The 101,986-nt window shown below is 37.8% G+C and overlaps 1 protein-coding gene across 38 annotated transcripts; it reads right to left on the bottom strand.

The window, feature by feature from the left end:
* Positions 1-3,821: 3,821 nt before the first annotated feature.
* Positions 3,822-97,403, bottom strand: LRRFIP1 (LRR binding FLII interacting protein 1). Of its 38 annotated transcripts, XM_026707816.2 has the most exons (19): positions 97,263-97,403; positions 79,702-79,788; positions 72,279-72,296; positions 64,746-64,793; positions 59,404-59,445; positions 58,319-58,369; positions 55,550-55,582; positions 51,079-51,204; positions 48,181-48,252; positions 42,430-42,600; positions 41,814-41,906; positions 40,111-40,203; positions 28,213-28,305; positions 27,553-27,691; positions 20,853-20,902; positions 18,947-19,061; positions 17,881-17,960; positions 9,459-9,563; positions 3,822-4,535 (listed from the first exon to the last, which is right to left on the bottom strand). In XM_026707816.2, exons 1-19 carry the CDS (start codon positions 97,368-97,370, stop codon positions 4,425-4,427), a joined length of 1,635 nt encoding a protein of 544 aa, XP_026563601.2. In that variant the 5' UTR covers positions 97,371-97,403; the 3' UTR covers positions 3,822-4,424. The 38 variants fall into 38 exon arrangements, with proteins under 38 accessions (XP_026563601.2, XP_087775730.1, XP_087775732.1 ...); XM_087919604.1 differs by lacking the exon at positions 28,213-28,305; XM_087919606.1 differs by lacking the exon at positions 40,111-40,203.
* Between the last annotated feature and the right edge of the window lie 4,583 nt (positions 97,404-101,986).

Here is a 101,986-nt window from a genome sequence, read left to right as displayed (position 1 = left end):
AGAAATTTGTGAACACTAGGAAGCTTTGTAGCTGTCTTTGGGTGTGTGGGGCTTGGTTGTGAGATACCTCCCATACTCTTGCACATGTGCCAGGAAGAACCCCAGTTGTTGGGGGGGGTCTCCATTGAATTTTATGGTGGGGACGATGCCTTCCATTCAACTGAGGTGCATTGCTTGCTTTATGAGTTGGTCAGATTGGTCCGATGCTTCCTCCATCTCGTAGCTGTTATGCAGGACTTCCAGCTTGTGTTTCCATCCCCGCTGTCAGTTGCCCTGGATAAAAGTGACTCCTTGGGACCTCCTATCCCAGTCTTCCTTCCCTATTCGAATGGACCACCTTGGTTTTGTGGAATTGCCCAGGACGATTCCGTCCTTCATCCACACGCTGAGGCTTTTATCAGATTGAGCCTCAATGGGGCTTCCATCCTGTATTTGGCTTCCTCGTGATCCCTGCCCTGGTTGGACATTCTTTGCATGGTCCCCACGGTAGGGCTGGAGCCCCTTCAGGTTGACCACTTTGCAGATTCTGCCTAATGTAAGGTCTGAGCTGAACTTTGGGCTGAGGAGGTGATAACAGGCAGTTCCCAGGTACCACAATCTTGCTCCTCCAGTGGTGAAACAAAACAGATGGCCCAAGGCATATTCTTTCCCAAGGTGCATCAAAGCAGAGAAAAGGAACAAAGATAAATCCCATGCTAGCATAATCCAAATCATCCCTCCTCCCACCAGAATGGCAAGATCCCGATATAGACCTATTGGACCTCACAGAGCCCCCAATTTATATTGCTAAGTGAGATATTTGTTAAGTGAATTTTGTCTCATTTTATGAACTTTCACACCACAGTTGTTAAGGGAATCACTGCAGTTGTTAATTTAGTAACATGGTTATTAAGTGAATCTGGCATTCCCATTGACTTTGCTAATTAGAAGATCTCAAATGAGGAACATATGATCTCAGAACACTGCAACAGTCATAAATAGAAGTCAGTTGCCAAGCATCTGAATCTTGACCATGAGGATTCTGCAATGGTCTTAAGTGTGGAAAATAGTCACAAGTCACTTGTTTCAGTGATGTTGTAACTTTGGACGGTCATTAAGTGAACTGTTGTAAGTTGAAGGCTACCTGCACTCAGTTTCTACTCAGCTCAGTTTCAAGAATCTTTTCACAAGTCTTCATCTATACTTGTGCATTTCATATTTTTCCACGTAAAAACATGTTGCATATATTTCTGTTGAGTTGCATTCCCTTATAATCACCTCATTTTTCCAAACTAGCACAATTGCTTTTTAAGTTTGCTGTTATCTAGTGGTATGTAGCTATTTGTGCACATTTCATACACATGCTCTTCATCTCATCTCCCAAAATAATACCACCATATGTCTATTAAGAACAGTGTGGCACATTTCCAGTTTTCCTACATTGTTCTTTTAAAGTTACACAAACGATTAGATATGACTTGGCAAAACTAATTCTAGACAATTCTGTACTGACTTATAACCACCACATTGTTTTTAAGTTGCGTATGGGAGGACTGCTTTATAATTTTCTGTGGGTTTCCCCACTCCTTTAAAAATTGCTCCCTTAGTCAATGGCATCTCAGGCTTCCTTGGATTTCTCAAAGTCCACAAATGACATGAGCATCATGATATAAGCTTTGCTACTATTGTATATGCACCATATTGCACAAATGTACATAAGGATGGAGCTTGTATCACAACATTTCAATATTTCATATTTTTTTATGAAATTCAGACCCAAGTAGTGTTTCTGGATCATTCTTCAATCAGTTCATGATGTTTCTGTAGATCTCTTGATACAATCTTCCTCTTTAATCCTTCTCTTCAGAACTGCTTGGTGGTACATGTACCTACAGAGCTGCAGGATTGAGAGAAATCAGCAAACTACCCAGTTTACATTCCTGAAAGATGCTTTGGCACTAAAAATTGGCTTTATTCATTTGTCATTAACAGCTAATTAGCTTTTCCAAAATGATATCAACAAATGCTACTAAAAATGTAGGGACATGTTCTATAGTTAATAGGGTGTCAAATTTTTCAACTTTAATTTCCAAACATTAGGGGTGCTCAAAAATTGTGACATGCTTTAGGGATTGTAAAGATATTTTGGTTACTTTAATATAATTTAGATGTTTCATGTTTCATAACATTTCAGACCAGCAATTCCCCAGTACCATCAAAGAACATTTTTCTGTGTGCAGTGAGATGGGTGGAAGATATCTTTATCGTTTCACTCCAGAGAAAGGCTCAGAAACAGGAAAACCTGTTCAAGTGATTGCAGATAATTTGGTGTATTTCATGAAGCAGCAGCACTGACAAAAGCTTGAAGGCCATTGGAGGAGATTCTACAAATGTTAATACTGACTGTGAAGAAGATGCCATGTACAAGGTAGAAGTCAAGCCAGAGCCTCGGTGGCACAGTGGTTAGAGTGCAGTACTGCAGGCTACTTCTGCTAACTGCTGGCTGCTGGCTGCCTGCAATTTGGCAGGTCCAATCTCCCCAGGCTCAAGGTTGACTCAGCCTTTCTTCCTTCTGAGGTGGGTAAAATGAGGACCTAAATTGTTGGGGGCAATAAACTGACTCTGTAAACCATTTAGAGAGGGCTGTAAAGCACTATAAAGCGGTATATAAGTCTTAAGTGCTATTGCTATCCACCCTGGTGGAGCTGATTGACTCTTTGACATGCAAACTGACTACAGAGGAAATAAAGAAGTTCACTGACAAACCAATGTAAGTACCACAGTGGCCCTGTCATGCCCAATCAATAGGGAGATGTGTAAAACAGGTCACAGAGGCAGCAAGCAGAGGATATACACATGAGAAATGTGAGGATTATATCAGAGGCCAAGAAGGAAGTCAGCAGCTGATGTCGAACAACAAATCAAAATAAGACTTGATGAAACTCACTTAAACATTTTTGTAACTCAGATAATTGCTTTCTGATGTTAGTTTATGATTGCATGGATTATTTTTTGCTTAGCTAAATAATATTCATGCAGAAAAAAATGTTAATTTTGTAGCACAAGGTATAATTTTGAGAAGATAAAGTTAATAGTATTTGTGGGGTATAGGATCAGACGCGGATTTACCGTACCAAGCTAAATATTATACAATTGCAAAAATAACAGGAGATTTGAATTCTTGGTGCAAAAACACATTTTTAGAATCCCTCACTGAAAAAAAATTCAAAAATTAATTGTCACCCCATTAAATGACACACCCTAATAGTTAAAATATTAAGAGATATACTGGAAAATACTGTATAGCCAATTCTTCATTATGGACCTTATTCTGTTAGTAGAATCACTACCGTAGGCATTTTTTTTTAAAGGTATTTCATCTTTCCCCAACGATAAAGGAACTGTCTAAATCAGGGGTCCCCAACCCCCAGGCCACAGACCTACTGGGCTGTGCAAGCAGCAGGAAAACATGTGAAGCATCACTGCACATGTGCGGGAGTTAGCTTGCACACACAAAACCCTTTCCTCCCCACCACTGCCACTGCTGCTGCTTTCAGTCCATGGAGCCAGAAAGGTTGGAGACTGCTGGTCTAAAGAATTCTGCGTGATAATCAGACTGCATTTAGTAATGAGAAACGTGTATAATCATTAAAATATGGAATAGTATACAACTTTTAAAACATTGGCTTGCTTTTATTTACAACATCACATTCTTTATAAGAAGTCATTTAACTGAATTCCAAATACAGAGATTAAATAATAAAAAAAATTTCCTTTTTCAAAAGTGAAGCTATTGCCTATTGACCCTGAAATGAAGTAGTCATAAATGAATAGGAGAAAAATTGCTTATAAAGTTTTATTTGATGAAGTCCATTTATAAGGTCACTTTTGCTTCCAAGACCATTTTCATCCATGATTTCAAAACTGAACATTTGCTCTGCAATGGCTTGTGGTTCCAGAGGTTGTTTTTTTTTTAACATAAGAACTTGATAAGGATACAGTATGGTTGCTGGCTCTTTCAAATACAGCCATTACAGGAAATCTGAAAATTAGTCTTAAAAAAACTAATTTCCAGAAAGAAAGAAAATTCCAATTTCCAGTTTAATATTTTATAAAACATTTTTTTTTGCTTTCAGTATTGTTTTCAAAATGCCACCTAAAATTGAGGACTTAAAGGGACATATAATGTGCTTATTGAATTGCTTACGGCTACAGTATTGAATCTGAGAGAGACAGACAGACATTTGGAGCAGCTGTTCATAATCACAGTTATCAGTTCAGAATCTGCATAAGCAAAACTTCAAGATATTGGCATATGGTCAAATGAATTCATGCGTGCGAACTGTGTTGTCTTCAGAAGTATGAAAGCATCTCAAACAGGTACAGCTGTAAGCCTGGGTGGCATGGTTGTCAATCAGTCCAATAGCCCCAGCAACAGCTGCCATCTATTGCTGTGAGAGTAAAGCATTTCTATTGGCTTTCATCTTCTCTAGCCGTTTAACTAGATGGCCATTACTTACTTCAAGTTCTTCTGTTTTGTCTAATGCTGAACGAAGCTGAAAAAAACATTTAAAAGAGACATTGTATTCAAATTAAGGTATAGAAAACAGCATGCCTTCAGCAATGACTGTAATATGCCAGATGGAAAAGAAAGCTTGCTTGAAATCTTTTTCAGCTTAACAGGTACTTCAGGTTACCTTCTGGGGTATCATTCAAATAGGATCTATGCCCACACAGAACAACACCTGGAAAACTTTCACACGTTCTTTTTCAGTTCTAAATGTTTAAGATGTCTTTTTACTTATATATTGTACAGGTCTACAGACTTAGTCCTTCAGTTTAGGTTAAAAGGACACCAAGATGCCAGCTCATTTCTTCTGTAGGAATAGGGACACAAATATTATTATTATTATTATTATTATTATTATTTTAAATTTCCAACCAAAGATCTGTTCTGACAAGCTCTGAACAAAGAGTTCAGTTGGGATTGATGTCAGAATAGTCAAGATTTTCTTTGATTATCACAGGGAAAGTCTGCATCAGCAATCAAGCTTTGATGATTTGAAGGTTACAGCATATTTTTTTCAGTATTATAACTAATATGCAGCCACATAGTACATTTGACAAATTCTAAAAAATTAGGGGTAAATAAAAATTAGGTTTATTTTACAATACTTTTTTTTGGTGTATCAAAGGGTATCAGTGTGAGAGACCTGTTTCTGAAAATATATAATCAGCATGAATTTTAATGTACAGGTAATCTTCGATTTACAACCAGAATGGAGCAACTCATGATGGTCCTTAAGCGAGGTGATCATGTGACCACTTAACAATTCCTATCTGTTTTCCCTCATGTGATCATTTATAGAGCAGAGGGGGGCCTCAGGGGAGGTCCTGCGGGGCCTAGTGTAGACATTGGTTTGCCTGCCCTTCCTCCCAAGGCCTCCTCCAACCTGAGACGCCCCATGCTGTGTTCCCAGGATCAGAGTCCCCACAGGCCTTGGGCCTGCTTCCTACTCCACCAGATCCCACACTGGCAACTCCTATCACCCATTGCTCATTTACCGTCTATAGATCTCCAAATGGTAAATGGCCTACACCCACACCCTCCTCCCCACCCGTGACTGCTCACTTATGTGAAAGCGGGCACAAGTATGGCTGGGCTGAAAATGGCACCCCATTCCCAGATAAAGCCATGCAATCTAAGGGGTCAAGGAATGGAGTGGCCTGCTCCCCTTCCCCAATATGGGTGCCAGACATCTACAGAAGACACATGGCCTATTACCACACCCTCCTACTCATCTTCCAATTGCTCACATTTTGTAGATTTCTGGACTTTGTGTTTGGAAAGGAGGGCAAGCCACTGTCCCTGCAGGCCACATGGCCCCTTCTCAGAAGTGGGCACAGTTTTTTGGAACAGCCACAATTCATTGTGGGATCCTGAGGAGTAGAGAGGCCTGCTGTTTTTTCACAATGCAAGTATCCGGCAGCTGTTGCAGCCCACCATTCCTTTGGTTGGCTCACTCTGGGGCTACGGAGCCCATACAGCGCAGGTGAGTTGATGTCCTGTCCAAGCAGCAGACGGGGCAGAGGCGTGATGGGGAGGAAGGTGATCTGGATGTGCTGCGCAGGCTGCAGGACAGCTGAGTGTCAATGGGCTGGAGTGGGCAGGCGGCTGCAGGAGACTCATATTTGCGTGGCGAGACCGGCAGCAGATGGAGGCAGAGGCGTGGGGCAGAAGGCAACGCAGGCTGCAGACAAGCTGAGAGATACAAAGATGACTTCCCACAGCCACCCACTCACTTCAGCCTACTGACTCTGCTTTCCTGTGGCTCGCACAGTCTGTCCAGAATACCTACCTCCCTTCCTGGCGCCTTGGCCTCCATCTGTTGCTTGTACAGGGAATCAACTCACCTGCACTGCACGGGTTACAGCTGCTGCCAGACACTGTTGCTCCGTGCACGCTCACTGCCTCCTGTGCTGGCGATGCCCACCCCACTTCCCTAGCCCTTATTTTGGGTAGGGCTTATATTAGGCACATGCTTAAAAATCAGGGTCGGCCTTATTTTTTGGGAAACAAGGTACCTGCCTTCAAACAAGAACTGGTGGGACCACAAAATAGGCAATAAATGAAAATGAAGAAGCTAAATTGCTCTGGGACTTTAGTATTAAAGCAGACAAACACCTGTAACATGACACCCTACAACCTCTGATAAGAAAGTCAAACAACTTTGGATAGTGCACATGATAGTACATGGAGACACCAGAATAGAAAAAAAATTGAGAAAATCACAAAAAGAACTGCAAATAAAAGTAAAATGGCTGTAGCATAAGAAGCAAGGTAGTACTAATAGTGATAGGTGCCTTCAGTGCAATTTCAAAACATTTAAAACATTTGGAACGCTACTTGAACCAACAATGGCAGAATTACCACCAGTCAATTGCAAAAGGCAACTTTACTTGGAGTAGCCTAAATCTGTGACAATATTTTTAACACCCTCCAACGTCTTCTATTCCATGTCTAGGGATGGGCTCAACAATGGACAAAAATGCCAAATCCAATATAAATATCTGACTGACTGCATGTCCAATAATTTTATTTATGTCTTTGAGTCAGTGTTGATTCCTACAACTACCTGGAGAAGCCCTGCAGTTTTTTGGCAAGGGTTTCCTGAAGTATTTTGTCCTTGCTTACTTCCTAGGGCTGAAAGTGAGTGACTGGCTCAAGGTCACCCATCTGGCTTCGTGCCTAAGGCAGGTCTAGTAGTTAATCCTTGACTTATGTCCACAATTGAATCTAAAAATTTGTTTTTAAGTGAGACATTTGTTAAGTGACTTTTTTCCCATTTTATGACCTTTCTCGCCACAGTTGTTAAATGAATCACTGCAGTTGTTAAATTAGTTACAAAGCTGTTAAGTGAATCTGCCTTCCCCATTGATTTTGTCAGAAGGTAGCAAAAGGTGAGCATACGGCCCATAGACACTACAACCACCGTAAATGTGAACCAGTTGCCAAGCATCCGAATTTTGATCATTAACCATGGGGATGCTGCAATGGTCATAAGTGTGAAAAATGGTCATAAGTCACTGTTTCAGTGCTGTTATAACTTTGAATAGTCACTAAATGAATTGTTGTAAGTCGAGGATTACCTGTACCCACAGTCTCCCAGTTTCTATCTTGATGTCTTAAATACTACACCAAACTGACTCTCTTTTCAAATTATAGACAGCAAGAAACTCTAATTTTCACTTTATTTTTGAAAATTTATAAACATAAATAATTTCATATGCATGATATTTTATACCCGATTACTTTATGAATGTCTGAACTTTCAGTACAAATGTGTATCTGCTGGACCACTAGATGTAAAATATGCAAAATATACTTAAGGAACCAATTATTTCCTTTAATAAATAAATAAAAAAAATAGTCTTAAAAGAAGAAATGTTAAAAGAAGAAACTGGAAACATGTATTTTCATAATTTCTTAATAAATTACTTCCCACTAAGAAGTACTTACTAGCATATAACAGCAGTTTCAGATATCTGGAGAACCAGGCAAAGTTTGAACATATTGATTAAACAAAACAATTTTTTAGTTCAGCATGAACACAACACACTAAGTGATAAATTTAAAGTTTCAGTAATATTACAAAAAACTTTATTACAATATGTGTGTGTGAGAGAGAGATGTATGTGTGTATGATAAATTTAAAGTTTCGGTAATATTACAAAAAAATATTTTTCTTTTTTAAAATTTTCCTTTGTTAAAACCTATGTGCTGGTATAATCACAAAAATTACTTTCTGAACAAATTAAGATGGAGAAATTAGAAATATTACTTATAGAAAATGGAAAGGCAAAATGCTAAGCTTAGAAAAATTGTTTAAGGTGCACACAGATACATTGATGCCTAAACTTTATGATTTTTTTCAGTTTGTGTTTGAATCTAGAACTGGTTTTCTTTTTGAATCGTATTTCTTCAGTTCTTAAATGAGCTGAAATTATACATATTAGACAAATTACAAAACTGTTTCATTAATGAATAAAACAAAGTAGATGAGTCCCTGTGGATTTTACTCTGCTAGTCATTGCCAACTATAAGGGGCAGTGCTCATCTCAATTTCAAGGTCATTAAGCCAGCACTGTCCATAGACATTTCCCTCATGTGACCATTAAGGAGCGCTGTTACCTTCCCATCAAAGTGGTACCTATTTATCTACTCACATTTGCATACTTTCAAATTGCTAGATTGGCAGGAGCTGGATCGAGGACACTCTCACCCTTTTGTGTGGTGATTGAGTCTCAAACCTGGGCTGCCGGCTTCCCATCTTACAGGCCTAGAATCTCAACCATTGAGCCACTGCACTGCCCTGATTAATGAATGCTGGTGTTAATGATTAATGAATGCAGATGTTAAAATGTTTTGCCTGTTATTTTAATTTATCATCTTGAAAATCACGTTGTTAAAAGCTAATAGCTTTTCCTGAATAATCACCATACATAGAAAAGGAACTAATTGTCTGAGATTATTAGTAAATTGTATAGCATTGAATTCAGCTGTAATTACAGTATTTTATTCATTAATTGGGTGCATATTATAAAACTTTGGGCAATATCTGATTTTTCATTCTCTGTTTCTTTCTTCTATTTCATTTTCCAGAACCACAAGTGAGAACTAATGGATTTCATTCCCTTTTTTAGTAAGCAAGCTATAGCAACTTGCTTTATCTCCTTTATTTCGTTAGTTTCTGAAAAAGGCTTTCTTTTAGTGCTTTGACACAAGCAGGAAGGAAATATAAAAAACTCCAATCTGCAGAAGGTAATTTTAGGGACATGATTCATGACTAGAAGCTATAAAAGTTTTCATTTAATACAGAAACAATTAGTCTAGAGTCCTATTACTCATGTTAAATTTTTACTTTTTTAAAAATTCAACCCTTTTTCTGAATTCAAAAGTACATAGTAATGCAGATTACCTCTCTTTGGAGCTTACGTTTCTCTGCTTTCAATTCATCCTCTATTCTTTCAGCATTTTCTGCAGCTGTTTTATAGCGAACAACTTGACCTTCTAATCGTAACACCTAGCATGATATGATAGGAGAATATTATTTATTTTAATAAAAATATATACTCCATCTTCATTTCAAAGGATTATCTATCCAAAATAAACAAAGTGAAATTTAATAAAATTCTAAATATAATTATACCTTCAAAATAAACAAAGATTAACACATAATTCTAAAATTTTAAATATACTACTTTTTAAGGTGCCTGTGAAGTAACTGGCTTCCCAAAAATGACAATGTTGATGCAAACGTGGAATGATACAGGTTGTAAAACATATTTTACTTCAAAGCTTTGAAAAAAATAAAATCGAGAGTATAAACATAAGAACTTGAAACAAATTCTTTGCTCCCTTTATATCTCCAAAACCAAGGATATAAGATTGCAACCCATGTCGGCCTGCTGCCAAAATTTCAGCTAATTTGAAAAATAGTGCAAACAGGGAGATGCAGATAATTTAAAAAACAAAACAAAAACTTGCCCAGTACGTACTTTGTTGGTGGCAGAAATAATATAATTTAGCAGATGAATTGTGCAATGCTTTGGATTTGGTCCACAAAAGTTGCTTTAGAATGTGGATCTACAGACATGGCATCAAACGCCTTAAAGCAACTATGATTTTTCCTAAAATTAGTTGAGTGTCTGAGTGTTCTGAAATGCCTTTTCACAATTGCATCTGGGATAATGCACAGGTTCTAATTAACAGAATCTAATCAGATTCCTGAACTATAGGAACAAATGTCAATGCAAAGGTTTATTTTTTAAAAAAAATCCTGTTAGGTGATGAGCTAACAATACAACTAAAGAGTTAGGACAACTTTCAACCTGGATTTAGCAGTTGCTAATAAAATCCAGCAAGCTGAAACCACAGCCTATCCAACATCATAAATCAAATTTACTGAAAATATTCCCATTCCTATTGGATTCATAACAGTTTTATTTTCAAGGAATGTTTAAAAATATTTTTAAGTCAAGCATTGTCTGTTGTGTAACTTTGATTCTTGCTTGAATAAATAAAACATCATTAACAACATCAGGTCTGATCCAGGTGAGAATCATCATAGGCATAGAAAGATGTGCACATAAGCATATGAGAATAGTCTGGAATCTGACTATGAGCAGCCAACTATACCAAACATCCTGCTCCTAGCTCAAATTTGGGTGAGATGTTTAGAGAAGCCATTGGGTGACCACTTTTCACTCTGTCATTATGCATCCCTGACTGACTGTGGCACTCTGAAATACTCAAGAGTTGAGATAACAACTAGAGGTATTTTCTTTCTGTTCTTCCATTGTCCCAAATGGGATTGTAATGAACTCAACATGTAACACTCACAATATTTAAAATTCAACAATACTAAGGGGCTAGGATACTTTTATTAAAAATCTCTACAGCTTCTCCAGGGATGATGCAATGCCTCTGAGAATATTTCTGGACCCTTAGGAAAGAAGCTAGGGTTCACTCACTCTGGAGAAAAGAAATAAGATTTAAATAGGCATTGTCAGCCTTCAAGATCTTCTTCCTTTGCTTTGCTTCTTTCTGGCTGTCATGAGTAATGGGGGGGCGTGGGGGGGGCTGGAAGGGGGAAAAAGTATGGGAAGTGAGCTGGAGGTGTTGCTATCTAATACTGTATAAACTGAGGAGGGTTTTTATTTCTTGCTTAGCTTTCTCTTCTCTGCGCAACTGCAAACCTTTATCTGAGTAAGCCCAGGTCAACTAATCATCACCACCTGAAGATTTCCACATGATGAGGTTCACAATTTTTAATTGGAAGAACCGGTTGAACTGTTGGGGGTGGGAACATTTCCATCCCTTGATATATGTGATGTACGTGCCCATTTCCTCAGATTCAGAATTCTCTTGTTGCTACCACTTGACTTCCAGTAAAAGACATCTTTTCTCTAATTACAAGAGTCTAAGTATTTCTTTCTTGGATTTTGAACGGAGCAACAGCTGACAGGCATGCTTTTGCATGCAGGGATGACACTCTGAAAAGGGAGCGTTTTAATGGTCTAGTAACATGATGATTTATTCTGCCACCCAGCCTCCAAAGGATAGCTATATCATCCATCTATGAAGCTGATTTTTATCTTCTTCCCTCAGAAGAGGCCCAGTCTTAACACAGAAGTTGAAATTTGATACAACTAAATATGGTAAGAGGTAATCCAGATGTTGATCAGCTAATATTAAAAATAGATTATTGGAAATCTGGCAAAATTAATGCAACTGAAAATCTAAACAGTTGGGTTTAAGACAGCAAAAAAGTAAGACCTTAGGAAGGTTGTCAGAATTACAGGTGTGGTACCTTAAGAACTGGTTTTCTGCCAAAAATTGGCTGAGAAGATTTCTGTTCAAACATGGGAGCGTTTAAAAACATCTGAAATATTTTCTTAAAGCTGGCACAAGAAACCTCCTGAGTTGACAGGTAGACAGTTAAATCATGTTACACAAGCATTTTTTTAGGGTTACAAATTGATGTTAAACAGAAAAGATGCCAAAAACATTTCAGACACATGAAGATGTTGCATCATAGTTACACTAGATAATCCTCACAGATTACTTATTTTGTGCAAAAAATATCATTTTTAGAAAACTATACACGGGAAAACATATTGTTAAAGTACATTGCCCATTGTTTCTTTAGTAGAATATAGTTTAAACTTTATTATAAATTGTATTATAGGGTAGGGAGTATGGCTGATAATTGGAGAGTGAACAAGAAGTCTCCCAATGATGTGGGGATGTAGCTAGAAGAGGCAGGCTCAAAATATTTCAGCCCACTTTTTCAGGGTTTCAATTAAAAGAATAGTAAAGATTTGCAGATAATCCCCCCCACACACACATCAGAAGGCAATTTTCTCTTTTGGGAGGGGAAGGGAATTAGGATAAGAGTAAAGGACAAACTCCTACTCAAAAATGCCTAGCTCTCTCAACTGTTCATCATACAATTTAGCCTCCAGACCCTTTACTATCATTGTTGCTCTTCTTGCACACTTTCTAGGGTCTGGTGTTGACCAGAACTGGATGCAGAATTTCACCTGTGCAATAGAGAGCAATACAGCACTCATTGGTTGCCTTCTCCCCTCTTTGGAAGAGCTTTATAGCTCCGCTGCCTTAAGAAAGTTCAAAACATTCTCAAAGATCCATCTCATCCTGGGAACCCTTTTTTTAAACTATTACCATCTGGCAGATGGTACAGAATAACAAAAACAAGGACAAATAGGCTGAAAAAGAGCTTCTATCCCAGGGCAGTAGCTCTTTTGAATTCTGCTGTATCGTGCAGTTTTGTTGTGGTGTCGGGGGTTTTCGGTTCAATGTGTGTAGGGTGAAGGATGTGTGTTTGTATTTATTTTCATGGTCATGGTCATGATGTGCACTGAAGATGGTGTTTGATTTCACTGTATGAGGTGCAATGACAATAAAGTAAACAATCACTTCTTCTGATCTTGATACTGTCTCTCTGTTAATGCAGCTAGGACTACATTAACTTTTTTGGCAGCTGCCGCACACTGCTGACTCATACTTAAGTAGTGGTCAACTAGGACATCTTGATCCTTCTTGCAGTTACTACTGTTGAGCCCGGTACCACCTATTTGATACTTTATCTTTTGCTTTTTCTTGCCTAAGACCTTATTTTCTCACCACTGATCTGCATTTTGTTGGATAGGGCCCAATGCTCACCACTGAAATCAAACCCAAATGGCAATTCTGATGGGGAAAGTTTCTGATGGAGTGTATTGAGGAGTTTCCTAACCCTGACTGAGATAGAGAAACAGGACAACCTACACCACCAGCATGGGAAAGACAAAAAGGAGTAAGGAACAAAAGAGTTGCTGCTTTTCCACACCAATTCACTAAACATTCTGGAATGAAAAATGAAAAGTTTGAACTGGCACTGAGTAACAAATTCAGTTAATGGGCAATCTTTTTTACTTACGGTTTTGTTTTTTTCCAGAGGGGATTCAAGGTGGTCAGGCCTGATCCTATTCCTGACCAGCAGAGAGGAAGCAAAGACACCCAGGAGGAAAGCAGCCACTGTCAACTTTGAAGCTGGCCTGACCGAGGCCATCTTGAAGGCTTCAGTGTTGCCACAATGGTGCTGTTGGGTTGGGGTGGGGGAATAGAGATACCTGGGGTTTCATAGCCAAAACAAAGTAGTTTCTCTTGAAAACCAAGGACAAGCCCACAGGTGGTTGAAGATAGGTGTGAAATTTCCAAGCAACCGGACAGCACTTTGGTTGAACCATGTGACTGATTGTTGGGGAAATGGGGGGGGGGACACTTTTACTTTTAAAGTGAAAACCACAGGAAGATTAGATATTAAGAACTTGACAGTAAAAGCTGTCAATCAATGGAATAGATTATTTAGTGGAGTGGTTTCTTCACTTCCCCCAAGAAGAAAAAAATGAGAAAAGATTTTAAAGAATGGGTTAATGAATGGATAAATGACAAGCCCCTTAATCAGCTGAGATTTAAAGAGAGGAAACGGAAATGGCCCAATAACTGAACAGGGGTGCAAATGTGTAGCTCAAGCCTGCAGGAGCACAGACAGGAGAAGCTTAGGCTACAAGATGGAGAGATATACTAGTGCAACCTCTGTGCTTGGCAAGGAATCAGAACTGGTGATCAACAGACCTTCTCTCTTTCTTTTTATAAGAGAAGGAATATTTCCGCAGCCTCACACTCTATACTAATCTAGATTAGAAAACACCATACCAAATAACTGAACCCAAATCATGCCTATATATTTTCTTCTACAAATAGAGGGTTCCTGGATGGGATAATTTATTTAATAGATTTATATTCCACTGCAATCTAGCCCAATGCTATTCAACATCTGAAGTAATGCAACAACCATTTCAAAGACATTAGCAAAAGCGCTGCATGTAGCTCAAAGATGATAGAATAGAATAGAACACTTTTAAATAGAATAGAATTCTTTATTGGCCAAGTATGATTGGACACACAAGGAATTTGTCTTTGGTGCATATGATCTCAGTGTACATAAAGAAAAAATGCATTCATCAAGAATCATAAGATACAACACTTAGTGATAGTCATAGGTTACTAATAAACAATCAAATCATTCTAGGGAACAGATAAAACAATATAAATTGTAAAGATACAAGCAACACAGTTATAGTCATAAGTGGGAAGAGATAGATACTAGGGAAGTATTATAATCTAGTAGTAGAGGAATAATAGTAATACATCTTAGTAAATAAGTTGACAGTGTTGTGGGAATTAGTTGTTTAGCAGAGTGATGGCATTTGGGAAAAAACTGTCCTTGTGTCTAGTTGTTCTAGTGTGCAATGCCCTATAGCGTCATCTTGAGGGTAGAAGTTGAAACAATTTATGTCCAGGATGTGAGGAACAACCTCCCCGCCCCCCACTTTCAAAACAAGTATAGACTCTTGAAAACTTTGTATTTCAAAAGGAATCTTTTATTGAAAAGGGGTGAAAGTAAGTCAAAATTCAAAGCAGGCTCTGAGGTTCCTCAGGGCATACAACTAGGATATAGGCAATTAGAAACCCCTTCCAACAGTCTGATTTGGATTCCATCAATCCGCAGGTGCGTAGATATTATTGTACCGGTGTCTCTGAGAAAGCAGATAAGAAAAGTTTCTCAGACTATCTTCCGGCATTGCAATCCACATGGCCCCCTCTTCCCCTCGCATTCCTCCAAGAGGTGAGAATTTTCCAGGGGTTTGAGGCACCAGGCAACGGTTATAAATCAGGTAAATGAAGGGAACAGAGGACAGTTACTAGGATGATAAGGAGCTTGGAAATAAAGCCCTACAGCAAATGGTTAAAGGAACTGGGCATGTATAACTGGCATAGAGGAAAATGATATCTCCTTCTACCTAAGAGTCTGCCTCAGGCAAATAGTGGATCTGATCTCTATTGAAAGTGAGACTAGGGTAAGGACTGAAAGCCTGAAATTGAATAAAGGAGATTAAAATTGAATATTAGGAGGAATTTCCTGATGGTAAGAACTGTTAAATAGTTGAATGGTCTGTCTTGAACAGTTATTTCTTCTTATTGGAGATGATTAAATAAGAACTCAGTGGCAATTTGTCAGGGATGACTTAGTAGATTCTGGCAGTTTATTTATTTGACTTCTATAACGGCTAATCTGAGTATAACTGTCAATGAGAAAGGAATTGAACTTGAAGAGTAAGTTCCATTAAACTTGTACAATCTTATATAACTATTTTAAAATTTAACATATCATTGAATTAATCTCAGGATTTTCCTTATCCAAGTATCAAACAGAATATTTTCAACAATCATAAAATATAGTAGATTAAAATTTTAAATGAGGTTATCACCACATCTGAAATTTTTCAAATTTTAGTTTTATAAGAGCAGCTGCATCTTATTAGGATATCATCTGAAAAGGCTTAAAACAAAAGCCATTCATCCATAATTGTAACTTTTTATATATTAACATATGAGTAAAAAAATAATCATGGAGATTGCATATTTTCTATCTCTGCTAAAGATTTTTAAAACGTTCCTGAGAATATAATTTAGGCCCTACAGTTCTGTCTATAGAAGGCTTCATGATTATGTTTCAAGCTATACCAAGAGAAGCACAATCTACAGAATGAACATAATTAGCACATTTCTTGAAGGTCAATCCATGTAGAACAGGGGTGTCAAACTCAAGGTCCATGGACCGGATCTGGCCACGATATGGCTAGATCAGGCTGTAGGGCTGCCCTTGAGACAGCAAAGGACTACCACCCCGGCCAGGCACTAATCTATAACTTGATGGCCGCCATCCAGCTGGAATGCAATCAGCCTTAGATCTGCAGGGCTGCCCTGGAGCTGGTGAGGAACTGCCCTGTTGCCTCAGCCCCACCCGTTGGGCACTCGCCACCTCCTGTGTGCATGACCAGGGGGCAAGGCCGAGTCAGGGGGGTGGCAGCCTCTACCTGGCACCAGGGCTGCCCCCCAGATCGGCCCAGCTGAGCAGCCCTGATCTGCCTGGGTGAGCCTGCGAGCAAGGCCCAAATCCTGGCCTAGCTGCCTCCCATGTGGCCCAGCCAGCTTGCCTGCCTTCTCTTGCAGCTGCATCCCACGCAACCCTGATCTGCCTAGGTGAGCCTGTGAGCAAGGCCCAAATCCTGGCTTTTAGAATGCATAATTGAGGGTTATCAGGTATTCCTCCCTCCCACCCCCTGCATCATTAGATATACATCTAGAAAAGTTCTCTTGGTCGCTTACTATATCTAAACTTTAATATAACTCGCTAAGTAACCAGGGTGCCAATTCAGGAAGGAATCATGTCATTCTAATTGGTGACATTCGGTATTCATATTCCACCATTGCTCACAAGGCTTCTGAATGTAATTCAAGGTGCTGGTTATCACTTATAAACCTTTCCGTGGCATATGACTGAATTATTTGTGGGACTGACAGGAGAGAAATGCTGTGGTTCCTATTGATTAAAAAATGTGATCTTGTGAGAATGAAAAAGTAAATATTTTTACTATGTATTTCATCCCACTATTGATATTGATAAATTATACCTGCCCCATAGAAATGATATAGAGGTAAAAGAGACTATGATCCAACCAAATTATACTGTATATTTATTCATTGAGCAAAATGATCCAGTATGTTTGAAGATTTCCAGATTGTTCCTAACAGCTTATAATGGTTCTTTGAGTTTGAAGTTACAATGGCACTGAAAAAATAAAATTTCCATCTGTTAATTGCAAAAAGCCATTCGGCTCGGATCTGCACATAAATGTGTTAAGATTCTTGGAAGAACTTAATATGAATGAAGGCCAACATCAAATAAACATGCTAGAGTTTTATCCCATCTCCTAAGGCTTACAGAACTCCACAACAGTTGCCCAAAACTATTTCAAGAAACAGTTAATAGTGGGGTTCACCTTTCCCAAACACTCCAGTCCTCAGTCAATTTTGTTAAGGTTACCCACCAGAAACACTGGATGATATAGTAGATTTTTGCACTGGGCCAGGGCTTGGTCTAGATAGGTTTCTTTCAACCCTTTCATTCTATGAGCAAGTATTTGGATCCAGAAGCCAGAATATGGCAACTCACCATAAATTACTTCATAATATGAATCAAATACTACATAATCAAATCATCATATATTAGCATTTAGTTAATATATTCAGAATTAAAAATTAAACAATTAAAATTAAACAATATTGACTAATTTCATGGAAAATGGTTTTGAAACAAGTGAGCTGAGACAATCTAATTTCTCCTCTAACACTTTTAGATAAAAAATAAACATAACTGCACCAAACCAGGTAATTCAAGAATACTATCAAGACTATTGTAAACTTACATTCTGTTCCAGTGCTGTGATTTCTTGCTCAGATTTTGCAAGCTTAAATTTCAGGTCACTGATTTGTCTGTTTGCATCTCCTGAATAAATAACAATATAAAGTCATGTCTGACATCAAAATAATTCTCAAATACTATAACTCCTTTAGCATCCATTAGCATTAATCACACAGCTAAGGGTGTTACCCACCACAGATGGTTCTCCCTCCCTCTTCAATTTCAGTAATACTTCTCCATATTTTGAGAGGATTCTCCAAAGCTTTCAAGCAGATTTTCATGTGAGGGAGAAAATGAGGAACTGAAGTGAAATGAACCAAGTTCACCTCTTTCTCCAGTCTCCCACCCACCCACCCACCCCCAAAAAAATATCAGCTGGATAGAAGCTGTTTTGGGATAGAAAGAACACTTCTTGATATTTGGGACTCACTGGTGGACATAGCTGGAATTCTGAGATTGTGTATTAAGTTGATTCTTGATCAAATAACTGCGACTATCAGTGTGGACAGTCAGAAAGAACTAAATTATCCCAAGTAAAAGTAATAAGAATGATTGCCACCGTTCACTATAGCTGCCCAACTCCTTATCAGCCTTAATCCTTATGTTGCTGCCAAATCTTGCTCCTACAGCTTCTGAATTGTTAGGATGCAGCCATACATCATATTTATTTTCTGAAATATGATGAACTTGGTACTGGGCATCATTGCAACTTCTCTAAACCCTTATGCCACTCTTCCCACCCAAATGGGCATGACACAATTGCTCTTCCCTATTACAAAGGCCAATTTTGGGTATACAGCTGATTAACCTTCTGAAAAAGCTTTTTTTCTTCTTTTTTTTAACCAATGTAAGAGAGAAATGCCACTCATTTCACCAAGTTACAATATGTGTTCCCACTAAGTTTGACTTAGTATACAGCTAACTCCAGCAGCTTAGAATGACAGCTCAGAAAAAAAGCTATTGTATCTCTGCATGAATAACTGAGGCCTATTTCATCTGATATATTCATTCTATAAGTAGAAAAAAATAAGTGCTAAATTTAAAAACTTTAAATTGGGGATTAACCTTACTTTGAAGATCAATCACATGCATGTCTGGGCCATTTTCTAGGACTCCATCTTCCAAATGTAACTTCTCAATTTTACTATTTTGTTTTTCTTCCAGTTGTCCGTTTAATTTTTTAATCTGAAAGCCATAAAAAAAAATCAATCCAAGGAAAAATGATCCAGGTTACACAAGAATAGAATCACTAGAACTTTCAGAAGATCACTTGGTGCTTCTGTTTTGATTTATGAAGTAGTTATAAAGGAGGAAAACTTGGAAAATGGCAAGAGAATTTTTAAGCTTATGCAGCAGACATTTGTAACGTAACACTGAAGAATAATGGCTACCAATCCTGCCCCTTCAAAAAATACAGAAAATATTTTGGAGATGCCAAATGCAGTTATCAAGATAGCAGTACTATATTGCATATCTTTTTAAATGAAAAACTGTGACAGCCAGTTTAGTCTAGTGGTTAAGGCACCAGGCAAGAAACTGGGAGGTTGTGAGTTCTTCTCCTTTAAGCATGAATGCCAACTGGGCTGTCTTTGGGCAAGTCATGCACTCTCAGCCCAACCCTACTCGTAGGATTGTTGTGGTGGAGGAAGAAAAGGAGGGAGCTATTGGTTATGTTTGCTGTCCTGAGTTACTTATAAAAATAAAGATTGGATTACAAAAACTCTACAAGTTGAGTTTTGATCCAATATTGTTTCATATTCTGCCATTTGTTCCCTGCGGATGAATCAATTGCGGATTGTTCCCTGCGGATGAATCAACAATATTTGGAAATTAATTTTTTTTAAATGTAGAACTAATACCTATATTATGTCAACCAACGTTTGCAGTAATTCCAAAATCTCCTAACTTCTTAAAAGTGTTCCTTGGGAAGAGTATCTAAAAGCCATGAAGCAAATGATGGAAAAGATAAGAATCATGGCTGATGTTACAAGCCATTTCTATACCTGTTTAATTCTTAAATGGATAGACAAGAGAGCTTCCAGTAGGACAATTTGAATGTTATTTGGTGGGGAGTGGCACAAAGTAATGATAAAAGCAGATGGGGGAAGCTAGAGCAAAGACACAAAAGCATCTGATTTTTTTAAAGAACCCTTTTTTAGCATTCAAATTCTACTTGCTAAACCTACATATTATATTCAGTCCAAATTAGAGCATTTTAATTGCCTTGTATTACCTTTTTCACTTTTCATTATATTATAAGCCGCCCAGAGTTGCTATATCAATGGGATGGGTGGCATATAAATTTAATAATAAATAGATGTAAATAAAAATATATTTAATTTATAAATTTATTTTAATTGATATATTTAATTTATAATTAATTATATTTAATTTAGAAAATAAATAAACTTGATGCATGCTAACATACAGGTAGTCCTTGACTTACAACCACAATTGAGCCCATAATTTCTGTTGTTAAGTGAGAGATTTGTTATGCGAGTTTTGCCCCATTTTATGACTTTTCTTGTCACAGTTAAGTAAATCACTGCAGTTGATATTTAAGTAACCTGGTTGTTAAGTGAATTTGGCTTCCCCATTGACTTTGCTGGTCAGAAGGTTGCAAAAGGTAACCATATGGCCTTGGGACACAGCAACGTTCATAAATATAAATCAGTTGGCAAGCATCTGAATTTGAGGATTCTGGAAAAGTCATAACCGTAAAAAGTGGTCATACATCACTTTTTTCAGAATCAATGTAATTTTGAACCGTCACTAAATGAACTGTTGTAAGTTGAGGACTATCTGTACTACAGCTCAGCAGGATACAGAAATATACTCTCATAGCTTAAAAAAATAAGTGGAGCCATTTCATGCAACTCTTTTCACTCCATGAAAAATATAGTATCTAAAGCAGTAGTTTTTGAGCCAACAATGAATATACTCAAACTAAATACAAAGTATTCAGCTTTTATTTACCTGTTGAAGTAAAAGTTCTCGCTCATCCAGAAGTCTTTTTAATCTAATGTCTATAAGAGAGAGAGAGAGAAAGATACAAAACACTTGATATTTTACACATTTTTAAAGAAAGGTAATGATGAAGGTTAGTGGGGCAAACGATAAATGAAATTATGCACGTACCATGGTAAATGATGTCACAGACAGGGCTGGGAAGGGATTTTCAACCAAGGGAGGTTATGCCAATCTCACAAAGCATGCTTGTCACTTCAATAGAAGCACCCAGCAGCATGCAAAGCGCTATCTTCTACTGTTAGCATGCAGGTATTCTATGGTCAAACACTGGAATACAAAAATCTCACAAATCTTTTATTGTTCAAATATATGTAATTTTACAACATAAACGTTAAAACTTAATAATCAAACTGTGCATAGTTCAAATGTTATGAAAGGGACCTCAGATTATGTGGGAAAATGAATCTAGCACCTATCTACAATAGCTTTTTGGGGGAATTGTTCAGTATTGAAGAGGCATCTGCTTAAAATGCCGCAGACAACTGTATTCATTCATTCTCCTGCATGCTTAGAGGTGCTTCCCGGCACTAGAATTCAAAGCATTGCTCAGCCCTACATACTGATACATTCAGACACAATATAAAACTCAATGTTTTTCATAAACTGGAATCTAACACTTGCATATGATGGTTTTTTCACGTTAAAAGATTTGTCAAATATAGCGTCCCAAAAAATTGCTACTGTTTTCAATTGCACATAAATAAGTCTAGATTTCAAAACATCCACTTTACTTCAAAATGTGAAATGTTACCCATTTTATATAAAATAATTACAAAGTATTCCAAACACGTAAGTTAAAAAGATTAACGGTCTTTCACAAGCCACTTTACAAACACATATAGAAATCGCTTCTTTAAAATCTTTTTTAAGGTAGGGGCAATACGGCATTCATGCCTCTCTCTGCTACCTAACTTTTAATTTTCCTTTTAGATTATTTTTATAAATGGGAAATTAGCAGCCATGAAGGAGCAGTATCTACTATTATTTACATTCACAGCTTAACAATTCCTTTAGATCCACATATGCCAAATATTAAGAGATAAGAATGATAGATGGCTAAAGGTCAGATTTGGAATTATATTCCTTTTTTAATTGGTACCAGTTGGAAATATCTTCTCTTCACCTAACCTTTTCTCCCTTTCAAATAATTTGTACTGGGTGGCTCCCTAACAGTTTGGAGCAATTCGTTTTACTGTCAGATAAACACAATGGGATATAAGTGAACAATTCTATTCTGACAAAGTGATTATGCAACCAAATGATGCACTTCATGGAGTTGAATACAGAACATCCAACCTGCTTATATTATAAGCTTGGAAGACCAAGTGCTTTTCAATTTATTTTGAGATCATTAACCAGCTTTCCCCTAATTTATTCTTTTTGCTGCAAATAGTAAACTGTTCAATATTTTAGAGGGCTCTAACTAGTAACACAATAAAATTATTTTAAAAATATAAGTTGCTTCCAAAAATGGACACTTCTGTAATAATTCCACATTATTAAGTTAATAACTTAAAATTAGTACATAATTTATATATTTACTGAAAGCAAGAATATTTGAATTTGGTGGAAATCATATGAGAATACATGATTGGGCACTGTAATGATACATTGGGCACTGTGTGAGAATTCTTTAATGTAAAGAAAATTATTTTCTAATGAATAGCTACTACATTAAGAGTAAGCTGAAAATAAAATTTTAAGATTAAGATACAAAAGAAAATTATCCATCATGAAACTAAGGAATAAATAAGAATTCCTTATAAACGATGCTGCAGGTATAAAACATTTAGATGAGATTAGAATTATTCAATCTCATCTTTATTATTTTTATAAAGAATTCAAGGCAGTGAATATACCTAACAGTCCTTCCTCTAATTTCATTATAATTACAAGAATTGCTGCCTAACACATATTAATACAACTTTGTGCAGTATACACATATTCAGTGAAACAACTGAACAGTATAACCATATCAGATAAAATAATAATCCTCTTCAATGACAGTTTCTTCTCTGCTGTCTTGTCTCATCAGCCCTCATCTCTTTTCACTACCAAAAGGTAGAATGCTTATTTTACTGATACATTTCTGAGCATAGGGGATGAGCAATAATTATCGAACAATTTCTTTAAAACTATTAATATGTCTTTTAAAATATGTATATGAAGTTGCACAAAATATTAGAACTACTGTTTAATCAAGTTTACAAACAAATGAGAAGAGACATTTTAAAATATAAAACTTTATTTCCATTATATACATTAGATACTGTGTTGCATGTTTAATGTTTTCCTATTTTTATGTAATACATTGTTACACTATACAATACAAATTATAGCTATACAAATTTTAGAAGTTGCATTGTCTTAATTTTCATATGGTAAAGCAGAAGTTAAAATTAATTTATGTTTATAAAAGTGTTCCAGGTTTATACGTTCATAAGTGTTTTATGTTTTAAAAAGTTTTATATGCTCATAAATGAAAAACTTCAGATTTATTTTAGCCATTATTAACTCTTTTAGGAAAAGAAGACAGTGTGTTAAATAGTTTTATCATAAAACTGCAGTAGCTATTATCTTTCATTTTGTGATTTAAATAGAGATAATTATTACAGAGACAATCAAGACTGCTCTTATTCCAGCAAAGGGGTAGACTTCCCAATATAAGAAAATATTGGTTTGCATTCAACATTCAATATTTATTTCTTTGTAAGACAATGCAGAGAACAAATGATAGGTTTTTTTAAGTAAATAGATTACAATTTGCAGTTAATATTACTTAATACAAAGGCTAAATATAAAGCAAACTGAAAGTTTTTATCATACATAAACCTACATAGATTACAGTGAAAGAGACAGAGGAAGAGAGACAAAACTATAAATACTAAATTGGATCAATAGCGTGTCATTTATGTATCAATTGCAGAGACATTAAGTTTAATCCACTGATTTAAACCAATAAGAGCTTAATTTTGTAAGAAAAGACTGAATTGGATGTTACTGAAATCTATATGCTTCTTAGTAAATGATTTCTTACTATAAGTAGTAGTGCTTTATGTGTATATCTTTGCAACAGAAATTGTATTAATTTGAAGTGAGTGAAACATACACAGCAAAAACTTACTACTTCTGTAACAATTGTCATAATGTCATTATTGTTATTCATTCAGCTTGACCTTGTCTTTTTGTTCAGAAAGTGTAACAGTATTGAAGCTAAAGTTCCATATAATAACTTGAAATCAAATATAAATGTATCAGACTAGTGACATTTTATCAAAAAGCTAGCAAGCATCCTAATCATTGCCAAGAATTTTCCAATCCTAGCATTCATTAAAATTCTTAGAGAACGAATACTGTATTTGATGGAGTATTAAAAAGCAGCTAATTGGGAATTAGGATAATAGCTTTGGTTAGAGTATAATTAAGCTTGTCAAGAAACTTGACAAAAAAAGGTAGCCTCCATATGCATACATTATTGACTACTTTGCATTATTTAGAATGACATTAATTCAATAGTAGAACTTCTTTCAAATGTTGCCTTTTTAAAAATTAAAGATGTATTTTTGTTCTTTAGCAGATACAAGGTTAATGATGTGGAACAATGATCCAGTTCCTGAGTTTATGATATAATGCAGTCTTCCCGAGATTTACCTTTTCCCTTCTTATTATACCTTTCTGTTTCCTCTTGATTTTCATTCATAGCACTCTCCAGGTTTTCCAACTGTTTGGGTGTATAATCAGCTATTTGTACTGAACTGATTTCATCCAATAATTTACTTTCCTCTTCCAGCTGTCCACATGGTGACTTTGTTGTTTCAGAAACAGAGAAATCCATCTGCACAGATTTGACTTCTTCAGATTTATGTCCTTTCAGTTGCTGAATACTGTCACTTTCTTCCACAAAAGCCTCAGATCCAATTTCATTTAATAAACTGGCTTTGATCTTTTCATTATCTTTATTATTCAGATCATCTCTCTTTTCAGAAGTTTTAAATTCTCCAAAAGAAGCTGCATCAACATCTAAGGCTTCATGATATTCTTCTACAATTATTTCTTCATTCTCAGGCTCATTTTGTTCAATGAATTCAGTCTTCTGTGATTCAAGACAACCAACCTCCTCAATATCTGGCACAATACTGTGAATTTCTTCATGCAGTTGTTTGCAATTTTTACCCTCTTTACTCCTAGTGCATGTTTCCTCAGTACCTTCTTTCATTGTAGTTGTAGTTACAGCAAACTGAATAGCATTATCTTCTTTATCTACACTCTGTTTTCCTACAGATAAATCTTCTTTATGACCACCAGCAACTTCTTTATTTATCATATCAATATCAGCCAGAGCTCCATCTATGCAAGCTGATTTTACATTACAGCTGGAATCATTCTCTATGTCTGCATTTGTTTCTTCTTGGGTCTGGCATTTGCTTTGATTTATATAATCTACAACAGGTTGTTCTGCATGAACATCTTCCGCAATACATTCATTATTCTTTCCCTCAAAATCTAAATAAGTATTTAATGCCTTCGTGTCCTCAACATTTTCTTTATTTGCTCCTAACTCTTGCTCATTTTGTTTGTCAGCAACTGCATCATGTTTTGAAGGTGGTGATTGGATTTCTTCAACTTTAAGTTGATCTTGTTCCTCTCCAAACTCATTCAAAGTAACTTTCATAATACATGTTCTTTTTTGTTCTTCTTCAGAATCTACTACTTGGTCCTCCTGTTGCAACATCGTACTTTGTGCCTCATTCTCTTCATTTGTTTCACACATTTCTATTTTTGGCCCTTTTGTTACAACATTTATGTTAGGATTTTGTTCATTTTTAAAACATTCTCTGTTTAAATCTCTCTCAACAACCCCATTTTTTGATTGTTCACTGTTAAGATCAATACTGGAGGCTTTCATAAGGACAACATCTACCAATTCTGGTGAAGTAGAAATTGCCATGTGGCCACTATTTATAAAATCTAAAGCTTCCCAAAACACTTCACTATTCCCTTCTGACTCGTCAACTACAATATCTGTTTGTTTTTCTTTATTTTGCTGTTGTGGAACTATTTCTAAATTGGCATGTATTTCCTGATTAATTTCAATACTTGGATCTGTCATATTATTTTGATTATGAGTTACATTTATATCTCTATCAGACAATTTCTCTTCTAAAATATGACTTGGTGAAGCCCCTTCAACCTTTAATTCATCTGAATATCTTTTTTCAAGGGAATCAACAATTTCTGGGATACATTCTGAGTAACTTTTTACAGGATCCTCAAGACCACTATTCAATTTCAATGTTGATGTAATTTTGGCTTCAGTGACTTTATTAGTCTCTATGTTTTCATCAGCAGGCAATGTCTTTATTTCCAAACACTTGAGATTGATTTCCTGATCCTTAGTGTCCTCTGTGTTTTCCTCATGCTCAGTATTCTGCAACATTTCTCTTTTCCCCATATTCTCCAAAATCTCATTTTCCATCTCCACTTCATTTGCTCTGCCTAAAAGATCATTATAAGAAAGTTCAAGGGATCACAATATAGATACATCATTTAAGTATGCTATCACTTACCTTTGCACTTAAAACCTCAAGAGAGAATTAGTAATATGTTAAAAAGTATCCATTTTTGCAAATTATATGAAGGCAAAGGAAGAACATAACTTAAAATATCTGAACAGAAAAGTGCATCACTGCCAACTCTGTTGAATTTGTATTACTTTAAGTGGATTGTACAAATTAAAATTCCTTGGTTTTTAATTTTTTAAATATAGTAGAGCCAGTAATTTAAATACACAAAACTATGTTAATGGATACATGACTAGGATAAATCTCACTGTGATTAATGAATTACAATTATAAACAACTATTATGAATAGCAATGTAATTAATTTTATAAGCAGGCCTCAACTTATGACCATTTGTTTAGCAACTGTTAAAAAGTTATGATGGTGCTAAAAAAAAATGACATGGCTGGTTCTCACATGACCATCACGGAGTGCCTGTGGGCCATGATTGTAATTCAAGTAATTAACAACCAGCATTTACAATGGTTGTAGCATTCCAGGATCATGTGATTACCATTTGCAATCTTCCCAGCTGGCTTATGACATTTATGACAAGCAAAATCAATGAAGTAAACCAATTTACTTAACCATGGCAAAAAAAGGTTGTAAAATCAGGGATAGTTATGGGATGATGCATTTAATGACCACATCGCTTAGTGAGGAAACTTCTGGTCCAAATTGTGGTCATAAGTTAAGCACCATCTGTATTTAGTACCTAAAACTTAATATTTTTAAGTGCTTTTCATATACACTGCTGGGAACCAAAGCAAAGTTAATGTTTATGAATAATATATACACATAATATATATTATGCTTAATATATTGAAATGAAATTTACAATAGGTATATAGGTAAGCTAGCTTTAAATTATTTGGTTTTCCTAAAATTGGGAATTAAACAACACCCAATTGAAAATCTTCTCACCAAAAAACCTTACACTTTTTAAAAAAATTAATGGCCTTAAGTGATTGTTGTATTAAGGAAAAATTAACATGTGTACACCATGCAGAATATTATTGTTAGATTATAAACATTTTCAACCAAAAATGATCATATATAGTATCTTAGTACAATGCAAATGCTTACCTTCTGTACAATCCTCAGATTTAATGACATGACTTGTCTCTGAAACAACATTGGAAGAATTTGATAGTCCATCCTTAGTAACACGTTCAGAGATTTCTCCATTGGTAGCTACTTCTAAATTGGTGATTATTCCATATTGCTGTGAATGCAAAAAAAAATATATTTATAACATCCAGTTCCATGTAAAGTATGTTTGCAAAAACTGAAATCATGAATAATAAAATCACATGAATGCAAAGTATGAGACTAGTATGAATATAATAAATAACTAAGTAACAGTACTAAAACTTTTGCAGCAAGAGGTGATTTTCACAGATTATGCTATTATCCTAAGTGAAAACAATTCATGATATAGCTTTGGGCTACAGAAGTGGAATGATCAGCAGTCCCATTCCAGTATCTTTATGTATATGCTGTTATCTAATATTCATTCTTCCTAATTTCCAAATGTAGCTAAATGCACTTCAACAGCAGCATAGTAAGAGAATACAATTAGATAAGAAAACAATGATGAGCCACAGCTAGTTTAATCTTATCAAATAATGGAACACCCAAGGAAGGCTTCTTTCTGGTACACTGAAATAAAATGCTATTATTTAATACCACTACCTTTTATACTTTATTTTTTTTGCTTGTGTTTGTTCATTTGCTTCATCATACCTTCAATTGTTCCTTCAGCAAAATCACCTCCTCTCTAAGATCATCTCGCTCACTTCTTAGGGAATCAAAGAAAACTTTCTGCCTTTCTAATGCCTAAGTATTTAACGAAGAAGCAGAAGATAAAGACAGAAAAATCAGAAAAGAGAGGACATACAGATTAAGAAAATCAGCAATAAGAATCAGTAATTTTAGATCCACAAGATAAAAGATTTGCATAAAAGAAGAAAGAATGCTTACTTACAGAATTTTTTCTTAACTAACATTAAGGGAGCTCTGATGCGCAATGGTTAGAATACAGTATTGCAGGCTAACTCTGCCCACAACCTGGAGTTCGATCCTAAACAGCTCAAGGTTGATTCAGCCATCCATCCTTCCAAGGTCGATCAAATGAGGACCCAGATTTTTTAGGGGGAGTGGGGGGACGAACATTTGTAAAATGTTCAAAGAGTGCTGCAAAGCAGAGCAGCATATAACTTTTAAGTGCTATTTGTTAATGGCTGGTTTCATGTTTCAATTTCCATTGAAAATGGATTCCCGAAACACTCTGTCACTAACTTATCAAGGCAAGCCTAATTCTATTTGAATTTCTTCACGATATTTTTTTATGGTTATGGCTTTATATACCACACAGAATTGCAACAAGGAACTCCTCCTTCCATTCTGATAATCAATGAATTCAATACTATTACAGTTGACATACTCATTACTGTAATGTAAGAGAAATATGTGTAATGCAAATGTAATGTGTTGTATATTAATGAAAAATAATATTTAGTTCTGTTCTAAAGACTTTATGACCAAAGGTTTAAAATTTTTAAATTTGCAGTTCTGCTGTTTGGACTAAGAAATATCCTAAATCTAGAATTCACTTTTAAGGATTAACCATATTATAATAAAAACAAACCATTCAACCATCTTTCTTCTGAAGGCTAAATAACAGAAAATGATCCAGTGACAGATGATGTTGAAGTGTTAGTTGCTGAGATTAAATGTTCTAAAGGAAGATAAAAACAAATTTGAAGACCAGTCTGCAACTTAATGGTCCTAACTTGCTCATCTATCTGTTTGTTAATAAATCTCTAATAGAAGGGGTTATTTTACTCACATTGTTGGAGTTAAGTACTAAAGTCATCTTTTTAAAAACCTGCCTGACAGCCCTTTTTTAACAAAAAGTGCTAAGGAATGTAATAGCCAACCAATTTTGGACACTTTTAAAAGATACTTTGCTACAACTCATTTTAGTATGCTTTGCTTATTGATAATATGCATTAAGGGAATTCCTGAACTCTAGTTTTCATATGGCCTTGAGAAGCAAGATTAATGTTCTTGGCTAAAGGGTAGATTTCTAAATATGCTGTTAGGCAGGAGTGGGATGCTACTGGTTCTGCCCGGTTCTATAGAACAGGTAGCTCTGAAGAGCAGCAGACACCGGTTCTGTGTTTGCTGTTGTTTGGCCCACTCATCACCCAGGCTCTTACCTGTCCTTTATTTCCTGCTTTTTCAACCTCAGTTGCTTTGTGTGGCACAGCTGAGGTTGAAATACCAAGAAAAAAGAGGCTTTTCAAATGCCGCGCACCTGCGCAAAGCGCTTTTCAGCTGTCCGGGCAGCACAGCTTTTTTTTTTTTTACACACACGCACAGTAAAACATAGTCACCAAACTGGTAGTAACACCGGTTGAATCCCACCCCTGCAGTTAGGGAATGGAGAGTCACAGAATGGAAAGGCTTCCTTTGATATTATTCAGTTTACTGTGCAATGAAGAAAGCAAAGGCAACAAAAGCTGGTCCTTCTTTCAGTCAGAGAAACTGATTTCAAATATAATAGAATTAACTGCTGAGATATAATAAATGCATGAAAGAAACAGAAGGAAGTCAATTAATACATCTCCAACTATCTAAAGGACTATGAAAACACGAAATATGCACTACCACCTCTGAGAACAGAGAAGCTTCAAAGCAGCATTTGTGGGCAGTAAAAACTCTCATAATACACATTGCACCAGCTGATGCATGGTCATCTTCTAAATTACAGCAGTGGATTCAGCTGATTCACCCAACTTTGAAATTAAGACAGTGACACATAGTGCTAATAATATGCTATCATTCACACTGAGTAAGAGAAGATAGAGGAAGTTCCACATCATCTCTTGACCTATAGGCCAAGACAACATACCTACCACACAGAGAAACATACATCCAGATGTCACCTTGATTCCAGATGGTATTTTAAACCTTGAGAGGTACCTCCCAAAAAGGGAACATCCACAAGTTCACAAACCACAGGTATACGCTTTGTGCCCAGTTATTAGGCAAGTGAGTATTTTGACCATATCATCATTTTTATACATATTTTCCATCTCCAAGCTGTATAAATTTGAGTACTTAGTGGATATAAGCATATCAGGTTATGTATGTTTGTGTAATGAAGGAAGGTGGCCTACTAGACTCTGGTATACCAGATTCCTCTTTAGCCTAGGTGTGGTGGAAAAGTTGGGAATGCGGTTGAGGAAACTAAAAAACCCCATAGTTTCCTTTCAGCGGGATGGATTAGTGGTGGTGTGGGCACTCCAGCCACATTTCTAACTGAACTGGTGGAGCTAAACATAGGAACCCACATCAAGACTATCCAATTCACTGTGGCTCAGGGGATGACTGAAGCCATGGTCCTGTGGTTTAAATGGGTCAAGGAGTGAAATCCCTCCATAGACTGGGAGTGAAACCAGTTGAAGGTGTGGAGGAAAGTTTCTGGCCAGGAAGCTGTAATAAAAGTGATAAGGAGCTGTCACAAGCTGTTGATTAGAAAAGTGAAAGCAGAAGGCACAAGGAAAGCTTGGATGGAGGGAGGAGATGGATCTATCAATCCCCAAGGAATATTGGGTCCTAGCTGAAGTGTTCAGAGAAAAAGAGTCTGATGTGCTTTCCCCCCATCACCCCATGGACTCTGTTGTCGAGATTGTCCCTATGGCCAAGCTGCCAAACCCAAACTGTACTTGATGATGCCCGGGGGAATGGAAGAATCCAATCTTTCATTGACAAGAATTTGGCCAGGGGTTTCATTCAGCCAGCAAATTCACGCATGGCTGCACCCGTGCTCTTCCAAGAGAAAAAAGATTTTTCCGGTTTGAGCTTCTTTGGCGACAGACCGAAACCTCGCCTTTGTGAGGCTTCGATCCGTGATCGCCACTGGAGCGCCCTGAGCTTGCTGATTTCGGGGCTAAGCCACCCCCTAGAGGTGGTGAAGAAGGGGGAGACTGCCTGCAGGGTTGAGGAGAGCAGCATCTCTCCTCCCCAGCTGGCCATTACTCCCTTTCCCAAAGGCGGTTGTAGCGGTGACCAAACTGGACTTAAGGGAGGCTTATTACCAGGTGCAGATTAAGAAGGGGGATGAGTAGAAAACAGCATTTAACTGACCTTTGGGCTACTTCCAAAACTGAGTGCTCCCCTTTGGACTACAGGAAGCCCCCAGTGTTTGTGCAGTTGATCTATGAGGTGCTACATGATCAAATATAAATATAATCAAATATAAATATGATCAAATATTAAAAAATGATACAAAGGGGTGTTGGTGTATAATATTTTAATTTACACTGAGATGATGAAAGAGTACGTGAAACTACTAAGGGCATGGCTTGAGAAAATGGGGAGGCTAATTGTATGTGAAACTCTCCAAGTGTGAATTTCATAAGACTAGACTATTTGGGGTACCAGATTTCCCAGGAGGATGTAGAAATAGACCTGAAGAAGGTGAGTGCCATCCTAGAGTGTGAAGCCCCTCGTACAAGGAAGCAGTTGCAGAGCTTCCTTGGCTTCACTTTTACCAACAGTTTATCTCAGTCCTTGCCCAAAGAGAACTGTCAATCATGAATCTCTTAAAAATCAAAGGAATCACTAAACCAACCATTTAAGTGGACAATGGAATGCCAGACTGCTTTCGAGAAACTGAAACACCTTTTTGCAGCTGAGCTAGTGTTGAAACACCCCAATTTGGACAAACCATTTGTCATTCAGGCAGATGCCAACAATGTGGCAGTGGGGACAGTGCTCCTCCAAAAGAACTTACAAGAAGGGCTACAACCCTGTGCCTATACCTTGTGCAAACTCTCTGAAGCAGAAAGGCACTGGGCAGCCGGGAGAAGGAAGTTTATGGAATTTGCTGGGCTCTTCTTGCCTGGAGACAATTCCCAGGGAGCAGCAAGGTCCCTTTTGAAGTCTGGATTGACCACAAGAACTTGGAAGTGCTAAAAAAATCCAGAAAGCTATCTCCCAAACAAGTCAGATGGGCTCAATACTTCAACTGGTTCAATTTCACTCTTTGCTACCTCCCTAGAGGGAAGAATTTCCTGATGAATGCCCTGTCCAGGATGCCCCAATACAACAGTACCAAAAAGATGATTGTCAATTCCATCATCCTTTGCAAACAAGTAGCCCACTAGCCCTCACAAAGCAATATAAAGTTCAAAAGATCAGGTAGCTGGCAACATAGCTCAAGCGCTAAAAGAAACTCTAGCAAAGGACAAGTGGTTCTGACTACATAAGAAAGAACTTTCACTAAGGGTTGACTTGGTGTGGATGGAGAGTAAATTGTATATGCCTGCGAGGCAGCGAACCCTGGATTTGCAATGCAGACATTATACCAAGACCATGGGGCATTTTGGATTTGTTAAAACTCTCCACTTTGTGAAATGCCAGTTCTGATGGCCGTGCATGAAAAAGCACAGGAAACAGTGATTTGGGTTATCACAGACCTGTTCTCCAAACAGGACCACTTTGTGACTTGTCCCAAGATTCCATCTGCAAATTCTAGCATGTATTTGTACAACACATGTATCAATTGCACAGAGGACTTGAACACATAATTTCAGATTGCTGTGTCCAATTTATTTCAAGCTTTTGGCAGGAGTTGAAATTATTAGGCACCTCCCAGGGCCTCAGTTTCTCCCATCACCCGCAGATGAATGGAGGCTGTGAACATACAAATGGCATATTGGTGCAATACCTCCATGTTATGTGAACTATCAGCAAGACAATTGGGCTGAGCTCTTACCCTTCACCAAGGTTGCCTACAATAATCCAGTACACTGGATTCACAGCATTCTGAGTAGCCACTGGCTTGGACCTTGTCCCTGTGCCAGAACTCTTGTCAGATCCCTAGCGTGAATTGCCATTCAACTGGGGAAAGGGGGATCCCGAATGTATTAGTTAATTACTACTTTCTACAACTTTTGGCAATTATTGCCATAAATATTTTATAATCCATATTCAGTAGCGATATAGGCCTATAATTTTTAATTATTGTTAGGTCAGTATTTTCCTTTGGAATCAATGCAATATTTGCTTCCACCCATGGCGATGGTATTTCGCTTCTTTTAACATCTCCAGTAGTATTTTGTTTAGCGAGTCTTGTAATTCTTTGTACACTTCTACAGGTAGTCCATCAGGGCCCGGTGTTTATTATTCATCTGTTTTTTTAATGCCTCTGTTAATTCTGACATTTTTATATTCACATTCAGCATACATTTTATTCTGAGATTTTTGGCAAGTCAGCTTTCTTGAAACATTGTAATATTTTTTCTTCAATATAATACTCATTATCGTTATATAATTTCTCATGAAAGTCCTGGATTATTTTCTTTTTCTTTTCACTGTGGTGGTATATTATTTCCCTCATCGGTCCGCAGTTTGTTGATCCATCTTTTTTCTTTCTGCTTTTTCAGTTAATATGATAACCATCTCCCTGGTTTATTTGCGTTTTTTTTTTTTGACTGATCTGTTTATTTGTTGTGCTAGATCTTCTTTCCAAAAATATTCAGCTCATGTTTAATTAAATCCATTTGTTGTTTAAGACTTCCTTTTTGGGGCTTCTTTTGTAATTCCACCTATAACCTTTTTAATTCCTCTTCTAAACTTCTCTGTCATTTCTTCTTTTTATTTTCTTTTGCCATATAGGCTATAGCCACACTCTCATGTAAGCCTTCATGGTAACCCATAGGTTTTGTAGGTTTGTATTCTCTTTCTTATTTTCCTGGAAGAACAAATGTAATTGTTCTTCCATCTTCAATCTAAATTCTTTGTGTTTTTAAGATTGCTCTTTTTAAAGTCCATCTACCCATTTTCCCCCTTTCCATTAACTCTCACTGGATTGTGATCAGCTTAAAGATTAGTGTCTATTTCCGCTTCTTCTACTTACTGGTGTAGTTCCATCGATATACAGACCATATTGATTCTGGATCATGATTGGTGTCTGCTCGAGTAATATGTGTACTGATTTTTCCCTTGGTTTCTTTCTCTCCAGATATCTTGAATATTCAATTCATCTACCATCTAAAAAAAAAGGGCAATATTCTTCTGATTTTTTTATTACTTTTATAGTCTAATTTTTTGTCTGTTATTGTGTTAAAGTCTCCCATGATGCAAATATTATCACATTCTATCTCTCGTATAATGTTGTGTAATTTCCTATAAAACTATTCTAGCCCCCCATTTGGAGCATACATTCCTACTAACACCACCCATTTTTGATTTCATGTTGCTTCCACAATCAAAATTCTACCTTCATTATCTTTATAGATTTGCTTAGCCACAATTGACTCTTTGGTATATAGCACTAATACTCTTTTCTTATACTGTGATAATGATGCAAACATATTCCCTAATTTGGGATAGTTCAATAAATGTTTATGCTGCTCCTTTATGTGGACCTCATGAATTGCTATTGTATCCAGGTTCATTCTGTTCAGTTTATTAAAAAAAAAAAAAATCTTTTTTGGGGAGAGTTCAAGCAGTAGATGTTCAAAGATAGGATCTTGGTTTCTTCTTGCATTCTTCTACTTATATTTAGTTTTTATACTCGTTACTCTAGCTTCTCTCAGTTCTCCTCTCGGTTCTATTCTCAGTTCTTTTGGTCTTCTCTTTTCTGTTTCTTCTCTTCTGTCATTTCTTCTTTCTCTGTGTTGTAGTTCTTTCTCTTCTATGACCAATAACCTTGACTCTTTCTTCTATTTCTTCCCTCTCTTCTAATTCTTTGTTATCGAAGTTTTGATTGTAAAACTCTTCCGCTTTATCTAGAGTATCCACTCTAATTCTCTTTTCTTGCTATCTAATCATTATCCCTTCTGGGATCAATCATCTAAAATTAATATTATGTCTGGTCAGTTTGGATGTCAAGAATTAGTAGGGCCTTCTCAACTCTGATTCTTCTCAGTACTTGCTTGAGCACTATCATCTGTTTCCCCCTATATTCTAGTGGATCATTTCTCGTCCTGTGGAGAATCTCATCTTGGATTGACTTTTTAACGAATCTAACATGGATTTCTTTTGGTAAATTGTTCTTTCTTGCGTAATTTGTATGGATTCTATAAATTTCGTCCATTTCAATCAACATCTCCTCCTTGCCTATTCCAAGAGCCATCGCTAGTAACTCTACCAACATCTCTGGTAAATCTTTTTCTTCTTTTATGTTCTAAAAGTGTAGTGAGCTGCTTTCTCAGATTCTAAAACTGTAACAGTAATTTCAAATTCTTTATTTGCTCAGGTTAATTTCTCATTTATTTCTTCCACTCTTTTTCCTTCTTTCTCCATTCTTCCTTCCATCTCTTATAGCTTTTGCTCATTTTTCATGATCTGTTCTTGGAAGGTTTCCAATTTTCCATCCATCATTTGTATCTTTTCTTTAAGTTCGCTCGTATCACTTCTTACCTCCCCTATCTCCTTCTTCATTTCTTCGTTTTTTTTTAACATGGCTTCCTGCACTGGTTGCAGCATCACTTGTAAATCTTTAAATGAATTGGACCTTTATAATTGCAATAATTATTCAATCTATATTTGACTATAGATGGGCTTGAGGAAGCCGAAGAAGTCTGTGCCACCTGTTTCCTCCCTGTCCCAATCTTAGATAAATTAGTAATATATAAAAATATGCTGGTCATATTTAACAACCTTTTAAACCAACACTCCCACTTCTTTTCCCACTACTATATCCTACTACTATTAAGTTATCCATTCTATCTCCAGTTTATCAAGTTTGTCTTGGTTTAGCTATCTTTGTTCTTTTATATTAATTTATCTAACCTTGACACATTATTACAGCAGTGGGGATAACATGTTAAATATAATAACAATCAAAGGGATGTTATATAATATTAAATGTTGGTATCTTAATGTAGGCACAGAGAAAAATATTAATACTAATCTGTAAAAGTTATCTAAATCACAACAACATATATAACATAAACAACATAGACAATTCTATTTTTAATGATAGTAATTATATTACCAAAAATACTAATACATATTCCCAATAATTAAGTGCTTTAGATATCCTTTATCTCTCACTTCAGACATTGTACAAGTATCCTCTAATTAATATGGTCTATTTTATTGATGGTCTCCAAGAGTTTTTTCTTTCTTGATTTCACAAATGTCTTTTATCACTATATATTCCTTCCTCTTCTTCCTCTTTAACCACAACCACAACAAAGTCTTGTCACTCCTTCCAAAATCCTTCCAAACAACAAAAATCCATAAACGCAGTAAATATTCTAAGGTAGTGTTTTAAGTTTCTTCAACTTTCCAGTTTCACATATGACTTTCTTCTTTACAGGCTGTCTTCTTCCCCACTTGATCTACCAGGATTTCTCCTGCCTTCGAGGTTCGACCGCTGTTTGAAACTCGCTCCACAGATCACCATTCTCTTCCAGTTCCCCTCCAAGAAATCATGACCCCAAAGAGCCTATCGAGCAGCTGGGAAATGGCTGTGCTCATGGGAGAATAGTTTTGCACACCCGATCAGCTTGGCAGCTGGCCCCGCCTCCTCCAGCTTTGCTACTTCTGTAACCACTTCGGATTTAGTAAAGTATACTTTTGGATGTGGGCCAGGAATCTTTCATTGCTAGATGACTGAGTTGGGATGGTTGACACATTCCAATCAACATGAGAATTATTCATTCACCTCTGTAGTGATGACAGAAGGACTAATCCATGGGGACTATTATTTGGCCTAAAAAGCAAGAGAGAAATGTACTAGCAAAAAATGCTTTCTAGATAATCCCAATCTGTAGCTTGGAAACCATATTCAAAAAGAGGAATATTTTTTGCTGAATTGTACTGAATTTATTTTGCATAAGTGAATTCTAGAATTCTACCATATTCATACTCAAAATCTGCCCCATATTCCTAAAGATACTATATGAGATAGACTAATAAAAGGCATAGAGATTATATATTCCTAAACTACTCCTGAAAGTTGGAGCTCAGTCTGAATACTGAAATCCTCAAAAACAAAAGTTTCAGAGTGATCCAAGATAACTCAGAGAAATTGCTCAGCAGTGTGGTGCATAGTATACCAATAAGGTGTTTGATCTATTCAACCTAATGTTGGGCCTCTCACATTTTAGAATCGGATAGGAAAATGGAGTGTCCAACAAGGGTAGCAATACCACTCATACTATCTCTGTCTCAGACACAGAAATCTGAAACTTTGATGAAATGAATCCAGATGGCATTACCCATCTCCCCAACTATTCTAGACTTCAACCAATTTCCAAATAAGCGATATATCTTATAAACCAAGCTCATCAAGCTGCAAAAATGTTAGAAAGAGCTACTCATTTCTGTTTCCCCTACAAGATTCTGTTCTGCAGTCAAGAATAGCAAAGATTAAAGCAAAACTTCCCCATCCCCTGGATTCAGAACCATGAGACAACTACAATAATTTTTCAACTTACCTAGGACTTCCTTAAACTGACCATGACACTCACAAACTATCTATTTCTTCATCACATATATTCCAATAACAGCATAATTCATAATTAAGTCTTGCCTTCATCTTTATTAAAATTAAACACAATAAATTGTTTACAACTGTAATCGAAATGCCACTTCCTAGAAACAACTGTGCAAACCTGCCCTCACCTACATGTCTAGCCACAAATCAGTCTCTCTTTATTCTTGCCCTGCATACTTGGCACAATACTGTCCCACTCCCTTAATGTCTGACTCTTCTCTCTGAAACATCTGTACGCTGCACCCACATCAATGTAAGAGTATCTTCAGAAATCACACCAAACTAAAAACAGTCTGCTTTTTCAAGGGAGAAGGTTTTTTTTAATAAAGGCATAACAAAATTTTCTAACTTTTTAGCTCCAAACCTATATTTAAAAAGGAGTTACTAAGCATCAATATTACCAGAAGTCTTTAAAAAAATAAAGTAAGAAAGACAACTTAAGAAATAAATAGTCTCATTGGAAGCTCTGTTCAATTTTTATAGTATTGTTTTGTTCTGCAAAACAATATTGTATTATGAAGCATCTTATTTTTCCCCCAAATCAACATATGTAGGCTATCTATTTAAAACTTCAGAAATTATAGAATGATTTTCACTACATTTTTTTTTAATTTTGCCAGTTTCTGAAATTCTCAGACAATATGTATCTTTTAGTTAGACTAAAAAAATACAGTTAATATCAATCTGCAAGAAATACATGTCTGATTCTTGGACACTGCCTGAACCAGTTTCTCTTGGCAAGAAGGTTTGCTACTGCCTTCCTCCTAAAGCTGAGGGAAAGTAACTAGCCCAAGATCAGCCAGCTAGATCTGTGCCCAAGGCAGGACTAGATCCTACAGTCTCTCTGGTTTTTGGCCTGTTTCTAGACTTATCTCTGAACCGAGTGTCAGCCCTGAAGCCATTTTTATGCTGAAGCCATTTTGGGAGTATCTTCAGAGCTGCCACAGCCAGGCCGGTTGGAGCTGTAAGAATTGGGGGGGGGAGGGAGAGAGGATGGAGATAATTGGGGATGTGTAGCCAAAACAACATTCTTTCCCGTGAGAGCCAAGGACTTCCTACCAGGTGTTGGAGAGGCATAAACCAGCCACGATGATACTGCAAACCCTGACACCTAGCTCAGTTTCTAGCCTGATCCTTTAACTGCTAAACTGGTTTTTATATTGGCTTTTTCTGTATTATATAAAGATGTAAATATCACTGCATTTCTTTTCAAAGGCATTTTGCAACTACAACTGCACAACTCATATCATTCTACCATTTTCCCTAATGTTTTTAGGCCACAAAAGTCCACATTTTTAGGCCACGAAATTCCCAAATTCTTACCAGTTTACAAAATAGAATTAATAAACAATAAAAATATCCAAACAGAAATATCTATAAATTATTTTTAAAACATAGAAGAAAATTAAATAACAAAGCCAAACTACAACCCAGCCAAGATTGTGCCCCAAAATTCCTCTGGAAGAGCTCAGTGTTCAGCTGTTTCCAAAAGACACCACAAGGAAGCCAAACCAAAGAACTGGTGCAACCAAGCCCTTGCCCCACCCCCTAAAGTGGGAACTCACTTAGCATTTATTTTTTTGACTCCTGGCAAGTGCAATTTGGTTAGAAGTGGTTTGCCCTTAACTGCTTTCTAGGGCAGAGAGAGTGTGATCGGCTTAAGATCATCCAGCTGACTTTGTGCCTAAGAAGGGGCTAACATTCACCATATTCTGGTTTTTAGTCTGGTGCCTTAACCAATTACATCAACTGGCTCTCAAATAAAATTGGCCAACCTAGTTACATTGTAACTACTTTTCTTCCGAAATCTGTTTTTAGGTGGGAATTCTCATCACCAAATTTACACTGTAACCTATCTGCTTATTATTATAAAACTGCAGGAATGGTTTCATTCTCAATTTACCAAATGGATTTTGGAATCAAACCTAGTTGAAAATTTGGGAGGACCTTTGAGTAAAAAATACAGATTGTAGCCTAAATATCCTACAAACTTGATGTTCTGTAGAAGTTCAATAAATTCTTCTGATCCTGATCCATTTTATTTCAGAATTTATAACTTTTTCCACTTAAAACAGAACATTGAAAATTTGAAAAAAAAAATGCTACAAAAATCCTACCCCTATTTTTTTTTCTTTCCATTCTACTGTCTCTTGAAGATCAGTTATTTCCCTGACAAAACCCTCTTGTTTTTGTTGCAGTTGTCGGATTTCCTGAGATGCAAGAAAAAACAAGAAGATAGAAAGCAGAGAAGATAGTTAATGAGAAGGTGAACATTCAAGGCTGCAACATTCACAAAGAACAATTAAATAAAAGGATGCATGAAATGTCTACCTATACATTCAATGCATGGATTTACACTGAAATCTCAAAATATTTCAAGATAATATACAGTCCACACTTTCCAATTTCCCAATATCTAGAATATTCCTAACAGATGGCCGAAACAATACATTAGTAATAAAGCAAATATAAAAGATAAAAATAATTAAATTATCTATTGAAGAGCTCTTTCAATTTGGAACCCACTGTTTTGTCATGGAACATATCTGAACGATTCTGTCTCTCTCCTATATGACAGCCCTTCACATAACTTGAAGACAGCTACATATCTCTCATTACTTTTCTCTTTTTGGACTAAATGTACCCAACATCTCAAAGTATTCCCCATAAGCTTAATTTTTGTCTTCCAGACCTCTTGACATCTTGCTTGTTCTCCTCTGAATATGTACTAGTTTGTTAACAGAACACAATATGCTAAGAAATTAATATATAATAGAGTCTAATTGAAGAAGAAACAAGAGGATCCACCAGGGACAAAGTATCTTAGCACTGTGATGTACCTACACAACAAAGATAAAACTATTTCCAAGATATTGTACAGCAGCAAAGAAATTGGAATATGCAGTCAAATTAGCAATCATTGAATTAATTACATTTATGAAATGAACCACACAATCAATTCAGCAAGAGGTGATCTTGCTGAAAAGTTTGGACATTTTATGTAACTGTAATGCTTTAAATGATAAATATTACCACTTTTTTGTAATTTTAAATATTATAAATATAATTTTAATGTCTAGATTATAATTTAATGTAGGCTGCATTCTAGACTATACTCATAGATGTTAGTTTTATATTTTAACTTTGTCTTAAACTTTATTTTGATATTGTGTATCATCTAGCACTCTATTTATATTAGTCTATGACCGTAAGAAATTGAAACTGAAAATTGTAATGACTTCTCCTTTCTTTTCCAGATTTAAATAAGCACAAAAGAGCTATTTGCCAGGAAATCTTTAGTTTGGCTTACTGCTCTGAGCAATCTATTGGATTTGATAGTCCAAACTGCTCATCTGATTCTATGGCACTTTTTTTTAGTAATGGTCTCTACTGATCAGTTTACAGGAGGGACACACAATCTTTTTCACCTAGGGCCACTTTTTAAAATGCCTGCAATGAGACAATGAGTTCATTAGGTGGGAAAAGCCAAGATCAGCCTACTATTTAAATCATAACATTTCTTAAAGCCTTTGCAAAGCCTTTGAAGCCTTTGTGGTGATAAGAGCTGTGGTGGCACAGTTATTGGTGCAGTTAAAAGTGTTTTGCCAGTAAAACTGATGTGTTCACACAGACTCAGAGCATCCATTTTGATTTTTAAAGTACTAACAAAGTTGAAGAATATCACAAGGAAAAATCACTTTTGTCAGTGAATTTTACTCATGCAGTCTCAATATACTTGTTACTCATGGGTTGTGAACAAAACGTCCTTATCTTCTTATATAATGACAAAAGTCTTATTTACCCACAGTTGTGTACTTACAGCAAGTAGTTCTTCTTTTTGTTTCAGAGCCTCTTTAAGTTCCGTGAATTGGAATTGCAATATAGAATGAGCATGTTTCTCTCTCTCAAAATCCTACAAAATGAGCATTTTATAATTAGATAATATTGTTTTGCATCTGTACTCAAAATGCTTTTAATCAGACATGTTTTCCTTTTATTTAATCTAAGTCATGTATTTTACTAGATTTCTATTCTAAGCCGCTCATGAATTTATGCCACTATACGTTCTAGTCTGTATCATAGCCTAGACATAATCTTTTATGTAGTGAGGTCATACTCACAGGATTTACCTGGATAAACAAACAGATAAAGGAATGGAAATGAATCACCTTTATATTCACTGCCATTTGTCAGAAATGGTGTAGGACCTCCCGCTTGGGCGGGGTTTGAACTAGATTACCTACAAGGTCCCTTCCAACTCTGATTATCTGTTATCTGTTATATTTAGTCAATAGTTCCGTCAATATTACCACAAATAAAATATTCATGTGGAAAGAGTGTTTTAACAATTGCTGCCTAAAATCTAGACCTTTCATGGAGTGTTTTCTTCATCCATACAGCTGATAAAGGCAATATGAAGACTTATTACTACTTACTTTGCTTTTCTCTTCAAATTGCCTCTTAGATTCTGCAAGCTGCTCTTCTAGTTCCAATAATGCATCCTGTAGCGTTTCTACTTGGTACATAAAATTTGTTTTCTCATTATCCAATTGAGCATTTGAAACCATAGCTTTCTTATATTTTTCTTCAACTTCAGCTGAAGAGTCCTAAAGATAAAGAAAAACTCAAAGGAATATTTTCAATTTATTTATCAGGCCTAAATCTTATAGGTGATGTATCACAGGCAAGACAGACAAACTTTCTTGCAAAGTATGCTATTTGTTTGAGTTTGCCACAGAAGTATTAAAATAGGGTACGTTACAAGGAACATGACATTAAGACAAAACTGTACTTAAAACTTTTCTGAATGATTTCACAATTAACAAAACTAAATTAAGATCAGCATTTGTCACAAACTAATCAAGCCAACTGAATTTCAAGGATATGTTAGTTATGTTATTAGACATTTAAAATACAACATAATTGAATTGAATGATTGAACAGTGAAGTATTCTTGACATTCACTTACATGTTTACCAATGCACTATTTTTTTTTTTGAAGAAAAAACTCTAAATCCTCTGAACTTCAACACTGGCATACAAACACCAATATTTTTATTTTTATTTTTATTTATATGTGTGTGTGTGTGTGTGTGTGTGTGTATGTATGTATGTATGTATGTATGTATGTATGTATGTATGTATGGCATTCGGCTTTGTTCGGGTATTTTCCCACGTCATAGTAGTTGTGCTTTTAAAGTTGTAGCGACGTTTCAGCAGAATCTCATCTGCCATCATCAGGCTTCTGTATTGTGTTCATCTGTGAGTCAGGCTTTTATAGTGGTTTCAGATTTAAATTTGGGGCAGCCTATTGCTGTGCCAGAATGGTTTTTTCTTCACCCTGATTGGTTGGGAGTCTTGGTCTGTGTTTATTGGTCTTGGAGTTCACTGTGTTCAGCTTGATTGGTGTTTCTAATATCTCCTGTCTAGTTTTTTGGCTCTTTTTGTCTCTTGATTGGCTGGCAACATTGTGTTCCTGTATTGGAGGCTTTTAGTGCAGCTTGGCTCTGAGTAAATTGATGGCTATCATTTGTTAGGAAGCTAGGTTTCATCTGGGTGCCTGGTTGGGGTGTGTTTGAGCTGGAGGTATCGGGGGGATCTGTCTGTGCCCAGGTGTTGGCCTGGCTTGTGGTGTGGAGATTTTTTTGTTTGTGAGTGCAGGCTTCCAAATGATTGACAGTCTGGTGGAATCATCTCTTCTATTCATGCTTTCTGGTCTTTTTTCAATCTCTATGGCTTCTCTACTGATTCTGTGGCTGGGGTTTTCTATAGTGGCTAGGGTTTTGGTGCCATTGAAGTTGATGCTGTGACCTGTGGCTTTCATGTGTTGGACTAGTGAGGAAGTGTGTTCCAGCTTTTTGACTGCATTTTTGTGTTCATCCAGGCGGGTACTTATTCTTCTATTGGTCTGTCCAATGTATGTGGCCGGGCATGATGCACAGGGGACTTCGTATATGCCTTGGTTTTCCAGGTCGATTTTATCTTTGGGGTTTCTAAGGATGGCTGCTTTTTTTTGTCTGTTTTGAAGGCAGTCTTGATGTGATGTCTGTGCAGTATCATACTAATTTTGTCTGTAGTACCTCTTATGTAGGGCATGACAGCTGTTCCATAGGTCTGTTCATCTTCTGGGTCTATATTATATCTCAGTGTGTTTTTGTGGATCAAGCCAGTGATTTTGCTTTTGTGGAAGCCATTGGCTGTCAGTACCTTAGTCAGGGTGCATAGTTCAGTCTTATTGTGTGTCTTGTCTGCCAGGCATTTGGTTCTAGTAATTAGTGTTTTAGCCACGGAGTTTATCTGTGCTGGGTGGTGGTGGGATTTGGCGTTGAGGTAGCGGTTAGTGTGTGTTTTCTTCTGGTATACGTTGTGTCCTAGTGTGCCATCTGTTTTTTTGTAGATTAGTACATCTAGGAATGGTAGTTGTTTGTTTGTTTCTGTTTCCATGGTGAACTTGATTTTGGGGTGTGTGCTGTTTAGGTGTGTTAGGAAATTGTTTAGGTTTTCTTTTCCATGGGGCCAAATCACAAATGTGTCATCGATGTATCTTAACCATAGTTTGGGTTTGTGGATGGCATTGGCCAGGGCTCTGGATTCGAATTCTTCCATGAACAGGTTTGCAATGACAGGTGACAGTGGTGATTCCATAGGGGCTCCTTCAATTTGTTTGTATCTTTGTCCTTTGTATATGAAATATGTGCTGGTTAAGCAGTGTTCTGTTAGTTCCATGAGGAGTTTAGCTGGTTGGTATTTATTTTTGATGATTTCAAGGGTCTCTTTTATCGGGACTTGAGTGAATAGTGAAACCACGTCAAAACTTACAAGCAGATCTTCTTGCTCCACATGTAGATCTTTCATCATTTCCAAGAAGTAGTATGAGTTTTGTACATGTGAAGCTGCTGTTTCAGCAGGGGGCTGTAGCTGTTTTGCTAAGTATTTGGCTAGGTTTTGTAGTGGTGCTCCTCTGGAGCTGACTATGGGTCTGAGAGGTATGCCTTCTTTGTGTATTTTTGGGAGGCCGTATAGTTTGGGGCATCTGGAAGATTTTTCTCTTGGGATGATTGTCTGTTGGATCTCTTTGCTATGTGGCTGGTTATAATTTTCTTCTTAGTTAATTTTTCCAGGTATGTGGTTGGGTCTGTGTTTATGGGTTTGTATGTGGAGTCTTGGAGTAGGTCTGTCAATTTTGTTTCATAGTCTTTTCTGTCCATTACTACTGTGGCATTCCCTTTGTCTGCTGGGAGTATGATTATGCTGTTATCCCTTTTCAGGGTTTGTAGCGCTTTAATTTCTTCTTTCTGCAAGTTGCTTTTGGGTGGTTTGCTCGTGCAGAGGATGTTGGTAACTTGGTGTCTTATTTTATCAGCTTCATCTGTATTTAATTTGGTTAGGCTGGATTCTACTGCACATATGATGGATTCTGTGGGGATTTTTTTGGGTGCTATAGCATAATTGAATCCTTTGGTTAGGACATCTGTTTCTGTTTTGGTGAGTTCTCTGTTGGAAACGTATACTAATTGCTTCAGGTGTTGTTGTGAGTTGTTGGGGGTTTTCTTGTCCTGTTCTAATTTCTTTAATTTTTTCAAGAGTTTATCAGTTTTGTAAATATTCATTCTTAAGTTTTCGCGGGTACTTACATGTATGGCATTCGGCTTTGTTCGGGTATTTTCCCACATCATTGTAGTTGTGCTTTTAAAGTTCTAGCAACGTTTCGGCAGAATCTCATCTGCCATCATCAGGCTTCTGTATTGTATTCATCTGTGAGTCAGACTTTTACAGTGGTTTCAGATTTAAATTTGGGGCAGCCTATTGCTGTGCCAGAATGGTTTTTTCTTCATCCTGATTGGTTGGGAGTCTTGGTCTGTGTTTATTGGTCTTGGAGTTTGCTGTGTTCTGCTTGATTGGTGATCCCCCCTGATACCTCCAGCTCAAACACACCCCAACCAGGCACCCAGATGAAACCTAGCTTCCTAACTAATGATAGCCGTCCATTTACCCGGAGCCAAGCTGCACTAAAGGCCTCCAATAAAGCAACACAATGTTGCCAGCCAATCAAGAGACAAAAAGAGCCAAAAAACAGACAGGAAATATTAGAAACACCAATCAAGCAGAACACAGCAAACTCCAAGACCAATAAACACAGACCAAGACTCCCAACCAATCAGGGTGAAGAAAAAACCATTCTGGCACAGCAATAGGCTGCCCCAAATTTAAATCTGAAACCATTGTAAAAGTCTGACTCACAGATGAACACTATACAAAAGCCTGATGATGGGAGATGAGATTCTGCTGAAACGTTGCTACAACTTTAAAAGCACAACTACAATGACATGGGAAAATACCCGAACAAAGCTGAATGACATACATACATACATACATACATATATATATATATATGCCTGCATATTATATCAAATGACCTATCTTACGGAAACTGCTTAAACATTCATTTTCAAAATATATTCATATTAAATATATATTCCAAAGGAGCAAAGATGCAAAACAAAAAAATTAATAATTGTTACATTTTTGACACTGTTAGGTACTTCAAAATGTACACTGTGTGCACAATTATTAGGCAAGTTATATTCTGGAAGATTAATTTTGTTATTGAACAACTACAGTGCTTTTGATCAATCCAAAATGTAAATAAACCTAAAATCTGAATGTTTAAGAAAGTCAAAGTGAGGTTTTGGCTTTCTTAGGAGAATATCTATCTGTGCACAATTATTGGACAACTATTAGTATGAAGAGTTATTATGCAACTAAATGAAAAACAAAAATTTGCCCATCTTATTTATTTGCATCTGTTAATGCAATGCAAGAATAATAAACTCAAAATCTACAAATAAGCATTTCTGACATTTCAAAAAAAAAAAAACCACTGACCAATATAGTCACCCTTCTTTTCAATAACAGTCTTAAGCCATTCATGGAGTCTGTCAGTTTCTTGATCTGTTGATGATCAACTTTTTGGGCAGCAGCAACCACAGCCTCCCAGACACTGTTCAGAGAGGTGTACTGTTTTCTTTCACCGTAAATCTCCCATTTGAGAAGGGCCCAAGTTCTCAATAGGGTTTAGGTCAGGTGAGGAAGGAGTACTTTGATGCATGCGATGGAGCATTGTCCTGCATAAAAATCACGGTGGTCTTGGAAGATGCAGACTTTTTCCCGTACTGCTGCTTGAAGAAAGTGTCTTCTAAAAACTGGCAGTAAGTTTGGGAGTTGATTCAACCCCAAAAGGTCCGACTAGCTCATTTTTAATAATATCAACCCATACTAGTACCCCACCTCCACATTGCTGGTGCCTGAGTTGAAGTGGAGCTCTGTGCCTGTTACTGATCCAGCCACAGGGCCATCCATCTGGTCCGTCAAGAGTCATTCTCATCTCATTAGTCCATAAAACCTTTGAAAAAAAGCTGTCTTCCAAGATTTCTTGGTCCAGTCTTGCCATTTCAACGTATTTGTCTTGTTCAGTGGTGGCTGGGTTTCAGCCTTCCTTACCTTAGCCATGTCTCTGAGCACTGAACACCTTGAACTTCTGGGCACTCCAGGTAGGTTGCAGTTCTGGAATATGACAGTACTGGAGGATAATGGGTCCCTGGTAGCTTCACGTTTGATTCTTCTCAAATCTTTGGCAATTAATATGCATCCTTTTTTCTCAACACATTTCTAGCGATCCTGTTGACTATTTGCAACAAAACCTTTGATGGCTCTGTGACCACGTCCCAATATCTTAGCAATTTCAAGAGTACTGCATCCCTCTGAAATAATTTTTACAATTTTTGACTTTTCAGAAACAGTTACACATCATCTCTGTTGGCCTGAAGAAAAGTAGTTGCCTAATAATTATGCACACCTTGATATAGGGTGTTAATCTCCTTAGGCCACACCCTCACTCATTACACAAATACACATTACCTGATATGCTTATCTCCAATATACTTTTCAAGTTTATGCAGCTTAGAGGTGGAATATATGCATTAAAATTATATGGTCAAAATACTTGCCTAATAATTGTGCATACACTGTATATTGCCCAAAATCAAACAATCTGAGTTTATCAAGCACTACAAAGTATGCAAAATTCTCAAACAAGACATGCAGATAAAATTCAGCCCAGATCTCTTGTTCATATCTGGAAACTAATTCAGTTAGATCTGCATGCCTATTCTTTTATAAACTTGTACCTTCATTTGTTTCAACCCCTGCATGTATTTTGCTTCTACATTCTCAATTTCATCCTTTAATTCACTGATATTCTAAAGAAAATTGCAAAATGTTATGAAAAATAAAACAATGGAAAACTCGGTATAATAAAAAGGAGGATTCCATGTCTTTATTATGTTACTAATAATTTATGCCTCTGCTCCACAAGCTACACTGGCCACTGGTCTGCTTCCGGGTGCAATTCATGGTGTTGATTTAAAACCCTGCATAGCATGGGTCCAGATGACTTGAGGAACCATCTCATCCCACCAGGAGTGCCCCACCCATCCACACTGCAACTCACGTCCGTCCTGGCTGGACTGAATTGAAAACTGGGGCATGGCCCCAGTGCAGGGCGGAGCTTCAGTTTAACGCAGACTCAGTCCAACAGAGCAAGAACTGAACATACCCAATCTATCTGGACTCTCAGAGCCACAGATAGAAAAAGACATCCTGTGGGGCCCATCAGTCAAGAAATTCCAGCTGGTGGAGTTCAGGAGAAGGGACTTGTCTAATTTGGCTTCTGTCCTTTGCAACATCTTACTGCCTGAAATGAGATTGGCTCCCACCCTTCTTATCTTTTGCAAGAGCATCAAAACCTAGCCCTAGGAGATGCTTGGGGCTCTAATGCGGAAGCATCATACTGGAGGTGGTTGATGAGTTAAAAGGTAATCTCACCTTTTCTCCCAGGCATCCTCTTCCCTCCCTCCACATCTTTTAACTATAATTTTGTTTTGAATGTGATTTCTATTTGTATTATTTTAGAAATATTTATGTTAGAGTTTTAATGTTATAAGCCACTCAAAGTTCTTCTGATACAAGAAGGGTGGCAAACAAATTTAATAAATAAATAAATTGATTCTTAGAGGGAAAATAAGATGCTCTGAAAAATGAAATAATAATGGCCCGAACAGAAATAATATCATAGAGAAATAAAAACCAGTGTGGTTACACAAAGAGAAATTGGGGGACAAAAAATACCATCAGCAAATAGACCAAATCTACAAATATGGAGTGAGGAAAGCTGCCTAGAATGAGCTAACTAATGCCAAAATAACAAAAAAAATTCTTTTGATATATAAGAACAAGAAGGAAGTCAAGAAAACAATAGGTCCACCAATGGGAGCAGGTGGCAAGAAGATGACAGGCAGCAGGGAAATAGCAGAACTGCTTAATTCCTTCTCTGCATCTGTCTTTATGCAAAAGGAAGCACAAGCCCAACCTATCAAAAGCAATACCAAGGGAAATAGAACAGGAATGCAAAATAGGCAAGGAATTGGTAAGACAACACCTATCCACCCTGTACAAGTACAAATCACTTGGACCCAATGGTGTACCATCCCAGGGTTCTGAAGGAATTGGCACATGTGATTTCAGAACTAATGAATGTAATTCTTTCCAAGCACTGGGGAACTATGAGAAGACTGAAAAAGAGCTGATGTGGTTTCCAATCTCCAAGAAACTATAAGCCAATCAGTAGATATCAATATCTGAGAAAACACTGAAAAAGAAAATCAAGTGATAGATTCATGAGGACCTAGAAATGAATGAAGCAATTACTAGAAGCCAGCATGGGTTTTGTTAAAACAGATCATGCAAGGCAAACCTTACTGCTTTTTTTGATAGTGACTAAATTAATGGACTAGGGAAATGCTACGGACATAGCATACATGGACTTCGGTAAAACTTTGACAAAGTAGACAACTTTGTCTACCTCTAGATTAGATAGAATGATGTGGGATAGAAAATACATCACTAGATGAATTCAAAGTTGACCCACTGCACCCAACATGTAGTCTTCAGTGGAACATCTACATGAAGGGAAGCATGAAGTGAGGTACCACAAGGTTCTGTCTAGGTTAGTGCTCTTCAGCATCTTCATAAGTGATCTAGATGAGAAGACAGAAGGGGAACTCATCAAATTCGCAAATGACATTAAGCTGGAAAGAATTGCTAGAAGATAAGACTCAAGATTCAGAAGGATCTTGACAGACTTGAGCATTGGGCCCTATCCAACAAGATGCAATTCAATAATGAGAAAAATAATGTCCTGCACTTAGGGAGAAAAACTAAATATATAGATATAGAATTGGCAGCATCTGGCTCAACTGAGAGAGGGATCTGTTGGACCACTATTCAAGTATAAACCAAGAGTGTGCTGCAGCTATCAAAAAAAACCAATGGGTCAACAGGGAATAGTATCAAAATGATGAGAAATGATAGTACCATTTTATACTGCACTAACGAGGCCACACTTTGAACACTGCAGTCAGTTCTGGTCTCCACAATACAACAAATAAGTTGAATCCATAGAAAGTGTGCAGAGAAGAGCAACAAATACAATAAGGGGTCTGGAGGCTAAACCTTATGATGAACAGTTAAGGGAACTAGATAGGCCTAGCTATCAAACAATTAATGTTGACCTGATAGATGTTTTCCTGTACTTGAGGGACTATCACAGAGAAAAGGGGGGTCAACTTATTCTCCAAAACACCAGAGGGCAGGATAAGAAGCAATGGGTGGAAGCTCATTAAAGAGAGATCCAACCGAGAACTAAAGAGATATTTTCTAAGAGTGAGAACAATTAATCAATGGAACAGCTTGCATCCCAAAGCTGTGAGTGCCCCATCACTGGAGGTTTTTAAGCATTGACTGGACAACATTTATTCAGGATTGTATAAGGTCTCCTGCCCTGAGCTGGGGTTGCACTATAAGACCCTTGCAGCCCTATGATTCTATGTTTCTAAGCTAGGGAAAATACGATATGACTCTTCTTTACTGTGTTTAGACCTCACTTTTATATGGAACAGACCCCAAATTGTGATCAGATCCTGCACTAGAAACCAAACAAAGACTTTCAGCATTAAAAAAGACCTTACCTTAATTTCTCTAATAGATGCTTCTGTATCAATTGAGATAGAAGTATCCCCACTGCCTCGGCGAGAAGAGGTTCCACCTAGGGCGGCTACGGTAGCTGCTGACAAGCTTGATGCACTTCGGATTCCCTGCAATTACACGCATGCACACACAATATATATATATATATATATATATATATATATATATATATATATATATATATATATATATATATATATATATATACACCACACACACACACACACACACACACACACACACACACACACACACACACAAGTGATATTTACGAGACAGATTATTATACATTTTTACAGATACTCTTTGAGTTTTGACCATAATGAAGCCTTCTCATTGAAAGTAGGAGCAATTTTAAATGAATTTGCCTCATGTAACTACCAGCCATTCCTGCTCTCCCCAGTGTATTAGTTAAACAAATATACAAGTCCTTAAGTAAAGTTCAGGGGTGGGGGAGAGCCTAGGAAGCCTAGTGCAGGCACAGGCCCATCTGTCTCAGGCCTCCCAAGGTCTCCCTCACCCCAAGATACCCCATGCTCTGCGTCCCGTCCTTTGTCTGCCCTGCATGCTTTGATAGCAGCATGCCATAAAGAATGGGGTGGGGGGGTGGGGGGAAATAGGAGGATATAGGGAGAGGGGATGATAGGAAACAGAATGCCCACCAGAGAGAATGGTTGAAAGATCTAAGGACACTGCCCTGGAGGCAGAATGCAAACACCCACCAAAGAGGCACTAAACTTTAGAACTGTTACCAAAACACCTAATTTGAACTTTATTGGACACTACCAAGAATATCAAGGAAGAGGGCCTGAGAGAAGGGAAAATCACCAGGTTTACGCAGGAAATCTCAGACCTGGCTTTGCTTACATTGTAAACACTTGGTTTTAGTAAAAGTGTGCATTTCACTACAAATGGAGTTGAGGGTCTTTGTTTCTTAAATACAATGCCCAAGCTGGGATAGGCTTGACATTATTGCAGATCTGCAATAATGAGCCACCAGAAGCCTTCATCTACCATGGGGACTATGTACAGAATGTCAACTCATGAGAATGAGGAGGAGGAGATAGAAACCTGGAAAGAAGCCACTTCAAGACCTAGAAGCAATGGGAACTACTCCAAATTGGGGGAAGGAGTAGAGCCCTGGTGGTCCGTAGGGATCAGAAAGATGAAAGAGTGGGAAGAGACACCCTTAACTTTCACCCAGGGGAGTCGAAGAAGCCACCATAAAACACCATGTGTTGTAAAGGAGTGCAGAGCAGTGGAGGTTGAGTCAAACCCACATGAGGTCATATTCAAATAGGTTGTCAAGGCCCAAGATGCCTAAGAGTGGCTAGCGCTACCAAAGCTCAACTGACTACGGCAGCACCTGCACCATCGCTCCATCAGCTCCAGCACAGCAGCCAGGGATGACCCAACCAATCCAGCAACCCCCTCCTTCTTGGCTGACCCTTTCCAGAGAAGAGACCACCAGCTCTGGCAGTGAAATTTAAGAGCAACCCGAAACAGCTGGCATTCCTCCTCACCCAAGTGTGGAACTACACACAAGAATATTATATCATGGCCCTGGAGGGAGAAGCAGCTGAGTGGATGCTAATCTTCCAGGATGATGATGCGGTGTAGCTATGCAACTTTGACAGGTTCAGGGCTGCCCTGAGGAAGCGGTTCAAGGATTCACTCGCCAAGACAAAAGGCCAGAATCCAAATCAAAAGCATCAAGCAAGGGAGGTGACCTTGCCACCTATATTCAAGAGTTCTGGAGCCTGACCTGAAAACTAAAAGACTGGCTCTAAAACATGCTGATTGAGAGTTTTCAAGGTGATCTAAACAATGAAGTCTTCTACACCAGCTTATCCTGAGGCACACTGCAAACTCTCCAGGGATGGTACGTATTAAATGCAATCTGCATTGAGAACGTCTACCCCTTGCTACTGATGAAAGACAAGGTAGTCCACCTAGCCAAAGGAAAGATATTTACCAAACTAGACCTGAGGAAACTGCATAGATATTAAGGAGGGGGATAAGTGAAAAACAATCTTCAATTGCCTGTTGGGGTACTTCCAATTCCAAGTTCGGCCCTTTGGGTTACATGGACCACCTGCAGTCTCTATGTAATTCATTAATGAAGTCCTGAATAAGCACTATGTAGTTTACCTAGATGACATTCTAATTTACACTGAAACTATAGAGGAACATATAAGACTGGTCAGAGCAGTGCTAAAGAAACTCTGCACCAAAACTCTCCATGTGTGAATTCCACAAAGACAAAATTGACTTTTTAGGGAATCATATTTCACACGAGGGAGTGGAGATGGACCCAGAAAAGATACAAGCAGTACTAGAATGGGGGATCCCGCACACCTGAAAATAGCTCCATAGTTTCCTTGGGTTTGCTAATTTCTTTTGGCAATTCATCCCATCTTTTGCCCAAATAATGCTCCCCATTACAAATCTCCAAAAATGAAAAGGAGAGGGAAAACCCAAACCAAGCCACCCCCTTAAATAGAACATGGAAATGGCTTTCAAAAAACTTAAATATTTATTCGTTGTTGAACCTGTCCTCAAACACCCAGACTCAAGCACCCCATTTGTTATTCAAGCTGATGCTAGTGCTATGATGGTTGGGACTATCCTGCTCCAGAAAAATGTCCAGGATACTCTATAACCATATGCCTATACCTCTAACTAAAGGGAGAGTGTGGGAGTGCAGTCTAGGAAAAAGAAGCGTACACAGTGAGGTGGGCAACTCTTACTTGGAGACACTTTCCAGAAGGCAGTAAATCCCTTTCAAAGTGTGGACAGATTATAAAAATCTACAGTTTGTAAGCTGTCCCCAAAGCAAGTGTGGTGGGCCCAATACTTCACTCACTTCAACTTCACACTACGATACTTCCTGGAGGGAAAAACTTTCTGGTGGATACCCTCTCATGATTACCCCAATATAATAGCTCAAAAGGGGAAGTCATAAGCCCAGTTATCCCTTCTAACCAGCTGGTGGCCCCCGCCAGCCACCAGAGCACAGAAAAAAAATCTTCCCCCCAACAGATGGTTGACAACTTGCTAATAGTGCTAAAGGACTCCTTGACTGAATATGAATGGTTAAAAACCATCAAAAGAACTACAATATGCCTGATGGTCTTGCCTGGGTTGGGGATACACTCTATGTGCTTGAAAGCAAATGTACCCTAATCCTACAAAGGAGCCACGACTCCAAAACAAATGGGGCATTTCAATATGGTAAAAACACTCCATCTAGTAAAGCACCAATTCCGGTGGCCTTCCCTAAAGAAAGGCATTGAACACTATTTCATAGCTGCCCCAAGTGCTCCTTGGAGAAAGGCAACCAGGGAAAATTCCTGGTCTCTTACAACCAATGGCGAACCCCAGAGCACCTTGTAAAGAAATCTTTATAGTGGGGCTGCTAGAAAGCTCAGAAAATACAGTGATTTGGGTGTCATTGACCTCTTTTCCAAACAGGTGCACTTCATACTGTGCTCCAAAATCCCATCAGGGGTTGAAACTTGAAATTTGGCACGTATGTTCATCTTGGCTTCTAGATGCTCACTAAGAAGGGATTTTTCGAAATGACCATCATAGCATTAGTATTTCGTATATTATTATTATTAGCACACTCTGGTGCTAAGGAGTTCTACTCACCCTTCCCACCTGAAAAGAACTTTGTTCCCACCGCCAGTTGCCTCACATTTCGTTACCTTAGTAACTTCACAGCCATTTGCACCACTCAGGTAACCTGAGGACAACCTCCAAGTTGCCTCAACAACTCTCTAAAAGGATGCAAACTACACTTCCAAACAGGAAGCTATTTTGGCATCAAAGGTTGTAGTAATTATGTTACCCACCATCCAGTCAGAGCTGAAGAAGCTCCTTGGATGAGAAGCAAAACATCTTCAAAGAAAACCCAGAAAGTCCAGTTGTCTCCTGAAAAAAACCCACCTTTGGAACAACAGTTGGAGGATTTTACAACACTTTTGCTGAAAAGATAGATAGATAGATAAAGATAGATAGATAGATAGATAGATAGATAGATAGATAGATAGATAGATAGACAGACAGACAGACAGACAGACAGACAGACAGACAGACAAATAGATGATGGAGAGATGGAAAGGAATGGAACAGAGAAAGGAAAAGAAAGGATGAAGGAAAGGAAAGGAAAGGAAAGGAAAGGAAAGGGAAGGGAAGGGAAGGGAAGGGAAGGAAAGGAAAGGAAAGGAAAGGAAAGGAAAGGAAAGGAAAGGAAAGGAAAGGAAAGGAAAGGAAAGGAAAGGAAAGGAAAGGAAAGGAAAGGAAAGGAAAGGAGAATGGGAAGGGAAAGAAGGAAAGCCCAGGCTCCTGCATAGCCTGATCACGAAGTTTCATCACAGGTATCCAGCTAGTTTGTAATATAAACTAGTACATGTTAATATACACTCAATCTTACCACATATTACTTACCTTCTCAAAGTCTTTTTCAGACCTTTCTTCAACCTAGAGTGAATAAGAAAAAAGAACATTTAATTTGATAATAAGGTGGCAAGTCCATGAACAGCTTCAATTGAAAGTATATTCAGTACAGGTAGTCCTCAACTTACAACCATTCAGTTAACTTACTAAACATTTAAAATTCCAATGGACTGGACATTCAAATGACGTGATTCAAATGATGAGCATGTATTTGTGACAGTTGCAACATCCCAGTGTCATGTGATTGCCATTTCAAACTTCCTCACCAGCTTCTAACTAACAAAGTCAATGGGGAAACTGGATTTTCTTCATAATCATGTGCCTTACTTAACAACTGCAGTGATTTACTTGACAACTGTGGCAAAAAATTAAGGTAACTCACTTAACAACTGCCTAGCTTAGAAAAAGAAGTTCTGGTCCCAATTGTGGTCATAAGTCAACAAGATATAACAACATTTATCTGTCAGCTTGAAATTAATCTACATAACTAACAAAATAAATCTACACAACCAATCCAATAAGTGACTATTGACTTGAATATTAACATGTTGTCCCCGTCCCCCCCCCGGTGCCCTGTTTCCAACCTCCTATACTACTTTGCTAGCCAAAACATGGTGCACCGGAGCTGTGCGTGGCCCCTCCACACCTTATTTTGGGTGGCAAAGTTCTGCAGGAGGCCGTCCAGGTCAAAAATGGGTTGTGCAGCAGCTGCACGTGCCCCTCCGCACCCCATTTTGACCGGCAAAATGCTGAAGGAAGCCATCCAGGCTGAAAATGGGCTGTGCTGCCCTCCCACATCCGATTTTGGCCTGCAAAGTACTGCAGGTCATCCAAGCCAAAAATGGGCTGCGCAACAGCTGCATGCAGCCCCCCCACGCCATTTTCGCCAGCAAAGTATTGCAGAAGGCTGTCCAGGCCAAAAACAAGCCACACGGGGGCTGCAGGTAGCACCTCACCCCACACCCCATTTTAGCATGCAAAGTGCTGCAAGAGGCCATCCAGGCCAAAAACAGGTTGCATAGCAGCCATGTGTGTGTCCCCATGCCCCATTTTGGCTAACAAAGTGCTGCAGAAGGATGTCCAGGCCAAAAACGTGTCACATGGGGGGTTGCACACACACCCCTGCTCCCCATTTTGGCCAGCAGTGCTGCAGAAGGCTATCCAGGCTGAAAACGGGCTGCACAGCAGCCTTGTGTGCCCTCCTGCACCCACTTTTGGAGGCTACGTGGGCCCCCCCCACACGCTATTTTGGCTACCAGAAACACTGTAGGCTGGTCATTTACTGTTTCCAGGCCGTACTTGTTTTGAGGATCTTCTTGTAATTTGTTTCTGTGACCATTGGAAGTTACAATGGCACTGGAAAAAAAGTGACTTATGACCTATCCTCGCTCTCATGACCATTACAGGATTTTCATGGACATGTGATCATAATTTGGGCAGGCATTTACAACAGCTGCAGTTTCCCAGGATTATGTGACCAGTATTTGAGACCTTCCCAGCTGGCATCCACCAAGCAAAATCAATGGGAGAAAAGTATTCACTTAATGACTGCTGTGACTCCCTTAACTGCACTGATTCACTTAACAACTATGGCAAGTTGAGGACTACCTGTATTGCCTTTAGACTGACATTGTAACACATTCAATGTTGGAACCAGTAATGTTTAATGTTTAAAAGCAGCATTTACTTTCAGTTTTCAATTCTCCTTTACAAGAGTTGTTTACAATTGAATAACCACATTCAATTCTCTTTGTCACTTGGATCCCCATCGGGACATTACCATTCTAGCAGGGAGGGAGGCTTGTATACCCCTTTACCAGGGGTGAGATCCGACAGGGTAAACTACTGGTTCGGTGATTTACGAGGTTCGGTGATTTACAATGTGCTTCCCTGCACGCTGTGCGTGCGCCTGTAAATCATCATCAGCCTGGTACCTGGACAGCTGAGCAGCGCTGCATGCTGAGAAGCAGCCTTTGAAAAAGTACTTTTTTCCTGCTTTTTAAACTGCAGCTGTGCCTCACACGGCAACTGAAGTTGAAAAAGCAGGAAATAAAGGTCAGGTAAGGTCAGGGCGGGCAGGTGGGCAAAAACATCAGCAGATATAGAACCAGTTCTGTGTCTGCTGCTCTTCAGAGCTACTGGTTCTACAGAGGTGCACAGAACCAGTAGAAACCCACCCCTGCCTTTTACAACCCCTTTCCGGTTTCTGGTCCTTCTGTCACTTTGATGTACCTGTTTGGGAAAGGGAGAGTGAGGGGTTGACCTTGGGACATCTGTTTTGTCTCAGCTCCGAAAGAATGGGCAAAGCGGTGCCTAAGAACAGCTTCTTATCACCTTCTCAGCTTGAGTTCTCATAACAACTTCACATCTGTGGTTTGGCTCACCTCAGACTGGACATAGGGGAGGGGTTTTCAGCAACGTTTAACCTAACCACTCTAAGCGGGAACTTCAGATCCTGCCTTGCTTTACTTGCTATCACTTTCTCTCAATAAAAGTTTCCTTTTGAAAAAATGCCTGTTTCAAGAGTTCTGCTTTCTTGAAGAGAGAGCAGAGGCAAGTCCTTATACTCTGCTTCTTCCTCCCTTTGCTCATTTGACTGAGATATGCATAAATCATATCTACAAAACCACAGTTTTAAAAATTAAATTAGTGGTTATCTTAAACATCATGTTTGAAGACAATGTTCAAACTGCGAACAATTTCCAAAAGGGAGAAATCTTTAACAATGATAAAAATGTTTCATTTAGTCTAATTACTAACCCTTAAGCTTCCACGGCTATGCACGGAAACATGATCATCTTCATCTGAAACCTAAGAAAAAGTAAGTAAAAAAGTCACCAATAAAAGAGATATTTTTCACATACAGCTATTTGTCAACTTACAATCACAATTTATAGGCTGTTAAATGAGTTGCACCTGATTTTATGAAGTTTTTTTTTTGTTATGGTTGTTAAGCGAATCAGTGTAGTTGTTGAGTCACAGGACATTAAGGAAATCCATGCTCCCCCATTGACTTTAGTTTTTATATGATAATATAATACGGCAAATCAAAAATGGCAATCACATGATCCCAGGACTATGGAACGTAAATACAAGCTGGTTGCAAGCACTCAAATTTTGATCATTTGTCAGAGATGGTGCTTCAGGTCATAAATGCAAGGACCCCAGTTTAGCCACTTTTTTCAGTACTGCTATATCTTTGTACAATTGCTAAATTAATGATTTTAAGTCAAGGATTACCTGCACTGAGTTAGTATGATGCAAAAAGTCCTCAAATAATTACATAATTTGAGTCCTGAACATCCTATCTCCATTTAAAGTAAAACAAACTTTAGAAAACTATTTAAGCAATCATTAATTCACCATGTTTTTTACAAGAAACTAAAAAAAACTCAAACTAAGGCTAAAGGAAATGTATATTACCTACCAAAGCTCTTGTTAATTATTAGTATTAGTAAACATGTGCAACAATTTTAGCCATATCTGACAGTGTACATCCAAATTGTATATAATTTCTTTTGCACAATCCCTTCACCATCATTAGCATTATATGTAGTGCTTTCAACAACTATGCTCACTGCATAGAATTTAAGCTTGGATTCACAGCACTTTTTTCATAATGGTAAAGTATCATTCATTTGCAGGCTGTAGCTGTTTCACAATGCAAATTTAACCATGAAAACTAGAGGAAATTTGTGTAAGAACCTAGGTGGTCCCATCTTGCTCCTCATTTTCTTAAATTCAAAAGAAGTAATTGCTTTAATTATTTTTCAAAGATGACAAATATGGTTCAATATTATTCATTTTAAAATAAGTATTTCTTATACAAAACAAACAATACTAACCGAGGCATTTCTGGATTTATGGGAATAATGCTCACTGTCTTCCTACCAAATGCGAAAAAAAGGAAAAGATGGAAGTTGTTTGAGATTCTACTGCAGAATTTTATAGCAGCATAACAAGACAGCACAGAATCATTTATGAAATAGAATTTCTACCCCAATTAAATCCAATTCTCACATATAGAAAACATTACAATCTTTTATATTAGAGGTTATGGAAACTTAAATCCTTCATAGCAAGAATATAATTTTTGTTTTAGTTCCATATCAAATTTGCTCCTTCCCAAATTCCTTTCTGTTGTTCAACTTGTAACTGAATTATTTAAATAAATGTAATATAGCTGTATCAGATCATGCTCTAGGAACATGGAGGTTGCCTTTGAGTCAATGTTGACTCTCAGCAATGCCTGGACAAGTCCCTGCAGTTTTCTTTGCAAACTTTTCAGAAGTCATTTGCCCTTTCCTGCTTCCTAGGCCTGAGAGAAAGTGGCTAGCCCAAAGTCACCAACTGGTTTTGTGGCTAAGGCAAGTCCAGAACCCAGAGTCTTCAGGATCCTAGTCTGATGCCTTAACTACATCAAACTGATTCTCTAAGAACACTACCAGTGACTAAAAGAGATAACTCAATTTTTCCAAGATTAAAATATTTTTATAAAACAGATTCAACAAAATTTTAATGTTTTTATAAAGACATTGTATGAATTTTGAACTATCTTATGTATGCGAATGCAGTAAAGGTCTTTGATGTATAGTCTTGGGGATTTTTTATCTCAAAACCTTTGCAAAACCTTTGCAAAACCTTTTAACAGGGAGGTGTATACTTTCTATATCCACTGTAATTGCAGGGGAAATATTTGAAGCAAGGTAAGCCTAAATATGGATTTCCTTCATTTTGATATTATTATTATTATTATTATTATTATTATTATTATTATTATTATTATTATTATTATTATTATTATTATTATTTTCTTTTCTGCAGCTTTTACAAATAAAATTATCTCTTCAAAAGTGTATCATTGAATACATCATGGATACATTTTATCTCATTTTATTTTTAATTTGGTATTAATGGGCTTGCTTTATTGAACTTTATTGAGATTACTTCAACTATGACAGTGATTGAAGTAGAATGCAGGCTGCTTTTATATGGCAATGCTATATTATGAATTATTGATAATTATTTTATATACCAAAAATTAAATGTTATTATGTGATGGGTTATTTAATTAAAGGTAGTATATATATAAGCTCTGTTGTTTCTACATGAAATGTGTAACAGCTGAGTTTTCAGTTGATCCTTAAAATAATTCATATATCTAGAAAGAGAAAAGAAAAAATCTTATTATTCTAAATATACCAAATGTTTTATCCCAGATAAATTTAATCACAGATTAAAAATTTAAATGTTTATCGGAAAAGACAAGTTATTAAAATGTTTTTAATGAAACACAGATAATAAAGTATAATCTAGTGTAGGTACAATTAGAATGTTATTATGTGACCTCTTTGGTACTATGACAAAAGCTTGACTCCATTTGGAAGATAATGGAGAAGTATAATTTTAGCAATAGGAGTATAATTTTGATCTTTATTCACATTGCAAATTTATCCTCTGTGATAATCTCAGGTTGAAAATTGCAGGTAAATCTCTTTTGGTTGTGGAACTTATGGGATATTAATGGGAATATTAATGCTAGCTCATCTTTCTGATCAATTATGTTGTTAAATCTTTTGAGCTTTGAAAGTGGCATTTAAATTGCCTAAAACTGCAATTTATTCAAATAATCTTAATCAAAATTATTTGCAATATCTCTCTAATGAAGTGTTGGGATATCCCATATTAATAGATCAAGTAAATTAAAAGAATATTCATCTTTGATCTTAAGATGATACTAATTTAACAAAAGATATTTTCAGAATATGAATTAAAGATGTAAAAGTACATTTGAAATATTTATCCAAATTAAATTTTATCACAATATAAATAATTATGGATTTACTGAACTTCTGAGAACAACTATAACAATTTCACTGATTTTGGAAAGATAGCGCTTCCCCAGATTTACATTCTGAAATCATTGACAGTTCTGCTCTATGAAGTCACTTGATTGATGTAATAAAAAATCTGATAATAATTCTATATGTCAAACTATGTATAACAAAGGGTTTAAATATTGGGCTGAAACATTGTTATAGTAAATTTTTAAAAGAGTAAAAAGGAAACAAAAATGTATCTACTTTTTCTCCTTGTATATTAACACTATAAATTAATAATAAAAAGCATAAAATTAAGTTGTGTTCAACAACACTGCACTTGAAAACAAGAAGAACAAAGAAGCTTCGGGATTAAAAACCTTTTATCCATATTCAACAATTACTCCTGTCCTAGATTCAGTAAGCACATATGCTGGTAAAAAATTCTATAAGTATACATTCAAACTGCTCCAGTTTCAGACACTGATACATTTGTTTTGAATCTCCTGGTCCTGCAGTCTACATATGAAGTATATATCAATCTCTCCGCTACCTACCCACACAACTAACAAACACTGTTGTAGCTTAGGTAGCTTTAACAGCCAACTCCATATGCAAAAGTCAGAAATTTCCCAGAGGACAAAAGTAAAAACATAATAGCTGAAAATTTAACAATTACTTTCTGAAAATATTTCATATTTATGTTTACTAGGATATCCCTCCAAACAACTATATGATCAAAACCGTTTTGGAGGTTTGGAAATTACTTTGGTTTGAATGTAAGCAGTAATAAGCTGTTGAAATGAAAGCTCAGTAGAGATAATCTGTGATTTACAACAGTTAATTTAGTGACCATTCAAAGTTAATGACACTGAAAAATGGAACTTAACGACTGTTTTCATACTTATGAACACTGCAGCATTCCTCATGGTCATGTGATCAAAATTCAGATGCTTTCAGTAACTGGACATCTGAACTGTCCAGTTAATGAAAATGTCTTAAAAAAATCTCATTTTTTTAAACCTACACTATAAGAAATCAAATGAGGAATAACTTGACAAAGCTATAAATAAGTCACCTTTTGCAAACTTCTTACAAGGAAAGTCAATGGAGAAGCCAGATTCACTTAACAATCATGTTACTAACTTAACAATTGTGGCAAGAGAAGTTGTAAAATGGGGCAAAATTCATTCAACAAATGTTTCACTTAGTGACACAAATTTTGGTCTCAATTGAGGTGTAAGTGATGTAAAATCTCCATGCCCTGGGGATAAGGATTGTTTGGCTCAGGATTTGATGGTCATTAAAACCTGGGTTGTCCCAGGTCATCTCAGGCCATATATCTGATTTAGCTTTTATTTTTATCAGTTGAAATGTATTTTGAGGATATCCTTTAATATAGACTCCCCCTTATTGGTCATTATTATATATGTTGGTACCCCGGACCTCCAAAAAATGCAGGAGAAATAAAATTTTAAAATAGTAAAAAAAAAAAAGAATTAGAGTAGAAACACCTAAAACAACAAAGAGATACATTACCTAGTGACACAGCAACACTCAGTTGGGAAGTGAAAAATCACATTAACCACATTTGCATCACTGTGACTTCTTTTCCAACAGAACTATTCATATTCATTATATTATAGCTGATCAGAATCCAGGGAGTGAAACCTTGGGGTCATCTGTTATTAGATGAGTAGGGATGTCTATGAAATGAGCTCTGACAAATGTGATTTTGCATCTTTGGCTTTTTCAAGTTGTTTGGAAAGAGATAAGAAGCTGCATTCAAGATGTATAAGGGACAGTGACTTCTTCAAGAGGCTATCTTTCAATATGGCCATTTGGGACAACTTCCACCTTTTTTCTACATTCTTGTTTGAGAGAGATTAGGAAGAATGTCAGCTACAGAAGACTGGATAGGAAAGTAGATTTTTAACAAGAAATGATCTGCCAAATTTATCTTGTGTTCACATTGAACAGTTTCTTCAGATTGTTAATTTGCTTTATCTAAATGAAGTTTTCCTATATGGAATATATGCATCTTAATATGAAAGGAGTCCTTGGCAAGACTTGTTATTTGCTATTAAAAACTGCTGCTATTGCTGAAGATGATCAAACATAGAGCAGGTATTCATATGTCTTTAAGCATATCCTCATTTACTCAATTTTCATTATATCGTTTAACCAATAGAATATTTTCTCCTACTCATATTTAATTGTACATTTCTTAGATCTAAGGATTTCTTTCCCATCATGTCTTAATTTATTTCAAAGAAAAGAGCTAGCATAAAACGGAAATAAGCAATGGGTCCATGATTTGATTTTTATAAAGTGCATTTTTATAAAGTGAATTTTTTTAACCTTGACAGGAAGTAGGATAGTGTATGCTTCAAAAATGATTGAGAAGAAGTGCTTTGAGTTCGAATGAGCATAGCACCTTCCTGCTGTTCATTAAAGCAGAATTAGTTTGATCTTTTTCAAGCTCACATGGAAAAAAAGTTGTGATCTTATCTGTGAGAGGTTTGGACAGATGCTCAAATAATCACCAAAATGCCTCATATCAAATACCTCTAAAACATATACAACTTTATTATGACATAAGATTTTTATAGTTAAAAGCATGATTTAGCATTTCATATAGGAAAATGTTCCCAGTCAAGATCACAGCTCTTGCTCATGGAGGCATGCTTCCAGGGCCATGTATAATGGATTTGGTTATAAAGGTGGATTATCTTACTTTTCCGCTATTTCTTCTGCTTTTAATTGCTTTGTTTAATGTTGTTAATTGTAAAGAGTTACAAGTAATATGAGACAGTCCATTTTTGTACTTTGTGGGACAACTATGTAATATGTTTGCTCTGACAGTGAGAAAGTTATACAATTCCTCCTGAAAGTCCCTATCTAGAGCCCCAGAGGATAATCCCATCCCTCAGTAAAATTTTGAACATATTAAGTTATTATTAGATACATCCAAGGTTTTTAAAAACTAGTTGCTGAATGTGTCCTGAGTTGTCCATATTTAAATGATCATTTCAGTCTCACCAAATTTATTTTTCTCTCATTTGACCTGTTCAGTTAGAAAGAATCTACACAAATTTTTCTCATTACTTAATCAACAGGACAAGAAATCAAATGAGGAATAATTTAGCAAAGCTATAAATAAATACTATGTGGTTAGATCCTCTCAGTAATAATCTCAGTAACTGTTAGGATAGACATTTTTCAGCAATATTACTAGAAAACTTAAAGATGTTTTTTTATTAAATTGTTTCTAAATGTCAGCATTCCTCCAAACCATCAGCCTCAGTAATAATTAAAGTTCAGAAATATAAATACTTGAAAATACTGGATTTTTTAACAAAGCCTACCATCCACTGTTCGATGTCAGAAAACTTTGTACACAGACCGTAGTATTTCTATGAACAGAAGAGGAAGGAAAGATGAGAAGTACTGAAAATACACACAGAAACACACACACACACACACACGATATAGACATATCAGCTCCAGAGATTTTGCACTGATTAAAAAATATTTTGTTTTGCTTAATCAAATTTAATAGAATGTTAATGTACCAAAATTTAAAAGGAAATGGCAGACCTTGAAATCAGAGCTTGTTTCTTTTCAAATCAAATTCTTTTTGTACCCAGTGTGATATTAATTCAAATATACAGGGAGAAAAATCACGCCATGAACAATATGTAATAAATCAACTCCTGAAACTACCATGTTTCCCCGAAAGTATGACCTACCCCCCAAATAAGCCCTACTCTAATTTTCACACCTGCATCTAAAATAAGCCCTACCCCCCAAAATAAGCCCTAGTTAAGCCCCACCCAACTGGTTGTACAAGATGGGGTGAGGTTCAGGCTTAAAAATCAAGCTGGGGTGGGGGTAGCCGCCTCATGCACCCTGCACCCACTTACCCAAGGAATGGTGCAGCCAGGCTTCTCAAACCCCAACAACTGTCACTCTGCTGCCCAACTTCTTCTGAAGCCACTCATGGCAGGATGCAAGTGGCCGGTTCTTCCTGCTTTAGCTTTTCCCTCAGCTGGGAATGGGCTGGTTCATGGTGGATGAATTCGCTTGTGAAGTATTCCTAAAAACCAGGAGGCGAGGGTCGCTTGGTATTAGGCTGAGAAAGTGGGGTTAATACGCAAGGTGTGGGTATGGGTATGAGTTGAGCTTGACATTTCACTTTCCTGCTTTTTGTGAACTTTTGGCTAGACACAAGGAAAGCAGAAGCAGCAGAGACCCTGGCTTGCTTCTCTCCCTCAAACTCTGCCAGAAATGGGTCTTCGCAAGGCTTGTCGCACCGGTGCAGCCTCTTGTGGCAGGACGCTTCAAAGCTTGTTGTGCTATTACATGTGCAAGTGGTAGCACTGTCATGAGGTTCATCACACTGGTGCAGCCTCTCATGGCAGGATGCCACAAGGTTTGTGACATTGCACAAACCTGCAGCAGTACTGCCATGAGGTTTGTCACACCGGCAGAGCCGTTCACGGCAGCACCGCCACTCACATGCAACTCAACAAACCTTGCAGCACCTTGCCGCAAGCAGCTGCGCTGGTTGATGAACCTCGCAGCAATGCTGCTGCTTGCACGTGCAAAACCACAGCAAGCCTTGCAGCATCCTGTGATGAACCTCATGGCAGTGCTCTTGCTTGCAAGTGCAACAGCACAACAAGCCTTGCAGTGTCCTGCTGCAAGAGGCTGCGCCGGCCTGATGAGCCTTGCAAAAACTCATTTCTGGCAGAGTTTAGGGGAGAGAAACAAGCCAGGATCTCTGTTGCTTCTGCTTTCCTTGTGTGCAGCCAAAAGTTCGCACAAGGCAGGAAGGTAAAATGTCAAGCTCGACCTGTACCCACGCCTCATGTATTAACCCCACTTTCTCATCCTACAACCCAAGCAATCCCTCCCTCCTGCTGAGGCTTTAAGGGATGCCTCGCAAACAAATTCACTCACCATTTCACCATGAACCAGCCCACTCCTGACTGAGGGCAAAGCTAAAGCAGGAAGAAGCTGCAGCTATGGTTCCAATCATGCCTGCTCGCTGGCCCCAAGCATGCTCAGAGAGTGCTAGCAATGACTTTTGCAGCAGCAGACGTGGAACTGAAGCGCCATTTTCAGCTACTCTGGAATGTTGAGCTTCCCTGAAATGTAGGGCAAAAAAAATAAGACAACCCTGCCGCTTATTTCGGAGGTCAAAAGAAAATAAGACCGGGTCTTATTTTCAGGGAAACATGGTACTGCAAGATTAAAGAGTCTACAAACTAACAAAGGAAGGCTATACCAATATGGTCACAATCTGAAAAATAAGAAATAAGAATAAAAGAAAGAATAATAGAAAATTAATCACAGGTGATCCTTCAAGTTCAAAGGATATGTAGTTATTTTGAATAGGTTTAAGGATATAGAGAGAGGTACAAATAGAGAGAGAAATGTTATTAACCGTGCCCTACAAAAAGTAAAATTTAAAATGGAATTTAGTTTAATCAACTATCTAAATATGTAAATTTGAACAAAATAACAATGAGAGAATGCAGATACTTGAAAGATTAGAATGGAAAACATATTCTGAATAATGTGTTATGTGTACGTCTATGTGTTTACAGGAAGTAAGAGAAACTTAGCAATGTTTTTAAAAAGAATAAACATGAAGGAAAAACCATGTTCCTTTCTTGTTCTGCCCATCTACATGAACAGGATTGGGCAGCAGCGGGGGGACAGGGGAGTCTATTCCACCTACTGCCCACAAAGCATTTCTAAAACTTAAGTATGTTGCCAACTTTTGTAATACTAATGTAGTTGTTGCATATGCTAAGTCATAATACATGCTGTTTTTTTAAAATCCCATCTGAGTATATTTCATTCCCCCCCCCCCAAATTTCTCTTAGCAAAGATGCAATCTGCTTAAAGAAGGTAAAATAGTAATGAAATGTTAAGACATTGCAATAAGGCATTAGGTGAGTTACATTTTATACCTGAGGCAACTTGTGGGGCAGCTTGAGAGTAACTGGTCCCAAGCAATCAAATGAGTTTCCATGGTTGAGGATAGTTTTGGCTCTGAGTCTCTCCATCCTAGTTTAATGTTTTAATCATTATCTCATAATAAAATTACTGAATATCTTTAAAATGTGTTCAAGTGTATAATGAACAAAAGGGTGAGAAAAATAACTGCAAAATATGTTTTTTTCCATTAATTTATCAGGAACAGTTTCCTGAGCAAAATTAACTGGGCTAGAAGATAAATAACCATAAATTGCTCATGAATGAGGTAGAAAGCAAGCTTATTGTTCTAAGAAGCATATTGTTTTGAAATAATTAGAAAGAAATATTTGAAATTTTCTTCCATGTCAGTACTCTTTTAAACCATTTAAGTGTTTTTAAAGGAAATTATTTATGATTGCAATAAAAAAAAAACAGAATCAAGGAAGATGAGAAAATGTGATCACTAGAAATGGCTTAAATTCTATTAAACATACTCTGTGATAATTTTGAACGTATTTTGTAGCAATACTCACCTAGCAGTAGCCTAGCAGCTAGCAATACATTTTATGGTTTCCCCTCCAGCCCCCAGGTTCTAATTAAAACCTACAAAAAACTATAAAACTGATCTAATTAGAGACAGAAGAATGTCAATATACACTGCAGGTAAAGGCAGTTTGAATATTTTCAAAATTCAAAAAGGGATCTCTTAAACATAGCACAAGACTGAAGCAGTCAAACAAGAAAAGGAAGACAAGTATTTCAGAAATAGCTTAATTTGCATACCAAATTGTTATTTTAAAGAAGCATTAGTACTAAATCACTCAGTGAAAACATGCAGAAGAACCCATTCAAAAATTAGTCTGTCATGATTTTTTTTATTTTTGAGATGAGACAAATAACTAATGAATTACTAATGAATATATTTCATAGAGATCTTCATATATCAGTAAGACAAAGGATGCCCAGTTACAGACTTTTTATATGCAGTTTTCAAATATTAGAAAGATCAAAATTTTCACTTATTCCATGCAACAAAAATGTAACTTTGGAAACCCTTAAAAAAACCTAGTTAGTTTTTAAAAATTAAATACTGTATATCTGCTACCTTGCCCCTAAAAACCTTTTCTCATTCTTTTTTTTCTGAAAACTTCTGTAGATCAGTTATGAAACAATGCTATGGTATGAACCTAATATCAAATAGCATTACACTGGCACTTATCATTATTAGATTTTTATTCCAATGTATCTATTATCTATATACCTATGTGGTTAACTCAAGGCAATGACTACACAATACGTTCAAGAAGGATTCACACACACCCTTCATTTTGGTCAATTTTGTTGCAGCCTGATTCTACAGCTGTTGAAATTCATTTTTTTCTCATTAATCTATACCAGGGGTGTCAAATTCAAGGCCCATGGCCCAGATCCAGACTGCAGGATGCTTAAATCTGGCCTACGCAGCTGGCCTGGAAATATCAAAGGACCAGCCCATAGTGCCTCTGCCGGCCAAAATGGCACTCGGGAGGGCCACATGTGGTCCTCCCAGGTTCTGTTATTGGCCGTGACAGCCTCCTGCAGTCCTCTGCCAGCAAAAACAGAGCTCGGGGGAGGGGGTGGTTATGACTTCTTCCCACACCACTTGCCTTTCAGTCTTCTCCATCCAGACCTTCGGCCTGGCCACTGCCGGAAGGACTCCCTCCCCAGCTTGGACAACCGGTTGTGCTCCACCAGCTAGGGCTGAGCTAGGCTTGGCCCTTTTTGGGCTGGCAGAGAGCTGCTGGAGGTCAGGGAGGCCAAAAATGGGCCTTGTGGGTCCTCATGAAGCCTTCAGAGTGCTGCAGGAGGCCATGGAAGCCAAAAATGTTTTTTGCTGGCAGAGTGCTGCTGGAGGCCATGGAGATTGGAAACAAGGTGCAGGAGAGCCTCCTGCGGTTCCCAGGGTCCAGGCAAAGTGCTGGCAAAGTGCTGCAGGAAACCATTCAGTACTAAAATGGGGCAGAAGGGGCCATGCACATCCTTGTTTTGGACAGCACAGTGCGGCAGGAGGCGTCCGTCCCACTTCCTCGCCGCTCCTCACTAGCCCACAGAGGAGAAGTACAATGTTGATCCGGCCCTCGAAAAAATCCATTGATACCTCTGATCTACACTCAGTACCCCATAATGACAAAGTGGAAACAGAATTTTAGAAATGTCTGTAAATGTATTAAAAAGAAAAAAACTGAAATATCATATTGGCATAAGTATTCAAACCGTTCACTCAGTACTTCTTTGAAACACCTTTGGCAGCTGTGGAACAGGTTTTCATTGAGGATATGCCTGTGCTTTGTTCCCTTCTACTTTTCCTCAACCCTGACCAGTCTCCCAATCCCTACTGCTGTTGTGGTTAGCTGGCAGCAGGTGCAGATGGCTGAGGAGAGTGATGACTCTGATGAGGGGCCAGGACCATTAGGGAGTGGACTGCTGCCTTCAAAGATTGTGGGGGCTGGCAGCAGTGATGAGGAGGTTCCTAAGGAGCCTGTGCCAAGTGCATGTACATGAAGGATTATTCAGAGGAAGGAATAATTACAGCAGCACAGGCAACTCGGGAGTAAGGCTGCAAGGTAATGGCCCCTCCCTCAAGAGGATAAAAGCCAGGTTTGGAAAAGTGTTCTTTGCAGACAGCAAAGAAGCTCTTAAACTCAACTGGTGGACATCTTAGTTCGTGTTTGGAGAATTTTGTAAATTAATTCTTATCTCTGGGTTTTTGGCACCCTTGACAAACAACTTGGCTAGGCTCTTTCTTGTCGGAGCTAATTAGTGGAAAGCAGCCTTCAGAACAGAATACATTATTAAACCTTAAAAGGTGGGGGCTGTTGCCTTTGTATGTGTTTGCTCTTTGGGAACCCGGTTGGTTCAGAACAACTGCTGAAAAATAATCCCACAGCATGGTGCTGCCTCCACCATGCTTCCCTGTTGCAATGACATTGGGCAGATGAGGAGCGGTGCCTGGCTTCCTCCAGACATAATGTTTAGAATTGAGGCCCAACTGTTCAATCTTAGTTTCATCAGGTCAGAGTATCTTGTTCCTTACAGTCTGAGAGTCCTTCAGGTGCATTTTTCATGTGTTTTACACTGAGGAAAAGCTTCTATCTAGCTACTCCCCCATAAAACCCAGATCAGTGGAGGGCTGCAGTAATGGCTGTCCTTCAGGAACTCTGTCCCATCTCTGGATGGGGTCTCTGGAGTTCAGTCAGAGTGACCATCAGGTTCTTGGTCACTTCTCTTACTAAGGTACTTCTCTTCTGATTACTCAGTTTGACTAGGCGACTAGCTCTTGGAAGAGTCCTGGTTATGCCAAATTTCTTCCATTTGAGAATTGTGCAGACCACTATGCTCTGAGGAACCTTCAGTGCAGCTGAAATTTTATTGTAGCCTTCTCCAGATCTGTGCATTACAATAACCCTGTCTCTGAGCCCCACAGGCAGTTCATTTGACCTCATGGCTTTTGCTCTGCTACAATAGGCATTGTCAGCTGTTAGGCCTTCTATAGAGGTGTGTGCCTTTGCAAATGATGTCCAGTCAATCTAATTTACCACAGATCAACTCCAATCAAGGTGTAGAAACATGTCAGCAATGATTAAGAGAAAGGGAGGTACCTGAGCTAAATTTCAAGTATTGTTGCAAAGGGTCTGAATACAGGTAATCCTCAACCTACAACAGTTCGTTTGGTGACCATTTGAAGTTACAACAGCACTAAAAAAAGGGGACTTAAGACCATTTTTACACTTATGACTGTTGCAGCATCCCATGGTCATGTGATTTACATTCAGATGCTTGACAACCAATTCACATGTATGTTGGTTGCAGTGTCCCAGAGTCATGTGATTCCCTTTTGCCACCTTCTGACAAGTGAAGTCATTGGGGAAACCAGATTCACTTAACAACTGTGTTACTAATTTAACAACTACAGTGATTCACTTAACAAATATGGTAAGATAATATGGCAAAATTCACTAACAAATTTCTCACTTAACAACATAAATTTTGGGCTCAATTGTGGTCGTAAGTTGAGGACTACTTGTACTTCTGCCAATGTGATATTTCAGTTTTTCCTTTTTAATAAATTTACAGATATTTCTAAAATTTTGTTTTGACTTTATTATTATTGGGTACTGCCTGTAGATTAATGGGAAAAATGAATTTCAACAACTGAAGAATCAGGCTGCAACATAACAAAATTGACAAAAGTGAGGGGGGGTCTGAACATTTTCTGAATGCACTGTATCAAATATTCCTATCTCCTATTATCTCCACAACAATAAAAATCCTATAAAGCGAGCTGGGCTGAGAGACAGTGACTGATCCAAAGTCAAACAAGTGACTTTCTTGCTTAAGTGAAACCTAGAACTCATACTCTCCTTATTTCTAGGCCAGCATCATCTCCACTACTGTATATTAAACTATCTCCCAGTCTGTCAACTAAATATTTGACACAGAATAGCTACAGATAAAACAGTTCTTAGAGGTTCATTCACAGAGAGACTTTTTCAGTTTTGATACTTTCAAATTCAGCTAACGTATCAGAAATGAATAGAATTGGTATTACTACCTGCCCAGAGAATTTGAACAAATTCTGGTGTTCTGTTTATTCTTTGGGTGTTCCTTATGTGTGTTTCTTCTTTAATCATATAGCAATAGCTTCTGCTATTTGAATATGCAATAAATATATTGCAACAAGTCTTCTCAGCTTGTGTTAAAAATGAATTTCATGTGGCTTAGAAATAAGTGAAAATATTTTAAGTATACATTTTCAAATAAAATATGCTAAATACATGATGTATTTAGCTGCTTCTAAAGAATCAACTATCAAAGCCTTGGTGTGAGAAAACAAAAGCATGCAATATTATAGTAAACTATGACAGCCCTACCTTTTGAACTTGATAGATCTATAATTGGTAGAGGAGGAAAAGAAGAAACATCAAGGCAAGATTTTTCAGGACAGGTATTATATAATGCATTTTCCTAGATGCTAGTAAATGTGGAAACAGGGATGAAATACATTTCTAAAATGCAAAAGTGAAATAAGAGATTTGCAATGCACTTAAAATGGTTTTTGGATATGATATGATGCGGTCAGAGGCTAAAATGAATACTCTTCTCTCTGGAGAGGGCATCTACAGCATAACAATAAGTATTACTTAGGTCTGTACCCTTCATAAATAACACAAAATTACCAATTCCCACCCAGTATCCATATACTCATGTTTCAAGTAACACAGTTCAGGAAACTCACATCACATTCTTACTAAATTCTAACGTAAAATTCAATAGTAAATAAAATCATGAAATTTGTACTCTAAAGCTTTACAAAGCTGATATAACCCAAAACAGACGTCTGAACACCTGAACACCTGAAAGAAAACCTATGGAGGAACAATTCATTAGAAATGCTGCTTTAAAGAGCTTCCTAATATATCAGCAGGAATTCTCTCTTTTTCCTAGATATTTGAGATTGAGGGGGTTTTTGTAATACGTTTTTATTTTATAGCATACAAAAATTCCAATTTCAATTGAACAATGTGCTGTCTGGGTACAAATCATTTTAGGAAATAATACAGTATTTACAAGTATTCACTGCATTAATATCAATTATATTAATATTAATATCAATAATAATCATACTATTTGTTTAACCAAGTTAACATATCTTCCTTGTGTCACTAATCCTTTCATATATTTCCCTGTTTCTAGCTCCTGTTTTTGTCAGCTAACCATTTATAAAATAAGTCCCAAGTCAAATAATATTTAGTTTCTTCCTTTCCCTTAATTGTATTAGCTTATCCATTTCTACACATTCTAATATTTTTGTAATCATATCTTCATCTGTTGGGGTCTTTTTGCTTTTCCACTGTTGTGCAAATACTATTCTCGCTGCAATCAATACATGTAAAATCAGATATACATTCCCTTTGTTATACCTTTCTGGTAAAATGATCAATAAAAATGTCTCAAATGGACGTTTGATAATACTATTTTAAAGGAAAAAGACTTCACACAGTGGATGGAGAAAAAAATGGCTTTTTTCTTCAGAGAAAACAAAAAAGAAGATACATCAATCCAGAACGTATGGGATACAATGAAGGCATATGCCAGAGGCTTGATAATAGACTATACAAGGAAAAGAAATACCATGAAAAGATAAGCCTCTAAGGCATTAGAGGATGAGTAAAAGGACTTGAAAAAGAGTTACAGAAAATGCCACAGAAAAAGGACATTAAGTTAAAAATGGATATAACCAAACATAAAATGGGTCTAATAGAAAAAGAAGAACTAGCACAGAAAATTAGAGGTGCTAAACAGAACTATTTTGAAGATGCAAATAAACCAGGTAGATGGTTAGCATATAAATTGAGAAAGGAGAAAGAATCAAGGAAAATATTGCAATTAATAGATGACCAAGGCCCAGTTTGCTATGGTAGTAAAGAGAAGAAGGAAATCATACGAGACTATTATGGGAAATTATAAACACAAGAGAATATTGATGAGGAAAGAGTTAAACAGTATTTACAGAATGCTAATCTATCCCAGATACCTAAAGAGATTGAAATAATGTTAGAAAGCAATATAACGATGATGGAGTTAACTGAAGCACTCAAGAAGCAAAATAATGGAAAGGCACCAGGCCCAGATGGACTTCCGGCAGAATTTTACAAAACATTACAAGAATCGTTGAACCTTCCATTGCTAAAAATTATGAATGAAGTTATGTTATGAATGAAGTTATGAATGAAGTTATGGCAGAAAAACTTAAAAAATATTTAAACAATTTTATCCAACCTGATCAAAATGGATTTCTGCCAGAGACAAATTAAAGATAATATGAGAGTAATCTTGGACACTTTGGAATACTACGAGGCACACTCTGAAAAACAAAGGGCTTTGATATTTTTAGATGCACAGAAGGCATTTGATAATGTGAATTGGCGATTCATGTTATTACTGCTGGAACAGATGGGCTTTGCTAAAAAAAATTATTCAAGCAATAGAAGCTATATATCATAAGCAAACAGCAAAGGTAATGATAGAGGGAGAACTGACAGACTCTATCGATATAAGAAAAGGAACAAGACAAGGGTGCCCACTATCACCTCTGTTGTTTGTGTTAACCTTGGAAGTGCTAAATAGAAATATAAGAGATGAAAAGAATATAAAAGGGATGAAAATTAAAAAGGAAGAATTTAAATTGCAAGCATTTGCAGATGATCTGGTTTTCATTTTAGAAGACCCTCTAGAAACAGCACCAAAATTGACAGAAAAAATAGAGACATATGGAAAGGTGGCTGGTTTGAAAATAAATAAAAATAAGACAAAGATCCTAACAAAGAATATGTTATCAAGACAAAAGGAAGAACTGGCAGATCTATTGAAAATCCAGGTCACGAATAAGATCAAGTACTTGGGGATATATTTGACAGCAAGATGCAGTACACTAAAAGAGAATAATTATATCAAACTTAAGCAGCAGACAGCGCTAGATTTGGCGAAATGGGAAAATTTCCAACTGTCATTAATAGGAAGAATATCAACAATCAAGATGAATATATTACCCAGAATTTTATATTTGTTCCAAACAATTCCAATTAGGCTTGGAAAAGATTACTTTGAAGATTTAAATAAAATTGTGTTGAAATATATATGGCAAGGTAAGAAAGCGAGAATAAAGTTAAAACTTTTGCAAGATGCTAGAATAAGAGGAGGATTTAGTTTGCCTAATTGGGAGTTGTATTACCAAGCTACAAATTTGATGTGGATTAAGGAATGGATAACATTAAGAAATACTAGATTGTTGACATTAGAAGGAGATGATCTGTTGTTGGGGTGGCATGCTTTTTTATGGTACAAAGGAACTAAAACACAGGGGGATTTTAGAAGACATTATATACGGGAGTCTCTGTGGTTAAACTGGGAGAAGATTAAAAGACAATGTTATTTGAAAATTCCAGTCTGGCTAAAGACTATTGAAGCATTTTCTTATCCTATAATATACAAAAAGGAACAAACAGTTAGATATGGTGAAATATTGAATGAAAAGGGTGAACTTAAATCTATGCAAAAACTAGAGGAACAAGGTATAAAGATGAATTAGTTTTCATATGTGCAAATACATTCAAGGTATGATAAAGATTCTAAAACAGAAGGTTTCTATGATAAACTGACTGACTTAAATATGATTTTGACAGGTACTGATGAAGAGGTGATTTAAAAATTATATGGATATTTATTAGAAATTAAACTAGAAGAACAAGTTAAAGAAACTATGATTGCTTGGGGGAAGAATTTTGGATATGGGATTGATCTAGAGAAATGGCAAAAACTGTGGTCTCAAAATTATAAAATGACAATGTCAACAGCATATAAAGAAAATTTGTATAAGATGTTTTACAGGTGGCATTTTCCCCGACAAGAATAGTAAGAATATTCAAGAATAAATCCGAAAAATGTTGGAAATGTCATCAGACACCTGGCTCATATTACCATATGTGGCGGACTTGTGCGGATGCTAAAAAATATTGGACTAAAATCCATACGTGGTTGGAAAAAATGACAAAAAAGCATATAGATTTGAAACCAGAGATATTTTTATTGGGAATTTTACTTGAAATATATAGTAAAGACTTGAAATACCTGATTGTAAATGTATTAACAGCGGCTAGGATTGTATTTGCTAAAAACTGGAAAAATGAGAAAACACCATCACAGGAGGAAATCATTAAGAAAATATTGGAATGTGCTGAAGTGAGTAGATTGACATTTGAAATTAGAGAACAAGAGGATAAACAATTTTATAAAATTTGGGATCTATTCTATCAATGGTTAGACAATAAAATACAGTAATGAAATATGTAGATTCTTAGAAAATAATAAATATATAAAGATGTATTCTTTTTTATTATATCTACAAAATGATTTTAGGATAGATTTGAGATGATGATATGAACCGTCATAAAACAAATTAAGTAAAATATGATTATTTCGTAAAACATGAATGAATAAAAGTATAGTCAAATGATTAATAATGATATTAATGTATGTAATATTTGATTGAAAATACGAGAGTATATACAATGTAATTGTAATTGAAGACTACGAAATGGAAGCACAAAACAATTTGTAAACCAACCGGCACACTGTATGTATATATATGGAAGATGGCTTGATGTTTTTATGTTTTGTTTGTTTATATTTGTTTTAAAAACCAATAAAAATTAAAAAAATGTCTCAAATCTATATGTTGCTTTATCAGTTTTTCAAGCCATGTGTGTATCCACCACATATGACAGTATGAACCAGGTATCTGGTGTCATTTCCAACATTTTGCAGATTTATCCTTAAACATCTTTGCTAACCTTGAGGGAGGAAAATGCCATCTATAACAAATTTTATAAAGATTTTCTTTGTATGCAATAGACATTGTTAATCTGTAATTTTTATCCCATAATTTCTGCCATTGATCTAACTTAATCGAATATGACATTTTTAATATTAAAAAAGCACAAGACAAGGATGTCTACTATCTCCTTTACTATTTATGTTGACATTGGAAGTGCTGAATAGAAATATTAGACAAGACATAGAAATTAAAGGTATGGAAATAAAAAAGGAACAATATAAATTACAGGCATTTGCAGATAATTATCCAAAGGTAAGTAATAGGGCAACTCCCCCACCACCCCATCCCCACCCTAGCTTAATTTTTACCTGTGCACCCTGGAGTGGGCGGGATCTTAATTAGGGCTTATTTTGGAGGTAGGGGTTAAATTGGGCGCTTATGTAAAAACCAAGCTAGGACTTACTTTGAGTAGATCGATTTTGGGGGAAACATGGTAAAATTAATGTAATGTAGTTCTATACTGTTATGTAAAGTAATTGTTATTCTTTCCCAATGTTTAAAGTTGTTAGAGTCAGGATGGGAAACAACAAGCTTGGGATCAATCCAAGCAAAATTGTTTTATAATTTGTGGGTTAAAATGAAGCATCAGTTGATGTTTGGTATATCCAATGCTTCACATAGTGATGAATGATTCTGCCAGAAGAGACACTGAATGGATTTCCTGAGACCTAAGGCCCTAAGTCCAATGTAAGTAGGGTGCAAATAATATTTTCGTAAGTCCTTCCAGTTACAGACTTATCTGAATCTTCACAGTCAAAAGTTGAAGAGGTAGTTTGACAAACCAGCAGCCTGAATAGTCTCAAACACACCTGCAGTCACTCTGGGAGACAGGGGAGTCTGAGCACATGAAATCCAATTCAGATAATAAGGAAGTAGATTTCACTAGAGGGCTCAAGTCAAAAGCATGCTGGCAGTTACAAAATGCTGAGGATAGGGGAAAATAAGCTTGATTCTGCACATGGAGAAAGTAGCAACACATCTAAACAAATCCTACCAGCATTTGGGACTATATAAACCCCAAACCTTTGCCCTTTCAATGGAAAGAACCCTCTATGCTTGGCATTTGAACTCTTAGATTGATATTTGGGCTGGTTCATGAAATTCTCTACTGCTTGAACCATGGATTGTTACAATAGCTTCTGAAGCTTGGAATTTGCTCATTCTGTTTGGACAACTTGCAAGACACATTTTCACTGATAATATTACCTGCTTTGAGTAATAAAATGTCTGCAAGAAAACAACCAAGCTCAAAGAGCACCAAGGATTCTACATTCTTGCTGGCTAATTCTTCTGCTGATTTTCAGCTATTTCCTTCTGTTCAATTATGTCCGATTCTTGGGAGACTGCCTGGATAAATCCCTGTAGGTTTTGGGCAAGATTTTTCACAAACGGTTTGCCATTGCCTCCCTCCTACGGCTGATGGAAAGTCACTGGCCCAAAGCTTTGTGATCAAGGCTGAACTTGAACTCACAGTCGCTTGGTCTCTTAGTTTCTAGTCTGATGCTTTAACTACTACATCAAACTGGCTTTCTATCAGGAAATTTACAAAGCCAAAAAAAGCCTTTCAACCCTTTAATTACCTGCCTTGTTTGATAAGGACTTGCACAGGATACAACATAGAAAAACAGGATCCAATAAGCAAGTAAGTACCTAAACAGATAATGCTACCAAGAAGAATTTGAGTTCCATGAACTGTACTCATATGAATGTGACTTGACAAGAGACTGTTTACCTTGCACAAAGACTAATAAGGATGCATTTGGCACACACCTTACTAATCTCAGCAGCAGTAGCAGCAGCACACTGAACTATAACTTTTCTTGCAGTGAAGGTGACAAAAGCCTAGGACCAAATATGCTGAGGATGCCATTGTCAGCCCTAGAGACATCTTATGCTAGAGTCTACAGGGCTGCCACAACGGGGATTGAGCAAGCTGTGGGAACATAAGGAAGGAGGTGAAGACAGTGTGGGATGTATAATCATAACATTCTTTCCCTTGGGAGTCAAGGACCTCCAGCCTGCACCTGGGAAGGAGTGATAGAAGTTGGCTGAAGTTGTGGCGCTGATTTGATTGGACCATGTGATGCAGATGTGGATGCAGGGGAAGGAAATTTGGGGTTTACTTTGGGTGGGAAAAACGTGGAATGTTAGATTCGGGTTTTCCCCAGATGTGCCAATATGACATTTACAATAAATGTATGCCTTGAGGAAGAAACCTGCCTCGGAGTTTTGGGGATACTTGAGTGTTGGGGATACTACTTGGAACCCTGACAGCCATGACATCAAAGCAGGAGTTGAAGGGGCAAACAGACAAGCAATTGGAAGACTTTTGGTTTTGGCAGAAAATTGCAACAGAGAAGGAAGGAAATACTGCTCACAGATTCAAATATTAACATATGAATGAACCAAATATGGGGGGCGGAGTCAAAGAGAACATTTATGTTTATGTGTGTACATATCTGTGTATGGATATATATTTTCTTTTGAGAGAGCATCAGAATTTCATTTCTAGTGTATCTTACCTTATAAAGTAGACATTATCTTTATTGACCTAGATCCCTGCACCAATTTTGTGCACGTAACCAACAATTTTTCATCTAAGTTGCATTCCTTAATAGACTGTTATGTAAAGTCCTCAAGTAGGAAGAACTAGATGCATTTTACTTCTAAATATGCAGGCTGTTATTTTTTTTCCAAAAAAAAGCAATCACATGTATTTACAAACGAGTGTGAGCATATGTTTACATAGACAACAATGAAGTGATAATTTCATAACATTCTTGTAAGAGGCAACAAGTATTACTCTTTCAAAAATTATTTGTCTGTTTTATCCCAAATATCAAAAACCTCTTGTACTTCAGAAGTCAAGATAATGGAGACAATAAGAAGCTGTCACATACCTCCTTTTGTTGCTTCTCAAGTTCTTTCATCCTAATTTCCCGTGCTTCAGCTCGTGCTGCACGCTTTGCCGCAAGTCTTGCTTCACCCTACCAAAGGAAAAAAGGGTCACAAGATTGCAGCAATACCTAAACTGATTTGAAGGTCCAGGCTCATATTATCATATTGTAAGCCTGTATAGTATGTTAAGTATAATATATAATAACAATATAATAATATAATATATATGATAATATAATATATATAGTATATGTGTGTGGGGGGGTAATATATAGTATATAAATTGTACAGTATGTTATGTATAGTATGTCTAAGGAATGCGGTGGCTCAGTGGCTAAGATGCTGAGCTTATTGATCAGAAAGGTCGGTGGTTCGAATCCCTAGCACTGTGGAACGGAGTGAGCTCCCATTACTTGTCCCAGCTTCTGCCAACCTAGCAGTTCAAAAGCATGTAAAACTGCAAGAAGAAAAATAGGGACCACTTTGATGGGAAGGTAACAGCGTTCCGTGAGCCTTCAGCATTTAGTCATGCCCACCACATGACCATGGAGACGTCTTCAGACAGCACTGGCTCTTGGGCTTTGAAACGGAGATGAGCACCGCCCCCTACAGCCTGAAACAACTAGCATATATGTGCGAGGGGAACCTTTACCTTTACTATACTATGTTTATATGATAGCCAGTGTGGTGTAATGACTAAGATATCAAGCTAGAATCCTGAAGACTTTGAGTTCTAGTCCCACCTTAGACAGGAAGCCATCTATATGATCTTGGACCAGTCACTCTTTCTCAGCTCTAGGAAGCAACAAGGGTAAAACATTTCTGAAAATCTTGCCAATCAAACTGGAGCCAACGCTGACTTGACGGCACACAAACATACGCAATCTATTTTAGACATAAATTTGCAATTCCTGAATATTGCTGTGATGGTGCTTTCATCTGAAAATGTTAATACAATAGGAGAAGAGCATTTATCCCCATTAATTCAAGGGCAGGGGAACAAATCGGAAAATGGAAAAACCCTTGAGATCCTGGCTCAAGTCACTTGCCTCTAGTTTCCTGGAACCCTAGTCCCTTTCCAGGCCAGATGTTTACTCAGGTATTCAAGAAGTATCTCATTGAGATAGTATGGTGGTTTTTTGTTTTTTTTTTAGATAAACCACCAGCAGCTATCTTGGTATGAGAAAGCAGTTCTCCCTATTTACAGTATAATAGGAAACTCTTTTACTAATAGATAATTGTTTGTTGTATGTGCACAAACTTGATAGTGAGTGGTTCTTAAAGAGGCTAATCCTCAGTAAGCAGTTTTGAAAACTTTTATAAAATAGTACTTATTAGTACACATTCTCTGGTTATTTAAACTACCCAGTTTGCTAGCATTTAAGTATTCAAAACAACTATTTATTCTATGTTGAAGTAGTTTGACAGATTTTTCACCTAGAAAAAGCTAGGTCAAATTTTAGTATCATCCTCCCCTAAGAACTGTGTAATAAGGGCTTTTTCATGTTGTAAATTTTTTTTTTATCTCCTTTCAACTTTATGAAAACAATTCTAGAGAACAGAAAATGCTTGCTCACTGTTTTTATTCTACTGGATTTCTTTTAACTGACTTTAATGGCACTGGAATTTCATATAGGAGATAATAGACGAAGTTGTTTCTTCAGAACAAAAGTAATATATTTGTTAACTAAAACTAATTTATAAAATGTGTACATAACAATAAAATACCAATATAAAGAACAATTTTCCATCAGTGCCACATCTATAAAGGTACTTATTCTACTTCATTAATATTTAAGAATTAAAGTATTAAAAACATTACAAACATGTTCCATGTTTGTACTCAAGCCCTTGTAGACTGAGTATTTGTCAGCTGCTTGGAATGGACATTTTAGTAACATTTGTTTGGAAAATTGTACTACTTCACCTTCCTAGAGTTAGTATTGACGGGTTACTTATAACTTTCCCTTCTAAATAGTTTAATGAAATGACATTATACTACATCATTTGTACAAAATACATTATTTATCCTTTGTCGTTATATGAAAAGCAGCAGCTAATCATAACTTGAATGGATTTCTTAGACAAGTAATTAATCAGGAAACTGGGGGATCAAAAAACTTTGTTCAGTTTTAATATTAGTTTTCCTATTACATTGTTCAAATAAGACAAGATAAACAGCATCTTACCAGTATTTGAGATCTAGTCTCAAGAATTCAAAAATGAATTGTAAAAAGTTTTAATCTTCTAAACAAAACAACACCAGGAAATAGAAGCTTTATAATTCTATATAAAGATTTTTAAAACGATCATTTAATTTTTATTTTTTTCATCTGTTTATTTGAGTTTTAAAGTTTCCCTACCTAAAAATAATTCTACTTCTATTGTGGGAGCAGCCAAAGTAATAAGAAGAAATTGTGCTGCTTCTAGAGGTTTCTCTCTCTTTTTCTTCTCCATATCTTCTGAAGATGGAGAATTATCCAAAATGTTCAGTTCTCATGTTTATGAAAAATATTTCCTTCAGTCTCCCACTCTTACCTTCAAATTCTTCAGTATGAAGTATACTAGGCTCCCCAGAATGTATACTGGAAATATATGCTTCCATTTCCCAGAATGAATACTGGGAAGAGAGGGAAGGAATTATTTAGAACACTACTCCACCCCACCTAGGAACTGCAAATCCTGATGCAGCAAACAATCATTAGGCTAAAGAGCAATGCAGAAACAAGCACAACCTGATTTTCTTCCTTTCAGAGATACAAATTAAAAACATTATTGCAACATGTCAGAATTTCTACCAGCCCAACAGGAAGAGGAAAGAAATGCTCCGTTGACACCCCAGACAAACTTCGTAAGGGAATCAGGAAAAGGTGAAGGTAAACATTTCTCTGTCCAGTTGTGTCTGACTCTAGCTAGGGTGCAGTGTTTATCTCCATTTCTTTGCCAAGGGAGTCAGCATTGTCTAAAGACATTTTCCATGTTCAGGTGGCTAGCAAGGGTATATGCCAAAGGTACACACTGCTACCTTTCCACCCAAGTGGTGCCTATTTATCTTGCATGCTTTCAAACTGCTAGGTGGGCAGGAGCTGGAACAAGGAATGAAAGCTTCCTCTTTGCGCAGTGCTTAAGTCTTGAACTCAGGCGTTCAGCTTTCTGGCTGACAAGCTCAGAGTCTTTAACAGCTGAGCCACTGCACCCCTTGGGAGTCAGTAAGTTTTTCAGAAACACCATAAGATAGCAATTATCAGCACCATTACAGAACTTTGCTCATTTGTACACAAGAAGTATCAATTTCCCACACATTAAATTTTAAAGACATATTCCTCTATTGTTTTAAGTTTTAAAATCAAAGATCTGTTAGTTTAAGACTCCCCACACTGGCAGGTGTTACTGTGCTCCAATTCCATTTATGAGATGTGTCTACAATATTTGTCCAAGCTCTACTCATTATTAATTGGATACATGAAAATTAGGCTGTCATTTTTTTATCCAAGCATAGGCTATGTACTTAATGCATTATTTGCCCTAACTGCATCAATATTTTTGCTTTATTCTTTTCATTAAGGCTATACTATGCTTCGGATTCATTTCCAAATATAGTTGGTGCTTCAGAGCATGCAGGGATACAAACGTATAATTTGTCTGCAGCTCTGATGACACTGAAGTATATTCTAAGAGATTTAAAGGAAATACAGTACATTTAGATCATAAACATTTAGAGTATAGATATCAAAGCTCTGAGTTAATTTTCATAAGACAGCATAACACAATACATATGTAGGACTGCAAGGCCCCAGATTAGCTGGCAGAACCCAGTTTTAATGATCTTCCAGAAGTGTGAGGGCACCCTCACATCTGACAGATGTTAGCAATTACCTCAGTTAGCAAATGTGCAAATGTGGCAAAAATGGTAGTAAAAAAATATTTTTTTAACCAATGTGCATCAAATATCACACATCTGACAATGCACACCAGAGTAAGAGTAATGCTGGCATTGCTACATGAGATAACTTTGTCTAAATGAGACAGGACCAACCAGCAATCTTTGTAGCATTTCTCTCTTCTGCAGGGACTGCTGATTGAAACCGACGGCTTGAGTACCGGATGGTGGCTGAGACAGAGGCGTGTCCAGGCAGAAAGAGGGTGTGGGCCCCACTTAAAAAGACATTGGGAGGCAGAGGCTCCCAGTGCTGACTTTGCAACAAACTTCAACACAGAGGACTCATTGAGTGTCAAGGCTCTGGCCTAAATAAATCATGTTTCTGTTTAACAGTCCCAGAGCAATTGAGTTTCTGTTTTGCCCAGGTCCAGAGTTTGGACCCTTGAGACTTCCAACATTCTCTATAAAAAAAAAAAAAGAGTAACTCAGCCAATCAGATTGCCAAACAAAAAATGAGAGCTTGTGTCAACAAGGATTATAGCTTCCAAACAGGATAAGAATTTCAAAGGACTTACATATTTAAATAGGATTTGTTTAACTATGGAAATTAAATGTTATTAATGACAGACTTATCAAAAAGACTGTTCTCTATTCTAGAAAACATTTTATTATTTTATTTAAAACAAACTTCTACCGTTGTAGGATCTCTAGATAGTAAATTGCAAAAAGCTACTAAAACATGGTGATAATTACCGCGTTTTCCTGAAAATACAAGCTATCCCAAAAATATTTTTATGTGTGAATGTTAGCCGGATCTCCAGCATGGGTTTTCCTTTTGATGCTTGCCATAGTAACAGGCAGGGGGGGATGGTATTTGGGTTTGGAAAGTGAGCTGGTGTGATGAAGGCCTATGTGAACTAAAAGGGAGGTTTGTTCTCAAGTATTATTGTGCTGCTGAATGGAGTTGTTTACACCCAGTCAAGGCCAACCATCCCAGAACTCCAGATGGATGAAAACACCTGAAGATGTGCTCCACATGACACTATCTAGAATGTGGACTGGACATTCAGCCTGAGGGTGGGATTTGGGGAAACTTTAAATATATAATTTTCGCACCTTTTGAATCAGATCTTGCTTTTCTTTCGCTTCTATCATTTCAAACTCAATAAAAGTACCTCTTCTCTACTTCAATGGAGTTGGGAGTTTACTTTCTTGGGTTTTGAATGGAGACAGGTCTAGATCTGCTTTATCAGCCAACCCGGAGATCTAGTCTACCGAGGGGGCTGAGCACACAATGTCAACCATGGGAGTGACCAGAAACACTGGGGAGCCCTGGGGTCGACCCCCCCCTCAGCCATACCGTTACAGGGAGGAGACAGAGTGGCTGGAGGAGTTGCAGTTTGAGGAGAAACCAGTCTGAGCCAGATGGTCTCTATGCATAGGATGCATGGAAGACCCGGAGAAGCACCCCCCGTGGGTGACTGTCACCAGACGCTGGTGGGGAGATGCCCTGCAGGAAGCAGACAAAGAGGACCTCCTGCTGACCCATGCCCTGCAATTTCTGCATGAAGCACTCGAGAGTCAGAGAGCATGGGGGGCTCTCGCACAGAAGCATGCCCTGTCAGGACTAGGATGAAGAATATAAACCAGGAGCGGTGGTCAGTAGCAGAAGACACCCAGGAGTTTCACAAGTTCGCCTGCCACATGCATGGCAAGTCCTCAGAGGCCCTGATGGAGTGCAACAAAGATGGGCTTAATGATGACATCTATCAGAGTTGCGTCTCTTGGGGGGGGCTCAAGGCCTTCAGCGCTGGTATGTGTTGGCAGCCAAGGTAGAAATCAATCTGGCACCATGGAACTCTCAGCTGGAGTAAACCTTTCCCCTCTGCCCCAAAAGAGGTCCCGAGAGCTACCAATGGCGGGCCAACAGCCAAACTGAGATCCATGGCATGTTTCAGGTGTGGGAAGGAGGGGCATCGAACAGCTGACTGCCTCACCAATTCAGGCTCCAAGCCAACAACTGCTGGGGGCAGGAAGCCCGAGAAGCAGCCAGCAAAGCACTGTGAAATAGCTCTGAAAGGGGTGGAGGTCGTTGAGTTTGCCTCTCCTGGCCAGGAGGAGCTGAGAATTCCAGCCACCCCAGAGGGGAATTAGACCGACGACCCCCTGGTAAGTTAGCATGTAGCCCCCATGACCATCCCAGTGGAGGTGTGGGTGCCTTCGTCTGGTGCCCAAAGGAAGATGCTAGCCCTTTTGGACTCAGGGTGCACAAGGTACATGATTAGCCCCGAGGTGGTAGAAAAACTGGGACTGAGACTGAGAACACTGAGGGTGCCCATAGCATTTTGTCAACTGGATGGGTCGGTAGCTGGGGGAGGCCCAGTTCACTTTGTAACTGAACCAGTAGAGATGTGGATGGGGGAATCACCGAGAGACACTGAGGCTCATTGTACCCCAGGAATGGAGCAACCCCTCTTGCTTGGATTACTCTAACTCAGAAAATGGAACCCTCATGTGAATTGAAAGAAGGGGCTTTTACAAATCCATTCCACACAGCCAGGAAAAAGGGGAGGCAAAACCCGACCCAGAATAAAGGCTGCGAGGGAGCTAGGAGCTGCGACGAACGAGCGCCTAGAGCAGGGATGTCAAACTTGATTTCATTGAGGGCGCATTGAAAGTTTGACCTTAGGGGGCCAGGGTGAGTGTGACCAGAATAGGCATGGCAAGCTCAACATCACTTGCATTGGGAGCGCCTGTGGAGGCCCAAGTGTTCTGCCAGTGAAAATAGGTTCCTGAGCTGTTTTCGGCTGCGACGGCCTCCTGCAAATTTCTGCAAGCAAAAACGGACCTCAGAATGGCCGCAGGCGGCTTTTGCCTGCTCCGCTTTTGGCTGCAAAGACCTCCTGCAACCTTCTGCCAATGAAAATCCTGTGCCATTTTCATTGGCAGAAACACTGAGAGATGGTCCTTTGCTGTTTCCAAGGCAGCCCTGCGGGCCAGATCTAAGCACCCCATGGGCTGGATCTCGACCCTGGGCCTTGAGTTTGACATCTGACCTGGTGGGTGAGGAGAAAATCCCCAAAGAATATTGAGATTTCAGGGAGGCATTCAGTGAGAGGAGCTCGGATGTGCTCCCACCCTATCGCCCCACAGAATACAGCATAGAAATCCTCCTCGGATTTCCCTTAAACCAAAGATCTACTCGATGACCCTGCAAGAGCTGGAGGAGCTGCAAGCTTTTGACAAAAATCTAAAGCGGCGCTTCATCCAACCAGTGAGGCCATGGGTGGCCGTCCAAGTGTTGTTTCGTGAGAAAAAGGATGGGTCTCTTCAATTATGTGTTGATTATAAAGGCCTGAACGCAGTGTCTGTGGAGAATGTTTATCCTCTGTCCCAAATGAAGGACATGTTGGCTCATCTGGCCAAAGGAAAAATCTTTATTAAGCTGGACTTGAGAGAAGCTTATTACAAAGTCCACATTAAGGAGGGTGACAAGCGGAAAATCACTTTCAATGGTCCTTACTTCTAGTTCAAGGTGCTCTTGCTTGGATTACAAGGGGCACCCGCTGTGTTTATTTAATTGCTCAATGAGGTGCTGCATGAGCATTTGTACAAGGGGATCCTGGTTTATCTACATGACATTCTTATCTACACAGAAACTATGGAGGAACATGTAAAGTTAGTGCGCACGGTCTTGAAAAAGCTCAGGGCTGCTGTGCTGTACACCAAATTGTCAAAGTGCAAATTTCACCAGGATAAAATTGACTATTTGGTTTACTGCATATCACGAGGGGATAGAAATGGACCATGGAGTGGGCGCTCCCCCCACACTCAAAAGCAGTTGCAAAGCTTTCTGGGTTTTGCGAACTTTTAGACAATTCATCCCACCGCCTTTGCTAAAATTGTGTTACCAATTACCAACCTCCTAAAGGGAAAGGCATAAAAACCTGGAAACCCTAAAAATGCCCCAGAAACTGTCACCCAAGCAAATTTTAACAACACTTTAACCAGTTTAATTTCTCCCTGTGCTACCTTCCTGGGGAGAAACATATAATCTATAATTATAAGCCCTACCCCCCCAATAAGCCCTAGTTAAGACTCCGCCCACTCTGTCCCACTGTCTGGTTGGGCGAGGTGGGGCAAGGCGCATGCTTAAAAGTCCAGCTATGGCATGGGTGGTGGAGCCACCCCATGCACCTGCTTACCTTAGGATCACTGTAGCCAGGCCTCACACGCCCCGTCACCTGTCATGCCACTGGCCGACTTCTTCTGTGGCTGCTTGCAGACCCTTGTGGCTGGATGCCATGTGGCTCATCATACTGGTGCTGCCACTTGCGCAGGAGTTGCGCTGCTGCTCACAACGGACCCTGTGGCAAATTATGTCGGTGCTGACGCTTGCGCGTGCAATAGCACAACATACCACACAGCCTCCTGTTGCAAGTGGTAGCGCCACCATGACAAGCCACACAGTGTCCTGCTGTGAGTGGTGGCAACAGCATGAAGTGTGATATGGTATCTGGCCGTGAGCGGCCACAAGTCGCTGCAGAAATAATCAGGCAGCAGTGAACAGATATCGGGCCATGGGAGGCCTGGCTGCGATGGTCATAAGGTAAGCAGGTAAGACGTCCACCCCACCACCTGGTGCTTATTTGGGGGCCCAAAAGAAAATAGGACTGGGTCTTATTTTGGGCGGAAACACAGGCAGATTGATGCCATCTCTTTCTAATCACTGGACTTCATGTAAAGAATCCCATTTGAAATGTCTTCTCATTCAAAGGCAAACTAAATTGAATGTTTAATATGTTTGCAACAAATTAGAGCAACATTATGATAAGTGTTTTTAGAACAGTACTACTCAAAAAAAATAACCTTTGCAAAAACAATTTAAGGACGTATGCTTGATCTGGCTAATATAAAGGTAATTCCAACTAAATGCACTAATTTAAAAAAAAAAATTCTAGGAAACAAAATACATGTAATCTTGCAACCATCATTGGGACCAGAACTTCCTTTGCTAAGTGATAGTCACTAAGTTAGCAGTGTCCAATTTTACAACTTTCCTTTCTGCAGCTGTTAAATGAATAACATGGTCATTAAGTGAATCCAGCTTCCCCCATTGACCTTGCTTGTCAGAAGCGCCCTAGAAAGGTTGCAAATTGTGATCACATGACCCTGGGACCGTCAAATACCTGCTGATCACCAAGGACCCATATTTTAATCACCTGACTGTGGGTTCGTTGTGATGGTCACAAGTAATTTTCAGTGTCCTTTCAAATTTGAATGGTTGTTAAACAAATTGCCCTAAGTCAAGGACTACCTGTATTCAACCAGTTTTTCCATTTTACTGAATAATTCAACTTATTACAATAATGAATGTAGTCTTTAACTTAGTCACTATCATATTAAATGCTTGAAATATAAACACTTCACCACAAAGTCTTAACACCACAGTTAATACTTTTCATCATTTATATCATCCTAAATATTATAGAATGTTGTAGAAATCTGGTAATGTGAGGAAAAGAAACCAAAAGTTTAGTGCTGTTCAAATACATTCTCTTTAATATCCTGTTGCAACTAACCACTGTTCTCTCAAAAATACTTTGAGAAATTTGATAGCAGATGTTATTTCAGCTGAGCTATTTTAAGTTCTGTTTTCACATCCAATTTAGCACAGATTATATATGTCAGACAGCCTGTTGCATTACTTCAGGCAAACAGAAGTGCTTCAAGGGTTGGTGCATAAGTGAGGTACACTGGCAAAATGGAGCAGAGTTATGAAGAAGTCAGATTTGATTTCAAAAAGATTTTACGTAAGGACATGAACATAACATTTCTCTGCAACTCTTTAAGGATGAATTTTTTTCTGGAATTCTGCACTGCCTTCTTTCCCATGGTTTGAAGCATCTTCTCAAAACTGAATCCAAAGTATTACATATCCCTACCAAATGTACGGTTTACAGCAAGGGTCTTCAAACTTGGCAAGTTTAAGACTTGTGGACTTCAACTCCCAGAATTTCTGAACATGACTGGAGGAAGAATTCTGGGAGTTGAAGTCCACAAGTCTAGCTGTCAAGTTTGAAGACCCCTGGTTTACAGTCTATTCTAGGACCAACGGTTATTATGTAAAAAGTGCACAATTATTCTAATTTATACTGAGGTCCCTTCCCATGAACACCCACATATTTTGAAGAAAGTTGAAAAAAGTAAAGGTTTCCAATGCATGAACTATAGTTAGCTAATTGTACGAGTTTTGATTATCATGAATAAGAAACTGCAGTCCCATACATCGGTGGCCATCACTGCAGCTAACATCTCTCAATCTATTGTCTACCACATTAAAAGCTACTCAATATTCCATCAGTGGAATATTTTCAGAGCTGTATGGAAAAGGGGAATGAGCAACATTGTTCTCTAAATGAAATCTCTCTTTCATGTAGAGATTAGGATCAAAGTCAACATTTAAATTTGCTGCCCGACTGAAAGAAAATGAGGAGAGCTACTCCTACTGACAGCTGGTTTGAAATTATCTGTCGACCACCAGTGGTCCATGAAAAGTTTTTGGTGGGCTGCAGAAAAATTATTTGCATTTTTTTATACTGCACTAAATCAGGGGTCCTCAAACTACGGCTCCTGGGCCAGATATGTGTAATGAACGTTTGTGTTGCTGCAGAGAGTCTCTCCCTTCGGGGTCTTTTTATGTGGGTCAGAGGGGGGCAGAAATTCCGACTTGGGTTCTGCTTCAGCCTCCTGGTATGGGGCTTTGGGTGAAGGCTGGAGGGAAGTGCTGCTGGTGGCGAAGAGCCAGAGGGCCTTGTTTCAGTGGAACTAGATAATGGCCTAGAACTGGCTGACCATCTCAACCTGCTGAGCTCCAAGCGCCAGTACCTCACCTTGCACTCCCTCAGGTCTTTCCTCTGCTTGGAAAGCCTATGCTCGTAGTCCTCAGTGAGGTGCTTCTACTGAGTCTCCTTCTCAGTCAGATCCAATTTGAACTGAGCCAGCTGTTTTGCCAACTTTTTCTTGTAGTGGCTGCTTAGCTCCAACAACTGCTCCCTGTCCTAAGGAGCCTGGGCGGGCAGGTGAAGAGTGACTAGGAGGGAAGGGGGTGAGTAGAGCTGGTGGGGCACCCTTCGACGTGACATCGAGTTGGCCATGTCCACCCAGTCACATGACCACCTAGCCACGCCCAGCCAGCCAGTCATTAGGCAGATCATATTAGTGGTCAGTGGGATTTAAAATTATGAATTGAGTGGTCCCTGAGGTCCAAAAGGTTGGTGACCGCCTGATCTACATTGTGTGCCCAATTATTGGACAAGTGAGTAGTTTGAGCATATCATTCATTTTTATACTTCCCACTCACAAGCTGTATAAACTTGAACCCTTAGTGGATATAAGCATATCAGATGATGTGTATTTGTGCAATGAGGGAGGGTGTGGCTTAAGGAGATCCACACCCTATATTAAGATGTACATGATCATTTGGCAGCTTCCTTTCCTCAGTCAAAATGGGCCAAAAGAGATTTAACTGACTCTGAAAAGTCAGAATTGTAAAAAGTCTTTCAGAGGAATGCAGCACTCTTGAAATTGCTAAGATATTGTAGCTGATCACAGATCAAATGTTTTGTTGTAAATAATCAACAGGGTTGCAAGAAAAGAAGACACACATTAACTGGCAAAGATTTGAGAAGAATCAAACATGAAGCTACCAGGAACCTATTATCCTCCAATTCCAGAACTACAAACTCCCTGTCGAGAAGTACAAGGGTTCAGTGCTCAGAGACATGGGCAAGGTAAGGAAGGCTGAAACCCAACCACCATTGAACAAGGCACATATCATATTTTTTGCACTATAAGATGATCTGGAATTTAAGATGCACCTAGCTTTTGGGAAGGAAAACAAGAAAAAAATCTACCTCCCAGCAATTTGCGTCCTTGCAGCGAACAGCCTGGTCAGCTTCAGCACAGCCTGAGCAGCTGATTTAGCACAAGACTGGGACAAGAAATATCTGAAGACTGATTTTTTAAAGCTTTTATGGACTAATGAAAGTGACTCTTGATGGACCAGATGATGGGCCAGTGACTGGATCAGTAACAGGCACAGAGCTCCACTTCGACTCAGTTGCCAGCAAGGTGGGGTACTGGTATGGGCTGTTATTCTTAAAGATGAGCTAGCTGGACCTTTTCGGGTTGAATCAACTCCCAAACCTACTGCCCGTTTTTAGAAGACACTTTCTTCAAGCAGCGGTACAGGAAAAAGTCTGCCTCTTTCAAGAAGACCGTGTTGTTCTTAAATGGGAGACTTACCATGAAGGAAAACAGTACACCTCTCTGAACAATGTCTGGGAGGCCGTGGTTGCTGCTGCACAAAAAGTTGATCATCAACAGATCAAGAAACTGACAGACTCCATGAATCGCTTATGACTGTTATTGAAAAGAAGGGTGGCTATATTGATCAGTGATTTTTTTTTTGAAATGTCAGAAATGTTTATTTGTACATTTTGAATTATTACTCAGATGCAAATAAATGAGATGGGATTTTTTTTCCATTTAGTTGCATAGTCATTCTGCACACTAATAGTTGCTCAATAATTGTGCACACATAGATATTCTCCTAAGAAAGCCAAAACCTAACTTTTATTTTCTTACAATATTCAGATTTGAGATTTATTAACATTTTGTAATGACAGAACACTGTAGTTGTTCAATAACTACATTAAACCACCACAATACAACTTGCGTAATAATTAAGCACACAGTGGCTAAGGTAAAGGCAGGGGTGGGATTCTACCAGTTCGCACCTATTCGCTAGAACCGGTTGTTAACATTCTAAGCAGTTCAGAGAACCGGTTGTTATAAGAAATTACTGCCCATATCCTGTAAGGAAGGCAGGAAGGAAACATTCTGGTGTTGCTTACAGAAACTGCCTCTCCATTAACCCTTATTACATTCTTGGCAGGACTAGACTTCCTGTCTCAGGAACATCTCTGGAGTTTTTTCCCCCTCCTTTGTTGGTACTTTGCTTGTGTGGAGTGACCAAAGTTATAATGGCACTGAAAAAAGTGACTTATGACCATTTTTCACACTTATGACTGTTGCATCATCCCCACAGTCATGAGAGGCGAAGCAAGGAGATGCATGCCTCGATGTGAGTGATATTGAGTTGGCCACACCCAACCAATAACATGACCAAGCCACGTCCACCCAGTCACATGGCCACCAAACCACGCCCACCAACTAAGCCACGCCCACAGAACTGGTTGTTAAAAAATTTGAATCCCACCCCTGGGTAAAGGTAAAGGTTCCCCTTGTACATACATGCTAGTCATTTCTTTAATGGAACTCAATATGATTTATTTATTTATTAGATTTGTATTGTCGCCTATTCGCCATGGCAACTCAAGGCGGCTTACAACATATAAAACCACAATTTAAAAACAATAAAACTCATAAAATCAAATAAATTAATATAGTAAAATTACCCCCACCTCCCCCCCCCCCGCAACAGCAGATTACATGAGCCATTTAATGGGCTCCATCCTGCTCTGGGCATGTCAGGCCCGCTGGCAGAACCAGGTCTTCAACGCCTTCCGGAAGAGAATCAGAGTGGGGACCAGTCTAATCCCTGGGGGAATGATGTTCCAGAGGGAGGGAGCCACCACAGAGAAGGCACTTCTTCTAGGTCCCACGAGGTGCATCTTCCTCAAGGAAGGGACCCGCAATATTCCCTGCCTCCCCGTTCTGATGGGTCAGATAGATGTGACTGGCAAGAGACAGTCCCTCAAATAGCTTGGGCCATGAAGGGCTTTAAAGGTTACAATCAGCACCTTGAATTGCACCCGGAAGCAAATTGGCAGCCAATGTAGCTCCCACAAGAAAGGTAATACATGTACACATTGGGGTCTGCACAAAACCATGCGGGCATCTGCATTTTGCACCAACTGGAGCCTCCAGATGCTCTTCAAAGGCAGCCCCATGTAGAGTACTACAATAATCAAGACGGGAAGTGACTAAGGCATAATCCTAATGTGAACAGTGAAATTATTAATACAAATACATACATATATACTGTATGATGTATCCATTTGAAGAACTATAGAATAAAAACATATTCACAGACATGCAGTTGTAACAATTAGGAATCTTAAAAATTTATTGTACTGCTATTGAAGGACATAGAGGAATTTATGGTCAAATTAAGCTGAAATTACTTTTAGCATTAAATATTCAGTAACACTGTACCAAAGGAAGCATTTCATTATATTACCACTCTCTTCTGAAATTGCCTACTAACCCATACAACTTTTTTCACACCTTCATGACCTTTTTAAAGCAGTTCTTCTGGAGGGCCTTGAGAATTAACTGTACCAAACACCACCATTTTCTACAATGTTAACAGTATAAGTTATTGAACTATAAGAATTGAACTGAATCTATTTTAATTAATTTTTACATAATAAAAAGTTCTGTAAGACACTTTTAGTCTGTCAGATGGGAGACACATTTTAAAAATAAATAAAATAAATCAGAAAGTTAAACACTGTGATTTATTTCAGTTATATAATTAGGACTTTTTGTGTACATGAATTTGTGTGCCTTTAAGTTAGTCTTCAGCAACCACATGGCCAAATCAATATAATTTTCTAGGCAAATTTTCTAGGCAAAGTAATATACCATTGTCCTAAGACTAAAAAAAAGTGACTGGCCCACAAACATTCAGCTAGCTTTGTGCCTAAAGACTAAAATCCAGGTCCCTCATCTCCTAGTTCAGTGTCTTACCCACTAGTTCTCATAATAAACAGAAGCACTGTTTAATTAAGAAACTAAAAGATGTTAAAATTGCAATGATGCAAAAATACAAACACAAATATTTGATTTTTTAAAATCATAATTGCAAGTATTAGAAATATTATGAGAGAATTGTTACAATTATATCTAATTCTCTATAAAAGTCCATCCATGCATGAATTCAATTATATTTACTTAACAGTTTACAAAGTTACAGAAAGAATGGCAATGATAAATCACTTCACATTCCACTCTGCCCAAATAAAAATGTGAGCAACACACATTGGAACTTGATGCAGGAGACTTTATGCAATTTGACTTGTTTGTACAGTTTCCTTTTATTGGTTCATAGCCATTTCCCTTTAAAAAAAATATATCCTGTAGATGTCAAGAACCAAAAACAACTAAATCTGAAATTTCCTGTCACAAAACACTTGACAAATCTATGAATGTTTAATACTTAAATAAGATAATGAAATACAAGGTTAAATTTTACTCTATGATGTAAAAAATGCTTACTTGAAATTGTTAAGCATTCAGCATTTCTTCTTCCATATTAGATTTGGATCAACACTATTGTATCTGCCAAAGTCAACAACTTTCTCTATATAAAGTCATTCCAGTGGTTCTTGGAATTTAAATTTCTGATATCTGTGATATTCTACAATGATGTTGTTTAAAATGACCATTTATTAGGAATGTTAGTAATGTTACAAATTATAATTGCAAAGGTAAAAATGAGTACATATGATAAAAATCAGCGTAGAATATAAATAAAACCAGTAATAAAGAACAAATAGAGCTGTTAAATCCAACTTTGGCTCAAACCCTAAGCAACAATGTTTTCCCAGACATGAGGACAGAAAAGTCAAAATAAAGCTGATATAGAAAGTCTACACACCCCTATGAAAATGCATTTCTGAGATGTACAAAAAATTAGACCAAGAACACTTCAGAATGGTTTCCATCTTTAATGATCCCCAGGGATGCCAGGCCCTGCACCGCCTCCTATGCACATGCCTAGGGGGAAGGCCGGGGCAGAGCAAGGGTGGCCTCTCACTGGCTCCAAGCCGGCCTCGTAAATCTAAGGCTGACTACATTCTGGCCCAGATGGTTGCCACCAGGTTGTAGATCAGCACCCATTTGGCCTGGGCAGGGCCAAGGCACTGCAGGCCGGTCCTTCATTGTTTTGAGGGTGGCTCTGCAGGCCAAATCTAACCACATTGCAGGCCACATTGAGCCACGGGCCTTGAGTTTGACACCCCTGCTCTAGGAATTAAAGGAACATGCTAATGGTATACCAAATCTTTATATCCCTATTGAGTCTATACAGCTTAATGAATATATGTCTTTGAGAAATTTGGAAAAATGGGTAAAGTGCAAGATATCCAAGATGCATTTACTTTAATTCCTGCACTAAGCAGAAAGTTGGATTTGCTGATAGTATGTGACCACTTCCAAGTCCGTTTTTTTAAGCTGTTAGAATCAGTGATAAAACTGTGTATTGATCACAACATATGAATAAATGTTTTCCCATCTCCTTTTCAGACAAATTATTCAGGTAGTCCGCAACTTACAACCATAATTGAGTCCAAAATTTCTGTTGCTAAGTGAGATATTTGTTAAGTGAGGTTAACCCCATTTTACCTTTCTTGCCAAAGTTAAATGAATCACTGCAGCTGTTAAATTAATAACCCAGTTGTTAAGTGAATCTGGTTTCCCCACTGACTTTGCTTGTCAGATGATCACATGAACCCGGGGCACTGCAATCATTATAAATGTGAATCAGCTGTCAAGCATCCAATGTAAATTATGTAACCATGGGAATGATGCAACAGTCTTAAATATGAAAAATAGTCATGAGTTCCTTTTTTCAGCACCGTTGTAACTCTGAACTGTCACCAAACTGTTATAAGTCAAGGACTACCTGTATAACAAATATAGACTCTATACATTTATGCTACTTAATTCAGAATATATAAATTATATATTACCAATTATTTTGATAGTATTATTCCAGTTATCTTTTCACGCTAAATGAATTAGTTCAAATCCACAATTTCACCCTAATTTCTTAATTTCATATGCTACTGGATAACATAGAAAATTAGTACGCATATAAAAGTTGTGAAATTTAAAGACAAGAAGTTTATCAGCCACTTTGCTGGTAATGGTGAATGTGCTGGCCTACAGACCAGGATATGGTGGGTTCTAGTCCTGCCATACATGTATGAAAGTCTGAGTGATCTTGGACCAGACATACTTTCTCTCTACCCAGCGCAACTCACATGGGTTTCTTTATTGTGGGGAAAATGGGAATAGGAAGGAATTATTATATATGTTTGACACCTTGAGTTTCTTATAAAGGCAGGATTTTAAAAACCAAATAAACATACCAGCCATGTACCCTATACAAAATATAAAAATATATTACAAAAGGAGAAAAAATCTTGAGCTGCAAGAAGTATATACAAGGACAACTCACAATGGAGGAAACCAAAGGCAACTCGGACATATGGGTAGAAAAACACACATATTCTCTCACTCGCCCCAATTTGGTCGTGTTAACACTACTTCCTGTTAATTTCAAGGAAAGAGCTAAACACGCGCACAAGCCTCTGCTGGTAAAACTAACAGGAGGCGAGTTGGCCGCCTGCCCCGTCCACCCCATCAAGAGACGACGCAGAAATCTACGAAAATAAGGGGCGTGACGGGGGAAGCGGCGACCGAACCCTCTAGAGAGGGAAGACACCGTCTAGTCTCGCCTGCCCCAGGCGCCCTAGGCGGAGGGAAGGCCCTCCAGCGAACCAAGGAGAGGCGGCCAAAGCGGGGAAGCTCCCATGACCAAAAGAGGAAGGGAAAGGACGAAACCGCCCAGCCCTGGTGCTGCCATACCTCGCGAGCTATCAGGTTGAGGGCTTCATCCTCGGCCGTGGGCCTTTCCCGGTTGGGGATCCTCTTACGCCCCGCAATTCCTTGCGGCATTGTCCCCGCGTTCTCCATCGCAGCTGATTTAGTCCTCGGGCGTAAGGGATCAGACACGCCGCCGCGCACGCGCGCAAATGGTATAAGCGGCAGGGGGCGTGGCACAGCCGACGAACCTCCGCAAAAGGCGGTGCAAACCAAAGCGAAAGGTTTGCCTTCCAGGCAGGAAGAGAAGTAGAGTACTGATGTGAAAGAATCCTAGGTTAGCAGCGTCATCCTTTTAGGGTTTTTTTTTTTTTAACCCTTTCCAAATTAAGACCAACGTGCATCCTAAGAATTTCGCACCCATAATTTAGAGTCCAGTTAGGTATCTCTGAAGAGTCTCCCTGGATGAGGTCATGGTTGTCCCAAAGATGCTTTCCAAAAAGCAACCAGTCTTGTTTTTTTCCATGAAGCATTTTCAATTCTGACTGAATGGTGGGGAATGGTTTACATTCTTTGCAGTTATGTGGTCTTTAGCACTGAAGGTCGGTGGTTAGCTCTCTCAGAGGTTGAGGCCTAAATAAACTTGGTGGTTTATTTGTATCTTCAGGGTAACCTGAATCATAGTGCAAATAGGTATGGAACCTTTTAGAACTACTGAAAGGACTGTTGTACCCAATAAAAAGATAGTGTCATATCCTTCGCCTTCTATTGAAAGGGGCCTGTTCAATTTTAACATATATGGTCTCTCTCACCCCACCTTCACATCAGTATTCACTCTGGACAAAGAAATTCTAGTTGCCTTTTGAAAAGCACCTTTGGGACTCTAATTAATTGTACCAAGAGGAATTTGATCAAGGCACAGAAGTGATATCTTTCTTGCACGTCATCTAGCCAACTTTTTGCAGCCTGCATACCTTATATATTTCCATGGTTTTGTCCTGAAATAGAGTTAAAGACTTGGGCTTTAAATTTATACAAATAGCCCTTCTTTGGTCTTTTATCCAAAAGCTTATTGAAATGCAAAATGAATAAGGCAGTATGTGTTCACTCAAGAAATAAATAAATATATATATATATATATATATAAAAAAATTTAAGTTTAAGTTTAAGTTTAAGTTTAAGAATATATATATATCTTAAGTTTTCACGGGTACTTACATGTATGGTATTCAGCTTTGTTCGGGTATTTTCCCACGTCATTATAGTTGTGCTTTTAAAGTTGTAGCAACGTTTCAGCAGAATCTCATCTGCCATCATCAGGCTTCTGTATTGTGTTCGTCTGTGAGTCAGACTTTTACAGTTGTTTCAGTTTTAAATTTGGGGCTAGCCTACTGCTGTGCCAGAATGGTTTTTTCTTCATCCTGATTGGTTGGGAGTCTTGGTCTGTGTTTATTGGTCTTGGAGTTTGCTGTGTTCTGCTTGATTGATGTTTCTAATATCTTCTGTCTGTTTTGTGGCTTTTTTTGTGTCTTGATTGGCTGGCAACATTGTGTTCCTGTATTGGAGGCTTTTAGTGCAGCTTGGCTCTGAGTAAATGGATGGCTATCATTTGTTAGGAAGCTAGGTTTCATCTGGGTGCCTGGTTGGGGTGTGTTTGAGCTGGAGGTATCAAGGGGGATCTGTTTGTGCCCAGGTGCTTGTCTGGCTAGTGGTGTGGAGATTTTTTTGTTTGTGAGTGCAGGCTTCCAAATGATTGACAGTCTGGTGGAATCATCTCTTCTATTCGTGCTTTCTGGTCTTTTTTCAATCTCTATGGCTTCTCTGATAATTCTGTGGCTGGGGTTTTCTATAGTGCCTAGGGTTTTGGTGCCATTGAAGTTGATGCTATGACCTGTGGCTTTCATGTGTTGGACTAGTGAGAAACTGTGTTCCAGTTTTTTTACTGCATTTTTGTGTTCATCCAGGTGGGTACTTATTCTTCTATTGGTCTGTCCAAGGTATGCGGCCGGGCATGATGCACAGGGGACTTCATATATGCCTTGGTTTTCCAAGTCAATTTTATCTTTGGGGTTTCTAAGGATGGCTGCTATTTTTCTGTCTGTTTTGAAGGCAGTCTTGATGTGATGCCTGTGTAGTATCTTACTAATTTTGTCTGTAGTACCTCTTATGTAGGGCAGGACAGCTGTTCCATAGGTCTGTTCATCTTCTAGGTCTCCATTATGTCTCAGTGTATTTTTGTGGATCAAGCTGGTGATTTTGCTTTTGTGGAAGCCGTTAGCTGTCAGTACTATAGTCAGGGTGCATAGTTCAGTCTTTATGTGTGTCTTGTCTGCCAGGTGTTTGGTTCTAGCAATTAGTGTATTGGCCACGGAGTTTATCTGTGCTGGGTGGTGGTGGCGCTACCTCAATGCCCAATCTCACTACCACCCAGCACAGATAAACTACAAAACAGACAGGACATATTAGAAACACCAATCAAGCAGAACACAGCAAACTCCAAGACCAATAAACATAGACCAAGACTCCCAACCAATCAGGATGAAGAAAAAACCATTCTGGCACAGCTGTAGGCTAGCCCTAAATTTAAAACAGAAACAGCTGTGAAAATCTGAGTCACAGACTAACACTATACAGAAGCCTGATGATGGCAGATGGGATTCTGCTGAAACATTGCTACAACTTTAAAAGCACAACTATAATGACGTGGGAAAATACCCGAACAAAGCTGAATACCACACACACACACATATTAACTGGTTTTATATTACTTGCTGTACATTTGTGAAAACATGCAATTCTTTATTGGGAAATGCAATTTCAGCTAGAGAGGATTCAGAGAGAAAAAATAGAGGGAAAGACTTGCAAAATATCATAGAACTGGATGATAATACCTTTTAAAGTATTACCATGTAGTGTAGAAAGTATTAGCTCAGGCTAGGCCATGTCCACCCTATCCCATGAAAACCTCAGGCCATCAAAGATGCGTTCACTCTCTCAACCTAACCCATCTTACAGGGTTGCTATTGTGGGGAAAATTGGAGGGAGGAGTATTAGGTAGGCCTTGAATTATTTATAAAAATAAAAATGGTGTAAATAAATACATAAAGTGGAAAATAAATAAATACACAAATAAATAAATAGCAGCCACTTTTAGAAACTTAAGTAAAGCTGAATATGAATCTATTAATAATATTAAAAATGTCTTTTAGATTCTTTGACATTTTTCCATACATATCTTCACCATGGTTAGTATTATATAAATAATTATATAGTTTCATTTTCAGATTGTTTTTCTTTGACATACGTTACCTGGCTAATGTGACATTTTATTTAGGAAAATAAAATTTTATTGTCCTTGTATAGATAAAATAATGGAAGCTTTTTTATGTATATGGCATGTATAATAAATCTGTGGAGCAATTCAGATTCTGTTCCAGAAAAATTCTTTACAGTATGTCTGAATGTAAGCCTATGTGACTGCTTAAAGCACACTTCTTTTCTCAGGCCAGGCAAGGCCTTATGTGTTCCTCAATAAAGACATAGTCATGTTAAGAAAATGAAGACTGAACCTATGTTCATACTCTTTCATGTTTTGAAGTACTTCTTGGGAACCGAATTCAAAGCATTGTTAATAAATATATGTTAATAAATAATATGTTCAAAGCATATATATATACATAATATGCGGGGCAAACAAAGCAGAGGTAGTATTCAGCAGGTTCTGACCAGTTCTGGAGAACTGGTAGCAAAAATTTTGAGTAGTTCGGAGAACCAGCAAATTCCACCTCTGACTGGAGATTTTACAGTAACCTTCCCCTGCCATGCCCACCAAGCCACACTCACAGAACCTGTGGTAAAAAAAGTTGAATCCCACCACTGAAACAAAGTACCAGTATATTTCCATACAGTATTTGTGTTGTACTTTGTTCCCAGAGCCAAATTTGGTATCTTAGCTCCTGTGCCACTATTATTTTAAATCACCTACTCGGTTGACTGAGTATTTTGTTTAAAGGGCACTAATGATTTATTTTTAATTTATAAGTTTTTCAGCCAAGTCCACATTAAGCAATATAAAAAGCAACAGTTATTGCTAATACAATAATAAATGCAATAACACAAAAAAATCCTGTCTAGTTCTTACAATCTTTGCCATATTTTATTATTTTTTATTTTGTCTGTTGTAGTTTTTGAAAATGTTTTTATTTCTTTTCTTTTTTTTTGTAAATTTTTTATTGATTTTTAAAGACAAACATAAACAAACAAAACATAAAAACATTAACCTTTCTTCCATGAGTATACAAGCAGTGTGCCGGTTGGTTTACAAATTTTTTGTGCATCCATTTCATAGTCATCAATTACAGTTACATTGTATAATAACTCATATTCTCAATCAAAAATTAAGTACCCTAGTATCATTATTAATCACTTGACAATTTTATTCATTCATATTTTGCAACATAACTATAATTTACTTAGTATCATTTTGTAACAATTCATATAATCTTCCCGAATCTATCGTAAAAGTTTTTTTATAGATATAGTAAAAAAGAGAAAAAAAAGTACATCTTTATATATTTATTATTTTCTAAGAATCTACATATTTCATTACTATATTTTATTGTCTAACCATTGATAGAAAAGGTCCCAAATTTTATAAAATTGTTTATCCTCTTGTTCTCTAATTTCAAATGTCAATCTACTCATTTCAGCACATTCCAATATTTTCTTAATGATTTCCTCCTGTGATGGTGTTTTCTCATTTTTCCAGT

The sequence above is a fragment of the Pseudonaja textilis genome, chromosome 1 (genome assembly GCF_049901715.1).
Source record: "Pseudonaja textilis isolate UNSWEBS1 chromosome 1, rPseTex1.2, whole genome shotgun sequence".
Taxonomy (NCBI): domain Eukaryota; kingdom Metazoa; phylum Chordata; class Lepidosauria; order Squamata; family Elapidae; genus Pseudonaja; species Pseudonaja textilis.
The sequence above is the reverse complement of the archived record's forward strand: the minus strand, read 5'-3'. Positions and strand labels throughout refer to the sequence as shown.

What these genes read in the sequence shown, in the direction of transcription:
- LRRFIP1 (XM_026707800.2), bottom strand. Translation starts at nt 97,370, where the DNA reads ATGGAGAACGCGGGGACAATGCCGCAAGGAATTGCGGGGCGTAAGAGG. An exon ending in TCAACCTGATAGCTCGCGAG is followed by an intron (nt 79,789 to 97,262) that starts GTATGGCAGCAC and finishes TTCCTTTGGTAG; the next exon opens with GGTGAAGCAAGACTTGCGGC. An exon ending in ATCTGAGGATTGTACAGAAG is followed by an intron (nt 26,403 to 27,552) that starts GTAAGCATTTGC and finishes ATGATCTTTTAG; the next exon opens with GCAGAGCAAATGAAGTGGAG.